Source organism: Ptychodera flava, chromosome 20 (genome assembly GCF_041260155.1).
Source record: "Ptychodera flava strain L36383 chromosome 20, AS_Pfla_20210202, whole genome shotgun sequence".
Taxonomy (NCBI): Eukaryota; Metazoa; Hemichordata; class Enteropneusta; family Ptychoderidae; genus Ptychodera; species Ptychodera flava.
In genome coordinates, this window is record NC_091947.1 from 7,346,330 (window position 1) to 7,460,000 (window position 113,671).

A 113,671-nucleotide genomic window follows, 5' to 3' on the forward strand; every position below is an offset into this window, starting at 1 on the left:
CGTGACTGTGTGCCATAATGTAACACTATCCTGCCCTGTATTTTATGTCAAAGTGAGCTGGCTTTGTAACATTTACGACGGTATCCAGAAGAGAAATTTGCTGGCTACATTACATCGCAAATCAAATACTTGTAATTGGATTGGATAACAAGCCAAAAGCTAACTCATGAAAGGGTTTTCGCTCAGATCATTGTAGCGTCGCTCGGTAGGTGGTTAACATGGTATTCGATTACAAGCCATGTTGTACAACAAGAAACGTGCAATAACTCAAATGGATTCAATCTCATGATATGTGAACAAAACCAGTAGAGACATTTCTTTTTTCTCCCTATATCTAACTTAATATCTTACGCTTTCATTCCGGTTTTGCTTGTTCTTGGCTCTATCACCTACAACAAGCTATGAAAACGAAACTGACAAACGGCGTGAAAATCGGAATTCAAGGGGTGCTGCCAGTGTACGATGAGGGAAAAGAAGAGAGAAAGAGTTTTAAGTGAGACTGTTACAAAACGCCATTTAGGATAGCCTTATTATTTCCGAGAAATTGAAACGGCGAGTATCCAACAGAGGTTGTGTATTTTACGTCGAGTCCGTGTGGTTAATCGCAGAGATGCTGTCCAGGTTCGTCATACATTCAGTAATTGCTGTGTGTGCTATTTGCAATCAATTTCTGAAGTCAAAGATGGTGTGGCGTGCAATTTGGTAGGTTTTCTCAAATTTCGCGAACTAAGTCAGGTGACCCATCGGGGTAACTCAATTAAACACATTGATCGAGGGTTTGGGTGGTGATGAATGCCGTTTAAAGCGATGTAGAGAATGCTCATTGGGGTTCATGATTGGCTAATGAACAACTAAACAAAATTCAGAATACGTAGAGTAGTGGAGCAGGATGACTCGTACAGACGCATTGTTAAACCTCTGGTTGGTTGGTTGCTACGGGCAAAACGTAAACGTTTCTTTCTAACGTCGACTGATCGTCAACCAATCGCCAGAAAGGAAACTGAACCAACAGCTAGGGACAGCAACAGTTGATGTATCGGGCGTTCAACTGCCGCGACCGAATAAAGGCAGTTCAACGTTATTTTGTCTTGCAACGTCTTCCAGCAGATCGCTATCTCACAAATACATGATGCCAGTGTTAATAGTGTCGGCAACTCAAGAGGGGGATGTTTGCTTTGGGAATAAGGTGAAGACCCACCTGCTTCTGTCAGTCAAAAGAAAATTACATACATTGTAACTGGACGCATAAGTTTTGTACCGAAATGATCATACATGTAGATTTTAGTGCTTTATTTACGTTCGACAAATACCATCTACTTATTCGTCCCATTGACCTTTTCTTGGGGCCTTGTGTATTCTTTTTAAAATTAAATATATTTGTTTTGAAGACTCGCAAGTATTAAGCGGCATCAGGAGACCGTCAGAAGTTCACTGAGATAATTAAACTTAAAAGCGTTGCATTATTATAACCTGTCCTGTGCCAACGTTTTCAGTCGTGTTATTTTCAAACGACGTATAAAATGACCGACATCTTAATTGCCATATCAAAAGTCGTAAGCTGAATCACGTATGAATAAAAGGAATCGACATCAACGGGAAAGAAAATATCATCGGTAGATCGGGGTTATTTAGTGTGAATCAAGTTTCACAGGAGAATTTGTCTGATGTAGCCAGTGCTGTTATGTTCAGAGAATACCGTTTTCACCCAATATCACTTTATTTTTAAGTCGGTTCTTCGAGCCTTGGGAAATTTAGTCTACGATTCTGATTCACAATGATGATATTGGTGCGACAAGTTCGATAGAAAGTATGCTTCTAGGATAAAGTTTATATTAATTGCTATGTAATAAACAAGGCATGCAAAAACTTAAAATTCATGCACATATTTATCAATATTTAACATTATGAAACGAGTAAGCAGAAAGGAATGGGAAAGAAAAATATGAGCAAAAATCTACTTGGAGCAAGTGAATATATGATCGTTATGGATTGGGAGCACATTTAAAGGGCCAGTGGCGGTCAGTTTGGATCATTAGGTTTTTTCACGATTTTTGCTTCGTATATAAATCGTAAGTTTTTGCTGACTCACTAAAGTATGTTGAAGCAGCAATTATTTAACTTGTAAATTCAGCATCTATAATGAGTGTACGACGCACTGTTATTGTTTATTACTGGAATTCTAGTCCGGACAAGACTTTGCCTGTCAACAATAAAGATGCAGTTTACGTTTGTACTGTCTGTGTCGACAAGCTCAACAATGTATATCTCCACACGCTTTGGGGAGTAGAACAAGAAACTGTAGTCGACATTAAAAAACAAAAAATAACGAAAAAAATAAAAAATTACAGATACTGTGACCGTATCTTTAAACTGCCATTGCAGACCATCATGAAAACCCAACGTTTATTCTATGCATTACGTACGTACGTTATCTACTCTGCTTATGCGAAGTACCCTATATATCAAACACTCTATCTTTTTTGCGGATTAACCAGAATTTTTACGGCGCTGCATTGCGAAGGAAATCGATGCTTGCATGCATGTTAGTGCTGCAAGAGAGGTCGTCAATGTAGGAGACATGATCGAGGTTTCCATATTATCACAGTGGCCGTCGCAAGTGCAGAACACAGAGCAACCTGCAGCCCTCGGAATTTATGTTTCCGTAGATGCCTAGAGCCATCATTTCATTTAGATTCCTCGTTTGTACCCATCCCTATGATGCGGATAACTAAACGAATATGACCCTGCAGCATTATTCATGTATTGTTTTCAGCCAGTTTTTTGGCCGAGAAAGGGCCGATGACGTCACGCAGGAGCTAGCGAGATGTTTAACCCGCTTGTCAACTATTAAGTTTATGGTATACTGTAACCTGTTCCAATTTTGCCACAGTTACCATGGAAAGAGAAAATCTAACCAATCACAGATTTTAAGCGGGTGGCCGCTTTTTAAAAACAGCGCCCTCACATGGGTATTTTGAATATCAAGGAACGCCCCTTTGACCATATGTGGGCATATTTAGATTTCAGGTGACTGTATACCTTTAAGACGAAGGATAATGTTTAACTGTAATCGCTAGTGAAATGCCTCGTATTGTGTTTTAAAAAGAGACTCAAAGAAACTTATTTCATCATTCTGATGTTTACAATGTTTTGTGGTATCTATGTCTTGATTATCAAAGACTAAGTTTACATGAACAAGGGAGCAACAATATTTTCGTTCTATTTTCAAAATTTACTCCACAAAAAGATATGTCTTATCTGAAAAGGGAGAGAGCGTTGCTTTGTGATTTCGAAAAATGGTTTCAAACGTTTTTATTGTGTGCAGACAGCTCAGATAATGTAACGTAGCAAGCTGTCGTAATATAGATAAGCCCTTTAGCAAATATGTAGGCGTATGTGTTTACTAGACAGCACACTGGTTTCTGTGATGTTATTATTGCAAGGGTTTAGGACCATTACAATTTGAAGGTGATCTGTGTATTCGGCCAACATTTCTATCCGAGCTCTATCTACAGTCTTTCACTAATTGTCTCACTATGACTACGAATTGTTGCACCAAAATGTGTTCCACGAGTTATTATTTTGTCAAGAATGCATCCAGCGTTGTTATTGAATTGAATGTTCCCTTTTGATGGTCCACAGAGCTTTGGATTGGATCGGCGGGGTTCGGTGCGATCGTTTGAATAAAATCAATATTGATACACGACTCTAGCTCCTGCTGTTGTGAACGAATATCTCGGCGACTTGCTGTGGCTCGTAAATGCGCAGCACAGAAACTATTTATTCAAAGCCATTATCAACACCCTGCCATACTCTAGAATCCAATATAATAAACATTTATCGATATATACTATCATCAATTTCCCAATCGATAGTACACCTTTTTCGATTTTGTTCAAAATGTTAGATGTATTCAAGTGGTATTTAATCGTTTCGCGATATGTATGCGAAATCTTCTTAGCTAGCCGCACGTTACAAATATTGTTCTCATTCTTGCGGTGATCAAAGGTCATTTATTGAACTCGCCTCCGATTTGATTTTTTTCCGAACCGAAATACCGCACAGACCCATGGGACAATGCATTGGACTAAGTTGTTTTTAATCAACTTCATACGGAAGTTTATTCCATTTGGTCGGGCGAATAGCCTATTTGGACAATCAAAACACAACTAATATTTGAGAATATTCGCCTGACAGTAAACAGAGCAATCATATTTTCACGGTTAACATTCCACGTAGTACGTGGGAAAGTCACTAGGTTTGAAAGAGTCTCGTCAGTAAAATTCTCGTGAAACATTTGTGATTTACTTCAACCGAGCCGGGGCACCCTGTCGAGCAACTGAAGCGGAAATGTCACGCAGACTCGAACCAGGCGCTAGATTCGAAATAATAATAAAGGTCGCTTAAAACTCTGCAAAATTCTGGTGATTCACTCAGAAACATATGTCACATTTTTCACAATTTTAGTATGACTCTCATATGATGTATTGACAAAACATTGAAATGACAGCATTCGATATAATACGAACGTAATAGCTTTCCACATCCAGGTAAATCTGTGCTAAAATGTACATTCTAGCCACCGCCTGTGATTACTGTCAATCTGAAAATAAAACCTACAATAGTATTATTCTGAAGCTTTTATTTTCAAATTGACACTAATCACAGACGTTGCCTCTTTTCCTTTTCCTGAGAATGTTAACAATTTAACCATTCAGGCGTATTTTAATTTTCAGTTAGGGTCATTTTCAAAAGAAATATTTTTCTATCACGGAAAAATAAAGTCGGCATATCGTCGATCCTCCTCGGTTTTGATGAAGATTGAAACAGCCTGCTCGGTTCAAGGCATGGAAGCGAGTATATCGATAGAAAGTGGTAGACCGCTAATTCATATTCAATCAAACGCTAATTTCTTTTTGAATCGCAACTCCAAAAGAATGGCAAAAATTATCCCAAGACTGAGTTGTGTGAAAATCAAACACATTCAGACCAACAATAAATTACATTACCCTAATTTTGTTTGCCTCCATAAAGACGCCTTATCTTGTTAATGTTGCCGTGGCAACACCCTGTGTGTTTACTAGAGACTTTTGTGAGTGACAGACCCCAGTCGCCTTTTTCACAAAAGACGGAAATTTTCCGAACTACATTGGCATAACCTGTCACGAGTAGGGTGTAATGTGAGGGTGAAATGAAAAATTTGCTCTCTATAACCCTGCGCATTTGATACTGCAGTATCTAAATCGAAGCAGACAAGATGGGCAATATAATATTAAAGTGACTGGAATTAATGTGAGTACTACAGCCCTTCAGACGTGCCGACTCTGAGGAAAAACAACCACTAGACACTCAAAGGATGCGCCGATTACAATGTTACATTTAATTTCCCAGTGTACGAAGCCCTATAAATGTGTGTCAGGATTTTTCCTCTTGTAGCTATTTTCTTACACAAAAGTTCAATATGCTGAAGGTAATTGATATTTCGATCAGCCCAAACGAGAGAGAGAGAGAGAGAGAGAGAGAGAGAGAGAGAGAGAGAGAGACAGAGACAGAAGAGAGAGAGAGAGAGAGAGAGAGAGAGAGAGAGAGAGAGAGAGAGAGAGACAGACAGACAGACAGACAGACAGACAGACAGACAGACAGACGGAGACAGAGACAAAGATAGACAGACAGATAGACAGACAGACAGAGACAGAGTCAGAGACAGAGAGACAGAGACAAAGACAGAGTCAGAGAGACAGAGACAGGGAGACAGAGACAGACAGAGAGAGGGACAGACAGACAAACAAACAGACCTATAGGGAAACAGAGAGAAGGAGAAAGTCAGAAACAGACATGACAGATTGATAGACAAGCAGACTAAGACAGACTCAGACAGATAGACAGACAAATGAACAAATACACATTGGGACAGAGACAGATATGGTAGTTTTACGAAAGATGTAACAAAGTGAACTCTTGAAATAATAGAACAGTTTAAAGTTATATGTGTTGCAGACAAATAGAAAAATGCCGTACTTTATCCTTAAAGGTCGGTACAAACCCCGAGCTCTTGCTGAAGACTCAGATCTCTTTGCGTATTGAACACAGTGCCAACGATGTAGAAGTTGCCATGGAAACCACAGACTTGGATCTCCCTCACTGCATGATACAGTGTGACGTATCGATGATGCTCCAAATATTCTGCTTCCTTCTAGAAAGAACACGTAACCAGTCGACATGATGGAGGATGTCACTGTTGCAAGAACCAAGTGAAAAAAGTGCACCCTGGCAATTTGCCATTACAACTTGCGTTTACATTTAATGTGATAATATCCGAGAAAATAGCTTCGCCTGAGAGTGTTTAGTTCAAAACCTGACTGTACAGTTAGTACGCATGTTGCTTGATGATGGCTACTCGCCCCTTCCTAAACGAACAGTGTGACTGAATGTTCGTCTGTAGACGATCTGTTCGTATCCGCGTCAACAAACGCGGGTTTTCGTAGACACAGCTAAAGTCCTGAAACAGTATATTGTTTGTCAGAGGGCATTCTGTTACTTCAACTAGCTAGATTTCAAACGCGAATGAAACGAGAATGAAAAGTATTGAAGCCTTCGTCTGAACACAACTGAAATTCTACACTCCCCTTCGCAAGTTTTGGTTTGTTTTTCCGCTTGTTTGGTTTTCAATTATTGAAGATTATAATATACTGAATACCGAACGTCTTCGATATCAGCCCCTCACGTCGCAAAAAGTCAATTTTGCCCCGGCTGACTCACACATCTGTACTTTTGGCCCATCATATTAAATGACACTGACCTTAAGGGAAGAAGTTAGAGGTGTTTGGGTCATTAAGCCAAGACGTCAGCTGTTGAGTTAAAGCTGTAAATTACCGACATGAAAAAAGGGGAGGGGTAATTCCCCCATTTGTAACGGCTGTTCCAGTTGACAACCTAATATCGGTAATATATATCATAACCGCTTGCTCACATAATCGCAGACACCAAACAACACAACCACGTGTGTCGGTTCAAACAAGCACGTCAATTCAGCGATAGTCACAAATTATTTTACTCACAATACTGTTGTGTTGTAGAGTGTTTGCCGTGCGTTTTCGCTTGTAAAGTGTACCACATCAAACGTTCGCTAAATGAGAATCATAAACCAATTTGCAGTATTAACTTCCCCATTTGTTCGTGTTTATGCAACACCATCGGCCGCTACATTCTTATTTTTCATAGACGGCATGTAGGGAAACCAATATTAAATAAGGTTCAGCGCGATGAAAAATGAACCAATAACATCATAACTGTAACATCGGGTTCTTAAAGTCATGTAATTCCTGACGACATAACACACTATACGAGAGTATGACGTTGCAAAATATTAAGGAGAGAACTGTTTTATAGGTACGTTCAACATTTTCAGTGTGGCCGTTAGAGTACCCTTTCTATCTGATAATTAAATACAAGACAACACGCCTAATGAGATTGGTTTTTGATAGTGCGAGTTGTTATTCAGGATAATGGAAAGTCACAAGGCGTATAAATTTTAATCGTTTACATTTGCAGGGAATCATCGTCTTTTGTGCAGTGAACATTACAGGGCACTAAACCACCGGTCTAGATGGTGATTCTTTGATCTCGAGGCCAAGATATTTCCAGCACTTCCCAACGATGCCAACTGCAACCAAATACAGTCATATATTTCTTTGACAAGTCGGCCAGAATTAACATGGTAGGGTATTCCTTAATGTTTAACGGAAACTTATTTCCTTTTAATGGCCTTGCGACCTATGCAGACGGAAAACGTTTTGAATTCCGCTTGTCGCGATGTATCTTGTAAATTCCCAATGAAAAGAATGAGTTTTTGTGACCGAGCTCAACGCCCTCTGAATACCGAAAACGAGAGAGAAAAAGAGAGAGAGAGAGAGAGAGAGAGAGAGAGAGAGAGAGAGAGAGAGAGAGAGAGAGAGAATCAAAGGGATAAAGACAGAGAGAAAGAGACAGATAGACAGAGGCTGACAAACAGATGACAGACAGACAGGCAGGCAGGCAGGCAGGCAGACAGACAGACAGACAGACAGACAGACAGACAGAGAGAGACAGACAGACAGAGACAGATAGACCGAGACAGAAACAGACAGACAGACTAGAGGCAGATAGACCGAGACACAGACGGACAGGCAGACAGACAGACGAAAGGACAGATAGACAGACAGATAGACAGAAACAGAGGGATACAGTGACACTGACTCGGATACAGGAAGACAGACAGACAGACAGACAGATAGAGGCAGAGACAGACGGAAAGACAGACAGACAGACAGACAGACACATAAGATAAAAGCGATAGTAAACAAAGAGATAAAGAGACGGCAAAGGCGATTGAGACCAACAAACGAAGACAAAACAACAACAACAGAGAGACATGAATACTTAAAGACTGAAACATGAAGATTGATACAGAGACAGATAGACGTCAGATAGAGAGAATGACATTTAAACCTTAAACCTGCAGGAAAACGTAGAAGCTCCTTTATAGATTTGAAGAAAACATAAGCGATTGAGGGCAATAACGATTGTTGAAAGCGCAATGCAGGACAAATATTATCACTGACGGTGAAGTAAAGAGGATTATTGTCTTCTTATGGAATACAATCATTAATCGATTTGGCAAAGGGGGCTGAATGTAAATTACAATGGATGAGCCGGTATCTTTTAGAACGAAATGGAGTTATGGAAAATACTAACCAAACCGCAAAGCTGACGAAGACACCCAACTTTGCGGCCAATTGCATGAATGAATGTTGACAGGTACTTTCTAACTAATGATTTGTAAATGTTTCACATTATAATAATGGCATGAATAAAGGTCACATGAAAAATAACTGGAGTTCATCTAAGGCCCCTAATAACGATCATTTTAAATTTAGTGAACTTGACACTAGTTGGGTTTTTCAACAGAAAAAAATCAAGTTTTGGTCAAATCATTTCTACTTGAAGCTGAAGCGAAAAGACTATTGCGGTACAGGATTGATAGCCTATACATGATGTCAACGTAAAATTTCTTGAAACCATGAGTCATCCGATCATAGGTATGTTGAATTTTAGATTTTATGAGTCGTTGAGGCCAAAATGAACTTGGAATCTGCCTGTTCTTTAACGTTAACTGGGCTTCGGACTGTTTATAGTACTTGTATTAAGAGCGCTAGTATGAAGGAGTAAACAGAAAATAGCCCTGAACTTTTATCATACTGAGACCCAGAAATTTGCCAATATTTCCCGTTAACCTGAAAGTACTCAAACTGAAGCAATTACGCGAATTTGGCTAGTTTTGATGGACATTTTGCAAAAGGTGACTTTCTCCATTAGGCTTGCAGGGCCGTAGCCTGACCGAATTGCCAAGGGGGCAGAACCTAGCTTAGCGAGGATTTGGGTAATTTAACATATCGACAGTGTGGAAAATTCCGGGGGAGGGGGCAGCGGCCCCATCTCCTGCCCCCTTCCCCCGCAGGCTACGACCCTGGCTGGGTACGTGTAGCAGGAGTTTTGTAACTCTTTTCATCACGAAAAGCTACAACTGGACTCATGTGATTCATTTATTCATATATGAAATGATTTGAACAACGTATCGTACGGAACAACGTATCGTACAGTCTATGTAAAGTTTCGATTCGACGCACAACTGGTCTATCGTACATGATCGATTAAATATAATTATTGATAGTTGCACGTGCGACCGAATCACGCCGCAATCATCAAGTATCTCATAGTGAGTCGAGAAAAAATTTACTAATAATTCAGATTATTATTGTATTGTTTTAGTTCATTTTGTGCGATTTAGTAGAGGTCTCAGACAAGTTTAATTATGGTGTTTCACACTAGGCTCGAATTCTTTGGTTTTTTTCTTTTTATATGGTCCCTGCAATATCACGTGATAAAAGCGCCAAGCTCGGCGCTTTTTCCCGTAATTCAAAATACCTTGATTGATGAAGCCCTAAACTGCAACTTCCGTCACATTTTTGTCTATTTTTGCAAACTATCGCGCGAGTTATAAATGGCGAAAATGGCTTTTCTGGAATAAGCTACCCCAAAGATAACACATACGTAAAATCAGCCTTGGTGAACTTCCCCTAGTTGCTATGGAGTCTAGTGCCTGCTATAGAAATGCAGCGTTGAAAAGGTGTCGATAAACTCAGGCTTGACTTTGAGGAAGAAAAGAGTGCCCGGTCCAATATTAAAATAATGAATGTTAGATCCCAACCACTACCAACTACATGAATTTACAATATATTTGCCAAAGTTATCTTTTATTTAAGAAAATCCAAGTATATACTAAAATCGACGGAATTTCGAGATAAACGTCTAGGCCTAACTTGTTTACGCACAGTTCATACTGCAGCAGAAAAGCATGCAGTAACTTTGACATGACCTTCACTTATATCTCTGCATCGTCTAATTTTCTTTTCAAATGCGACAGAAATTGCTTCAGCTAATCATTAACTTTCACCCTTGTCATAGATTCCCAGATCATTCAGATCATGGATGGCCGGTAGACCGGGAATATTGTTACTAGTACCTAGACCACGGACTCTGCGCACGCTCAGATTACATCGTTTGAATATTTGAATTTTCTGACCGTTGTGTGTCGTCTGCCCCGATCGTCCGCTACTCCGGCTCCATCCTGACGGAGGAAAGTTGACAAAGTCGCTTAAACCTTTGTATATATTCCTTAGATCTCTGGACCTTAAACAAGAACAACTTTATGGCTAGTTTTAGGCCAGGAGAAACACGTATTACAAGTATATTTATTAATCGCGTGTAAACTTCTCCAAATGCACAGTCAATATATCGCGACCATTCGTTAATTTTCGCAACGTGAGATGTACAAATTGGTCCTGATACGCATTGCATACGTGCAGACTAAAGACGTGTTGGGTTTAATACCGTACTGGCAATATATCCAGGGGTTTTATAAGCCATGTCATCATGCCTGTTAAATCAGAACGTAAATTTGCCACCATGATAGACTTATTTTGACAGCGAGCGCTAATGAAGTCCGCAGCTGATGAAGTCCCCGGCGCGTACCGAACGATAACAAAGTGGTAGACTCGCACCGTACTTTTTCACTGGTGACCACGTTTCATCGACTTTATGTTTATCAAAAGGTAGAGCGCAAGTGTAATGATGAACTTCAGGCAAAACTTAGATTCGATTTTGCAGAGATGGTGACATATGAAAATTGATTTGATACCATTTATTATTGCATTCAGATTTGGAGATGAGTGCTCGTATAGGACGACGGTTGATTACAAAAAGTGTAAAAAGAAATGTTTCCTAAAAGTTTATTTCGAAAAGCGATAAAATAGACATTGTTCTGGACGAGCAAAACCTCTATTGTTGAAATTTCCTTGAAATCTAACAATCATTATAGCAATTATGATAATTGTGTCATTCTTCATAGAATTATAATTGTTGTTGTTGTTGTTTTTACTTGGGCCTCAGTCCAAGTACATTTGTTTTCATTCCGTGGGAAAAAACTCTGTAAGGTATAACCATTTCTGGCTGAGACCAGGGAGGGCAAAATGTCTTGGCTTCATCTTTTTTGGCATAATAAATGGCGTAATGATGTTAACTGAATGGAAGTGCTGCTCTCAGCCAGTCTTGAATAAGTGAGATGTGAATATTAATGCTTCTCTATCTGAGTTTTTGCCACAAAATCTTTTGAATATAATCAAAATGTGCATCGAAATGCAACAATTAATGCACCCTCCGTTTCCTAGGCGATGGCACGACCCTTGCTACACCCACTGGACGAGCCAAAGTGGGAGGGGTAATTTCAGTTTGGTCGAACAAGAGGGCTCGAGACCAGAATTTAAAATTAAACTTGTAACATGTTTAATCGCTGACAAGATGTCGACTAGTGTTAATCAAAGTAAAATTGTAAAAGGAAAGGTTTTATATCCCGGACACAATGAAAAACATTACGACTGGAAACTGTACCCCCAGTTGAGAATAGTAATGCCCACAGCAATGGAGAACACTTATCCTTGAGCTGAGAAAACCAGACCATCATTTCGAAATAGAGCTGCAGATTCGAGAAGCGCGTTCAAAATAGCTAGGTACACCCCATTAAGGGGTGGTTTCGAGTTTTGAGGGCAAATTTCGCCTCCTTCATATAGGAATCGTACGTTTGTTTTTCCAGGAGAACACACCATTTGACACAAAATTTGCATGTAAAGGGGTCTCCAGTAAGCACGTGGTCAAATCTGGCACAAGAAACAATATGAAATGTTGGGTAAAGCCAGTCCAAAATAAACTGATTTGAACTTTTGTGTTTTGTAATTTATACCACTGCAGTAACATCACCTTTTTTTGACAACATCACACAATGTAATACGTTTTGAAACTGAATACTCCGACGTATTCTGTGTCTCCTTTGCTAAAAAATACGGTATGCCGATTACCATGTAAGGAGATGATGACGTCAAGACAGATTTGTAGTGCGTTTGGTCCTTGATGGTGCACGAAGTTTTGTCAAGGTAGCTTGTGTATTTATTTCCTAAATGGGAGAGATTAGGGTCAATCTAAACGAAGGCCGAAGAATGTTATGATACTCTAAGCGAGCTGAACTCTAACGTGAATGGTTGGATAATTTGGAGGATGTTTAGAATGATCTCGTCTCATTAAGATTATTTGGCGGTCAGTATTGAATTTCAACTGCGTCACTAAGTTTGCGAAATGAGTATTCCGTCGAACGGTCAACGAACGATATTTTAGAAATCTGGAGACATGGCACATCGCATTTTTATTTTAGTATTTTATATTTTACAAAAGATTTAAGAAGCAATGATTTTGTCGAAAATTCTGAAAAAAATATAGGAAGATTTGATCGCGAACACGTTTTCACTTGGGGTCAACTAGCCCTGCGTACGATGCTGTGTGTTCCGCTACAGCTAATCGCCCCGCTCACCACAGCCCTGCAAAGACCCGTACGTAGGGTCGGTGACTTCAAATCCATTTTGGGACTTGACGTAAAAAGCCAAATTACTGCCGAAATTCAGCGTTCTTGGGCCCAAGTCGTATCCCAGCCTACCTCAGCTACTCGATCGCTTCCAAAAATGACAGTCTTTTATTCACTTCTCGTAAATAACCGTCGATGTCGGCAACTCTCTAGCTAGCCCTGCGTACGATGCTGTGTGTTAGCTGTAGCACATAGCATCGTACGCAGGGCTAGGGGTCAACATGGGGTCGTGGCCATGTATGTTGCCTCAAAACTTATTTTTGTCTGCACTCAAAACTCAAAAATGTCGGATATGAACCTGAAAAATCGATGCAATTTTGTCAAACTTCGGCGAAATTTCAGCCTATAGACAAAATTTCATCTAGGTAAGGTAAATTTACTGAAATTTGATCGACAAATAATCCTGAGCTTGAAAGTGACAGCTCGCCTTCTCCGGGAAGTCAAGTATGCAGCTGCCCATACACAGTTGCCCATATGGCCAGGTTTATGAGATTGTTTCAAGCGACGGCGGCAGACCGTACGGGGCTCTGGATATGAACCTACCGCCGATGTAGCTGTAATAACTGTTGCGTTGTTTTAGTGCCCACGGACGAAGTCCTGGGGGAGTTATAGGTTTGGTCATGTCAGTCCGTCCGTCCGTCCGTTCACGCAGATATCTCAGACATGCCCTGGTCAATTTCTTTCAAACTTTGCAGTACAAGAATAGTACCCAACCCCATACAGATGCACGTCGATTTGTTTCACAATGCGATCGAATTTGGCCGTGTTAGAGGATTTTTTTTTAGTTTACACCTCCATAGACTCCATGTATAAGGCAGTTCTCCATAGACTCCCATGTATAAGGCCAAGAATAATAAAAATTAAGTTTCTCATCGTATTCATATTGCCTAAAGGATGCAGTGACACAGTTTTTGTCCCACAGATAAAGTCCAGGGGCTTATAGATTGGGTCATATCCGTCCGTGAGTCCATCAGTGAGTCCACCGGTTCACGCAGATATCTCAGAAATTTTGACAAAATATCATGTGACCTTGGTGACCTTTGACCTCAAATATACATTATTGTCCATAACTCAGTAAGCACAAGTGCTAAACCTTTCATATTTGGTATGATGGGACACCTTATGACGCCACATATTGTACCCCATTAATTATGCGCATATCTAATTTTGAGCGAGCCAATAGAGCTAGAGGTCTGATTTTTGGTATATACGGATAAGTTAACAATATAATTTGTTTGACAAAACGTCACGTGACCTCAATGACCTTTGACCTCAAATATACATATTTGTCCACAACTCAGTAACCACAAGTGCTACATCCTTCATATTTGATATGATAGGACACCTTATGACACCATATATTGTACCTCATTAATTATGCGCATATCTTATTTTGAGCGAGCAAATAGAGCTAGAGGTCTGATTTTTGGTATATAGGAATAACTTAGCAATACAATTATTATAACAAAATGTGACGTGACCTGAATGACCTTTGACCTCAAATATATATATTTGTCCACAACTCAGTAACCACAAGTGCTACATCCTTCATATTTGGTATGATGGGACACCTTATGACACCACATATTGTACCTCATTAATTATGCGCATATTTAATTCTGAGCAAGCCAATAGAGCTGGATGTCCGATTTTTGGTATATAGGGATAACTATAGGGTAGAAATCTAAATATGCCCATCTAAATATTAGACATCTACCATCGAGAACAAAAGAAATTTGCTGTAATTTGAATATTTAAGGAGTTTAAGCAATTTCCACTATAAATAAAGAACCCCTGCCTCAAACTCCACAAAAGTTGCTAGACATATTTTGCCGTTGTCATGCCATTGCTTCGTTTAATAACAAGTTAATCAAATGCCTAATTGACAGGAGGAAATTCAAGACCATATTTGAATAGTAGTATATATTGTCCTCAAAATTACTCTATCACGGCCCAAGTACTCATTGCCTTCAGCAATACTGCCTTGTTGTTGTTGTTTTTGGTTGGTAGTGGTTATCCTATAATTATTGCAATAATCATCAGCAGCATTATCATCTTTGTTGAAGATCTATTTAATGGCTTGAGGAACTACTATGTGTGTCGTTTCCTTCAAAAGACAGTGGCCATACATTGTCAGGAATCTGCTCCCGTCACCCTCTACACATTGTTAATTTTTATGCATAAACATTCAATAAGTTGGAAGGAAAAGCATTGAACGAATGGTCACATTGTTTTGTAAATCTACGTATAGCCGTTCGAATTATTTAACATATCACCACTCACAAGGAGCAATTATTGTGATCCTTTGTGTAGTGATATAGATATAGATTTGTTTCTCCGCGTTTCAAGAGTGGTTGCTGTAATTGAACATTGAAAATGTTTAAGTCTCTCCTTGATTGACAGGAAACTTCATCTTGAATAGGCATGATTAGCTTTGAACTTCACGTTTCAGTTCAGTAGAGTTCACATAGGGTCATTTCACTAGAGACTTTGCTTCAAAAAATCACAGTTTGAAAATGTTCTCACGTACCAGTGAGAGACGTGCCAATAAAGAACGAGCATAGAAATATTTGGTGTTCAAGAAATCATATCTTGGCCTTTGCGAGGTCGATAATTTCGGTTGACCGACTCTCAATTTTTACACCAGACCAGGAGTAATCATGTACGCTTAAGTTCACCCGTACTGGGACATTTCTTTTCACAGTGTCATTTTACTTTCAATCATTCCCTACAGTTACATGTACAACCGCTGAAAAACCGTTTTTTTTTAAAGTGAGCGTTTTAATGGAAAACAAATATTTGTTTTGCATATAAACGTAACGTGCCGTAGAAGGTTGTATGTCACCGTTTTGTTAAAACAAGATCGGTGCAAAATAAGGCTGAATATTGAAAGTCACCCTCTTTCTTCGTGTCGTTTTGTTCCCAAGCTGAATTCAAAATTTACCCTAAAGTAGTTCTCAATGTAATGGGATGTATTATGTTCGCACTCATCTTCAGTAATAATTCGAACAAATGCTCACAAAGGTATGAGAGTACCTCCCACTGATAATTATCATGATCATTTGCTGTTTTTTTTCACTGTCAACACATTTAATAAGCGAAGAAGCCATCATATTTGTTCCCGTTTCTACAGAAGTGAGTCAACAACTGATAAACATTTTCGGACAGAACTCTGGTAATTTTAAATAAATTTGCCATTAGGGACCGTTCAGTTTTTACGGCCGGGGGGGCCGGCAAAATCCAGGGGGGTCATCGTAATTTTGGAATCCGCGAAGGGAAAGGTCATGGCTCTTTCACTTGTAGGAAAGGGGGGGTCACAACATTTTCAAAAACATAAAACCTTCAATAAAGTTCACTTTATGCCATGGCTATGATCGACCCTCTTTACCGGCGGGCTGCCTTCGGCGGCCCACTACAATAAATTGACTTTGTGATGTAATGGCCCATGACCCTCTTAACGGTCGGACGCCATCGTTGGCCCACTCCAATTAGATTTACTTCATGCAACGGCCATGATCGACCCTATTTACCAGCGGCCCACCATCGGCGGCCCACTACAATAAATTGACTTTATGTAATGGCCCATGACCCTCTTAACAGGTGCCCGCCTTTGGCGGTCCACTCCAATAAAGTTTACTTTACGTAATGGCCCATGACCCTCTTAAAAGGAGGGCTGCCTTTGGCGAAGCACTCCAATAAAGTTTACTTTATACAATGTCCATTGACATAAGTTTTCTATGGAAATGAAGTTAAAAATTGCCTTACAGTTGTCCTAATTAACAGACGTTTCAATGGATGTGGCTGAGAAGTTTGTGTACTGGCATCTCTGCTACACGAATAAAGTGCACCGCGTACCGGAGTTCAAATCCAAGTGGTGCGGGTAAATTTGACATATGGGTTTTGGTTATTTTTGAACCGTGGGGGGAGTCATCAAACTTTTTCGTCTGACAAAGGGGGGGCTTCTTTTTTCACGAAAAATGCAGGGGGGGTCTACATTTTTTTGAACACCGGCGACAAGATTTTGCCCCCCCCCCCGGCCGTAAAAACTGAACGGTCCCTTATACTGTTTGTGAAAATAAAATCTCTAAGTTCACTGTCACTCTCCTTGATGTGAATTCACGAAATGAAGTTCAAAGCTTGGTCCTTGTCGACGATGCAATGTTTTGAATATTGCTCACGTGGGTGGGTAGATGAGGTGTCAATGCTGCAGCTTTGATGGCTATTTCCCAGCTCAAACGGATTGCTGATTGGAATCCAGCAGGAAACCATGATTGCTCTTTACGATTTATTCCCCGTTGAAATAAGCTTAGTTTCTCTTCGCAAACTGCGTTGGGGGGACATGCAATTAAAAACATGCACTTTTCAAAGCAGTTCACAAAATCAGACGAGCATATGTGCATTATTTTAGTTCATCTCGAGAGCGCGACACAGCTATCGCACTTTTAGTTTTATCTCGAGCTCGATTATATCTTTTGGATACTTACATTAAAAGCTCATCAGTTCCTCAAATGCATGTACATGTGGCTTTAAAGGAAGAAGAGATGTCGGATGAGTAGTAATGATTACTCACACTTATAATCTCTATGTGGAGTTAATCTTAAACGCTTTATAGACTTGGAGAGTCAGTTAGTCTTGGCGGTTGTTGATCTTTCCTGCAGTTGATTATTTTCCTAGAAGCAATGGCTGTAGCGTCAACACTATGACGCTAGGCAAACACACTTAAGAACACAAATAAAGCGTTCCCTGGAAACCGCAAGATAAATTTCATTGGTGATGTTGTGCAAAATGTCAAAACGTCTGTTTTTCAAGTGAACCCTTTCACAATTTTGCAATCCAATGTTCTATTATATTATATTTTCTTTGGTTATTTAGACAAGACTGCATAAACTAATGGCGCATCGCAATCCTGGACATTGGTTTCAAGTGTTAAACCATGGCATTCCACTTGCTGTTTGAAGGACCGAGGGTATTTGTCCACCGATTTTGCGAATGTTTTATGTCGCCCTGTGCTGAATACCAGACCAAAAAAAAATCTTAGCTGTAATGCAATGTCATTGTTTTGTTTGTTATGCCACTTTTCGATTGCTTGTTCTATTGTAATTAACACATTCATCACATAACGTAAGTGTGAACCTAAAACGTTCATTGGAATAAATAAACATAAAAAATATATGTATGCATAGATATCGTTCACAGGGCCGGGACTGTCATTTTAATCTGCTAATAGACATCAAAACAGGTCCTACAAAAAGTATCATTCAAGTTAAATAAATAATTTACAAGGTTCAAGGAACAAATAGTAAATTACTGTACCAACGTGGTCATCTTGAACAGCATGTCAGTTATTGTTAGGGACATTGTACATGTTTTCTGCAAAAATGGCTAGAAGGTGCCATCAATTATTAATATGTAGATCGATTATTCGTAACAATAAAAATATTGTAATTTCACGAAAACAATGTTCGAAGGCTAAAATCGTAATGATCTTATCATTTTAATTACTTTGGAAACAAACTGGTGTCGCATAAAATTGCGCCCTTACCGGATAAGTAGAATATCGGAAAACAGCATTTGATAATTCATTAATCGGCAAAACTAGTTTTCGTAAAACTTACCTTGAGTGAACTGGATATTCAAGACACGGAAATGGACCCATCAAGAATTGATAGAGCACAGCCCTTCAATGCCGGAATCTTGACCTCGCCGTCACACTTAACGGGAAGTGCCAATTATAACCAGCTAAACACGGAGCACATGTACATCGGAAGTGTATCAGCGGAAATCGACTGTGATGAAACACTGACATGTTGGTTGGGGTCAACCTTAAAAGGGTTGTGTAATTACTGACAGTGAATAGAAAAGGAACAAAGCGAAATGTAGACGCATAAATACATATATATATATATATATATATATATATATATATATATATATATATATATATATATATAGGATAAAGCCCGAGTACGAGGGCTCTTCTGGTATATAAAGTCCAACCCAACGATAAAATGTCGAGGCCGCAGGCCGAGACATTTTATCGTAGGGTTGGACTTTATATACCAGAAGAGCCCGAGTATGAGGGTTTTATCCGACTTAAAAACTATCGCCCCTAACTGATATATTTTCGTTTTCAATGTATTTACGTCAACCGTCCCTTTGTCAATGTAACATGTTTAGGATATGAATTAAAACTTTTATTTGTGAAATAGCCTTCTAATGTAATGGAACATCCTATAAATGCCCTAGGGCACATTATATAAATGCCCTAGGGCACAGCAGATTTTGTGTTGCAGCTGGTTTCCGCTGTATTACCAATTTGAATATTAAAACGTACCAGATGTCTACAGAATATGACATGTTCACTTTTGATTGGACAGTACTTTACTACGGCGCTGTCATTCGTTTCTGGAATTTCGTGACCAGGGCTTTACGTGTAAATAAAACACCCTGAATTGAGCACTCTGATTGGTCAATCAATAGTGGATAGTTTTTAAATATATATAATATATATATATATATATATATATATATATATATATATATATATATATATATATATATATATATATATATATATATATATATATTATATGAGTGTAGAGCTAAGATCTTGTTATGAAACTACTTAAGTAACAGATATTTTACTTTGTAATTCTTTGTAATTTAAGTAATTTGTATTCATATATATATAATTATATATATATATATATATATATATATATATATATATATATATATATATATATATATATAAAAGAAAAACATGGCTACATAAAAGAGAAGATAATCATTCATCATTTGGCCCTTCATTAATCAATGAACAATCCATAGATTTACTATATAGCACATGCCCCCTCCCCCCCCCCCAAGAGGAAACGTACATTGCAGTCTATAAAAGAGTCTGTCGATTGCCTACTTTACTGCGTATCATTGTTGGGTTCACCCTGTATTGATTTTTCTTCTTCCTGATAGCACGTTTCCGATTGATGCAATTAAGCGCAAAAATGATAGAATTTGACGTCAAAAAGAGAGGAAAGTGTTATTGCGGTGTACGAAGGAGTCGCTAGCTGTGGAATGATTGCGTTTTAGAGAAAAGAGAACCAATGATGCGTGAAAACGTACCAGGAGGTTGACATTGTGTAAGTGTACAATATAATGACTTTTCTCAACAAACCCTATCGCTTCAAAACCATCATTTACTTATCTTGAGATGTCGCGACATATGAAAGAAGTTACCCGAAGAAAAACTTCTATTCGACGAAATCCAGTTATCCTTTCGTCGCTACATGAGAAAGAAGCCAAAGAGAGTGTTGACGACAATACAGTCTGTGAAAGCACACCGAAGAAACTTACAATAAAACGTACTGTTTATAAACCCTTCGAAATTTGAACAATTTACAACATATATTCGCGCTGAAGGCTTGATGGGTTTACCAGTAGAAGATGTTCAGATGCCGTCAATGTTCATCGTTCATCAGACGAATCTTCTCTATTTTTTCACGACGTAACTTTGAAAGATATTTTGCGCTATGATGCAAGTTTTAGAGGAAAACTTGCAGAGTGAATGAATAAATGAATAAAGATACAAGTAAATGGCTAAACAAAAGGGTGAATAAATGAGAAGATAATATATATATATATATATATATATATATATATATATATATATATATATATATATATATATATATATATATATATATATATATATATATATATATATATATATATGATACACATGGGCGGGTACTTGGTTAGTATTTAGTCGAATGTTACTGATTTTATGCGACTGTTAGAGAGATCTGCCTTAAGTTGCTATGGCAACTTTCCATTTTTCACACCCAACACCCACAGGACTTGATTTTACGAATTTGAATTACTTCCAGGCACAAATAAACAGTGCTATTGCGACACTACTCAGGAAAAGAAATTTTAATTTCGCACCATTTGTACATACTGTAGGAATAACACTTTTGCCAGTCCCATCCCAATTGTTGTGGTATTTGTGATGCGAGACGTGTTACCCAACCGTTCGTTGTTTTGGCAGATGAAGAGATGGCTGGTGCCTTTTATAATTGTCTGTCGATGATTACTCAGTGCACACCATTATCAGCAGATTAATGGGCAGTTCAGGTGAAAATATTTATAACGAATCGGATGGAAAGACATCCACTATCAGTGGTTAGCACTGCCAGGTTTATAAGGAGAGGTCTTTAGGTTTACTGGTCAATATCCATTCGAAGGTTGGCAATGCGTCACCTGGCAAGGTTTGAATATATAACTGTAGAATGAAGGCTATAAACTTTTGATACCGAAATTTTCCGATTTCCAGAGTTTCATGTCAATAATCCCCCGATATTGTCGCAAACACCCAAACTAGACTTGAGACGGATTATATATGTATGGTATTGAATTCTTCTGCGAGTGCGCGTCCAGAGAATGGTTGCTTCAAGACCGCGTTGTGCTAGCACATGTCAGAGTGTTTGGACAGAGAATATATTCTGGCATCCCGAAACAAAACACTGAAAAAACATAACCAATTTTGTAGTCCAGCAACTTGAACAGTAACATTTCGAATGTTACTCAGCGCCACCGGTACACGCCTTAACATAATCCCGTGGGAAATGAAAACAAGCGTGAGCTGGCTTGACCATGATTAGGGTCATGGCTCCTGAAAGTACCCAGGAATGTAATACCGACAAAGACTGTATCGGTGAACAATGGTGTGTGTATTACAGATATTGCTCGAAAATTCTCACCAGTGTTTCATTTCCGACAGTTGCAAGTGGTATGGTGAAAAGAATTCCATTCAATGGCTTTCCAGCTCTCCAGACTTAGATTAGCCGTTTTTTCCTGTAATTGTTGCGAGTCACAGACTGAGTACATTTTCTATGAAAAGCAAAGCACTTCGTTGTTCATATGTTGACCGGTTTCGAGAGGGAGGACCGAAATGTTTTTACGACTGGTGTACTTTATGTGAGGTGATTATTATTGTCTAATTACCATCGTCTGATATGTTAATTATGGAAGGCACACTGTGAAAAGAATACAAATATCGTAAGGATTACTGACCCACATTTCATTCATTGATATACGGACACTGCTTACTGGCACTCGAAATAGGAAATGCTATGCCTCGTTTTCCGTGTAATATCATGTTAAACCGAGGTTCCTTCTGTGCAAAAACAACAATATTTCATCCCACACATGCATAAGCATGTAATTGACTTGGCAATGTGCAAGAAATTTATATTCTTGCTGTGCCGATATCGATTAACCATAAACATTTTACTTCAGCTCTTTACCATGTTATATATTATGAAGTCTTAGCTCCCGGTAGATTTTGTCGAATAGTGCATTAAAAAGAAACAGACACCATATTTTGTTGATAATACTGTTGTATTGTGACAACCATATTGAAATAATCTGGATTTCGCTGTTGGTACATAACGACGTGTACAATATCCCGTAGTTCGTGTTTTTGAGTTCTGTGATTGTGACAAGGAGATCGGTAATATAAAACGTCGCCCACTCTTTTCATTCTCCCATAGAGCATTTGAGAAAATCTTGTTGCGCATTATGACAATTATTCTTGACATTTGTAGCATGGAATGAAGTAAGCTGAGACATAACAAGATCTTCAGTGACTGTTGGTGATAAAACCAAGACTCCAAGACGAGCCTGTGTAACAAGAAGCAGCCTTGCTTTTTAGACGTGTCAACTAGGTATTATGTGAAACGACTTCTGGGAAACCTCTGTAGAACCTTAGAAATGATCAGGAACTCGTGAGTTGGATCATTCAGTGAGTCTAGCCACAGGGATAGCCTTACACTTCGTGTTGCGGTCACATCAAAACCATGCGTGCTGAAAATTGAATCGCAGAGAGTCAAATATTACAATCGTGATGTAAAGCATTCTCCAGATGAAAGGTATACCGGTATCCTTGGTAACCCTTTCCTCCAATCCTTCCATTAGCCTTACACCCCGAGACACTCCCTTTAAATTTTGAATGAACTGCGGCGTTTTTGTAAAGCACGTAAATATGTATTCATGCACGGACACCTCAGTTGAAAAGTCGCTTCCAGTTACGCTCATAATCATGCGATCCCTCTGTTCCAGCAAAGTGTTAAAAACGGAATACGGGTAAGGGTGATAAAACGGAATACGAGGTAGGGGGTTTCAAAAGTGCGTTGAAACTAACCAAAATCAATCATACCATGTTTGTGAATTTTCAGCTCGCATTTGGTGACGACGCGATAAGATAATGGCCTTGTAAAACCAAGGATGGGATGTTCGTGTAATTTCAGATGCTCTACGGTTTCCACAGGGCACGTACAGCGTTCAATATTGACGATCTCCCCACTGCAATTCATTCCTGTGCGGGGGAAACTTGAAAATCCAAAAGGAACATTGGAAGACACACGCTGTGCAGTCAGCGGTGTAACCGATATCGATATATGATATTAAATAACAGCATTAATAAATAGCTGTTGTATAAATGGGACGCATTGCGAATCCTTGAAATGCCTCTGTCTGTTCATCGCCTTTTAAAAAGACATGCATCGCTGAAAGTGTCAATAATAGATAAAGCTGTCTTGGTCTTATGGACTTTCGAAGATATGATAAACATTATTGTTCGTTCTATATGGCGAATAATGAAACCCGTACCTACTTCTCGCCAGGATTCTTATGTACCTAGATGCTTCTCTAAATATGGTCAACGTAGCTTTCAATACCGTGCTGCCAAACTGTGGAATGCTTTACCAATTGAAATCAAACAAACTACTGTTCTGTACACCTTTAAATCTGACTTGAAAGATTATGTGAAAATGAATGTTCCTTTGTAGATGTAATTATTGTTATTTTGCTTGAGCCCCGATGAAATTACTGTACAAGTAACTCGGCCGCTCAATAAAAGTGTAAATAAATAAATAATAAATAAATAAACAAGATCACAGGGCTGTAAGGGTATTAATGAAAAGACTCAGTATGTGGGCAAAAAAATCAATTTCATGTATTGATATACTTCACAGGCTATGCATGCGGAAAATATACCTACTAATATCTCAGAGCGGATCGATATCACAACTTGATCTTTGAAATAAGTCTTTTCGTGCAAACAAATACTATCATCCATCCCTGCTAAATTCCACCCATCCACAGTATCTTCAATCTCAGAATTAGTTTGCTGTAAGGCAACAAGAGTAGCGACTGCCACTGAGGCAGCGTGTGTAAGAAAAGTACGCAACCGTGACCTCTGAACCCGCATCAAGACTTGAAATACTTGCGGCGTTTGATCGATTTAAGTATGTGGGGGTTTATGTACAATATTAACGGCCGAATATTTGACTTGCCTATGGAAGACTCCGTGCATTATCCTAGGGAAAGGTGGCCATGATATAATATCTCGCCATAGTATGGGTGCGGGCATTTAATTGATACTAGTAATCTAGTTTGGAATGGGAAATATGCGTTAAAAAGTTGAAAACAATCGAATTCCACTTCCATTCATTGTTAAGATCGCAAATGCTTTTGGCCATAGAATTATGCAAAGTTATTTCCTACATCGTCATTTGAGCGTACTTTTCCAAGAAACTACAGGAAATAGCATCGAGCCTTATCGACTGATAAGCTAGTTCCTTTCTCAAGGTCGTCTAGACGACTGATCAGATTACGCGCAGGTTAAGCATGTTAATTGCGAATAATTGCCACAATTACTTGAGCGCCATTCGATCTCAAGGCCTGTCGATTCCCAACTTTCAACTCAGCCATTTCTCCGAACGCGTTCAGAGCTTTTCCTGTTTGGGTGAAATATTGGATCTGGGCAATCGCAAATAATATGAGCGTATGTGATGTGTAGAGTGAGTAAATAAAAGAAGATGCTTTTCATCAGTGGTTTTAGAAATTTGACGTTGACTTGGGGAAATACTTTAGCTCAATTTCTTCCTATTGATTGCCCTTGCCACAGAACCAAGGCCTTTGAAGTGCGCTGCTTGGGTATAGAAACGACACAATGGAAACGCCTGGGGGAGTGTGGAGCATGGTGGGTCGCCCTAAAGAACTTGAAAAGATCCCTTCAAGCTGAGATGAATGACGTCTTGGTTCGATTGCAAAGCCGACAAAGTTGAGGATTTTTTCTGTCCTTTTCTCCTGCTTTGAAAGAACCAATTCATGTTTGCAAATTTGGAGAGAAGGTAATGATTAGGCTCATAAACTTACACTAAAAGTTACCATCAACACTATTATATATATATATATATATATATATATATATATATATATATATATATATATATATATATATATATATATATATATATATATATATATATATATATATTATATATATATTATATTATATATTGTGTATGTGTTTGTTTTTGCATTTAAAAGAGTGTAGAAGTAAAGTGAAGTACTCGGAACACGTGTTCACACTTATATATATACACATACTTTTCGTGTTTTTAAGTTCTTTAGGTATGATATATACATGTTTTAGTGACGTTACACTCAGTGTTAGTTTAATGTTTATACATTATGCTAAAGTTCGGTGGAGAACAAGGTTATATCACATATGTATACATATACATAACCAACGCAATTTAATGTGCAAGTAGTAAATTCTTTTTTCAGGGTGCATAGATGGATAAATAGCTAAATGCATGCTGATGAATGCTGATAAGTCTGTCAACTATAGATTGGTATACATGTTGCTAATATACATACGACTAATAGGAAGTTTGTTGGCTTCGCATTACATTTGTGGCATAAATTTCGTCCGAAAATGCCAATTTTAGTTTTGATGAGATGGATATGCAAACCGACCGCGTAGTTTACAAAACTAAGGTTTCTCCCTTCAAAGGGCACGGTCCTCACAATAAGATTTACTTAAAATGTCTCACTGGGGCTTTCTTACTCTAAACATGCACAGCTCGGTGGCAGGGAGACGTTGCTTCTGAAATAAACAAAACATTTTGCTCTCTGTGCAAGATGTAAGTGCACAGAGATTGATTTCAAAAGTTGCTCCTGGTGCTGGTTGTACTGCAGAGAAGCGTGCTAAACGCCGTATCCTTAAATTGAAATACTCTATAAATAATATACACACAACTGGCCAACACGCTCCAGCCTCAGTGGCGGGCATGCACGTACAAGCACTTGACTATTCAAGTTGGCCAGTGCTGCGGGCTTATATCACGTAGATACCTAATCCATTTCCCTTATACTTAACATCGGTATAAAAATATAGTCACACCTGTTGTGACTTTTCAGCAGAGTGCTTATCGAAGCTAGCAACGCCTCTAGAGGACTTTAAAAAGATTCGACACAATACCATCATACGAACCCTCTCGTACAGTAAAAAAAATCAAAGCTGAGCTGGTTTGCTTGTGAACTAACTCCGCTGTTACTATCCATTTAAAAAGTGAATCGGTGGAAAGAAGGGCTAAGTTTGTACATATTCATGACGTCGAAAAAGTTTCGATAAAACAGACCATCTACACAGCATGACAGAAACCTTGTTTTCTTATGAATTCCAGCAAAACTCATTACAAACAACATATCTTGATCATGTTGGAATTGCATTACAACGTCGCTATTTCAACCTACATCCAGCGTTGTTATTGTAACTGATTGTCCTGCAGCCAGCGAAAATATAAAGAACGCAAATCAAGATCATTAGGAAACCGAATATGCCGTTAAGATAGTGAAATTCGAATCCAGTAAAAAGAATCCATTTTACCTTCGGGGCAAAGTAATGAGTCCGACTTTTCGCTCAGCGGCTAGCTGACAACAAACAAGCGACGCAGTTTTTTATTAAAAATATTTCACGCTTGCAACAATGGCAGTCACTGCGCTAACACACTCATGTATGTAATGTACCGTGTAAGGAATATATTGCTGACATGACTCTGTGGTCAGACATACTAGTTATAGGTCCGACAAGGGGAAATTCCTTCCCTTTCCTCGGGTTATTTATCATAGCCTCGGCTTCAGAGGTTTCCCCGGTCTTGTATAAGCAGTTCATCGCGAGTTGGTATCTAATGTGGATTTATGCTCTCCACTAAGGCGCCGTGTACCAGAGTCGTGGAGGGGACTGCAGAAAATTCATGCAGGCGACAAATGAATGGATTTGTAGTATGAAACTCTACGGGCATCGCGATGTCGTAGTTACAACTCAAAAAAAATTCACCCGGTCTCCCAAATAAAATACAATTATCCAAAAACAGTATAAATGCGGCCCATGGTAACGGATGACTCCAAGCAAAAGCTCAGCGTTATCAGGAATTGCGCTATCATCCCTATGTTGGTCATACTGACCCTGTCTTCTCGCTTACCTCCAAACTGGCAATTGTGGCTGGGCAGGATTGCGTGAGATAGAAATCAAAGGGGGAGACTCACCGCATTGAAACGGGGAGATAAGATTGTAATCATCCCCCGACAACATTTCAAAGGGACACAACGGGGAGCGAGTAACAGCTTGCGCTTTTGTTGGAAGAATACCTTTTCAAAAGTAACAAAAGTGGCTTCGTGTATAATTAGCGAAAATTTGACTAAATATGAAACGCAAATATTTTCAAAAATAAACCGCTTCAAGGGTAATTTGCCCGATGTGATTAAGCTGGTGCTTAATCCAGACAAAAATCAAAACAAAACAAAACGTATTTGTGAAGTGTAACAGCTTGGTTAATCTTTATCTGAGCTGCAATGACGAATGTGTGCCTGTAATGGTAAATGATCCCGAGCGAGTCGGAAGACTGATATATCCTGTTTGCAATTTGGTGGCGTCGAATCCAAATTCCTCCCGGACACTGTATTTCTACTGTAGGAACCGAGCCTGCATAACTGTTTGATAAATCTCCGTATTGTGGAATTCCTTGCAGAAGGCATACGCAATTACTCAGTGAATTCGTGATGCCAACGGATTGTCAGGATAATATGCATCAAGCATGATGTCAAAATGAATATGAGAATTTTTTCGCTAACAATAGACAGGCATATCCAGGCTACCTTCCAAAGCTTAAAGGGAAACCTAAGTCCAGCGACATTGACCGTTTATCCCTTCCAAAATCACCCTTGAGTAAAATGCAGCTAAAATTTGCAACATAATTGCACGCACTGACGACTACGGCGCGACGAAAAGAGAAGTTGAAGTAGACGACATTTATGGAAATCAGCCCGGAATTCCATGGCGCGAAAGGGCTCATGGGAGAAGCGTGAGTGACGTCATCGGCGATACAGACGATTGTAGCTTGCAGCTGGAGGAGTACTGTGCACAGTTCAGCGTATTCGTAAGACAACTATTGAGAGTTCGGGCAGCGATATTTCTGACATCGAGTATTACTTTTCTCTGACTGAAATCAAACCATGCTAATTTGAACCAAGATATGTAATAATTGGACAGCATCTCAAAACATCTTTCATATCTTGGTTGTTTGCGTTTTGTGTATGATTCAGCGGAGGGAGTCACTGTGCTTGTACAGACCCCGAACTGGATTGGAGAGACTGAGTGACCCTGCGATCCTTCAACGCTACGTTTCTAAAACAGAGTTTTCTGTATCAGTCGCTTAAAATTAATTTTTGGTTCGTGAATGATACGGAATGATTGACTGATTGAATGTGTTACCGTGTAAGTCGAGCTTGGCCAGATCTTTAAGGTTGCGAAATCTCCGATATGTATCGGAAAATATTTATTCGCGATTTGACAAATCTATTATAGTGTCGTCCACTTTTCGAAGCTGGTGTCGAACTAAGGAAGTCGGGCCTACAAAGTGATGAATCGCCGATATAATGAATATTTGCCCGCTATTTAAAATAATAGTATTGTCTTAAAGCTTTTTGTAAGGAATGTATTTCATACAAGACCAGCCCAAACTCCTTATGATTTCCGATATGTCCTCTGTTCAAGTCCCGATCGCCAAGTAAAAATGTTTAAATGTAAAGAATGTAATTTGTGCAAGGGCCTCCCGAGTCCCGATGATATCCGATCGGCCCTCTCGACGAAGTCCCGTGTGGACATTTAACGAAAAAAATACTTTACATGTAAAAAATGTATTTCGTGCATTAATAAATCTAATAATGTAAAACATACAGTATTCTTGACTACCGGCCATGGATGCTATTTTTGAACTAAGAGTCGGAAAGAGGTATTCGGGTGGTCAGATCTGTTAGGTGGTGAAATCTCCGATATACATATTTACCCACAATTTGACAAAGTATCGACCAGTATCAGAGTTAAAGTCCTAAGTCGCCGATATTTATCGGATAAATATCCGTGATATCGTAGACCCGGCGTGCCGACACCACACAGTGCAAGTAAATCTAGGATCGTCTGGTATCGATATTAGCCTAGGAGTTCCGGCGCAATTGATATTTATCGGGTAAATATAATATCGGCGATTTCTCAGACCCGGCGTGCCGAGACACAGTAGGCAAGAAGTCATTCCAGTATCTTGTAATATCAATATTACCAGGTATAGTTCCGAAATTGCCTATATTTATTGGTTATATATCGGAGATTTGGCAGACCCGGGATGTCAAGATAAGAGACGCTTTGTGTAGTTTCGTCTTCGGATTTTAGAGTCCCGAAATCGCCAATATTAATATTTATCTGATTAAAACCGGCGATAATAGGCTGACTCAGCATGTCAAGATACGAACCGCATTGTGTGGTATCGTCTTGTATCGGTATCAGAGTCCCAAAATCCCTTATAAATCAATCATCCTGAAAGAATTAGAACATAACGTTGTATCTTTTACAGATTTTAAAACTCGCCCGACTTTCTTTAGCCACTGTCTTCGAAAAAGCTGTTCTGTGGGAAGACGGTAAAAGTTGACTCCGTTTGTTCTTCCTTGAGTGATTTTTGCACTCAACTGAACAACAGTTAATTATTTTTTTATGCTACTGAGCATTAAAGAGTCGTAACGTGCAGAAATGCACTCCAGCAGTCATAGACTCTAATGCTTTGGTAGGCTGTCACACACGTTCGTGTATCGCCGATGACGTCACGCACGCTCCTCCCATGATCCCTTTCGCGCCCATGGGATTCCGAGCTCATTTCCATAAATGTCGTCTACTTCAACGTCTCTTTTCGTCGCTCCGTAGTCGTCGGCGCGTGCAATTATGTTGCAAATTTGAGCTGCATTTTATTCAAGGGTGATTTTGGAAGGGATAAACGGTCAATGTCGCTGGACTTAGGTTTCCCTTTAATACCCGATAATGCGGTATGTGACACACGTGCAGGATGAGCAGACACAACCGAAAAAAATATAAAAAACACTAAAATGGCCAAAATATCAAGCTTCCGTCTCTTTGAATATATGCACGTTGCATTTTATGAATTTAACTGTCAAAGAAATAAAGGCAAAGCCAACCAGGTCGCTAGTTCGTAATAATTTCATGTTCTGACTGTTCCAGGCTTTCCGACGACGATCGCCGATGGCATTTCTCATTCACATAAGCAGTCGACGTCGCTTTTTATGATAATTGTTCACCAACAATGTCGACACTATTCCAAATTAATAACGATATTTCCCTCTGGCGCTGAGAGAGGCGGCGACTGGTGTAATAAATCGTCCAACGCATAAGACTAATATATCACACAATGTGTGTAATTTGACGGAAAACCGATACATTGTACCGCGCTAACGTTCAATTTACAGTTGATCCCTGCGGTGGCCTTGTTTGAGAATTAAGATAGCTTTCTCCTATGGGACTTTTCACATGCAATAAATCTATCAGCGAAGGCGGAATTAAGTGGCCCCAACAGCCGATCTTTTTTCTAAAGTCATATTTTACACAGAAATAGTGCTCTTTGATATCCATCCATTAATACAGAAAATCTTTACTGGAGTGGTTTAGGGAACCCGACTCATTTCTTCTTAATATTTAATTCCTATTCTTTCCAGAAATTAGAAATAAAATACTTAAGACAACGTAAAGACGACTTTGGTAAACATCCTGGAGTTTTGACAGACAGATCTCGACTCCGAGTATGTTTTATGTGAGTACAATTTACCCCCGTGAACTACGCTATAACCGACGACGATAGCTTTATGAGTAAATTCAATTGTGTTGAAGACCTATTTGACACAAAACCCAGCTGTTTCTCCTTACTGGAGCCTAAGTAAGTCAAATGGACGACCGATTCAATGAACATTTGTGTAATCTGTACACATTACGCATCTCATTAACAACTCTTTAGATCTCTTCATCCATACTTGTCCAGTAAATGCTTAAGCTGTTATATATATATATATATATATATATATATATATATATATATATATATATATATATATATATATATATATATATATATATATATATATATGAAGATTGCAGGATGCATTTAGCTTAAGTAACAGAGATAATTACTTTGTACTTGAAGTAATTTGTGTTAATTATTTCATAACGCTCTGCTTTTAGCATCGAGCACAGATATATGAGGCGGAGCGAATAAAGGCTAGTCTGAAGATTTCAGGTATTATAAGAATATATATATATATATATATATATATATATATATATATATATATATATATATATATATATATATATATATATATATATATATATTTGTTTTTGTTTGTTTTTTGTTTTTTTCCCCCTGGTGTAAACACGTGGATGGAGTCGGCGTTTACTTTTGCAGTGGTAGAGCCCTTTACGCTTGGGGATAGAGATTATCACGCATGTCATTAAAGTATTTCTTGCATTGCCGTACACGTTGAGTGTTATTTATCTACAAACATAAGTGTGCGGTCTAGCGTATTTTAGGAGGAGTTCAGAGTACTGGCTGTAATGAACGGGAAACTTATTCAGTGTTGTTGGTTTTGAAAGTAACTGCAAATACCCGCAATGTGTTTCTCTGCTGTGAATTACGAGGAACAGAGACTTCTAGACTTCAGTAATTTCTTGGATGAACATGCCTATAGGTTTCTTTTGCCACACAACTCTGACATGCGACCATCTGTGTACTCTTGTTTTTCAAATTGAGTAAAGCATGTTCAAATCTGAGTCGCCTACCCACAAAACACACTTTTAAAAAATCGTCAGAGCTCATCGCGCAGAAACAAGATATCGCAAGGTTTAAAATTCGGTTCTAACGAAGAGTGACGGTTTGGGGAAGGTGACGCGGCATTGAGCAAATCGGTCTGAAATTGAAACAAATATCGGTTAGCCGTGTCGTGGTTGTATCATTTCATTAAATTACCCTTATTACATTTGTCTGTGAAAGGCAATCGCTGGACAGAGCATCGATTTCTCTCTGAAAACACGCTCATCTCCTGTTGATTCCTGTAACCTTCGACCTTAATTTCGTCGTCCGACGTCGATTACCAGTACAACCGAACTTCGTCTCCGCGGAAAATTCACAGTAGCAATCATAAACGGCATGCACACGCGGCTTTTTTTATTAAGCGTTGGTAACGAGAAGACGCGGTGGATAGAAATTAGAATTTCACAATCTTTGCAGGGTTCAATTTAGTGTTTACAATGGTACGCTATTGGATCAGCGTTTCCTGTAGGGAATTGTATACATTAAACTACTGGGAGACCACTGGTGTGGTAGCCTCTTGCACGCTAAATTAGGCGGTAGCAGGCGACTGCCCACGTCTTTTGTGCGAGTTTTTGTAGAATCGAATTATCCGTCGTTCTAACCTTACAAGCGAATCCGCCACACATTGATTAATGGACGAGATGGAATAACTGACCGAGCGCTGGGTACTTTTTGTGCACTTTCTCATTTTATTTTGCTCCACTTAATGCGCCCACTGCGATACACGCAAACTCATCATAGCCCAAATAATTTTAGGTGTTCAGAGCCGCTTTCAATATTAGGCTGACACTAATTGCGCTGTTAAGAATGGTCGAATAGGAAAAACGATCTAACATGATCTCAAGATCAGCGTGCCACTTCATCAAGCAATCTAAAGTTGAACAAGCAACATACCAGAATAGAACCAATTGCCAAATTTTGCAAAGACACTAATTCTAAGTTTTTCGGTCATAAGAGTTCAAAAAATATGTAAGTAAAGTTTGGGGCTTTTGGGGAGGGGGTGGGTTTTTTCTGGCAGATGGGATTTGCAAGACTTCCTAATTAGCAAGGTGGAGAAGTGGATGGATGAAAGAAAACCTTAATAAAATGGTCTTATTTCTCAAACCGGCAATGAATTCATGCCTGAACGCATCATATCGACGAAACTACGTTTCCCAAAAAGTCTGAGTCATCAGGCTTGAAGTATTTACGGAAAGCAAAATGTGTAGTGAATACTTTGCGCGTTTCAAGAGTAAAGCCTGTCACTGTGTAGTTAAGTGGGTATTATTTGTAACTCTGTCAGAAGTGAGTTTTAAATCAAAAGCATAACTTAACAACCGTTCAGTCTCCATTTGTGTGCTATACATATAGTAAATTTTGCGCTGTTTTAACTCTAAATAGCACTGATTACGCGCTACTCCACATAGTGATAGCCCCAGTGAACACAATTAATTGTAACTGATATAATCTTGGTGTTAAAGGTATGTTGTTTTAAAGACATATGCTATCTTATTCCCAATCTCAGGTTGATAATTAGATGTTCTTTCTTCGCAGATAATCGCTGATTGTGACCCTAATAGGAATATATAAAATCGACATCCGAACACTTTGAAAAATGTGTTTCCCTCACAGCTGTGTTCTGAGGGTCAACGTTCTCCTAAACGCAAAGTATTACAAATAGTATAGGCATAATGGACCTCGTTGTGGCAGTTTAAGAGGGAGAGAGAAGGGTAGACAGAGTAGGCAAAAAGTGAAAGGTAGATAAGGACAGACAGGCAAGCAGACAACGATGCAGACGGCGAGATAGAAGGGTGGTGATAGAGAAGATGAAAGCAAGAGCCGAGTCGGCGAAATGGACAATCTGGCACAAAGTGACAAAAGAGAGGGGGTACAAATGGAGACAGAAGTCAGGCAGGCATACATTCATGCAAACTGACAGACAAAACGACAAACAGGCAGACATACAGTGAAGCAGAGAGAAAAGATTGAGCTAGACAGCACGGCTCAGGATGGACCCAACTATGCAAAGATAAGGAAAGAAAGAAAGCACATGATGGGTTTCGTGTTATCTGATCATTTGCAAATGTTTGCGCTGTTGCTTTGACCTTAAGATTCACGTACTTATTCAGTTGTTTGCGTATTATCATTTGATTGACAACAGTCTGCATGGATGGACAGTGCAGAGGAAATCGACAGGAAACTGACAGTAGTTGCGCGCTGCAGTGGCGCATGCGTGGAAGAAACAACTGAAAGGCTGTATCGGTGTAAGTTTGTCAATAGAAGAATGAAATGCGATCGGCGTTCAAAATCGTTGTCACTCTACTGTCTCTGCAGAAAGGCTAAACAATTAATTAACTTTCTTTGCTGCAAACATCTGATGATGTAATTATTGACACAATCTCTAAATACGTGTTTGTACCTACGTGATGGAGAAAATACATGCCGAGTCGAGTGAAACGTCAGATGTTTCATTCTGTTCTGAAAAGGGAAACAGTTGTGTCAATAGTGACGGGATGCTTTAATTAATGCTGGTCACGGAAACAAACCCCCTTTGTAAAGTTTGGCATTGTAGAACATTTCCTTGTTTACATGACTGTGTCAAAGCAAATTTACGTTGTTGTACTGATAGTGACAAAAGGAAGCACCACTTCTGCTAATACAGCATTGTGCGGTAACACATTTTATCTCTCGCTCTGAAGACGAGTGTGAATTAGCTTATTCAACCACTTGATGACTGTTCAATAGGACGGTTTGGAAGGATTTTTTCCAACATTGGTGCTGCACAGCATCGCGTGAGAATACCAAGCGATCCACCTTCAGAGTGGACGCTAATATACGAGATCGCCAATCCATCGATACTTTCGCTTGCACAGTGACAAATAGGCTGGTTAACAAACGCTGGCCACTTGGAAAAGAACGTAATTTTATAATCCATACTTGATTGTCTGGAAAAATTCCACAGCGCATCATTTTTTACAATTGAATCGTAAACTTTACGTAAGAATTCTAGCTTTGCGTCATGTTTATCGAGCTACGATTCATCACGTTTGCTGCCGCCTATAAAGATGGTCGTAAATAGTCCAGGCACACCTCCATCGGGATGTAAAATTGAAGTAAAATTTATTGCCAACTAGACCACACTGTATCTGCAAAGAGTCGGCTTGACATGTACAGGCTACAATTACAGGCTGAAAAATAGATAAACTCGGTCAGCAAAAAACCTGAATCTTGATGCGTTTCACGTTTCCTTGAATATTCTAGTGTGTCATAGAAGTAAAAATATACAAAATAACGCTGGCGGATGAATATATGGAATGAAAGTAGTCCACCAATGTTGCGTCCAATTGAGAAAATTTGAAGTAGTGTGATGACTGAAACGAGGCTCAGGTCGACACCGAGTACATTTGAGTAAACTGAGCCGAGCGAAACTGTAGTACCACCTCAAGAAAATTAACACTATTTTCAGATGTAAACCTTACTAATTATAGGTTGTTGAAAATACGTCTTGTAAATTAATGTCTGTATTTGACATTATGGAAGAAAAATGACCGCAGCGCTGAATAAACCCAAACATTGCCAAGAGTGTGCTTGTCCATGTGGCGTGTGGCAGTTTTTATCGGCACTACTGTTGGATTTGGTGAAAAGTAATAGTCCTCGGTGGCAAAGCATATCAAGCTCTTCATTGTTATGAAGCCCTCGTGGCATTTTTAAATTATTTATGGTTCCGCCGATATCCAGAACACTCGTCGAGATTGTGAAAGCTTGAGGAAGATCTAGAACTTTTCAATCATTATAAAGCGGTCACATTTGATCATTGAAATACTGCGGTAAATAAATCTCTCCTCATAAATAATACTAAACCTTCAGCTGATAAAAGCAACATGCTAATTTTAAAGGAGGAAAACTGACAAGAAATACACTCAAAGAATTAAAAGGCATTATGCATAGTAAATCGAAAGATTCTCAAAGTGGTGCCAGGGATTAAAATTTAATAATGATATATCTTTTGGTGATAGACATACCGCTTCGTTGGATTGTTGCAGAGGCGATGTCTTGCCAGAAACCTCGGCGCCTCAGCGACCTTCTTGTCACCTTCTCGGCATTTTACACCTAAAACGAACTAACGTCGTGAAACTCCGGATTTGATTCGTGCGTTCAACCACATGTCAACAACGTGTGGTCGGAAATATACACCATTCACACAGCGAGTATAGTGGTTTCTACGGTCATTGAGAATGTGTTAGAATTGTTGCGCCGCGTCAGGGTCTGCCTGGAGCGCATTTGTCTATCCAAAGTCCGCGGCAGGCAGGTGCACAGAATCTTAATGAAGGCTCGTTTAAAATCACGACTGGAGAAGGCGTAAATAAATGGATTAACACCACTGTTTAGGTATCCTAACCACGTGAAAAGATTGTAGAGGAGTTCTGGCTCCGCAACGCAGATGTCTCCGCAAACTCCGTAAAGAACGTTCAGCACAAAAAACGGCAGCCAGCATATGATGAAGACGCCCATGACGATTCCGAGGGTCTTCGCTGCTTTTTTTTCTCTGGCCAAACGAATCAAACGTTTGCTGATATGCAGTCGTTTGCCGGGCATCATACGGTGACCTCTCCTGTAATTTTGCCGGAGAGAGTCCTCGCTGTCGTCGGAGTTGGTGCCGTTTGTCTGGGAGTGGTTGCTGTAGGTTCGCGAGGCCGCCCCACCTCCCCGGTGGATTCGCAGAGTCAACGCCCCGCCACCGATGTCGGCGTCGCCGTTCAACGTCTTAATGCCTCTTTTCAGGCTTTTTGTCTGTATTGCTGCGGCGCGATAGATTCTGTAGTAGAAGAAGGCCATGACAAAGAGTGGTATGTAAAAAGATATACAGGATGACATGATTCTATATGTTGTATCGTCCGTGAACAAACACTGTTCTCTACCGTTGTCAGGTGGGTCAACCGATCGCCACCAGACGACAGCTGGGAAGGATATCGCCGCCGAGCAAAACCACACCAGGAATATCATGACATAGGCTCGCTTGAAGGACATCTTACCAGGATAAGTCATAGGGTCTGTTATTGCCCAATATCGGTCCAGGGAGATCGCTGAGAGATTCAGAATGGATGCGGTAGCACTGAGGACATCGAACGATCGCCACATATCGCACCAGACGACACCAAAAGGCCAATGGTCATCGGTCATGGCAAGCGTGATCGTAAACGGCACAATCACCGACCCGACAAGAAGGTCTGCAACGGCTAGCGAAACGATGAAAAAGTTGGTCACTGTTCTTAAATAAGTCATCCTGGAGACAGCCACCATGATTAATATATTGCCTATGATCATTACCAAACAGCAAAGACATAGGAACAATCCTAACAAAACCTTACCGGCTGATACCGTGTTCGCAACCCCCGATGAATTCCCGAAAGCATCGGCTGTGTCATTCAGAGGGCCGCCTTTCGTTATATTGACGGTCAAGTTCACGAATTCCAAGAATGACGACAGGGGTTCCCCGGCTGCCGCGTAGTAGCCCCCGTTGCTAAGATAATCCACCGTGACATGGGCGGTTTCGTTGATGCTGCGATCATTCCGGGTGGACAGAATCACACTGATGTTCCTGGGCTGAAGAAAACCCACAGCAAAGTCAAGCGATTTGTTTCTGGCTTGCTCCAGGAGTGTGCTGTTTGCTGTCGAGTTCATGTTCTCAGTGAAGATCTATAAACTGGTGCGAGGATGCAGTATTAAGCCGTGTATATATCAAGAGAAACACTTTGTATCACGTAGGATGACGCAAATGAACTGATTCCGACATGACATTTGTTTGACAGTTTCCAGCTATGAAACAAACACAATATCCCGGTCACGACTGGTTACATATCGCCTTGACACTTCCATCTCAAATGGGAAAAAAGTACTTTGAGAACGCCGAGTAAGACGAAGCATGAAACAGCAGCGAGCTGCTCACACGCCTGCGCGTTGTGAAGATCTAAGCCTGAGAGAGTCTGTGGTGTTTTCCTCACAATGTGCCAACACTGGCGCTGCGATGGCGTTGTTCAATATGCGCTCGCCGAGAACATGGAGATGAAATTTTTCTAATGTTTTCGGTACGCGGCGGGATTCCACATCAAGTGAGCGGTCATGCTGGACGCCAATCAGGATCGAATCAAACTGGCGATGATATTCTTACTCCCACGTGCCGAGTGCGGACAAGGTTATTCAAAGTTTACGCTCGTAGTCTCTTCAGCGGTGCAGTCATCCACTTTCACTCGGAGGCAGAAACCACCTCCGCAAACATACCGCACACGCTCCGTAACCGGCCTGGAAACGACGGCACAAAAAAACCTGGGTGGCTTACTTCACCATGGGCAACGCTGATGGCTGTGAATCAGTGCCTGCAAAGAAAAGAGATAAAAATTGATTGTAATGATCTCAAAGGGATTAATCTAAAAGCAGGTTTTAGTACTGATGTTGTAACCGGGGTTTAGGGAGCATTCGTTATTTACGGGGAGGGGGGGGTCGGTGGAAATCAGGGGGGGGTTGACTTTTACAAAACCGCTTTTCAGGGGGGGTCAAATTTTACAATCAATGATTGAAGGGGGGGGGTCAAATTTTACAAAGGTTTGTGTTGAGTTATGGAAAACAAAATTGACTTTGGAATTTCACCGAAATGTTGCTTGTGTAACCGATGTTTCGAGACGGCAGAATAATAACCGACCGAAGCTCAGCCAAATTTATTTCTCTAGCAGGGCCAACAAGTCCGAGACTGGCATTAACCTCTCTAGAGCAGCAACAGAGCATGTAGCCCTGAGTACAGGTCTGTGGAGATAACTGGGGTCTCTGCAGCGAGATTCAAAATGGGGATCGCCATGGGTAAACAACTTGTCGAGTATGTTATGTTTCAGAAAATGAGCGGTTTTGGACGGTAGGAGAAGTCAATCGCATCTTTTCTGGGATTGGTTAGGAGGTAAAGGTAGGCTGGGAAAGGATTTTGCCCCAATAGAGCAGAATTTCGGCCAAAAAGACCGTTTAATCTTCATTGCGGTCCAGATCCAGGCCGCAGAGACCTCAAGTCTGTTCAAAGACCATTGCAGGGCTGTGGTAGAGGCCATATAATGCTGGGAACACACGTGCACACACCTGTACACAGGGCTACACAGCATGGGGCATGAAAAATTGCCAAATGAGGAACCAACACACAGTCATATAATGTAACAAACAACTTCTGTATATATTGTGTCAAATATCGGGGTCTACATATAAAATAGTAAAACCGTACCCAAAACTATAAATATTACTCCATGGTAACAGTAACCGTACTGATCGACCTCCCGACGGCAGGAGTCGAACACACTTTCAGAACAAAACTCTGTTCAAACCCTTTCTAAATGCTTAACAATTTCTATAGAAAAATTAACGGTACCGCAGAGGTACCTCAGACTTGACGACGCGGCTGGAAAACACAAATAGTTCACACGCGACTTTAACTAATGTTCGATGATGAGCACAATTGTAAGTCCCGTGTAATGTCTGCACATGAAAGTCGGCGACAACACACGCAATTCACTGCTAAGCAGCGTCCAGTTCAGCTACCACGGGAGCAGCCATCTTACTAATATTCTTAGATCTTTTGTTTACTTCCGGTCGGGACATGCCGAACTAATCTGAAGTCTTACTCTGCTAACTCCGCGCATCGACAAAAGTTCAGTGGAACAATCATAAATAATGTTCTCAAGACAATCTCAGACATCTGACTGAACTCATTAACGGAATAAAGTTCACAGTTAACACACAATTTGCTGCAGAAAGATCAGCTTTCAACTTGTGGTGATATTATCATCTTAGCAGTGCGTATATTGCAAATATACGGCACGGCTTTCACTTGTGTGAGCAATGTTCGTTCCATCGACTAAAGTAGAGCATGGCGTAGGGTTTAAATAAACTGTCCGATCCGCACAAAATTCGATCTCTGCCACTCACCGGTTTCTTTACATATCTGCTGACTTGAGTAAGACTCAAAATAGAGAAATATCTGACTTAAAAAGCACACGCTGACACTCAAACCTTCCAGTGCCAGTGCAGCATGCAACGTAAAACACTCTCTGGAAAGTTCCCGTCTTGGACTCCCTAGGTATACAGTGATAACACACAAGAACTCCCAGGCAAAATAGAAAATACACAGGTCCTCCATACATAATCTATGAGAAGCTATGAATAATTTTCTTTTAAATACAAAACTAGCTAAATCTGTGTATTTATAGATTCTTGATTATTGATATTAATGTACTTGATAAGACTAGGGTAGTTACCAGTGCATGTGTGAGCAAGAAATATGATTTTGGAATTTCACCGAATTGTTAATTCACTATCTTGTCAGAGGAAACTATGAATAATTTTTTTCCATAACATAACTAGTTAAATCTGTGTATTTATGTACGCATGATTATTGATATTAATTTACTTGATTAGACTAGGGTGGTAACAAGTGGATGTTTGTGCAAGAAATTTGATTTTGGAATGTCACCGAAATGTTGATTCACTATCTTGTATATATGGAAACTATGAATAATTTTTTTCCAATATAAAACTAGGTAAATTTGTGTATTTATGTACTCTTGATTATTGATATTAGTGTACTTGATTAGACTACAGCGATTACAAGTTCATGTGTGTGCAAAAATTTGATTTTGGCATTTCACCAAAAATGTTGATTCTCTAGTATGTGAGGAAACTTTTTCAGCCCGGGGCCACAGGGTGCGAAGGGTTAATGAATCAAATCTGATGATTTTTTTTTTTTCATGGGGGGGGGGTCACATTTTACAATTGATGAATTGAGGGGGGGTCAAATTTTAGAAATTTGATTTGGAGGGGGGGTCGCTTTTTACGTTTCATTTGTCGCTCAAATTCCACCGGCCCCCCCTCCCCGTAAATAACGAATGCTCCGGGGCTTACACTGCTGGTCTGCCAAATGGCCAAGGCCGTGTGTGTTTCAATAACGATTTGCAAATAACACACCATATTCTATCACTCATACTTTTTAAGTCCGATCTTCTGATATTTGGAATTGTTTTGTATTAAATATTGATCACTATTGGTGGCCGGTAATTAAATAAGTATGCTCACAGCCCTCTCGTCGAATTCGTACCGAGTCAATTCGCTTTGCGAACGCTCGTCCGTGTTTGTCAGTGATACCGTGTGCGATCATGTGTCACGAACAGCCGGTTGAAGAGGCGTTAGATTTTGCCACGCTACAACAGGTCCCGCAGCTTCTTTCCTTGACTTTAGAAACCCAGCACTTGATGGCATGATTTACGATATTTCCGTGTTACCCAAAGTAAACAACAGGCAAGTGAAATCGGTCGAAATACAAATTACGGAGACGCTTTTCTGCGCCGCCCGGGTTACATTATGGATCGATCAGACCTCGGAAATGAATACATAGGCTACTACAACGCTGAATCATATCACAGTGGAAATATTAGCCTTATCGCAAAAGAAATCCAAATTAGCCGGGCGACCCCATAAAAGATTAGTCCCTCGGGGTCAATCAGGCGAGACTTGAAGCGGCTTTGAACGCTCTAGTGACACTATGACAGCCTATCAGCCTGTTTTCCGTTACACCACAAAAGTGTAGAGCTGTAGTTGTGTCAGCATAATCTCAGTCGGCAGATGAATTTTTACTTTTAATGTCGAACAAATCTTCCCATTGGTTGGTTCGTCATTTCCGTTTCCCTGTCAAACCGGTTTCCAGTGAAATCCCACATGCCTTTTTTCCGCATGCAAAACTGCAAGTGTGTCTCCGTGTTCTCACAATCACTTTGTAAGTGGAGAATGTCAAACGTTCATCCCGATTCAAAGCGTTCCGAGTTCTATTCTGTTTCAGTTGTACATAATCAGTTAAATAAATCCTCGTCTGTATTCCGGATCGGAATTGCAATGACGTCATTCTGCCGCGAATAATTTAATCGCGGTTTGTGTTCGAAATGACGTCGGGCAAACACATTACATATTGACTCCATCAGCTGTTCGCGCTCGCTATTTAGAAAGACGTGTCTTTCATGGAAGCTAATTTGAAAGAAATATGATACCTTTTTGGGGTTAATTTAAATCGTATTGCTCTATGTCGTATAAATGAGACCGTGTATATTTGAGCATACGGCTGAACAATTAATGTGCACGCAGTCTATCAGAAAATACTGTTAATACTATGCACAACACAACTGTCCACCCGCATTGAAGCTGCTAATTTATTTCATTGTCTTTCTGTACATCGTTCAAAGCCCAGCGTAGCCGTATTTTGTTGCATTTTACTTGCCACAAAATACCGTCAAATTTTCGGAGAGATGTTTTGGATTCCCTTTCTTAAATTGTCTTTTATAAATTTCACGATTTCAATACCAGGTGATTGATTTGGTCTATAAAATTCAAGCGATTACGCGTATATTTGTGGCGCCCGTATTTGAGTTGCTACTCAAAAATTGTTTATATAGTTGTTAAAATCTACGTTGTTCATCGCAAATGTTTGAAAAACGTTCCGTGGTCATACTTTTGCAATCAGTTCACATAAGGTGCATTTAATTTCAAACTATTTCATCGAAAAACAGACAAAAGGCTACAGGTAAGAGAGCCATAAACATGTTATGTTTTAGGCTCTCAATATGTCAATATGTCAATATGTCAATATCTTACAATTGTTTCTCAGAAAGCTACTAGCGACGTTTTCGGATAAGTTTGCATTTCGAACACACACCGAATAACTGAATTCTAAGTTCCGAAGATTGGGCGTTCGTGAGCGACACTCTTGTACATGTAATCTGAGTTAGGCGATGCAGGCGTGTTCCGAACACAATGAGAGCGTACGGCTTGCCACAGTGCAAGTGGCTCTGGCCTCCCTTCTTATGAACTCCAGAGAATTGTATCAATCAATACGAAAGCACACCTTCGTAGCACATCCGCCCAAATCGGAAACTGTCATGAGATGTCAGATTCTGACGGGTTACGGCTTAAATCAACCTATTTCCTCACTTCAACACGATCCACCCATAATTTCAGGGTCAACGACTTAATGACATTAAAATATGATGTATAAAAATGTCACAAAAAAGACAACGCCACTTTAATATTTATTCATTTTCATGCAAAATCAGTCAACAGTTTCCAGGTCTCTGCATGGTGTCAGACAAATCTAGCGACTGTCATATATTTACGACCTTAGTTTTATTGTCACGATGTCTGACCTTTTTCGAAATCGATACCAATTTCATGTTGGGTTATGTCATCGTGTAATAAATAATGTTATTAAGTCCTTCGTAGCATTCGCCACCAAGAGTGAATGAGAATTCTGTGAAAGTTAGCGTCCAGGCTGTCCAATGCCGTGGAGCTTCACACGAGTTCAGTATCTCCTCCGCTTGCACAGCCAGATTATCACTGTGTTACAACATAGATCACTGATTAAGGGGGCGTTGCACATAACACTGCATAAATTTATGCAAATCACCCGACTTTCTGGCTTCATTTTTGTCCAGTTTACAATGTTGCAAAGGAATATAACTCCACTCTGGCTGACTCAAATTTGGTGAATGTCTGACTCTTCATTCTTTTAATATTGTAAAACAAAAGTTCTGTTTTGTTTAGCAATAAAATGATTACATTTTTAATAAGAGTCATTTCAATTTTGCCGATAATGATTTAATAACTTTTTAAATATCAGTCTTTCAATCCCATGCCATTAAAAATAAGAAAAGTAATGTAGAACAAAATCGACGTTTTTTCTACATAAACTCTAGTTTCAAATGAGATATAAAATTTCATAAAGTAGTATCAAGTATTTGATTCAAATTAATTTTTATTACTGATGCCAATATTGAGGTGTTTTACCCAAAAATATGTACACATGATCCTTCGCTTAAAGTAATGACGCTGTACTAAACTTAAGATTCTCCCGACGCTGCTTTTTGAAAATATTTCGAATGACGGGTCTTTTGTCGTCGATGACATAGTTGATGAGAAATATTGCTTTGAAAAATTGTGTTGGTTAAGTGCCATGTTAGCTTAAATGGACGAAATGTTCAGTAGGATTTTAGACAAGAAAAATGGTCGCCGAGCAGCACATTTAGAGGTCGCGGGAAACTTACATTTGAACAGATATTTGACTATACAGGGAATTAATATGTTTAGCATTTAATTTCTATCTTTAAGTTATGCAGATAAAATATTCATGGGCCTGGACACCGTTATGGTTATCATTCTCTCTCTCTCTCTCTCTCTCTCTCTCTCTCTCTCTCTCTCTCTCTCTCTCTCTCTCTCTCTCTCTCTCTCTCTCTCTCTCTCTCTCTCTCTCTCTCTCTCTCTCTCTCTCTCTCTCTCTCTCTCTCTCTCTCTGTTTTGAGTATGTTATAATTGACAAAGAAAATAATATAAATAACGTTTATGGATAGTCACAAGGAAAACGCCATTATTGTTGACATGGGACTACGTACTGTCAACTAGTTCAGGAAAAAATGCCTTGATGTTTCTGAAGGTCCTTTCAATGCAATCAATTCAGTGCGAGGCTATAATATGTCGGAGATTCTTCGCTCTGCCTCAACCGTTTCCATGGCAGGTTCTTTTTTTAAAACAAGCTAACCTCCCTGCAATAGGATGCCCCACTTCCCATGGTGACAGCTGAAAACAATATTGAGTTATTTACTTCTATACTTATGGCGAACTAGAGTTCTCGTATTTCTAACTCATTGACATCGGAATTATTTCTCGAATCCTATAATCATATTCTCTATTACATGATAGTTTTCTGCTGAAATAACTACGAGTTAATTATGTAGCTACGGTGAAAGTTCGGCCATTGCTGCAAAAATGTAGTTCACCAGAAATAACAGCATTCATCGAATGAACATACTCGAAAAACAATGTCACAGTCATAACAACTATTATTATAGCTATCTGTTGACAAGCAAAGACTAGAAATTGATCACAAAAGAGTCTCAGTACGTGTTTGAGGCCACAAAACCTCAGAAACAGTCTGTGAATTGACGTCATGGGAAAATGTCATGCGAAAACCATGGCATGACAGACTGAGTGCGTTTGAAAAGTAGTGCAGGTTGATGATGATTATGAGTGTCGGTCACGCTTTTATCATTTCCAGGACGCTTTGAAGACACGTTTCACTTTGATAAACGGAGTTTAGGGCTTCTTGATGATGTGGCCCTTTTCACTCAAAACATGTTTCAGAAAAGTCGAAGTCATTTTACAATTGGAACACGCTTTCCATCAGCTGTACAAGGCACATTGGCGGGAGACACAACCGTCATTCCTCCCAATCAAATCAAATTGCTATCGAAAATGAATGGAGATTTGAGATTGTGTGCGATGACTTTGATCAGACTCTTTGTATACAAGTGAACATTTCCCAAATGGGATGTCCCGCTCCTATCTCTCATATCTCGTCAAATGTCAGGCGTCACTCGAAGATAAGCTCCATGGAATTTCTGAAGTGACATTTTCATTTGGACGACCATGCACGTGACGGAAAAGACTGGTGACTTTTGTGAGACACAGTGATGTTTTGTTGAAACTTTGCATAGTACGGCACGAACTACTGAAAATTGACAAACGATTCGATTATATCCAATGCTCTCGATTTTCAAAGCACGGACGGTAAGTCCTTCAAAACAGCTCTTGTGGCACTATGAATCACAAAACTGAACGTTTCTTTATTTCTTCTCACGCTGCGCTCAAGGACATTTTGAATAGCCCCGTTTTAAGACCAAGAAAATAGAGTTTTATACAACTTTATTGTATTTAACGATTCTAAAGGCGTCCTCAGTGTAATCAATAATTTCAGAGAAATGGTCAGTTTTCGCTCATCGACAATAGTTTTCTGGAATGAAGTTTTAAATTTCATAAACTGTGAAAAGCCTATTCTCATTTACAGCTTTACAAATCACTCAAAAGAGCCTTTGCGTGATCTACCTCTTTATGAAATAAGCGTAATAACCCTATTTTGTCTCTATTTATCATTTTAACAGTGTAAAACTGTCCGAACGTAAATAAACATTCTAAGGAAGTTAGGGAAAATAACAGCAAATAGGTGATGGTAAGCAAAATTCAAATTCCTTTTGAAGACCAACTGGCAAAACTGCAACAGCTCAAAACAAGGTGTCTCGACCTTTCAAGCTTTCAAGTAACATCTAACCATTACAACCACATATCAAATCTTATTTATTTCTTTTAGTCAACTCGTTTAAACAACGAGTTTAGAAGAACGGGACGCAGACGATACAGACTATGCAGTACGGTATAGATTTAAGTAAAAAAAACATACACGCCTCAGCAGTGCGTTGGATTTGAAATCATTCTATTTACTTGCTATTCGCCTTGTTAGGAAATACATCATTAGTTATTGCCAGAATAGAAATTTCACTACATTCATGTCATCTTTGTCACGAGAGCTGTCGACATGGTGTCTCTTTAGCGAAATCAGGAGTAATTTAAACGGTAAACTTTGTCCTCTTTCGTCGGTGATTTCTTGCCCAAGTCATAAAATGCTGACTGGATTGATACGTCATAAAAATGATGAAATAGCGAACGTTCCTAACATTTCATTGATATTTGCCTATTTTACTTCGGGGCATAACAGTTTAATTGAGTACAATTTCAAAAGAGCCTTTGATCGGGAAAGTATTCAACCTTAGAACCAAAATTTAGACACTTTTGCAACAGTTAAATCTTTTCATTCCAAACGGAAAAATCATTTTACATATTCAGTGTGATAAGTTTCAGCAAAGTGCGTTTGAAATGCGCCTTCCAGAAAATATAACTTGAAACTCTATTGACGGCCATCATGCCGTCATAGAGGAAAACCATCTTTCACAAATATTTATTTTATTATCTCTCCGTTCAAGGAAAAGCGTTTTGGAGCTATTAGCCTTCGAAATATAGAGCAGCTAATGTCCATTTTAACAGCACATCAAACGCAGCGACAGCGAAACTTGAAGATGCCGGACGCCGCGCGGAAGAAACGGAGATCGCCTGGGGTCAAAGGTCACTATTTTCCCCTTTCGCCTCAATATACGATTTCCAGCTGGTTACACACGGAATCTTTTACTGGCTACGAATGGAAAATCGTACCGCCGGAAAAACGGCATGATGATAGCACAGGACAGGAAAGTATGTGCTTACATGTCATCAAATCCGAATCGTTAATGAAATGCTTGTGGCCAGGAACATCGTGTTGAAGTATACCAAATATTTGTTCGCTGAGAGAAGAACACTACAAAATGGCTTTAATGAGTGATCCCCAAAAGCACAATTTCTTATCGGAGTATCCTTTGACAACCTCGTGGTCACATACATGAGCCTACATCGCAACATAATTGCCGTTCTCATCAAATAGAAATCCCTCTATCGATAAAAAGGGGAAAGTCCCTTAAAATGTAATGAACCACTCACAAGAATCTATCGCATTTATGGGAAGTTTGTGAGACTGGCGTAAGCTACCGCCATTTTGAATTCATCGGAAATGTCTCATTCTCCATTAATGATCCTCATTGACGTTATTTTAGGGGATCTTGAATTTAATAATGCACAATTTGCGGCCTTCAAAGTATGGGCAACTTGTAAAGATTGTAACTGGTCTGTGACGTCATTATGAACCTCCAGCAATGCAAAACCATACTTTGGTGGGACATTATTTCCCGCACTTTGGTCACACGCGTGGGTTTGTTGACTTCGGTGAAGTTAAACGTACTTTAGCCTGGTTGAAGTCGCACGTGACGTGTTGAAACTATGCAAACAACGTGTGAACACTGCCCTCCGTAGGAGGTCGGAAACCATACATACGATAGATGGACTTTGAAAGACTTGTAACGAAGGCGGGAAAAGGTGAAGCAGTGTGGCACTGTAGCTAATTTTCAATGTCGGTGTATGGTCTATTTATCCTATCACGGTGTACAGGGCTCGCATTCAGGGACACATAACGTGAACAATCTGGAACATGACGGGGTACAATAAGGACTTAGCATGAGATACAGTAGAGGCGCCATCTCGGAGGGAAAAAAATTCTTGTGATGTGCGCACGAAACAACCACATATACATAGCTTTTTATGATCCAAAACGTAAGAGATCAATTCAAGAGACTGACGACTCAAATAAGGTAAACATAACAGCCTCATGGGGGAACGTAAGGTGTAAGATACATCAATCAGATATCGACTAGCCAGCAATCGCAGTAACATTCACATGAAAGTTACACCACTGATGACGGCAAATTTCAAAGACTATTCTATGAAAAACATAATGCTTATTCCTAAATACGTTTTTATCTTGCCTGCAATAGAAAAGCCATGAAAGCCTCCAAACTGAAAGTCGAAGAGAATAAAAGAGAAATGACGTGGATCAACTTACACGAACAGATCAGCCTGATATATATAAAACGAATGTCATTGTTAAATTAAATATAGTGTGTTTATTAGTTTTTGTCGTAAAATGCTGTTTTCCAAATGGACACCGGTTTTCAGTTTATGCTATATTATTACAATCTTACTATTCATACCGCCAAGCCCCACCTTAGGAAGGACGCCTATTCAAACACATGAATACTTTGTTAGTTGTGTTGTTCACATTTAGAAAGATAAAGACTACGTTTAGCGAAAATGTCGAGATTTTTATGCTTCAGTATTTTGCAAACGGCGTCGAAATGCTCAAGTATAACTTGAACTAGATTTTATAGAGAAGGGGATTATATATTAAAACTGAAACATAAAAAAATATATCGCTTTGAGCGATATTTTGCCCTTCATAAAATTACAAAAAATTATCTATCTCTTAACAAAATATTCGCCAAGAAAAACTTACTCCTTAACATAAATATTGAATGTTGTTTTTTTCAAAAATGGAATGCCAAAATGTTGAAGATTTCGGGTTATTGAATAAGGACTGATGGCGGGAAAAGCTGGTAAATTGTGTTTCGTTTCGAAACCATCAGTATTTGAATGCGCCGCTCAATGTCTAGTTGCATTTTACCTTACAGCAATGGATCGTGCTTGGTCATGAAAGGGAACCTTTTAATAGGAACACATATTTTGATCGCTTGAATGGCTCTAGTAACACATCACTAAAAGCAGGTAATCTGCACAAAATAAACATGAAGCCAGCAATTGTCGGCGGATTAGCTTAGCCGCGCCCTCTTGACGTCGAGAGTGAAAAGATCGACGTATTCTCGTGAATGACATATGCCTCTTCCATAAAGGTCTCTTCAGACTTATTAAGTCCGAGTCCGTTCTTCACTTGGAGTTTTCACAATATGAGTCACGCATACGGAGAATAAACAGAAAGACAGAAATTTCGACGGATTTGTACATTTTAAACAAAAATAACCTCTACTTTGCAGTGTTTAGGGATTTGTAGATCTCAGTGTTGCCTGGAGTGTTGAACTTACATCCGAGAACGAGTGGGCGTTGTACGTTATCGTACTGTATGTCGTATACGTGCAGCCATGTTTGCGTGGCAGTCACAGCTTGCGTTACTGACACTCCTGTTGATGTCACGCTGTCGTTGTGTGGAAAGCGACTGTTTTCGCCTAATGTGCCGTACGGTGTTCCCAAAGGTCACTGACTCCGTCAGGTAAATTCGAAACAAGTACGAATTGAAATAGATATACTGTACCTAGTTTTGTTGACATTTCAGGCATACCTTGTTATCGAACTAAGTTTCGTTTTGTTTTTCCGAAACATCAAAAAAAATAAATGTCTTTCACAAGAGTTTGGTCATACTACAGATTCCAGCAGGCTCTATGTTCAGACATGCAGGTTTGGTACACGAATGAGAGGTACGACATCGAATACTGCCTACTATAATGATCCCTTCTTCGACCGCTCCTTTAAGATGTACAATAAGACATTTCCCAAGGACATCGACTACAGGAGTGAATGACGTAATCACTTTTGTGCTAAGCAAGATATTGGAATTCTGGTGTTCAGAGTACGTCTGATTATTTTTAGTTCATGTAAGAAGTGCGTTGTCTCGGGTAGGATAGAGATTCTGAAGCAACAATCTTGTGAGCTAAATGCCTTCAGCAAGACAGGTTTACATAATGTGTAATACATACGATGTCCATAACTAATATGATTGCCGAAAAACAAGTTATTAAGAGGGAGTTTGAAGGAGGACGAGACAAGTTTTCCTCTTCAGAAACTTAATTGCATCTTGCCTCGATTCTACTTGCCCATTCTTCCTATAAATTGCGTTTGTGTCACTTTTTCGTTAGGGAATCAATAACAGTTTACTAAAATATTAGTCTCCAACCTCGCCGACACTTTTTTCTCGGTCAGACCGAGGAAATAACGTACACATTCCGGAACGAAAAACGCCACAAGTATGCGTGCATCAATCTAAAATGAAACCCTTCAACCTACTTTCACACGAAAACAATTAACTAAGTATGAATACATGTAATAATTCCCACAAATTAATGTCATTGGGGTGAGTTTTTATAGTTTTGCGGTCGCTGAAAGTCGGCCACCCCATGAGAATAAATAATTCATGTGTGTGTGTGAAAAGATGTGATTTTGTGATATGTAATACCGAATTACGAATTGTTTGATTTTCAGATGGATAGAGTTTCACGGGCGTGGATGCCACAATGTCGTGACTTAGACTCGATCTCTTTTTTGATTGCCACTCATATTTTCTGTTTTGACAGATATGCACTCAAATGTCGCAAGCAGTCAAACCAAAGGCACTCAAGTCGGGACGCAGTGAATGCTTTGAAACGAGTGCTGGACTGCGTGTGTTCCGTCACCCATTCCTGGGCCTGAGGTTAATGTTGTTTAGCAATTGTTTGTGGTAAATAATAGTGGATGTTAAACTTAGGGCCTTGGCTTGAATGCTGAAATGAAAGTTGATGGGGAAATAATTTACCTCAGCCTGGAAAGCAGGACTGTCTTCCGGTACGATATGATAGAAAACAAAAACAAGTCACGCTGACAGCTCGAACCAAGAAAAACCGCAATTCACGACGGAACTGGCTCATAAATAAAACAAAATGGTGACAACTCCTTGATGAAATGATAAGGATACTTGCAATGTTGCTCTGAAATTCTTTTCAGCTGTCAGCAATCCACAGGGACGGGTTCCTCTCTGGTTTGCAGCGGTGAACTGACAATTTGGTCCTCTGTGGAATCCCTGTCCCAATACCTTGAAATAGTTGTACACGCCTATACCTTTCTTCTCACATCCTTCAAAGGAAATAGATAATTTCCTACACAAAGCGGCTACCAAGTATTGAATTACGTCACTCCTCGTTCGTCAGAACCGTTTCATCGCGAACACTGAAGCGGAAACTCTCACAATCAGGCCCATTACAAAACATGAAATAATTAAGTGCTTATTCTTGTTCGGGGTAGATGCTAAAGCAATCTGCATAACATACGTCATCGATAACCATCGACGAACTTATTACAGCTCTTTGTTGAGGTATGTAAAACTGATAACAACAAAACGGTATACCTCGACTGGCAGTTTTTATCGTCATATTTACTCCTTGTGGAATATCGCCTTTGATCATGCATAGTCATATGAGAAGTTTTTGCGATGTTCATTGTCAAAATGTTTTCTGAGATAGTCTTTCACATCCACTTTACACAGCAGACCAAGCAGGGACATACCTTCTGGCATAAGAGAGTTGCCATTTGCAATAAATCTTTGATGTAATCGCAGACTGTAGAATTTTGAGATGCAATGGTACAAAGTGTATGTTATTAAAGTTATCGCGTTGCAAATCTGACTCTATCTGAATTACTTATTTTGAAAGCTGGTCACCCTTCACTCTGGTCTAACTGACCAGTGGCATGGCGTGCTTCAGCGTTAATAAGGCCTACCTGATTCCGCAAGCAAATTGTGTCTGAAATGAACTTAGCATGACAAGGGTAAATACGTCACCCAATAGATCCTTTCCTGGAGGGGTTTTCCACAACAAAAAGAGAGCGTGAAAGAGCTCGTTGAAAGAATTCCAATATCCCGTCGGTTTTGAAAGAAACAAAGAACTATGTCTCTGGTTAAAGTGATCGTTGAATATATATATATATATATATATATATATATATATATATATATATATATATATATATATATAAGGTTCTTTAAATACTGTACAGAAGAAGTTAAGCTATTATTTTTTTTCATATCTGGTATTTATTTGTCAATGTCCACTAGCATGATTGTATAATCCGCCAGGATGCATTTTGATGACGGATATTACTGATCCCATAGTGCAGGAATCCGTCTTGTCATCACGAATGGCATAATGTGGTCTTATACTGAGCACGTTTGATGTTAAGTTATTAAAACCAGATATGAACTAAAAATGCTCACGTGTTTCATCATATATTGCAGTTAATATGTGTAAATTTGAACCTTTGCCACATGTTTGCAACTTCATTGAAAATATTATGATCAACGTAATGAATAATAATCACCGCCGATTAGGTCATGAAGTATACAAATATGTAATTAGCTGAAATAAAAATATCAAAGTTCTTTTACTGCTGTCACTGTATCACCACTTTATATAGCAAGTGTAATTACCGTTGGCCAAGTCCTTCAATCATATATGCCGAGCTGTGAAAGCTCAAAAGATATGTAAATTATAAATTAGCTGACATGAAAATGTGAAATGACTTTTGATATTGTTTCAACCTGGTATAATCATCAATGTACATAGCATGTTTTGCCAACTTTGATCAAGTAAATCCAGTGTATATCCCTAATAAGCAAAGTTCATTAAATATGTAAATTAGGAATTGGCTTATGCTTAATGATTTTCCACAATGTTGTGTCATGGTATCTGCAATATATGTAGCAAGTTTTGTCAACTTTAGTCAAGTTGATTCAGATATATATCCCTAATTTGGAAAGTTTATTAAATATGCAAATTGGGAATTGGCTGAAGTAAAAATGTTTAATGACTTTCAAAAATGTTGTATCATAGTAGCTTCAATACATGTAGCAAGTTTCATCAACTTTGGTCCAGTCAATTTAAATATATATATCTCTAATTAGCAAAGTTCATTAAATATGTAAATTAGGAATTGGCTGCAGTTAAAACGCTTAATGACTTTCAATAATGTTAAATCATAGTATCTTTAAAATACATACCAAGTTTGGTCGATTTTGATCGAGTCAAATCAGACATATATCCCTGATTAGGAAAGTTCATTAAATATGCAAATTAGCAACTCTCTTTCATGTCACCCCTTAATAGTTCCCACTACTGATATATCTTGGTGTGATCAACATTTGTAGCAAATCTTATCAAATTGTGTGTAGTCGTTTTTAATGAATATCCGTTTTTTCTAAAATCATTAATTATGCAAATGAGCAAAAAGTATGCAAGCCAGACCCACCAAAAACTAATCAGTTCTTGCCGTTTGCTAACTGAATCTATGTACCAGATTTGATTCTGATCTGATAAGCCGTTTTTGAGATATCGGACCAACAGACAGACAGACAGACAGACAGACAGACAGACAGACAGACAGACACAGACACACAGACACACAGACAGACAGACAGCAGACAGACAGACAGACATCGCTGCGACATATGCTCACGTGTGTAAACACGTGAGCAAACAACGAACGCTGATGGAATCTATATATATGCTGTCCACGTTTGTGAAAGAAATGGATATGTCTTAATGTGGAACTTATAAAAATCTTTTTGCATTATGATTATATCAATCCCGGCTTCTGAAATTGGACAATTTCTGTCTAAACGGAAAATGCTTTGAGAATTCGACAGTCGAAAAGTTTCATTTCTTAATTTAAGGTAGAATGCGCCTCGGGGACAGATATTCGGACTCTCGGGGTTCATTGTAAAAGTCTTGGTGTGAGAAAATTTTCACCGGCTTAGTTTTTTCGAAATTCGAAAATTTTATTTTTCTCCATAGAGATAACACAGGGATGGAGACCATCTTGAATTTCAAATATCAGTAAATCTTAGGTTATTTGTTTCTCTAGTACTAAAATTTGCACGGTGACCCCCGATTTTTATTCGTGATTTTGAAAGAGAATGGTTGAAAGATTTCTTGAGGCAAGTTTGAGCAAAAGTTTAAGTTTTCACTTTCGAGACGCGAACTACCTTAAATAAACTTTGAAGCCGACAACTGTATTTTCGATCACATTCTATCGAAGCACAGATTGAAATTTGCATAGTGAATTGAAACTCTAACACAAACACACACGTGTCTCTCCAATCTGCATATACACTCCCCCTTAAATAAATATACAACAACTTTATTTTAGACACTTTACTTAAAAAGTAGCACACACAAACTTCGTATCGCGGAGACTTTGGCGAGAGAAACTCCCTGGTATAGTTACGGTCATTGAAACTGCCCCACTTTTGCCACACACAAACGTCCAGAGGCAAAACAGACTCCAATTACAACACGGCCTCAGAACAACTAGTACAAAGATGGCATACTTTCTTTTCGAAATTAACACGGCACCTGCAGCATTCACTGCGACATATCTAAGTTTCCGAAAAACTGCAAAGTAGAATTTAATGACTAGAATTACTGCACGAATAGCTATTTTGTTTGAGTCATGCTTCAATACGCAAAGACCTTTTTGTAAAAGTTATGCATGTTTCAAAAAGATTACACATTACTGTAGGCAGTCGGTATGATTTCAGTTTTACCGCCATCTAAATATTAGTTTGTCTTGAAGTGATAGAAAAGACTTCGTTTTAAGTAAAATGGAGGAAGACGCAATGATAATGGTGTTATTTCTCGCCCAGAGATAAAAAGCAGATCTCCACCCACGCGTTGTCATGACAACACAGCTGGTTAATTGTGAATGAAACGTGCCATGGAGTGGGCTGTAATTTTGTATTAAATTGGTTGAAGTTTTGCCACCTTAAAAGAAACGCCTGGTGGCCATTATTAATTTTCATTGGGACAGATATGACAAAACTTAATAACAGTGTCGTCAACATCAATCTGGGCTCTCTCGAACGCTATCTCTCCTGTGGATAAGAAAACCACAGTAAACTGTAGAAAACTTTTACAAATCTCCATAATTACAGGCGTGTCATTGATCTAGATCTGTCCTCAATGTGAACATTCCTTACAATCTGGAGCAAAATTAAGCAAATAATATACAAATGAGCCAAAATGTTTCTAATATACGTGGTGTTTCATAGTCAGTTATATTGGGTCAGTTCTTCCCAGTTTCTCCCGTCAAAAGAAAAGCAAAAGCTGAAAAGAGGGTACTACGGTTATTTTATCCCCGGATAATCATCATCTTGAAAGTAGAGTTGTTTCGCAAACACAAACCAAACCATAAGTAGCTCGGTGGAAATTTTACCCAGTCACGCAATCGCAACAGAATAATTTGAAAAGCCTTCACAAACATCTACCGACTATACAAGAAAATGTACAGCTTTTAATCTTGTTGGTTTATTTTCTGATTACGACATCGACTTGGCATTATCTTACAAGTAAAAATTAGTAGCGTTGTGATAAAACTACCTTCGTTCATTTTTACTCGGTCTTGTCTACCCACTGTTAAAACACCAAAGCTGAAATTTCCATGCGTGTATGTTCAACAACAACACCAACAACAACAACAACAAAAACAACAACAGCAACAACAACAAAAACAACAACAGCAACAACAACGATGAAAAACGTTATACAAGCAACTTCCTGTAAACCTACAGTTTGCACAGAATCTTCCTCCAACGACAAATGAGAGAGTATAAGATAAAATCCTTGAAAAGGCATGCAATTAAAGTAGTTTCGACCAATCGGAATACCATATGGCCATCACGTGACTTATATAGAGACAGACAAACCAGGTTATGTTTTTCACCACGTGACGACTGACAGACTATTCGTATTATGTATTTATTTAAAGAGAAACCCTTCACATGAAGCAAAAATCTGCCTTTGGCATTACCCTAGGGACGCATCACGCTTTTCTTCTCCTGTATCTATTTCTTATACGTTTCCGTTATAATGTTAGAATACACGGTATTAGGCTTCATGTCTCCATAATGAAAAGTAATGTATCAAAATGCCAAAGGCACCATTACCAAGGTTAAATACCATGGGTTAGTTAATTTGATACTGTCATTCGACCAAGTAAAGATCTATTCGCGGCATTCCCGTGGAGTTCAAAAACATTGCCCGCCGTAGAGCTGAACACAGCTAGTCTACTCGATGAGAGCCAGAATAAATTTAGTAAGGCACAAATCTACGCGTTGTGAACGACACAGTGCGAATTGCTAGAAAGGCATTCACCAGTCCCTTTACATCATTCTTCGAGATGTTTTCAGAGCGCAGAGTATTCCATTTGCCTTTATCAGACTTCCACATGGACCCGATTACCTCTCTCCCATCCCACATTCGTCATTGCCTCGTTTTCTTACATTACCACCATTTTATCACGACGTGGCGATTTTATAACTAGGCCACCTAGATGCAATCATAACATCGCAGTAATAGAGTATGCGATACCACCCCTTCCTACACACATAAAATGATAAACAAAAAATTGTTCCTATGCCCCTTGTATTAATTTTCACGGGCCTAAGGTAACGCTGGTCGTAAATTAACATTTAAGAAAATAAAAAAATGTATTCTATCACCTATCGTCTTGTGGCGGGAGCTGAATGACCTTGCAATCGTGCAAATAGAATGTCGTGTAACTCGCTTTAATTGGATCCTAAGTGATCCCCTGCCGAGTTATCTCTCATGTCTATTTTTCCCGTGGTAAGAATTGCATATCAAATTGCATGTACATGCTCTGAAGACTAGCAGAGTTGGTATCTACCATCCCTGTATCATTGTAAGAGCTATGATCCTGCCTGCTTTCAAGAGATTAGCTTGTTTGTTGGTTGGTTGGTTGGTATACGTACTTAGTTACGGTTTTATGTTTGTAGAAAGTCGACTTTGACTTTTGCTTGCAGATACCTTAGAGCTAGAGCAAAACGGAGGTTTAGGCAGTACTGTGATCATATTTTTATTTTGCAAATTAGTTCCTAGGTTGGTTTTGTCCATTTAAGTCTAATTTTTGAAGACAAGTTTAATGCTAGGGATCACTTCACCTTTGATAAGAGCGGGTAGAAAGATGAGACCTTCGAGTGGAATGATAACCGTGAGCAACGGTCAAATGGCGTATCAGCGTCACACATTAGAAATATCGCCATGGTAACCGTAATGACCAACGCTAACTTATCATATTTTCTGTAAGTTATATTCCATAATCGTGAAATCACCGCTGATCAGGCGATCTGAACGACTCTGCGTTTAGATTGTGCATATCACGGTGCACCTCAGACGAATACTGGACAATATCACGTGCCCTGAATGGAGGAAAGTTCACCGTCTCTAATAGAACGTGCAGACATGATTTTTAGAGTAAAATCGTCCTGTTAAATGAAGATTATAAGTAGTTTTGTTTTGGGGTGGCACTGAGAATTAGATGGAATGAGCAAATGGTCTTATCAAACACCTACTTTCCTTAGGATTTTGAATGTATCATTAAATTGAATTCTATCATCGTTTCCTGTATGGTATCCATGCAATTCTTCCAAAACGAAGGAAAATGTCGATCTCATTAGAAAATGCATGATACCATTCTAAGTCACTAACAGATTGTACTTTGGGGCTTCAGGAGGCAGTAGGTCGAACTGGAAAGCCTTGCAATTCGGAATATCAAATGAGCGACTCATGACTGTCTAAAGTTGAACAAACGGGATAGTTGAAATGGTATTTGAAATACTTTGAGATATTTAATATACATAGATAAAGTCATGTTATCAAATAATTTAGTGGAACAATTACAAATATATATAAGTACATGTGCTACCGATGTTGTACAATGAACGAACCATAGACAGTAGAGGGGGGAATGAATGAATGAACCGATGGCTTATAATAGTTGCCGGTGCTATTTCTAGCACTTTTAAAATTGTTGTATTTGTCACAACGAAGTCCACATTTACTTGTCGAATATATTGATACCGACTGTTACCTTGTCGCTGTTTTGTTTGATATCAGTAGATGGAAAATCATCTGTCTGTTTAACCGTCCACTAAGCTCAGCTGACTTACATGTGTCACGTACTTACTCTCAAATGTAACCATACTTGGACTTTTTTCTTATGTTTTTCGGTTTGTGAAAGTCGCTGCAGCATATATTCTGTCAGCTCATTAGCATATATTGTCAGCTCTTTAGCATATATTCTGTAAGCTCAGTAGTGTACATTTCTCGTATATGTCAGAAATCAAAGATTTTCAAATGTTGTCTGTCCCCTGCCAGGACTGAAGTTCGCCATCTCTTTCAGCGTGTTTCAAGCCCTTGAACAATAGAAATGACCGCGTAAAAAAGTACAAATTCGACATGATAATATGCCCAGGTAGCTACTTTGTCCCCATAAAACGACCTTTGTATTTGGGATAAAAAACTCAGGTCACATTGTAAGAAACTATTAAAAATTTACTGGATGACATGTAGAAAACTATGTGAAGAATGGCTCGCCAATAACTTATACATGTTAGTCGGGTTGATACACACGGAATATGTAATTACCCACATTATCTATTGTAGCGTAACTTGTCAATCTAAGAGATATAAGAAGGCGCCTTAAATAGTTCGCTCACAGATTCATAGCAACATCTAGGCTCGTTCAAGGACTGACATTAGTACCGCGTTGTTGGGTTTCTCTGTGGCTGGACATTGTTAAGATTATTTAGAAATGGTAAACCGTCTGGTGGCCGATACGTGCCAATACAATAGCACTCAAATTTCGGATTTAATGATCTAGATTGGCACAAACGATTTAATAAGCAGACTGAAAAGTTAATAGTAAAATTCTGTATAGACCTCTGCTCTGTACTGTACTGTATCAAAACCTACAATTTCAGAGTCTGTAAACGATGTCATGCAGTAGAAAATGACAATTTAAGAATACATCAACGTTACAATTTTTAATTCCTGTCACTGTTTATCTAATGAGGAATGGTAGTTCTGCATAGACATTTGAAGTGTCCGAAAAAAGTCTTACATAGTATGTATATAAGAAATAGAAGCAAACGCTAACCACGCAAAATCTGTTCTTGTATTATTGGATTCGATCCAAATATTGCGAATTTATCCGTATATTTTAAATTTTCACATAATACAACGCTTTCATTTCTTGCGGTAAGGAGATAATTCAGGATTGGACAGCATACCAGGGTGTCTGCGGCGCTTATGGGCACCAGGAGAATCGTTTCAATTCTTCCGTAAGATGATATAACTTTGAGTCATGTCAAAATATTCTATAGCTCATAAACTTAATTAGGTTAAATTTGATGCTATCTTGTTATGACATGTTCTGATTCTTCTTTAGGCATCAGTTTTTTTTCTCCATGTTGCGTGAGATCCGGCATCAATCCTTTGTGTCATAACGCAGATTGTGTCGGCCAGCAAAAAAAGGGTCAAAAGGTCTCATTTTACGGTCAATGAGAGACGACGTAGAATATTGCATATCAAGCACTCAAATTTCTCGTTGGGACGTTAATAGCCAGCCTCAATTTGTGTAAAATAACTTTTGTAGGGAACATCGAAATTTTCAATTTGTCGGCAACGTCATCTCAAGTCGATGCACGTGCCAGTCATTGACTTCAATAACATGAAGTTGTATTGTAAAAAATGGCACAATAATCTATGGCAACAAAAATGCCCATGTTCCTGGCGGTCGACCTAGATGTTGCCGTACTCTGAAGAGTGGCGGGTCACAAGGTCACGTAATGCACAGAACGCATTTTGTGAGCCGTGATTGGAATACTGAATACATTTCGAGTACTTCACATTGATGAGTCGCAGTTACAAAGATAATCGGCAAAGGAGAGCTTTCCACGTGACCTACTTAAAGACATTTCATTTTTCTTGGCTCAACCTCAGAGTGACACGCCAGATTTTGATGACAAAGATAACAAATCAAGGGTTTTTTAGAGCAGGTGTTCCTTTCTCTGACACACTTTCCAATTGTTAACAGGACATGTAGATCAACGTCGCAAAGTCCGCCTTGTAGTATTCAGCTTTGTGACAGTCTCTAATGACAATACGAAAGATGATTACTGACAGCGATTTCCGGAAAGGACCAGACATGGTACGATATCATTGAAAAAATTAAAAAATGCCAAATTTCAAGATTTTTTTCGCTGAAAATAATGGTTCGTTTTTCATTCACGAGCACAGTCAATTATCATGCAGTTTCCACAGAGTGTTTTCGCCCGGCTAATCACCTGTGACTTTATTTTCTGTAACCTTGCGCTGAGTTACCGTGACGGGACCTGCACCAACATCACCAAAAAAATTGCGAAATCTACAGGTAAGGCGTTATCCTTTTCAGCACGTCGACGATCAAACTTGGTTTAGCCGTTCGAAGAAACGAAAACAAAAGCGAATTTGATGTAGGTATAGTGGTACAAAAGTTGGAGCTAGATATTTTGGGATGTTAGAAAATGGCTTGCTGTTTGATAAATTTTAGTATTCCATCATGAATTGACCGCACATCTCAAAGCATTTAATTTTAAATGGTTGAAATTGAAAGCAAATTGTGTCGTTCAAAAAACCCAAGTTTCGTGGCTTAAATTTTATTTAAAAAACCTTTCCACCGAATGAATTTCATCGATGATAAAACTGCAATCTTATCTTGCCATCTGGGTCACCGGTAAATCTGTGTTCATGCAGCATTTGTCGTAAACATCGTGACGATGGAAAGATCGCCGAAGTTCAAATGAAATAAGCTATTGTGAAAGGCGTAATGACATAGATAAAAATGACCGAAATTGTGTACTGAATCTCAAAGACCAACTTTGATTTAATTGGCCCAACGCTTAAGGGAGACAACAATCCCTCTCTGGGGTGGCTTTTCCGACGTACAGCGAGAGCTAACGAGATCTTTTTCACGCAGTTGTACTTTTAACAAGCGGGTAACCGCTCACGATCAGTATTTGGAAACGATAATTAGCGAGCTGACAACAGCGACGGGTCACGATGGCGACACGATTTCAATGCCGATACAGCTCAGTGCTACTGCTTTGTGTGTGTTGTCCAGCATCTCCGATGTTACAACTGCAGAACACACAGGATGGCGAAGAATAAACAGATATAAAAAGGGCGACGATGACACTTTGGTGTGATTCTATTTAAAACCTTTCATTGACACAAGGGCTACAGAATAGCCCATTGGCTCACTATGTAACAAGACAATACTCCGTAGACTAAAACATAGAAGACGTGGCCCGTCCAACAAACAGTCACCGTTCGTAGTCAATAACCAATAATGGTGCGAAATTGTACACACACCCCACTACCTGAAATTGCACACAGGAAATCTTACACACCAGACTGCGATGTGTGTGTGTGTGTGTGTGTGTGTGTATGTATATATATATATATATATATATATATATATATATATATATATATATATATATATATATATATATATATATATAATATATGCGTTTGTGTATGTATATACATATATAAGTCACATGTCTTATGTAATAGTATACGCACAATAGAGTATCATGACACGTTACACAGACGTACATGAAATGTTATCTTGAATACTGAGGGGTTTATCACCGATGGATTATCAGGATGACTATTTCGAGGATTTAAAATCATTTAGGTAAGATATTCCTGGCTCCTCAAGGGCGCTGATCACACCCCGCTACATCAATGTTTGATGGTACTATTGATTCTTTGAGGTGAACCTTGGAAAGTTAAGTCCATGAAGTGGTAAATGTAATGACCACTTCTTGCTTCGAAAGTGATCAGATCTTACAAAGCGAAGTTATAATGATTAAAAATTCTCTTTACCGAACTATATATTTTGCCGTTGCGCATTGTGTTTCAGTTTTCAGCAACTCTTGGCCAGTCAACAAGTCTTAAGTCACGTGACAATGACACAACTCACATATCGCCTGATGATCGCCATGATGAGTGAAACTTGAGTTGCAAACACTTTTTAAGACTCAAGATGTTGTTATTTTCATATGTGTATTTAACAATGTACATAAATATTCTTGCTTACATTTACGTATCGATAAAATGACAAGCATGCATATATCTAGACATACATACATATTACATAATACATACATACATACATACATACATACATACATACATACATACATACATACATACATACATACATACATACATACATACATACATACATACATACATACATACATACATACATACATACATACATACATACATACATACATACATACATACATACATACATACATACATACATACATACATACATACATACGTGTACATACTCTCACACCATGACCTTGTTTGATACAATTTTGTCGTTTTCCTTTTGACACCAGTCAACATCACTTACGAATGATCCTTGGTTACTTGCAAGGAAGGCATTTTCAGGACGAGTATAAAATGAACGTAGGGTGCCATCAACAATATGCAATTCTCTGAAAGTGGTGTGTTTGAGAAATAAGTGGCAATGGCAATACTGCTGACACAAAAACGCATTAGAAAGAATTCATTAATTCTGACAACTACCGCACACGAGGAAATCCATGCTGTCTTACCAGACGACGCTCATCAGCACGTGCTTCGTATGTCCTGTCTGATCTCACAATGATGGGCCGAGCTGGTTAAGCGAGTTATTAAGCGGACCATTTCAAATTTACTTATATGCGCATGCGTGCAGCTTTTACAGTCAGTGACTGAGATGAACAACCTGGTGACGTAATTTACTTCATTTTTCCAAGCCATTTTTCGATCGATCATACCTGAATCGCACACCTAGTGATTGAACGATGATATGGTTTGTTTAAGTTAGAATAAAAAATGGGAATTTGAATTTCTTGGTAACCGAAACGCCGACTGACAGATCTATAGTTCATGATCCGCTTGCGTGGAGAATGACTTATCATTTCAAATGACGTCGCCCCGAACTTTGTCAGATAACGGTTTTGTGGAAGAAAGTTGATCTGTGTATAGAGTTGAAGATTGAAGAAAATGAAGAGTTCTTTTACACAAACCGTAGAAACATTGACTTACCGAAGGTAGTAGCCTGAATATTATCAAGCACTGAAATTAATTAGACACGAATTTCAGTTAACTTTATACCTCGCTCTAAAAGATACTGTGTTTGGCAAAATTTTTACACCTCATGGTGATTTTCCATCGAATCAAAGAGAGAATACACAGAATATGATTTCGTGATGGCGGATATTAACTCCATGATGATGCAGAAATATGCGCAATCAGAACGCTGATGTCTGTTTATCGGGAGAAATAATCACGAACCAATGCGACCGCTGTAGCTCACAGCTGCTCTCTGCTTTTCAACTCTAAATAATCTAATTTGCGTGTTGCTCATAAGGAACAAGGCTTTTAACAATATCAGAGTACAATTGGCCGGTGAACGTTTACGATCTATACGTTACTTATCCACTCTCCTCTTCGCTCAGCCAGTTAACATCAGCATCACTGCTTTCTATTGCATGAAATGATGGCGATTTCAATGTTTTGTCTGTTAAAATGCAACCGGCGTTTATTGTCAAATGTGTGTACAAAACGTTACTTATAACTTCTTGTGTCTATTTTGAATTTTTTTTTTTAAAAAAAAAATTATTTTCGACGCATGAATTAACTGGGTCGATCTCGTTTTGTTGACTTTGATAATGTACTTCCTCCAAGTGTCACTGCCAAATCATTGTTACTATTAACCACTTTTTTCCCATCATGCAATGTGCATACGAGACATTGTGCACAAGAATATAAAACAAGATATCGGTCACACCATGGCCTTGTCCTATATTTCGTTGTGTGTGTGTGCGTTTTCAAAGGAACTAGCAGTGCATGGTGCTTACATTAATTTATGTGTTCCATAGTATGAACAGTCGAGCGAGAAAGTCGAAGTAATTTCCCAGATGGTGATCCCGTGTTTCCTTCTGTTTGAAAATAAAATGCTTCGAGGTTAAATGTTACTTGTAGGCGTCAAGCCAATCCACTAAATGGTGTAACATTGAAAGAAGGGTAATGATCCATTCTGCGATAGATGTTATGAAATCATCTCTTATAAACCAGTTTCCAGTAACTGTTGGCGTTACCCCAGCATCTGGGTGAAAAGTAACAATTGCTACAGTGGTAAACGCATTCGTCTGTGTGTGGCAATCGGCGCCGATGCACATGTACAACCCAGAGGCCAAACCAAGTCCGACCGTCACGGTTTGCTTGTCGTCGGAGTCTTTAACGAGGTCTACATTCTCACATTTTTCACAAGCCGTAGTACGGACTTTAGACACTTATACCGGGAGTGGAAATTTTGAAAAAGAGTGAACGACTACATTGGGGAATATCAACGTCAGCTGATGCATGATGCGGCGAGTTACACTGTAGCAAAATAGAGCGATTACCACAGCGCCATCAACGCCTGCGAGGTCTACACATGTAGCTTCAGAACCGTCTTTTGATCATTTGAACACTACTGAAAATTTCTTTGAGAGTAATGTATATAATCTACATTGACCGCTTACTCATCCCCATTATACCTTTTCACGTTCGAATAAGGTTATGCCATGCAACTTTTCGGCTTCAGAGCGGGTTACTCTGTCAGAATGTAAACAATCACGGCTTTTAAAACAGCAAAAAGAAACTCCTGCCAAGTTAAAGGGATATAGTCGTCGGAACTGCGCTAAAAAGTCGTATGGGACCAATACGACCAATGGCAACAATGTATCCAAGGCACAATGGTGATAGATGACAGTTAAAACATGTCTGTCATAATCTATCATCGTATATTTAAATGTTTCAGCTATGATGATGAGGTGCATCTTGATATCGTGTACGAAATACATTTTTTGTAAATAAGAACCTCGCACAGGCGCAGTTTCGACGACTATATCCCTTTAAGCAGAAAACTTATCTTTGAGCAACCATTGATTAATACTGCAATTTATTGTTTATCATTACTTTTTTTCTTAAAGTCGCATTATGATTGATTATTTGTGTCGAACAGTTACCAAGACAACGACAAGTTAAGGTCAGGGGTTTTCTCACAATGTCGGATGAAATGGCCTTCCTTTGTTAAGACGTAGCATACTTCCATTTGAATTAAAAGCCGGCACCCATTTCACGATGAAATCATGGTATTTAGACATGTTACCGGTAACTGAACCTTACACCAAACGTTACGTTGTCCCATTTCTCAGAGTACAGATTTCATGGCACTAAGAATTTCTGTTGTAGAATCACTTCATCCATCGCTACTAGGTTAACGGTCTTTCAGAGCAGTCGTCATGACAACTGTATTGACAATATCAAAGTTTTTTTGGTTTAGACATTGTAGGTACTGTTTATTATTTTCCAATTTGTTTCTTCTCTGTGATTTTTGTATGGCATGCAGCTCGGAGATGGGGACACATGCCTGAAGTTTTCTGAGGAGTTCCATGGCTGGTAATACTCTGCAGGCTCACCACTGTTTGGATTTTCTGCAAGTTCTTAACAATATAATCTTAAGAACACTAAGACACATTTGAAAATGCACTGAGAAGCGTTGCTCAGAATCGTTTATCGGACGTCGGTCGTCCCAAACCGACCAAGAAGATTTTTATATAAATCTACTTATCAGGACTCTAGAGATTAAAAAAAATGTAAAGCCATAACATCAGTTGCATAACTGCTATTATGTCATTACATATTGAGGTTGTGGTATATCTGGGGGTTTTTTTTCATTTTTTTGTAATCTCACGGTAAGATCAGCCTAGTCAACTGATAACAAGAGCAATCAAGAATACCGCAGAGTAACGATTCAGAGACTCGCTTTAGGCAAGAACGTAATTCAGCGAATCACACGTCATAAGATTGTTGAAAACGCTGGCGGTGAAATCGTTCGTGAAATATTGTGTAAACGGAGTTCCATATATTAAACGCACATCAAAGATAACAAAATGTTCTTTCCTTTCACAGGTGTATTCATGATCAATTGAGATTGAGTACAACTTCCACAGTAATCTAGAAAATCCGGTATCTGTTATTGCAGTAGGACGCTTCTGATTGTTTCACACGAAATAAGGGTATTGCCTGTCATATCACAGATGTCAGGATGAAAAATTATCGAAATGCGAAGACCAGCAGTGGTGATGGATTTGGCGCCTCTGCTTTGTTGTCACCCGCCTTTAGAAATCGGTTGGCTTTTTTCCATCGCAGGCTGTCTTTGACGTATGAGAACCAGGTGTCTGAAGGAACTGGCATAGTCTGATAACGTATTCGGTAGGGTGTTATGCTTATGTTGTGATCAGTCGGCAAGGCCAAGCTAAACTGCAAACACCCCCGGTTCTACTTTTAGAATGCAACGTGATTTTGATTTTGCAGTCATACTTCCTTGGAGTACTGTACTGTCTTCATCAGCAGATACAGGAATTTTATCATCATATGGCAGACGGTAATACTCAACGAGCGGAATTACTTAATTTGAATTGGCTCGTTCATGCTGAAAAAACTATCAACAAACAAACCAAATGATGGAAGTCGACAGTGTGAAAGAGAAAGCAATGAAGTTCTGCGTCGATTCTGCTGTGATAAATTCTTCGGAGAATATTTAAACCTCGTATTCTCAGCTCCGATGTAGTCTTTGGGTGCTATTAGTTACATGTATGTTGGGAACGTTATCGGGAAACTTATCACATGTCTGAATGAGACGATGTGTAATTATCTAGATCTTCAAACAAGAGTCTCCTTAGTCGTGCTCATCAAACCTGGAATCTCTGACTTAAGGGAGAACAGAAAGCTTTTCGGCGGCACAAACAACATCGAACACCGCCCTTCGAATAAAGCGGTCCTTCTGTAGTGCTTTTTACGATATACTTTGAGTTTTAACTCATTATTGAGTCCAATCATGCAGACCTTTAAGCTATATTGATTGGCCTATGTTTCGTATAAACAAACATCCAAAGTGTTGAAGTTTCTTAATCTTTCTAATTTCAAAGTTTAATCACGGTAAATTGATTCGTCTCTAGCCACGGTAACGCTCGCGTAAGTCATTATTTGACACGTGACATTTTTGTAATTTACGTGTCTTTGGAAAACCCACACTGTGCGCAGCACAAACGCTCTGTAACCACACTTTGCGCAGTACAAACGCTCTGTTCCTTTCAAATGTTCACATTATATACATACTAAATTTACATGTGGCAAAATTCAGCTTGTCATATTTAAGTCTTGCTCACTTTGAAACCAAGCGTTAGTTGGTAGACGCCACAGAAAAGAGCAAAATGGTAAATTGTACACATCCAGGACATAACATACGCTGAATCTTGTACACAAACACTTATTTTCTTGCAGTCGTTCATATATAAATTAAACTTTGCTGCCTGTTTTTCGCAACTTGTCTACGTGCTGTCACACTTAAACAAGCATATTGCATCTTAAACATCCGTTTGGAAAGTCGCAAAAATGTATGAACGGTTATAATACAGTATTACCTCGACATTTTAATGCGCAGTGACGGAATACATCTCCTCAATGTACCCTGAACAGCATATTGGACTTTGATATTGCAATGTTTATGTCAATACGCCTGAGGCGAACGGGCGAAAGTGTTTAATTTTCACATCAAAGTGTAAATAATTTGCAAATGCTTATTTCAGTTTCCTTTCCTCATGTTTACCCGTAATTACCGAGGATCAACGGCCAGTGCGTGATAATTGCGAAAATCACAAGCTGTTATCTTTGTGTAAATAAAAAATGCAGCAAAATTATTTGAAGTTCTTGATCAGCAGGCACAGCTGTTTGTTTGTGCTGTTAACAAGTTTACATATCATCTAGAACACAGGCGGGTGACACACATACCTCACTGTTATTATGACGTAATCAGGTAATACTGAATCGCTATTGGCAAAATATTGTGGGAATGCTGCTCTTTGGCCAAGCGATAGGAAGTGATTGTACACAGAGAAGATGCGATAAGATAAGTCATATGAGATGAGCGCTGCTCCGGCGCTCCTATCAAGAAAGAGAGCGGCTCGAGCTCGATCTTATCAACGTTATCTGTGAACAAGTTTCATTTCTTATTATTTGTTTCTACAATAGGGCGACAGATGAAATATTAAAAATCAACATTATATAACACATTAACAAAATCTATTCTTGTAAAATTAGTAATTCTGCTGCTAAGTCTATTGATCTCTTCGAGTTGCGCCAGGAATCAAATCTAACCATGTTACTGTGTTCGTAAGAAGAAGACAATCAATAAAGATACAAAGAAATTACAGCCTTCGCTCGCTCGCTCTCTCTCTCTCTCTCTCTCTCTCTCTCTCTCTCTCTCTCTCTCTCTCTCTCTCTCTCTCTCTCTCTCTCTCTCTCTCTCTCTCTCCGTCAGCTCGATTCCTCCACGAAGTTAGCACTACATGTATAAACTCCACGGACGAAACACTACAACGTAAAACACAAACATTCCTTATTAATATATCAACAAGAAGTTATTACTTCGGTAACGCGGTATCATAGTCATCTTGTTAGTAAGCTTTATGCCTAGAAATGCACTTAGATCTGTACCTATTGGTTTGTGTCAAGGCCTTTTACGGATTGATGTTTGCGATAATGCGTGGGCATTCACTCGAAGAAGAGATGAAACAGAAACCACTTTGCTTTTAAGATGAGCGGATAAAGAACCAAATCACACCAGCAGTTCACAAAAAGCTTTCGGTAGAAATCTTGACTCTGTGACATGATGCTAGTTTGTGTAATGCCAAAATACTGCCAAAAGTGCTAAAAAAGTAAAGTGCGATGTTAGCATTTTGTTTCCTTCGTCATTTAATATGATATTTTTCCGCCTTCATGATAAGGCATAAGTTTTCGTCAAAATTCCGATGGACGCTGTCTGCACAGTAATCCAGCTTTGAAATTGCTTTTTAAATGGATAATGTTGGCTTAATTGTGAGAGTTTCATATGTGCGATGACCACATTTTATCTTAATCCATTAATCGATTTGGGATTTTTTAAATGTTTTCCTGGTCGAAACGAACTTTTCTGTAAAAATATTCCCTACATAATATCGACAAAATTGCTTAATCGTGTCTGCACTAGACTTAATTTTCTAGAATTGTGAATGTGTTTACACGTCAGAGTGTCTAGCATTTCCGTATATGGAGACCACGAAGGTAATATTAAAATACAATATCTTACCACATGGGAAATGAGTAAAAAAACTTTCAATTCAATTTGACCTCAATTAAAGAAAGGTGGACCCTCATTAAAACCGCCATAAGGAAAAACTGATGAATTCATTGTATATACGAGGCACTAAAATTATATCGGAGTTGACCCGCAGAGAAAAAAGTAAATGGGTTGGAGTTGTAACCCAGTTTGTGTCTTTGAACCATTCTTTTTTTGTACTGAGGTATTGTGTTACTACTGTGTTGACACTTCAATTATAAATAAACGAATGAAATTCCCAAGGATTGCTGTGTGAACGGTTGACCGTAGGGAGTACTTGAGTCTTCCAATTATACAAAAGACATGGATTTCATAATGTATCTGTTGGTGCGTATGAAGCAGTCATGTTCAAGTACTTACCGCACACAGGGGGGTGAAAATTTGTCCAATGTCAGAATGTTTCGAGCGAGCGAGCGAGCGAGAGAGAGAGAGAGAGAGAGAGAGAGAGAGAGAGAGAGAGAGCGTAGAGCGCCAAGATGCCATAGGCACATAACGCTGATAGATGAAAGAATTGATAGATATGTGGATGTTGACGACTACACAGACAATCTTGTGCACGAGCTGAGCTTGCAGAAGCAAACTATTTCATGTAATTAGCCTGTGCAGAAAAGAGCCCTTGAATATTTACCGGCGTGCGAACAACGGAAAGCAAACAGTGCGGGTTTCGGCGTGGGCGGCGGCATTGACCTAGACCCGATGTAGTAAAGGTTCAACGCGGCGAACGGTGATACAGATCGCGTGTGAAGAGATCGTTTATAACGAATGATTGCAAGGGAATGAATGGGTCATTTCGGGTAGTGACGCGGGGTTAGAAGGGATTAGTTGAAATGAATTGATCTTATTTAAAGTGTAGAAGTTGACTGATATTCATCAAACACGCGAACTGACTCGCGGCAAGTTACTTCCCACTTTAACTTGTACAGTGCTGACGTTATCAAGCTGAAGTTAATTTTTCATGCCATCGTTCCTGCTGTCCCTAGAGACCGCAAATCACGCTGAACTTGAGCTTCATCAATCCTAATTAAGGCCTTCTGTATTTCCCTTTAGACTGGAACACCTTTTTCAAGTTTAAGACTTAAACTTTGCTGCAGATATAATATGAGTGTTACGGTGTGGGGACTTGAATAGCGAGGTCATCGTTATCGATCTTCATCGAATAAACGTAATCATTGTGGGCGCATCCTCCTGCAAAATTACTTTAATATAGTAAATATGTTTTTGATGGTCATTAAAGTAAACTTTAAGTAATGGCATCGTCCACGTGATATTTGTCTGTCGTCTCCATTCTTGTACAGCAATAGTCACTTTAATATTGGCGGACTTGGTTAAATTACCCGGAAGATTGCTCTAATTAAAAAGAGGAGTGTTCCCTGATTTACATTGATTACGCAGATGGAATGGAGAAAGAACAGTGCACAAGAGATACAATGCAAATTGCCCGTGTTGATTTGCTGTACTTTGTGTCGAATCATCCATACCACCAGACAGGCCCTTACACTCAGACGCCGTTTGCCCTCAGGCAGAACACTCATTTTTCAAATGAATTCGTCGTTCTTGTTGACGGAATAAGCTTATCGTTAATTCAAAGAACTCATTAACTTAATTCCCTCACACAACTCCGCCGAGAACGAAATAATTGTAAAGTGGGCAATCACTGGAATACATGTAATCTAGTGAGTTAAGGAGAGACAGAGCGTTCAACTCAGGGCTCGCGGCCAATTCCAGGACAGAACTCAACTGTCAAATGAAGAAAATAAATCCGATGCGTCCCTAAATTCTTTTTAGCAATTATATGACCCCCATCCTTAAAGAAGGGTCACTGTTCGACCCAAGGGCAACAGGATTGATCGATTACGACCATTGGAGAAAGCAAACTGTTTTTGTTTGTTTGTTTGTTTTCTCGTGCGAGATATAATAGAACCGCCAAGTAGAAGTATGGTCCCATCATGACACACACAATTTCACGATTGATATTTTTTTCAATGCACAATTATCTAAAAATATAGAAGACTTTTTACCTAACTCTTAATTTAACACGCCTCGGGGACAGATATTCGGACAATCACAGTTTTTTTAGAATACTTTGCCGGTCGGTTGTTGCTCGTGGGGGTTCATGTTGAAACCTGTCGAGTGAATAAGGTTTTCACGGTATTATTTGGTTGAAAATCAAAATTCCCCGTAAAGTTGCCACAGAGAACAGCGACCATGTTTGTGTTAAAATCGAAATTTCCCATGAAGTTGCCAGAGGGTAAGGCGGTCATTTGGAATTTTAAAAAATCGGTAAAGTTCAGGGTTAATTGTTTCTTTCATCCCAATATTTTCAGGTTGATCCCTGATGTTATGATTGATCAAGGAAGAGAATGATGTGAAATTTCTATGAGGAAAGTCTTAACAATACTTTAAAACTTTCTGTAAATCGGCGTATTACTACCTCAGATCTTCGCTATCTACAAATCCTTATCATCGACTCTTTATAGTCATCGCAAAACATCTCATAAAATGTCTTTGGTAGGTGAAGACAATTCGTTCGATAGGGTCAATGAAGAACTGAACTTTCATTTGTCTTGTCCCTGGTAGACGGCAGCAAATCCGGGATAGCGACCGTTGACTCTCGACTCGTCCTCGGCAAAATCCATTATCAGCCGGCAATGGATATGAATTTTACAAACCTGTATTTATGGATTTTTCCTCGCTGTTATCGTTTTCTATGTCAATCACAAGTTCTTATTCTACTCCTTAAAGGTCTGGTGAAATCAACTAAATCGACTAAATAGCTTCCAGGTGCAATATTATTACACTCGCAACAGAATTGCAACATAAAAGTACGCGCAAGTGTTAATTTTTTTGATATTTCTATGTGCGGTTTCTGTCGGGGTCATTTTGCTGCACTTAGGCCACGCCCTCAGCAGGGTCTTGGTTGGTGCGCTCTGATTCAGAGTGGAGTAAACGTGTACAACATTCAATGACGTCAAAAGTACCCTATGTCTGTCTAGTATGTCTGCCCTGAGGACCATTAATTCATTTTCGCAATGGTTTCGTTTATCGTGTCAAAAAGCGAAGTCGAATGTATGCATTGTCACCCATTCATTCAGTATCTTTCGACATGTCAAACAATATAAGTAGTATCTCGCATCAAACACAATTCATGAAAAATGGCCGACTTTTTCCCTTTAAGGATAGGAAATGTATGTCTGCCTTGAGGGCAGCTCTGATATATTGCTGCCCTCAGGGCAGATTGGTAGGTAGGATGGGAAATGTATGTCTGCCCTGAGGGCAGCTCTGATATACACTATGCAATGCTTTAAGGATAGGAAATGTATGTCTGCCTTGAGGGCAGCTCTGATATATTGCTGCCCTCAGGGCAGATTGGTAGATAGGATGGGAAATGTATGTCTGCCCTGAGGGCAGCTCTGATTATATTGTTGCTCTCAGGGCAGATTGATAGACACTATGCAATCCTGTAAGGATAGGAAATGCATGTCTGCCCTGAGGGCATTGCTGCCCTTAGAGCAGGTTGGTAGATAGGATAGGAAATGTAAGTCTGCCCTAAGGGCAGCTATGATATATTGCTGCCCTCAGGGCAGATTGTTAGATATACTCTGTGCAATGCTCTAAAGATAGGAAATGTCTGTCTGCCCTGAGGGCAGCGCATATATATTGCTGCCCTCAAGACAGATTGGTATGCGGATTGGGACTATTTTCAAATAATTTGTGACGTCATTGAATGTTGTGCACATGTTTACTGATTCCGCTCTGAGCTGCCCTGAGGGCAGCGCTGCCCTCAGATCATTTATCAGTTGCAACTTCTGCCGCCTGCACCGAGCCAGTATAGATCTTCAAGTAATGGAGGTGCACAGTTGACACGGTTTGTGGCAAATGACAGTCTCGTGAAGTTCCAATGTAAATTCAAATTACTATATTCTCAACGTTATACTATTAAGGGGTATAATATTAATAGATGTATCATAGTTGTACTCTGTACTGTCAGCGGGTATCTACTGTCAGCAGGAATCCACTGTCAGCAGGAATCCACTGTCAGCGGGAATCTATTGTAGGCGGGAATAAATTGTCAGTGGGAATCGTCTGTCAGCAGGAATCCACTGTCAGCGGGAATCTATTGTAGGCGGGGATAAACTGTCAGTGGGAATCGTCTGTCAGCAGGAATCCACTGTCAGCGGGTATCTACTGTCAGCGGGAATCCACTGTCGGCGGGAATCTACTATTGTCGGCGGGAATCTACTATTGCAGGCGGGAATCAACTGTCGGTGGGAACCGTCTGGTGTTTCAACGATTCAAAAAATTGTATCAATAAACGAAACGCAAAAAACTTAAATCCAAAAAATGTACACCTTTTCCACGATGTAATTACGCCTCTCATTATCTCGTGATAAAACCCTTGACATTTTGTTGATAGACAAACATATTTGAATATTGCGACATTTGCAGCGAAATTCTACACTACTATGATCAAACACGATTGGAACTAATTTGGGATAATTTGATGATGAAGTAATGTCGGTTTAATCTGCAAATGTAAGCGCATCTGCTTTTCATTTGAAGTTATAGACTTGTTTTTATGAGTAATATGTAATATTGCAACATTCAGGCATAGGGCGGCTAACACTTTTGAGAAATTTGAAAAATATGAAGATCCAATTATCCCAAATTAGTTCCAATCGTGTTGGTCAGTAAGTATTTTCCTATGGGTTCGAAAAATATGATTCCTTTGACTTGCTAGGTCTAATTAATTAACATCAATACCATAAACTATTGCTATAACCTTTTAATGTTTTACTAACATTTAAAGGGCACGACAAGATAGTTTAACATGTTGACATATTTTATGAGCATCTTTTGCATGTCATATGTGTGCAGGACATTCCCGTTTAAAAACCACCCCTACCATGGGCACTGGAGAACATATTAATACTACCTCTACAATTCCCAGTCAAGCTCAACCGTTATAAGATGCGGCGCCGGGCAAATATCGGAAAGGCGAAAAAAGTCGACAAGACAAAGTTATGGGACACGCCAACATTGCATTTTTCCTGTGTCATATTTAATAATCGCGCGCTAAATGATAACTGAAATGAACATAACTATTCTATAGACCATCAAGGTTATTTCTATCGATTTTTACCATTGGTGAAAGCATGTTGAAATACCCACATCTTAGCTTGTCAACACAGCCTCTCTACGTGTAAAATGCACTAATATAGTCGACACTTGAATTCTAGTCCGGACCAGCATTCACTTGTTACAATATGCAAAGTTGCATTGTTGTTACAATAAACAAAGAATTTACAGGCTACAAAAGAGAGCGGCCAGGCTTATTTTAGGTGTTGACATTACAGTTTCTACACGTATAGTTTTCTCTCACCTTCATTGACCCATTGACTTTCGAATTGATTATTTCATTGCTGTAATGACCTTGAATGATCTTGAATGGGCTTTCATCTGATTACTTAAACCAGTTCCGTTATATCTCTGACGAGAGAAATATTAATATCCATGGTTCTAGTAACAGGAACTTATACGCTCCAATTTTCAAAACAGCTACTGGACAGAGATCGTTCATTTATCGAGCCACAACGATTTGGAATAATATTCCTATTTCCATCCGAAGTGTCGAAAGACTATCGCAGTTCAAATCTCAATTGCGAAATTTTCTTTTTCTAAAATTCGTTAATGAGGGTTCATCACTGGATTAGATGTTTTCGTTGTATCTTTTCTTTTTTCTGTTGATGTATAATTATTTACTTTGTATTATTTTGTTGCTTTCTTGACGAGGGCTCTGATGTAAATTACAATTCATTTGTAACTCAGATTACCCTCTATAAATAAAGAGTAATAATAATAATAATATGCAGTTGACACATATACAGGCTGAGTTGACGAACCGAATAAAGTGTATCTCAACATGCTTGGAGAGTAGAACAAGAAACTGTAGTTGACAGTAAAAACAAAATTAAAGAGAAAATCATCAAAACTTAGAGCTACTGGTCCTTTTAGGATATTCGACATACCTCTGAACAAAGATATTTTATTAGAGGACCGATAATTTTATTTTAGAAACCTACGTTGTTTCCATCATATTGAAAATTCGAAAATAATGTACTGCTGTGTGAAAGTAGAAGAACCGTATCATTTAATGTCGAAAAGTCTGGAACGATTATTCACGTGAGAGTTTCTACCTCCATGGCGTGAGTGGCGGTATATTTCAAGCGTTTAGATTTCGCCGAATACCATCCACCACCGTCAAAATCTTTTACGGCACCGTGACAAAGTCTTCTCTGTCTCCACCCAGCTCATCTTTCCAATCTCAATATCGAAGTGGACAGTGTTTCAAGTAATTTAACCTACAGTAAAACTCGAAGCTTCAGTCATTCGCTGTACTTAATTCGTTGCTTCAAATACCCTTTTCCGTTATGTGCGGCTACATTGTTTGTGTTTTAACTACTCGACTAGCTTCTCACTTCACACGACGTTGTTTGAACTCTGGCGGCGGTTAAGTACACAATATAGGCAGGATGCATTTCGTCTCCTTCCCATTACATCTTAAGTACGGAGAAACGATGGACAAGCGACAGTCCCACTTACGGCGTTCTGAACTAATGGACCCACGACAGTCTAAAGAATGAAAAATCACATTGACTAGACAAGAGAACGTTCTTTTCTTTTTTCGTATACATGCTCACCTATGCAATGTGTTATACAATTTGATGTTTGTCCTCGGTACTCAACTCAAGGCAGCAATTGAGATGGCCTAGAGCGGATCAATAGGACGTTCTGGTGAGGATAACGTCCTCTAAGGGTGAACTTTCCCGCAATTTTAAAGACGCAATATATCAAAGCTTCATGCCTATCGAGAAATATGTTCGCTAGATTTCGTTTACCCGTCACGTGACCTTCACTATGAACACCCCGAAAATAGAAGTACCAAACATTGTTCGCATTTTGCCCACGAAAACTGTGAAACCTTTTCTCTCATAATGCAGAATAAAAATCAGGGACCACCGTGTATATTTAGTAAATCAAGCTAGTATACCAAAATCCATCGACACTCGTGACCGAAAGTTCACTGAGTACCATTCTGTGTCAATTATGTGGAGAAAATGTTCGATTGTCGCAACAGCAACACGGTAAACACCTTCAAATCAAGTTTACATAAGAGCTGAGGTCAGGTAAAGAGTTGTACGATTTTGAAAATCCAAAAAATCTGTACTAATCAGGGTGAGATATGCCTTTAAAAGGGGAATGACTGATTATGAGGAACCAATGTACATGTATATTCATTTGCAGGCACTCCAAGTATAAACTTCAAACTCGGAGTGTTTTTGCGATAAAGAAACGGCAATAAAGGTGAATGACCGAGCAAAAGTGAATTAACTTACAACACACACACTAGAGCCTTTCTCGTTACTCCATACTGTAATCTCAAAACGGCAAGAAGCAGTCGACGTTTGGTTTTCCCCTCTGTCGTTGCGATCTCCAGTCAATCCATCAAATTTCCCGGGCTCTTCGAGTGTTTTTTAAGGACTGTCACAGCGAAATTCTCATATTCAAAGAGCCATACGTGCATATATGTAGTCAGCTACCCGTTCAATGATGTTCCAGTCAATGGCTCTCCACAGGCAATCGAATTGTAGAGGTAAATGTTATAACTTCTTTACCAAATTGGTATCCGGGTCCGTGAGGAGTTCTCTTCCACTGAAAATCGATGCGAAGGACGTCATCAAGGCAGTGTAGGATACGCCTTTATCTGCCGGCGCTGTCAGGAAGCCCGAGTAAACCAAGCGCAATGCCGTCTTCAACCGAACTGCCGCGTACATGCAATCGAACCGGAGGAAACGTGTAATTAGTCTTTTCCGTGCAACTCAGCAAACTCGAATTCATTAAAGAGCGTCGAGTGTTTGTCAAAGCCCTTGTGCGCTGAGAGTTTGAACGGCAGACATTTCGCGAAGTTCGTATATGGGTTTGCCGTCACTCAACAAAACACAATGCGAAATACGCCCTAGAACACACGCCTTCGTGATTTTTACTGCACAACTGGTTTAATGGCGAGCAATCCACTTCGGTTATTAGCCTATGCAACACATGGAATTCTGTTTAAAGTTCATTGGAGCGAAAGAGGAGATTTCGTCCTTGCACTTTTATAATGTCGCTAATTGCATGCACTGTGAGACGCCCAAGGGAAACGTGCCTATCTTCACGAAAGTACAAACATAAGTATCCGGGAAAATGACAAAACTAATTATAGACAAAACATGATCGCTGAACTTAAATGAGGACGGCAAAACATGGTGAGAAATTAAGTGTGCCTCCCTGTAACAACACGAAAATTGCCAAATATACTTCGGAGAGATCTTATATTACTTGCCCCGTATCAGTATTCCGATATTATCGTGTGGTCAATTTAGGGCTCAAGTAACTGTCCTTTCACAGTTATTTTTTTTTATTTCCGAACTAATATTATGCCACGTTGTTGTACAATACTTATGAACGGATATGTGTAATGTTTGTCTGGTATCAAACTTATGAAAAGTAATTTATATGGCTAACTTTAAATGTACCGATAATATCTCGTCATGCACCTCAGAATATGGCTACCAATGTACAGCTTCAAATAAAATGTGAACATTACATTCCTACTCACAAAAGCTGTGTAATAAACTGACCCTCCTGTATTCACTTATCAACACAGCGATAAAATTTATTGTTTTAGTCAGTTATTATCATGTAGTAAAAAAACGCAGCAGCTACATAATCGGATCACTATAAATGGAAGTTAGCATTTTGAATTTGCCAAATTAATGTGGCATTGACACTGACGCACGGCGCCGGCATGGCTTATATTGCCTTAATAGATGTAATGTAGAGCCAGTAAGAATTAAATTTGGTGATATCTTGTGAAAGGAAAAATGCATGCAGACTCATATACCGAACCTTTAAACGTTTTCCAATATTTTGATTTGCGTTTGTATCTTTATTAGACGAATATACTGTAAATTATAATTTATTTTGTAACCTATACTACCCCTTGGACATAAAGGGCAATAATTATATAAAAAAATCCAAGGTTACCTTAGTTGCAGGATAAATTTTACGACAAAGAATACAACCTAAGTATAACATAAAGCACGCCATATCCGAAGGGTATTGAACAAAAAGGTATTTAAAAACGTATTTCATTGACGGTCGATACGATGCGACATCAATGGCAAAGAAAATGAAAATTTTAGTAACAATAAAGTACATCTAAGCCTACGTTATTTAAATCACTTTCATACTTAGTTGAAGTCTGTTGTCATGGCATCATGCACGTTAAATGATTGGTTTTCTCAGTCCTTTTCTAAGAACATGCGATTTAGGGGCTCACATACCAATCTGGGCAGTGGAGATAAATTGTGTGTATCTGCTGTCTTGTTAAAAGAAAATATTAGAAATTACACTTTCCTTCAAATAGGTCTATATCGTACTTTATTTAACGTGCTAGCAAAAAGAGAAACAGCCAAGAATTTCTAGTAAAGCGATTTCACTAGCCTGATCGTTTCCTGATGGCAAAAGGCAAGCACTTTAATTTTGGTGCCTTTAATCCAATCCTAAAACTACGAATTTTACGTGATAACTCCTGGCCTTTCTCTTGTGACGAACAATTGTCTTAGCCAACATTGATATAGAAATGATATCCTTGTCAAAGCCGCCAACACATTGCCTCTGCACGATACAGATCATCAAATTTCTCTGAGGTTCATGTTCATAGAGTAAATTGCTCGCGTTGTTATGTCGTGACTGCGTCTGATCAATGCTCAGGACATAGCAAGGGTATGAAAATTCCGATAATGAGAGTCCACGTGTATAGGAGTTAATCCAAACTTATATTAAAAAAATATAGTTGTAAAAATCCGACCATGTTGCCTGTTCATAACGCAATGTGTGGTTCCTTTTGTCACTACTCACCGACCATAAAAAGGGTTACCATTGAGCTATCACGTGGTGACACTCCCCCGGTATATCCTGTCTGTGGGCTGTCCGTATTCACGGGGATCGTTTGATTTGATGTCGTTTGAGATTGTTCCTTGCAGAGTCGGTATCAAGCTTGTAGCTGCACGCACGTTTTTCAGTGTGTGAATTTTACTATCACACGTCATCACGTAGTACATATTTTAAGAATATGCATTGGCAAGAAGGCTTTCCAGGTTTATCTATCTATCTATCTGTCTGTCTATCTATCTATCTATCTATCTATCTATCTATCTATCTATCTATCTATCTATCTATCTATCTATCTACCAATCTATCTACCTATCAATCTACTTATCTATCTATCTATCTATCTATCTATCTATCTATCTATCTATCTAGCTAGCTAGCTAGCTAGCTAGCTAGCTATCAACTTATCTGTCTATGTCTGTCTGTCTGTCTGCCTGTCTTTGTCTATCAATCTATCTATCTTATATCAAGTATGAAATGCACGAGATTTAAGTACACCACGCGACACATAGCACTCGCCCAGAGGTTCGTACTATGTGGAACTACCAATTTTAGTGTATTCTCGAGGTTATTGCCATTCTTCCTGTGCACCAACATTTGTCTATCTGGCTTTTAAAGATGGTTTTCTCTTGGTAGTTTTTGCATCCAAAAAGGATAAAGCAAACCTATAATTTAGCAACCGTCGTCGTTTGGAAATCCAGCACCAGGGACCAAGCATTGTCACAGGGATAAGTAGCACGCGCACTCGGTCATGGTAGTGAACATTGAGCAGACGAGAAAATGTGACAACGCTAATATGGCGGAGCGCGAGGTAAATGTTCTGATAAGGCAATCGTAAGAATAAGGTTTTGATACGTTTAAGCTACTCTTTTAATTATCTCCATGTATTTAATTATCTGAATAGTTCTAACGCCATTTTTCCAATAATCTACAAATGCTCTTTGTCTCGGCATTAGGCCTACACATCAATGCTGGTTGACGGGCCAGTTTCAGCACTTATATACCAGTATTTTACACCACCTGAGCTGTTGTCCAATGAGAACGACGCATAGGCGTACTTGACACCAGGATAAAATACAATTTTTAAGTTTTATGCTCATATTTTATTGTATTCTTAAATCATTGGACTCAACACCTATTTATATAACCTTTGACGTGCACACTATACTTGCAGGTGTTTCTTAGGACAGTTAAGCATGATGGTGCAAAAGTGCAGAACAGTAAAAATTACTTAAAAGTATAAAGTACATTTGAAATAAATCGCGACTATTTTTGGGACAATTGCATGGCGATAAATGGTGAAACGTGAATGTTAAAATCGCAGGTGTAACATCCGAATAACGATCGAATCATGTGGTTCTGTGTCAAAGGTTAAGGAGAGAAGCTCAATATAATCTGGAAGGGGGTCTGGAAGCACATTCGGAATTATGAGAGTTCTTTCAATGCAGTACGTGAGAAGTCCCCTCTCTGCAGTGAATGGAATCGGATGAGTTGATTGCGCCTGTTGCAAGACACCACCGTCGAGGTGTCAATCCCAGATGGCGCATGTGTGCACTTGGAGACTCGTATAACTAAAACAAGTGGAATATCAGTAAAAGAAAGCACAATTAGTGCCATGCAACTCACGGTAGTCAATAAATTTCTCACCAAAGATACAAAATAATTCTTTACAACTGATTTGGGTATGCAAAGTGTCCAACTAGGATTTGCAGCTGTCAACAGCCTCGTCCGTTCGCACTCTCTTAAGTTACATATTTCCTGCAAGGAAAAGGTTTCACGTTACATTTTAGAATGTATGCCAACCACTCGTGTATAAATCAAATGTATGAAGGCTACTAAACGATCTGTGTTCAGACAAAACTCAAGATGCACACCAAACAGGAAAACACCCCTCTGATTGTCTCTACATCCCTACCCCTTCCCTCCTTCCCTCTCTTTCCGCCCGACTGCTCTATCAACGTCAATAGTGTCAATGAATACACAATGTTCATTTGTTGTTCTGCTTGCATTATGTATATTATATTTATCATTAATAGAAAAGAATAAATGATCGTCTTCTTGAATGTTATGAAACATCTGTGTTTCACTTTGGCCCGTAATTTTGTTTTCTTTTAGCAATTTCTGACGTAGTTTGTGAGAGATGTTCCATTTCATATGCCGTGTGAACGCCTGTTTTCTGTGAGCTCCCTAACATAGCACAAATTTTCCTACGACTTAAAGCCTGTCATAATTTGGTTACGCTGTCACACTTATTGCAACGAGAAGTGAAATATTTGGTAAAACTCACAGAGTGCACTCCGCTACAATTCATTTCATTAGCAGAAGAACGGGATGATTCTATTGGGAAGTCGTCTGGGCGTCAAGCACGGTTCGTTTCTCTGACGTAGGTGCGTGGTTGAGAAAATTTCGACTCGATGTTCAATAATTATCGGTGAAAAAAACCTAAGTTTTCTCTTTATAAATACGATGTGCGACCAAGTACCCCTAGTCTACGTTACTTTACGGACTTGTTTGTAGCAGGTTTATTTATTACTTTAGTAGTCCAACCGTCAACATGCATCCGACAGTCACCGTAAATTCACAATGTTGGAGTCATTTTGAAAGAAATAGGGATCGTAACTATTAAGGGACCGGACATAAATTACAGGGGGAATGTCGGTGCTTTTGGGGTGGGTCGCAATTTTTCACGCAAGCATTTTTGACGGGTCATGAAATTTCACGCATGCCTTTTGGGGAGGGTAAGCGCAACTTTTCAGAGGCAAGATGTGGTCGATATAGTGCTTCGTCAAAATTTTCAAATCATAATACATGAGTCTTTTGGACAAACTACTAGTATTAACAATTTTCCCTTATAAAACAAGCTGTGTCTGTACATGTATATATGCCTTAAAGGGGGGGGTTAAAAAGTGCATGAGTACACAAGAAAGTTGATTTTGGATTTCATAAAAACAAATGTTGCTTCACTATACATGGTGGTGAAGCGTTTATTATTAAATATTAAGAAAACTATTATCATTTTTTCCAAAATAAAACTTGCAATATCCGTGCATTTATAGACTTTGTTATAATTGATATAAATGTACTTGATTAAAATAGAATGGTCATAAGTGCACATGTGTGCAAGAAATTTGATTTTAGAATTTCGCCGTAAATGTTGATTGACTATACATGGCAGTATTTGAGAGAATTATGAATACATTTTTAACAATACTAAACGAGCTGAATCTGTGTTTTTCGAAGTGTTTGACAATTGATACAAATGTACTTGAGTAGAATATGAGGTTGAAAGTGCAGATTTGAACAACAAATATGATATTGGAATTTCACCCAAAAATATTAATTCACTTCTCATGGTAGTCTGTGGGTAAACTATTAAACATTAATTTCTCCCCCATAAAACTTGCTATAATCTGTGCATGTTGATAAATAGTAATAGTGTCCTCTGTATAATTATAAGCCATACTATAAATGAAGGTAAACATTACAACTATTTCCCCTTTCGCAATCACATAAGTAAAGGTTTGGAAACAGGATGACTTCCCTCACCTGTCAGGAAAACTGGACATAATTAACATATTTGTATAAAAGGGACATTAGATGTACCTTTTAGCCAATCATGTTTATTCTGTGTATCGACTGCAGTTTCTTGTTTTACTCCCCACAGCATGTTGGAATAACAAAATTCTGTTTGGCAAATACATCATTATTATTTATGATGACAAGTGAATTCTAGTCCGGACTTGAATTCAATTGTAAACAATAACAACGCTTACTGTACACATTATGTCTGTGCTGGACTTTTCATCACACATCGGGGAGTAGAACAAGCGACTGCAGTGGATACACAAAATAAAACCACCCCAAAAATAACCCAATGTTGTAGCTTAAAATTGACAACTGAACATGTATTTAATATCAATCAAAGTCACTTTTGTTTCGAGTACACCTTTAAGTCCCCAAATTCATAAAGTGTTCACCCCAATATACCCTTGATATGTTCTAGTCTTCCCCCTGTCAACTCTTCCGCCCTCTCCAAAGGTGTTTTTGAAACATTTGGAACAATTTGAGCTTGTTAACAGTTAGGACAAACGTTACCTGGGTATGTTAGAAAGCACATCTACACATGCGTATATGTTCTAGAAAATGTAAACGAACATGGCAATGTCGTCTGCGACCGAAACGAGTGATAGCAGAGAACTTTCTCAAATTTCGGTGAAAATATGAACGAGATGTGTTACAAAACGCATATACTATTTCGACATATTCGGGTATACAGTGTAAGTTTGTAGCTTAAAGGCACTGTGACTCACCCATCCTTAATAAAATAGTGTGTGTCCCCGAGGCCGAGCATGTGTTAATAAAGCTCAAGCCTGAGCTTGTATTATGCTTTGGTGCATGTATATCGCTGGATGGTTACCTGTTGATACATCAGTCCGGTTTGACAACATTTCAATGCACGTTTATATTTCATAAAACAGTTTAGCCTGTTTAATAGCTTGTCGAGTGTTAGAAAGAACCCATGAAAAACACGTTACATTCTGTTGATGCCTGTAGCTCAGGGAAAATAGTTGCTGTCTGGTATCTAACACAGATGGTGGTATGAAATCCGGATACATCTCTTGACATCCCATATTTTTGCGGCTTACCAGTAATGTGGTACTCGCGGAGCAAGCACACCGCCCGCTCAATTATTCAAGTGGGCTTGTCGGCGCCCCAGCTTCCTGCAGGATAACGACATCATTAGCTTTCGTCAAGAATCGACTAGAATATTCAGTCGAGAGGACGAGATAAACAGCAAAGAGACCGTTACCGATAATTGATTCTTCGGTCGATTCCGATAGGCATGTTCACCTTAGAATTCGTCAATACGGGTAATCTGCAATATTCCTTTGGCGACAAAATCCCCAAATCACGAAACTACTGGTTTGCATACTGTGATTAAGCTGCCGCTTGTACCAGGGTTCACAAACTCCCTATTTTCTAGCCAAATTGTCTTTTGTGTCATTTAACTCGACATGCAGCTGATATCAAAAAGGGGGACGCTCGCTTACATTGCAACCAATATTAAGACCATTTGCGAAAATTGATCTCATGCTTAAACTATTTAAGCTCTCTACACTTTCATAGTCTAGCAAATGTATGCCTTGTCAACTTGGGATTAAAATCAACAATTTCGATGACATAAAGGGAGTCCCTCGACGTGCTTCACAGAAAGAGGAGTGCCTTGCAAATCCTGTGACCTTTGACCCTTATGTCTGTATGGATTACATACAATTTTGAATGCGTTTCAGTTTCATTTGCGCTTAAATAGGTTATTATCGGCCCACACACAAAAGGGATTATGCAAGATACTGAGTGATATATCAGTCAATTATTTACCAGAAATGTCGACATTTAACAACCATACATAGATAAACTGTACAGTCGCTCTCAGCATTTATCTATTTTCAGTCATTTGTGCACATGCCTACAGATACTCTGAGTTTGATAACATAGATCAAAGCGATGCAAAGACTTATAAATTCATTCAAAGCTTTTCAACTCATGGCCTTTGCACATTTACGAAGACTACGCTCTCGTAACAACTTCACAGGTAACAATGAATATCTTTGATTATTGTCCATCAGTTGGCAAGGAAAAAATCATGTATTTTACAGCTACTTCAATATAAACCCAATGTTCAATCTATTTCAAAAGTTTATCTGTGAAAACTGATAATGTCTAGCCGGGATGTATATTTATCGTTTTAATGTTCGTGTAAGTGTATTTCTCCTTAAAAATTTACACGAATTAAGTTTATAAAGATGCTGAGCCCGGTGACTTAACTTGCAGATATACATGGAGTTATCGAGTGATTCAAATCGCTACGTCCCGTGCGTTGGGCATTCACTGCGCCGACATTTTTTACTGATTCCAATGCACAGATTGTAATACGTGTGCAGTTCCAGCAATCACATTCTAGATCCCTAACACTCGATATTTTCCTCTCCATCATACTTCTATTCGTTCTCAGCTCAAAAAAAATATACAGAAAAAAATTGCGAAACGTTCAGACACAGCAGTAGAATGCTGACAAAGTATGCGCAATCCAATTGACGTAAGATTCCATTCTTGTCTACGCGGTCGAAGCCTTATTAGAGAAAAATTTGTTTTCAATACATAACTTATTTGTCATCGAAACATGTCGGCATCGAACAAAAATATTTTGTTCGTCTTTTGCTGTTACAGTTTCTACCTCGTTGGAATTTTAGTTGTCCTCTGCGAACCTGTGCAGGAAGTTAAGGACGCACCGCCACAACTACGCGACTGCACTATGAGTCCAGACTCGTCAGCGATGCATCAAAGTCCCTCTCACATTTTGTCGAACCATGGGGTGAGCAAAAATCCTACAGCGCTGCCTGACTGACAAGACGCAGCCATGCTGAGATGGTTCAACCATGCGTGCGGACAAGGGGACACGGTGATATTACACGTAATATGATGCTAAAATGTCATACGCGAGAATAAAGAGGAATGAAGTGGTCCCGACGTGAATTAACGTAAAACTTTCTCTTAATCACGATTTGAGACCTCAAACAAATGTATAGGGTCTCTTGAAAAGTGAACTGAATTTAACATCTGTTTTCGCGAAAGTGGACGCACGCGCTGCTTCCTGTAAATATTACCCATCTGGTATGAATAAATGTATATCCAGTGAGATTTCAAGTTTAGCTTTGCTCTGACGCACCACAGTGGAGTGAACAGTGGAGTTAAGGTGAAGTGAACGTGAACCCTCATTGATATATATATATATATATATATATATATATATATATATATATATATATATATATATATATATATATATATATATATATATATATATATATATATATATATATATATGTAACACTTCCTTTGCCATTTCTAATTTCTATTCCAAACACAGGGATGAAGAAAGCGAGAAACACATCTTATAAACCCATATATCTTCTTAATACATCACATCTACACCACCATCATTCAAGTATAATTTGGTATGGGAGGGGTGACAGTCGTTAACGAATCCCAGAAATGTTTTTATAATTCGATTCTGAAATGATATATCAGGCAGTATAGAAGAGGCATAGCCACACGTCAAAACCGAGACACGCTATGTCTTCGAAAGTTAAAGTCAGTAATATTGGTGTGGTGGGTCTTCAGGACGTACCCTTGCGGCGTTTCCGATTAATCCCGACATTGATGAATGACACTGTCAGCATAACACCAAAGATGACTGATATGATATTCAACTTTACAGCGTGCTTTAAGTTGAACAAGTCTTCGAATCACGGCATGTTTCTGATGTTTGCACCTAAATCTTATCAAAAGAAGGGAATGCGGTTGGTCTGACACGTTCAGAGTAATCTTGCGCTGGTAAGCAATACAGACATGTGTAGCTAGCCATTGTCTTGTATTGATGAACGCACCTGATCCAAGAGGACAGCTAGGCTTATCTATGGAAACCTAAATCACTATAGGCATCATGATTGAATCAATAAACCGTTGACCTGTTAAAATGTTACAACATCTCCCATGGTTTTACGCCCGAATCTATTATCTCCTTTAGTGAAAATATCAAATATAACAAGCAAATACAAAAACCTTCGAGGTGAAATTTCACCAATAAAACCGACTAAGTTGGTCTAATAATCCTCGGGAGATACAATTTCGGTTTACTCATCAGCGGAAAATAGAAATCGTTTTACGAAAGACAAACTCCTAAAATAAAACGCCCGTGGTTCAGTACGGTAACGATCGCGCATTGATTACGTCTTCTCAGAGCGTTGGCATGGTGAAAGATAAGCTACTTTTATTGCAGTTGTAATGGTTTCTGCAAGTTAATGTTTCTTACCGTTTGATAACAGGAAAACCACTTAGTGATGTGAAACCATGTTTCCTCTTTCTCTCCACCTGGATGTGGCACCTCCAGTCAATGGCGCAAAATATGTTTTTGTGTAAAAGCTTCCGGTATTATCCAGAATCCTAGTCGCTAAGAATTCGCTCACCTTACTTTCGGCGACGCATGTACGCAATTGAGGAAAGGCAATGATCGGGCTTCGAGTATCGTGATCTGTCAATCTTTAAGAAGTTTTAGAGTGCAGGGGATTTTTTAGCGGAGTGGACGAGTTATGAATATCAGTATAAAGTTTAAAAGTTTATACATAGCAGATGCAAAAATGTTGGCGCGTGAGCTAGGCCAAGTACAGGTATGAGAACAATGCGAACGGAAGTGTCGATCATAATCAACATGTGTTTTTCCTGTTTGTATGAAATCAAATGTTAATACGAAAATACATCTATGTCAGAGTTAAAATTTTGATATTACATATAATGATCCAAAACCAAATTCGCACACAGGCAAAAAGAATGTCGAACAATTTTAAAAGTTGTCTGTACCACGCCTAGTAGATATTCACACCGAAAGTTTTGCATTATTCGGTTTTTGGATGTCCATGTGATGCTCGGACTGAATACAACAACAAATGTATAACTTCATCAATATTTCATCAATAAACGGTACTCAGACTGACACAAATTCACAATTAATTTCAACGGGCACGCACGACGCAACGCACGCTGGTCGTCGCAGCTCAGACAGGCCATGTCGCGGAGCCATAGGTGCAAGATGGCCAGCTATAGTCTCAAAATGATTGCTTTATTTATCTCCATCAGTGATGGTTCGATTTTCTGGCTACTTTGCATTGTTTGTATCAAAATCAAAAGAGATAATGAAAAATATAAATATCATGCATTTCATGTATCATTCATTTTCAGTGTCAATTTCCTCGTTAAATTTTGCATTAAATTTACGATATTTCACTATCTGAGCATTTCTATACAGATTGAAGTATTTTATTGTTATTCAGGAGAGTTTCCGTAATTGAAAGAAAAACTGTCGCAATCTTAATTAAATATCTAAAAATGTATATATTCAATGTTCTACTATCCAAGGGTATTGTTAAAATTAGTTCTGAACCATATTATTGAAAGTAGACGTAGTTTAGCGTCGCTCGAGATACGCGCCGTGCGTCGCATTGGAGTAGCATTATACCTGTCTGAATATCTGTGATCATGTAAATGTGACCGAAATTGAATTTTAAAGTACTAATCATTCCATGTTGTTACTGCTATTGTTATTATGACAGCATATAATACGGTAACCTAAATCGTGACTGAATACTGATGTGCAATAGTGACTTTCCTATGAACCATTGCAAATTTGACTATTATTCCCTGTAGGATCAATATGACCTATGCAAAATGACGGTCACTTTATTCTTTCTCTAAAAAGGACATAAGTAATCATAACAGGGGCAAACTCGAACACGACTGGCTATCCTAAATTTTTGCGTCGAAGTCTGTTAGGGAGCCTTCAGTAATTACAGGGGGGTGGGCCGGGGGAATTTCGCGCACACCTGTACCGTAAAATGTGACCCTCCCCCCTATCCTCCTGTCTAAAATGTGACCCTCCCCCTTGTCCGACATTCTAAAACTTGACCCTCCCCTCAACCACTGCGGTATTCTCCCAAGGAATAACTGAAACAGTATCAGCTAATTTACATAACAATTGGTTCAATTGTTATGTTAGGGACAAATTACAAAGGGGAGGGCTGGTGTATTTGGAGGGACAGTCGCAATTTATCCCGCAAGAATTTTTGAAGAGATATGGTATTTCATACATTTGAGGGAGGGTCACCATATTTTGTGCAACTATAAGAAGGCAAGATGTGGCTGATTTAGTGCTTCATCCAAAATATCAACATGCTATATCTGTATATTATATATGTTTGATAATGTATTTAAATGTACTTTGCTTGAATAGGGAAGTAAAATGTGCATTTGTGTACAAGAAATTGATTTCTGAATTTCATCTAAAAAGTTGGTTCACTATTCATGGTGTCTATGATGAAATTATGAATAGTTTTTTCCAATACAAAAATAGGTAAATCTTTGCATTTGTGTACTCTTGATTATTGATGTTAATGTTCTTGATTCGACTTGAGTGGTTACAAGTCTATGGTTGTGCAAGAAATTTGATTTTGGAATTTCACTGAAATGTCAATTCACTATATGCATTGCGGTCTATGATGAAACTATGAATAATTTATTTTTTCAGTACAAAATTAGATAAATCTGTGCATTTATGTAAGCTTGATTATTCACATTATTGTTCTTGATTAGACTAGAGTGGTTACAAGTCCATGATTGTGCAAGAAATTTGATTTTGGAATTTCACTGAAATGTCAATTCACTATGCATTGCGGTCTATGATGAAACTATGAATAATTTTTTTTCAGTACAAAATTAGATAAATCTGTGCATTTATGTATGCTTGATTATTTAGGTTATTGTTCTTGATTAGACTAGAGTGGTTACAAGTCCATGGTTGTGTAAGAAATTTGATTTTGGAATTTCACTGAAATGTCAATTCACTATGCATGGCGGTCTATAATGTGTACGTATTTTGTTGGTGATTTCCAATTCAGGAAATATCACATGGACAATCAAAGTTTTGGCCATAAAATCAGCTTCTGTACAAAGTGACCCTCCCCCCTCCAGATAAAAGTGACCCTCCCCCTTGAAGTGTTTTCTAAAAGGTGACCCTCCCCCAATTCCCCCGGCCCACCCCCTGTAATTACTGAAGGCTCCCTTACCGTTGGTAAATGAGATACAGTGGTTACTGTCGGGTCCTTACTGGCACTGCGCGAATCGTTAACGGCCAGTTAATTAAATGATGTTTTATGCCGATAAACACTTTCACTAGCTTCTATGTAAGCCAAAATCCTGCCAATGTTAAAATCTCATATCTGAGACTTCACGATTGCTCGAATAAGACAAAGCGAGTCACCATAAATGTTAGCAAGGTCTAGCGCTGGCTCATCCATGTCTACACAAAAGATGAACATATTTAGCCGTCTGATTGGACTCCTATATTTGAAGTGTCATCACATATGATAAATATTGCACTGTCAGGAGTGTATGTAAACCGCTGTCACTTTGGAACGGAAATGATGCTAAAAGTCTTGTGACTCATGTTGATGCCTCGGAGCCACGAGACGAGCTAAGAATACACAACATGTTGTTGTAAAGAGAGAATGGCACACACACACACACACACACACACACACACACACACACATACACACACCACACACACACACACATACAACACACACACACGCTGAAAGACTGGCTGGATAACTGACTGGCTTCAGTACTGACGAACACGTTGACTGAATGACCGACATTGAGTCAGACAGAAAAAAAGCTGCAAAGATTGACTTGGAGTGGGACAAACCGACAGGGGTTTGCAGAAGAGTTACAAAATGATATTCAGAAAAGCTTAGAGAGGCAGACGCAGGCAGGGACATTCAGAGGAAAGCAAACAGAAATAGGAAGACCTTTTCACAGCAAGAAACAGAGAGACCTACGGCAAGGACACTAAACATATGTCGACAGCGAAAGGCAGATACGTTGAGCGACGAAAAGATAGAAGACAGAGATAAATTACTTACTGGTACATAATTTTCTTGCGACAGGAAGATTGTGCGTCTAATTTTCAACCTGTTGTGTAACCCACATCAATTCTTGACAGCTTCCTAACGACCATAAAGAGCAGATTTTCCCTCAAATACTTCAGATAGCTCTGATGGACTAAATTACCTCGCAAATTTTTCCCTGCACAGAATCAGTTCTAAAACTGTAATCATGGGATCTTTTGAGAGACCTTTAAACTTCGCTCACATTATCTTTGCATCAGTTGACAGATATTTGCGTCAGGCCACGAAGGGCCACCGTTGGTGATTTGGAAGGACTGGATATTACGTGTGCGGTCTCCGCGATATTGCGGCTGTTTGGAGAAAAGAATTAACACTCAATTGCATTGCTTACGTCGAGAGCTAGGGTGTGACTGACGTAAAATACTCGACGATGCTCGATTATTTATGAGGGAATCAACAGGTCTGGACAAAGGTCATTAAGTCTTTCGCGGAGAGACCATCTATACAAACATACTGATTTAAAATAAAAGTAATGCCGCGTACCGAAATGGCAATCATTTACAATCAAGTCCTGTCATTGACACGACCTATTAGTCTGTTCCACTTCATTTAAATGTGCTCCGTAGGGTAATAATCATTAAGTTTATGGAGAAAGCGCTGAGAGAGTCTACTAATGCCGCAAACAATCGCCAGTAAATTACCGGTATTTACGTCATTATTAAATTTAGCTGAAACGGAGATTCTTAATCTGGGCTGCCGAGTATATATGATGCTCGCATTGCTGACGTCACGGTTGGCCCGGATGTGAAACGATTTGTCTCTACGAGTGCTCGCCATGAATCAGAACTGAAACTAATTGACAAGGCCCGCTAAACCGGACTAAATCACTGGTTTTATAGCAATTTACCCTTTTAGACATGCGGTGGCGGCATTATTTGATGATGTGGTTTCTGTTTGCATTTTGGTATCCCTGCGATTAAAACCGAAACCGAATACCCACGAGGCCGAAACGACAACTCCACGAACGCAATCAAACAGACTACCGTCAGTTGATGCGTGTATGTACAAGCACGATTAGAAACTTCTCTGATTTGGATTTAGTTGTGCCTTATCATGTGTCTTTCGTTCTTTTCAGATTCAACCACAAAGGTATCCATAGAAGTTAACTACACCAGTATTACCTTGACAACGGCGAGGTAATACTGGCAATTTTGTTTACTCGCGCTCCATTCTGCACATGTACTAATGTCGACAGGCACAGTAATTTCTTTTAACTCAAAGAAAATTCGAAAAATGGCCCGAACTTTCTGAAACGTTTTGTATTCACGGAGTTTCTTTCAGTCCAACCGATGTCTCCTCAATAGTGTGATTGTAATTTGCCTATAATACGTCACTATACTGCCAGTGATAGTTGTGGGCGCCTGTAGCTAAGCCGCAACGGACAAGATTCCAACCACACTTACTTAAACATCCGCCATGACAATCTGCATTGCAGCCAATCCACACATCTTCTGTGCGCGAGAGAACAGATACTACAAAGCTCATTTTCAAAATACAGAGTTCTCGGTTGTGATGCGTCGCGGAGGTAACTCGCCCCTCAATGTTCTCAGCACCTATAACATAAAGGGTCATGCGACTAGCGGTCGTTGACACCGATATTATTCATTAAAACATTGCAGGTATGTAATTTATTTTGAATTATTTTTGATATTAACGTAGACAAGGACAGCACCTGTCTACGTTTATGTTAATTGAAAACTTTGATGAACCAACATATGTTTAAATTATACACATAGAAAAGCGCAGCTAGTTTACTCAAATACTAGTCATGCTAGGTTCACACTTGGAATGGCCTGGCGAGATTCGGGATGGCCTGGCGAGATTCGGGATGGCCTGGCGCAAGATTGTGATGCGAGAAGAAGAACAATTGTCAGCGTTCACACTGTATTTAAATCTTCCGCCTCTTAATCATTTCCTGACCTCGCTCTAGGCCAACTGTAACGGCGTAAACTGGGACGACCATGGCTGCAAATCTGTGTCAACTTTATCTGAACCCATCCTGTTCCTCAGACACATCATGAATTAGGCCTACCCAGGGCCGACAAAACGCGTTCACCAGGACCAACTCAGAGACGACCCAAACTCTTCAGTGTGAATCTAGTATAACCCAAAACAGTCGCCTCTGATTTGGTCCTTGTTTTTTAGAAATATAAACGCGGTGTGTCGGCTCCAGATCGGCCCTAGGGGTGTCGGCTCCAGATCGGCCCTAGGGCACACTAATTTTTATCGAGTCTGAGGGGGTTCAGTGGTTCAGAGTTTACACAAATTTGCGACCAGGTCAAAAATGTGTGTGAACGATATATTTTGGCCCTGGTTTTGAGCTGGCCTCAATGAGTGAGTGAGAGGCGGATCAATTTTTTAGGATCTTATCACAACCTTGCGACATATCCAGAGGCGGCCCTGGACCTGAGTTAATGAACGAACATAACATGATAGCTTAATAACGTGTAATTTTTGAATAACTAATGGTAACATCAGCATGTCAGATGATCACTTCATGAACTCTTTTAATATTCATGATTGGGTGAGTTCGTTTATCTTTAATTCATATTTATTGTATGATTCAAGCCACGCCCATATGGTATTGTTAAAAACTCCGTTATTCGATAACTCGAATCACAACTTTCTATCTACATTAAGACAGTCTTAGACATTGGAGAAGGTGTATCTGGCTGGTGTACGCTTGTCTGCCTATACATAAATACATATGTAGTTGAAACAAATTTGACGTCTTCATGAAGTAAATACTTTGAAGAAGCCTGGGGGGACCTCTGAGCAAGCTGGACGAGTGATCCCCAAGGCGAAGGAGAGGGACTCCTTAAAACTAAATTGCTATCATGCCATAGTGTCGCTTCTTGTAATTTCATCGCATATTAAGGTGGTAGCATCGAGACAAGACCGTGTTCCATAGAAACCCATGATCAGTTCTTCCGGATAAAGAGACTTGCAGTGAAGGCGCGGTTCAGTTAAACTTTAATCGATTCAGACCAAGTCGGCTCCAAAACCACGAAGTGAAATTTCGTAAATACCATACTGATAACCATGGTTACAGTAATTTAAATAATTATCCCCGCTGCGGCAAAAAATCATTCTCTTTGAAGATTTTGACGTCTTACTCACAGTTTGAAAAGCCATAATTTTATATAGGCCTACTTGCTACAACGTTTTGCCAGAATGTACACTTCCCATTCGAACATTGTCCAAGTGATATTTTTCAAAATCTGAATTGCTGAAATTTGTTTTCGAAGAAAAGTATCGAGTTCTTTCCATACAATTTATTATTTTAATCCACAAAAAATTATACTATGTCTTATTATATCAATTATATGAAAATGTTCTAATATTTCAAGTAGTTTTCTACAACAGAAAAAAAGAAAAAATGAATTGAATATTGAAAAGGCATTCTCACACAAAGATAAATTTCACTAACAAATATAGGCACTTCCATGCGCTGTTCTGAGCACGTACAGTCTGGACAAACATAATAGCTGTATTTGGGTAGACAGTATTGCTCGTTTTTTCCTTTTCACTACAAATATCACTCTCCAGCACAAACACACACATGCCGATTTCTAGACTGAAGATTCAATCGTGTACTATGGGCACTCTGCCAACTCCATCCCTAATGGAGGAGCCATGCAGAACATGACTTCAGTCTAACCAAATCCTTGCCGTTGTTGATGGGTATGTGTTTGTGTTTGTGTTCCACAGTGTTGTCTCGCGACCGTCGTTGACAGCCTGTCGGTTTGTTCACCGTGTAACATTTCTAGAGTGCAGTCACCTTTTGGGCAATGCGAACGGAAGCATGTTAATGTCACTGGCGTTTACTCAGAAAAATCGTCGCGGAAATTGGCTCTCAAGACATTATTCAATATTTAAGTTTGGTTAGAAACAAATTGTTTACACAGACACCGTATAGGTCCTATCGTGTTCTGTCCTGTGTGGGTTTCAGACTGGAACTGTGAACAGCGATACTTCAGCAATATTTACGCACATAACAACACGTCTTAATCAGCGATCATATTGCCCGCTAATACTCCGTTCGTTTGCCGGCTGTCGGGAACATGGGATAACCTACCACTGGTTGCTAAGGTTACTTGCCGCAGTTGCCAAATATACAAATAGGATTAATTTTATCTAATGTTCTCCCAAATCGCTCTTGTATATTTCAAAAGAAACCAGTTCCTTTAGCTGGTCACCGAATGTTTGACACAAGTTACATCCATGGCATAACGGCACAACGTCTGTCTCGGCAATTTAACGCAGAATCTGCTTACAATCACTTCGTTATACCCCCACCATTCATTTGCTACCGGCGGCAGATATTAAAACAAAACCCTTAACAAAATAAACTACTAGTATGTGAATATTCGGTCTTCTGTTGTGGATATGACAAGTTATAACCTACATCTGCTCTTCACGGTGGTTTTGAGAAAGAAAATATATGTTTAGAGTATATGCGTTCTTGGTTCTAACCGAAAATTTTCAACTCTAACTGTCAGTAGCCAAAGCAACAGTTTTACGTCCCGTTTATACACAAATTGATGACGTTGTCCATTTACCTTCAAGAAATTTAACTAGCCATCTTGAAATTTGCATAAATGATTGCAGCAAACATTTTATGCGCAGACCAACAGTCTAACAAGTTCATGTAGCTAAGACAATCCTGCCGCATGATTTCTCGTATGATTTCTTGCGTCATTTCTCATATGATTTCTCGCATGATCTCAAGATTTATCAAATGTGACCAGAACGTCAAACGGGCACTGTACATGGCACACAGACGTGCCTGCAACAAAATGGAAGGCACTGAATGCACAAGTGATGTGTGCATTTGCTTGGCAAGCTACTTTTATAGCAACAGCCCGTCACTTTTAATGTGTCACAGTGGGCGTGAGAAAGCTTACCAAGCAATAAATAATTTTTATCAAATATTTAAATCTAAATCGCATTTTTTGTGGAAAATATAAATTTTTAGCATCTAATTTGTGCACCATCGTGTTCTTGACCGTACAGAGAACGCGGCGGCAAAAAACCGCATCCCTCTGCGATCTGGCATCGGAGAACGGCGGGCCGAAAAATCTGGGGCGACAGAGTGCAACACGCGAACTTTTTTATTATATAGTAGTAACTAATCACGCGATAGTGTCTCAGCATCTTGCACGGTCGGTAGTCATCATCAGTTGCTAATTTTCAAGAGTCCATGTTCTTCTTGGCTTTCAAAACCTAAAACCAATCTTCAAAGAAAACACTCCTTAAAATTTTGACATCCATGGTGCATGATTTTTCCGATGAAAGTTAGTCAAGTATGTCATAGATTGTCCATATGTCACAATTATAATCATTTGATACGGCCGACTTGAAGTTCATAATTATCCCACTTCCTATCATTTATCAAAGTAAATCAATAAAAATCGTGCAATTTAATTGATGTTATGATTAAATGTAATGGTTGAAACTTTTTATTTAATCAGGAAATAATGTTGTGATGATAAAAGATTACGTTTTTATATTTCCTATACATTAACATGCTCCTTGTCCTCCTTCATCATTGACAGACATGCGCAATGACATTTGTCTCGTTTCCTCTGTCTTCTTTATTACATTGTGAATACATTAGAGGTCTTCTAAAAGTTCTCCTAAAAATTGGATTTTAGTAGGTTATTTAACTCTTATTGTTTCGCTTTCCGAGGGTCTGTCGTTTATTCCGTCAATGATGTATTTCATACTGCTCTTGACGATGTCTTGCCCTGTAAAATGACGTGTTTGCGTGAATCTCCCCATTGGTCATAGTTTGTTTGTGAGTAATATTGTCTGTCTGTCCGTCTTTCCATCTGTCTGTCTGTCTGTCTGTCTGTCTGTCTGTCTGTCTGTATGTCTTTATGTATGTATGTATGTATGTATGTATGTATGTATGTATGTATGTATGTATGTATGTATGTATGTATGTATGTATGTATGTATGTATGTATGTATGTATGTATGTATGTATGTATGTATGTATGTATATGTGTTTCTGTCTGTCTGTCTGTCTGTCTGTCTCTGACAGAGAGAACGATAGAGGCTACGACGGACGAGAAATTACATTTCTTACAGTACAATTTCTGAGATCTTTGTATTTACGTGTTTGCACAAGTTTGTCCATTCTGCAGAAAAAGATGTTTCAAAGGTTTTGCAGATTAGATCAGTTACAACATCGAGGTCGTCCGAGACCATGTATGGAGTCACAGTTACTATATTGTTTGCAAAATACACCAAGTCTTTTCTCTCAACACTTTGTGTCGGGAATCGTTTTGCAGGCCTAACCATCGTTGTCAATCGTGATGGTTTTTACCAAACATCTGGAATAGCACACATCAACACCCATCAATATGATAACTATCAGTACGCCTGTTGTTTTGGTAAGGCGTCATTCTATACCACAGTTACAAATTATGAATCAAGTATATAAATCCCATCTGGGACACCAAATTGCAACGTATAGTTAAACATATGCGATGTGTGCAAACCTTAAACCGAACAGCTGTCGCTATTGGTTTCTGTCACGAGTGGTCTCTTTGCTTGGCTGCCTGTTTCATATATGTCAACTTATTTATTTGTCCTGGTCTCCGCCATTGCTGTGGACAGATTCATATATGTGCATGTCTGTTTGTTTGTTTGTTTGTTTGTTTGTCCTTCAACGCTGACGTCAATGCCACCGAAATCGCTGTAACTTACGTTTTTCCCGGGGAACGAAGGAATGATTATCAAGACCATTGCACTTAGACGCGCCCTGCTCATACGTATACCTGATGTTGAAATCACAGTGCTTAATGTAGTATGCGCCTCGAAAGTGAAAGACTTCAACCACAGTCCCTCTTCAACTTTTGCTCGAACTTACCACATCAAGAAAGAAAATCCGGGGTCACCGTGCAAAGTTTGGTACTAGAGAAACAAATTACTGATATTTGAAATTCAAAATGACCACCACCCCGACTTGTAGTAGGAATTTTTTCCGAAAAACTTAGACGGTGAAATATTTTCTTACTCCGAGAGCTATAAATTCAGCTCCAATAATATGTAGACTAGAAAAGTATTGAACGAAGTTGAGAGTCCGAACATCCCTGAGGTGCATTCTAACTTTACGTTGAGGATCACATTCTGAATACGAACCCAAATGGACTCGACATAAATGTACATTTTATATCGTTCTCAATACTGGGAAATAAATACATCCAAATGTGGCACTATTGCCACATGCATGATAGTCTAAGATTATTGAACGATATTAAATAAGGCGAAGGACAAATAGTTTCAAGATACAACTGTCCATCAGTGAGTCGGGAGAAAATGAAGAAACTTTCAAAACTGCATTCAGTTACTCTTGCTTCGACCTAATCGATAACATTTTGATAATATTTACATCGAACAGTTAAGCAGGACAATAAACATTGAAGTAACTGCCACTTTTTACAATCCCAAACAAACCAGAATGAACGTTAAAGTTGTACCGACTGACATTCTATGCCATGTTCATGAACCGTTTACTTCGACTGATCAACTTCACCATGTAAGTCCCGCAAGGTCGTTTGCTTTCTGGAAACAAAGACTCTATCATTTAGTATTAAATTATGTTAATACTTCACTACATCGCTGTATTGGCGTAATTGCTTCTCTAAAAAGAACTTATCCTGTGAGGAAAAGTATCTGTATGACACTTTTATTCACCATTTAGGTACATGTCAATCAGATTTCAATTATACTATTAAACACAAAGAGCGAGGGCAAAGATATATATCTATATATCTATATAACTATATATATATCTATCTATATAACTATATAACTATATATATATATATATATATATATATATATATATATATATATATATATATATATATATATATATATATATATAACAAGTACAAAACAGGACTCAGGCGTTACTCAGTGTTTCATGCTATACGTGTTCTCTGTAGCGATCATCAGACGAATATATCTTATATATATATATATATATATATATATATATATATATATATATATATATATATATATATATATATATATATACATATATTTGTGTGTGCATCTGTGTCCCATAAGTATGCGCATGATCAACAGCTGCTATACAGTGCTATACAGCAAATACATACATGTAGATGCCCTTAACGGCAAAGTGAAGAAATGAAGATATATATATTCAATCTTTGCCGACAAAATCATAAAAAACATTATGGGAGATTGATCATGCCCTGAAGCCATCAACTGGCAATGACCTTGGCGGTAATCAGCGGTTGGTAGACGTCAGGGCGTCTTATTCCTTCGTTTTACGCTCCTTGCAAAGCGCTGTCAATGTATACCATTGCCAACATCGTATGTAGCTTACCAAGGTCACATGTACTTCCTCTTTTGTAATGGAATTATCGAAAAGGTTATTGTGTCAATAAAATATAATGCTTTAAAATTTACAGGCGAAAAAGCTGTCGACAGACTGGCTGTCTCAGCGGTGTATTAGAGTGGGAGGGAAATACACGAACGTCGTTACCATTTGTATTTTGACAAAATATTTTTCAATCCCCGAGCACAATGTTCTCGAGACTCGAATAAGTACGAATGGCCTATGCCACGTAACATTTTATTGCGGGCTGTGAAAATACCTTGTAAATGTGATTTCAATTACCCCGTGTTCCTATTTACCCTGTAAGTGGGCCACAAGACGCCGTTGCGTTAAAACAATGCTGTGAAACTACACATTTGAGGTCAGAGGATTAAATTGTGGTACTGCTCCTGATGTGAATAAATGGGGGGGGGGGGGGGGGGGGGTTTAAGTCGAATTGCTGTATGTGCCTGAAAACGATGTTGTCAACCTGATGACCTTCTTTCTATAGTAATCAAAATTGAGATATGAACTGTCTATGAAATCTGCCCCGTGCAAAATATTGATATTTGAAATTCATTCATACAAAATATTGACTTTTCCCGGGGATGGTGGGTACGGCATACCACAAACTAGAATACTACGTGCACATGAGCAGAGTTCAGAATCTCTGATTGCTTCAAACAGACTTGTGGGGGCGATCTTGCTTTACAACACATGGCATCATCGTACAGGCGTTAAACTAAAGTAGCTCAGTAAGAGGGCTTATACGTACAAAAAATGTCAGTCTGTCTCGTCCTGTGCAAGATATCGGCGTCGTTGAAATTGGAGTTAGATTGCGAAGGCTCGGGGTGAAGAAAGGTTACAGGTTAATGAATTTGACGACATATCCTGAACAAATGTGTCAGTACAAGTGATCCATTTGACAGGCCACATGCACAGACAACATTTTATAGGCACTGCTAAATGTTTATCCATGAATGGTTTTACAGATTAAAGTCTTACCGATATTTTCTTTCTCTCTCTGTGCTGTTTTTTCCCTTCACAGTCACGTGATTTCAACGTTCCTAACACGGAAAGGATCTTCTTTGGGGAACCATGAGACGATTCAGACCCAGACTTCGCTGAATTTCGCACTGCTGAGTAAATGCATAAACGACTCTTTCACGCAAGAGCAAGTCGTTCAGCTCCGCTTCAAATGTCAAAATGCCTACTTTATGTTGAACTGGTTAAGTCTAACAATTGAGGGATGTGTTTTACATCGTCTCACAGTGGTCCAGGCTGACCTCTGTTAGTCATCGAATTGAGTGAAAAGGGTAAATGTCTCACCAATCTGATTGGGGACAGTTTCGATGGACTGGCCAATGGATGGGATTTACATGGCTAAGGGAGCCGTCATTATTTATGGCCTGGGGGTCGGAGGAATGTGAGGGAATCACTCAAAAATTTGAAAGCTACAAGGGGGTTGCTCAAATGCAAAATGAATTGAAACACCTCTCAGACTGCATCATTTCACACATCAATTTCTCAAAATTTTCGATGCGAGAGAGGGGACACCCCCTCTCGTGCTCTCCCCCTTGGGTGTTCTAACAGTTTTACTTAGTAAAAATACAAACTGAAAACATCTGTCAGATTGCACCAGACTCATTGCACTCATCAATTTCTCAAAATTTCCACTTAAGAGAGGGGACAACCCCTCTGACACTTCCCCTCATCCTCCCGCGTGTTCTCCCCCCGTACTTTCAATTTCTGCCCAGTCAGATACTCTAGTGAAAACACTGTCATGATTCTATCCAAGGTAAATAACTATATAAGGTTGGATACGTGCTATAGCGTGAGCTTTTATATCAACATTTTGTTGAAACTTTGAATTTCATTTTGTTTATTTCACCCTTTTCAACCATCATGACATAACCGATGATAATCTAGCAGGGTACACCAAGATTTGAAAGGTCTGTACTATTGCTGTATTTTTGTAAATTTTACAAATACATGTATTAATATTTAACTTTTCTAAGTGGGTGGTCAGTCAAAATGTCTGTGTTAGAAAGAGGGGTTACTCAAATTCATCATGGTTGGCAGGCAGTTACTCGAAGTTAAAGAGTTTCCTATGAAATTCCTCCGCCCCTGCCCCCTCCCTAGGCCTTGAATAATGATGTCTCCCTAATTATGAAAAATGGACGCAACCAAATGGGAAAGTAGGACTATGCCCGTCTAAAACACCGGCCTTCAATATAGTCTAATGACATGCAGTACAGCAAGAAACGACCTTGTCAGGATATTGAAATAGCCTTTAAGTAGTAAAGGTTCGGTTTCCCATCAACCTCGCACATTTTCTCACGCATGATGCCTGCAACGACATGTGCACACGAACTGAAACTCAATATCGCGGCTCAACATCACCAAAAACTAAAAATACCGCCAAATCCAGTCTGAAAGTAATTAGAATATTGGATAGTTATGTACAAACAGCAATTTATGCTAATCTGAACAGGATAGGAATGGAAATCACGGATCGCTTCCCTTTTGGAATTAAATTGATTTATATCGGTGGTGGCGCTATTCCCGGCATGCTTGCTCAAGTGTATGTATGTATGTGTGTGTATGTATGTATGTATGTATGTATGTATGTATGTATGTATGTATGTATGTATGTATGTATGTATGTATGTATGTATGTATGTATGTATGTAAGTATGTATGTATGTATGTATGTATATATGTATGTATGTATGTATGTAGAAAAAGTGAACACGCATAAGTTTTTAGACATCGTGGAGAAGAGCAGTTTTATCGAGCAATGTCAACGATGAGTTGTGAGAACGACCACCTACCGAGAGCAAATATTATATTACAAGCAATGCTACATCCTCAAATTAAAATGAATATCGTTCGTAATTCATTGATATACTACCATTTTATTACATGATGAGTCGATTTTAGCACAACTACTATATGGTCCGTGCAGCAATATAAATTTGTGTTTTGTGTGAAATACAAAAATATTTACTCGTACCCCTGTGCTTTCTTTGTTAAATTAGAAGGTTTAAAGGATGAAAACTGTTAATTTCGATCTCTTTACAGAAAGATTTTACTTTTGTATAATTTTAGTTCGACAATTGCGTTTGTGGCAAGAATTTCCTTGAGGGAGGCGACACTTGTCCCGCTATCAGTGTGGGAAATCACGTAAATTATTTTTGCTCTTTGTGTAATATGTTCCTAATGTCGTGAAAATGGGGGACTCCACCCTGAAAATTTACAGTTATTTATGGGCGTTAGGTAATAAAAGCGGTAATAAGCGGCTCTTGCTACGTTGGACATTACTGATAGATGCATGATAACAGTCTGGCAGTTGACTTTTACACATTTATCATGGAATCGTACACTAGCTCAAAGTGAGACTGGAGCAAGGGTGAATTGTCGGTGGTATATGCCGTAGAGGTGTTTGAACCCCTCCTCCCTAACTAGTGCACTATAACTAGTGCAAATTACTAGCATTGGAATTAACTTTCTATCCCCTCCCTTTATTCATAATTATTGAAAAATAAAAACACTACGAGGAAAGCCTTTAGATTCGCGCCTCGAAATTGAGAGACTTGAATTTTTTCTCAAACTTTCCCTTATTAAACTTTTAACCACACTCTTACCAAATCAAGAACAAGAATCAAGGGTCACCGTACAAGTTTCAGCTCTAGAGAAATATGACCTAACATTTACCAATATTTGAAAATCAAAAATGGCCTTCATACTTGTGTTAACTCTGGGGGAAAATTACATTTATTTGCGATTTTACAAAACTAAGACTATGAAAACTTTGCTTTCTACAACAGCTTCAATATGAATCCCCGCAAGCGGAAGAACAGAAAAGTATTGTAAAAATGTGATAGTCCCGGCGAATTGTCCCATTTCAATCGCATTCTACCTAAACACTACAACAAAAATTCATCAAAAGTTACAGCCACTGGCTTGATAATCTTATCCAAAAAATAAAATAGTCATTTTTTTTCATTTTTTCTTACCATTCGAGTGTCTGTCTTGGATGTTTCCTTGTAATGCGTTACTGTGACTCACTAGTTATATTTCTCTCCTGCTAAGTTGTGTCCCCATCATGTAACTTTTGTTCGTTATTATGGTTTCCGCATGTTATCGAAGTGGGTTTTTTTTCGGTTTCAGCTTGAGTTCATGTTTATATGTAGTAAGGTTGTGTACGCCACATAACAAAGATTTATCGCCGACACGATTGGAACTAATTTGGGATAATTGGATGTTGAAATATCGTATGTTTGATCTGCAAAAGTAAGCTCATCTGCTTTTCTTTTTAAGTTACACATTTGTATTTATGAGTAACATTCAGCCATACGGCACCTAACACTTTTGAGAATTTTAAAAAATATGAAAATCCCATTATCCCAAATTAAATTTATCTGTCGGACCATGGAAGGCAGACGCAATAGTACAGACTAAAAACAACGTGTTTTCTCAATTATACAACAACTTCCATCAGAACGACGCTTGTGGATAGCTAGAAAATACTTATCCCAATCGCCATATCGTTTTTAAAATAGCAATGAGAATTTTCATGTCACTAATCTTCGGTGTTGGCCCGTTTACGTTTTTGTTTTTGTTTTTTCTTGTTTTGTTTTGTTTTGTTTTGTTTTGTTTTGTTTTTAAACTGAGATAACAGATAAGAACCACGTCGGCAAGTCCTGTGTTATATTTGCCGGCTTATGTTACGCCGCTTTCGTACATCGATATTGACGTCAATAAACTGTGCCAGCGCCCTTCTACGGTAAAGTCTAGCCAGGGTCGTGCATATTGTCACTTAGCTCTATCATTATTATCATGATGAACATACATGTATTTACTTGTGCAATTCGTCTTTCATATCATTTGCAATTTTAGCAGAGATAGATACCATTTTTTAACATGTAAGGTACCAGCAATATATAATTTTCAAATGCGTGCTCTTTCTTAATGGACGTTGTAAAATTTACTCCATGAAAGTGGGAAGTAAATCATTTCATATTTTATAGGAAACCGATTTATTTTGCGATGAGAATAAGCAATAGGAAACCATAATGTGCATTGTATCAGCTACAAGTTAAACTCAACTACCACTCAGAGAACGAAATTGCTCTTGAATTAGTTAGAGACATATTGTTGTAAATTGATTTAAATACTATCAACGATAAATGATAATTGAGCATTCTACTTTTACACCTTTCTGACAAGCACTGTAACCGTTCTTTACTGTTACCAATAAAACATATTCAAATAGAAAGAAGAAATCTGACTGTCGTTTAAATACTCAAACTGTGAAGCATAGCATAGTGACGAGGCGATTGATCCATTCCGGTGAATTGAACATTTCGGCAAGCCAGTGCCAAAATATAATTGGTACCAAAGAATAAATAACCATGTAAAAAGAATCTATTGCATCCATGTGTTGTCCATTGTTTTAGCTGAGGTACATTCATTCGGATGTTTCTACAAAATGTATGTGTTTTCTATGACGTGTATTCACCAATGAAAAGAAACCCTATTGTCAACGTACTTTTGTTTCCAGTGAAGAAGGGAAGACAAAGCCATATTTGAGCTAAGTATTAATACAATGCGTTCTTGTTCCGAAGATAAGGAAAAAGTCAGCTTGTTAAAATGTCGATATCACTAATGTTGTTATAACATGACATGTTGTTCGTCATATAGCGTTCTAGTCGGGCGCAATCGTTCAGATATTAAACTCGATTCAGGCCTTCGGCCATCACGTCTTTCAGTATTTGAACGATTGCACTGCCACTCGTATATAATCCTATACATAATTGCACACAAGACGATGAATCTCTCAAACTTAAAACGAAGATCGCTCTGCACTTCATAAAATTATCGGAATTTGTTAAACTTTTGAAAATATACTTCTTTTTAATATGTCGGCCTGGAAGGTATCTGAACTAACAGACGGGGAGTAGTTTGCGCACTTTCACTGCCAGAGAACGTGGCGATATACACCAATCAAGGCGTCAATACCTTGCTCTTCGGTAAACCTGCAGAATCACGTACTTTCACGCGAAGATGTGCGCTTCACAATCGTGACAAAGATTCTCTGTGACGTAGTTATGCCGAATTCGAACATGGAACGCGATTGTCAATGCGAACGCTGCGCTCCCGTGTGCGCGTCAGTCTGCACAAGTTATTGTAGTATACAGTGACGCCAGACTCCAACACCTGTTTTTCCGTCAGGAATTTCAGCGTTCAGAAAAGTCAATTTCAGTAATCTTTCAGTAATTCACTTATATTATTCATTATTCGTCGTCCAGGTAAGTTCTTTTTACATTGTTTTTCACTTCGCGAGTTTATTTTTGCGTTTGAAGCGGCGTGCGTACAGGTGCGGTAGTTGACGGAACTTTTGAGCGTTGTTACACACGTTTCTATGGACCGAGGCTAACTCTGAGTAAGGGTTAATTTCCATATTTTATGTTGAAGCAAGCGAAAATATAGCTGCTAAATAGGTTCAAACAGCAAAATTTACACCAAATTACTTACATATTTATATTAGGAAGTGGAATTTCCACGTTTCAAACGATGTGCGTACAGGTGCGTTAGTTGATATTTGAGACTCCGGTTGCTATACACGGCGTACGTAGTACACGCACCGAATAGAACATGTTAGGAGGGAATAGATTTACATATTTTTTGTTGAAATAAGTGTAAATATGACTGGTTAAGAAATAAATGAATGTATGAACATATACAGAAGTACTTTAGGACAACAGGTAAGTTATTTTCGAAAACGCCTGCGAGAAATAAATGTACTGTCCTTCGTCCCTTGCTCATAGAACGTGGTGACAAATAAGCTCAATCTCTCTCTCTCTCTCTCTCTCTCTCTCTCTCTCTCTCTCTCTCTCTCTCTCTCTCTCTCTCTCTCTCTCTCATATTTAGACATGTCTGATTCTCGTGACCCGAATAATAATCGTCTATTACGACGAGGCCAGCAGAGCGAGGGGATGAAGGTTGATGAAGAAAAAAGTCAACATGCTCAGTCCGAGACTGTTATTTCTTCTCTCGTTGAAACTGCTCCTCGTACCATTAGAAGTGTGTATCTTAGTCTTTTGTGGAATTTCTTAATTGGAATTTTCTCATCGTCTTTAATTAATGGAGATCGATATCGTTATGGTGGTTGTTGAGACTGATGATAAATTCTTAAAACATATCCACGTGTTGCGCATGAAATGACCTTTCGTTTACATTATTAGATTATGCATATGTATTTTTGTCAATTTCCGGAACTTTTATCAGCTTCATCCCGAATATCGCATATTTTTAATTACAGGAGATTTACCGGGAAATTTCAGCAACAAGCTCAATTATAGCGACGGAAACTTTTCTTTTCTCCTAAATATTTGCCAATTACACGTAGGAAGAACCTACAAGAGAGCAGTTTTACTTCCTTCAAAGTATTTTCTAACGAACAACTTCGTCATTTATTCCTGCAGGTGACATCTTACCTTCTATTGCCGTCTCCAATGAGAACACCGGAGTCGATCAGACGTTGGCGAAGACATCGAAACGTCGGTCCAGTAGAGTCCGTCAGTCACCGGTTCAAGTGATAAAAGAAGCTGAGTCTTTCCACCTTCCAGCGATTGGCTCTCCCGATGGCAACGACGTTGCGGATGACAACAAACTTGATGATGCGGCTACCAAAGCCATTACCAGCCAAGGTAAGTTTATATTATGAAGACACAACACAAGTTTTCCTGTCATCATATATATATATATCACTTGTCAATCAAACGTTGGGATTGGAAATAAGGTAGACTTTGAACATCTCATCAGTTCGTAAGTCACTACAAGTATGTGTGTGTGTATATATATATATATATATATATATATATATATATATATATATATATATATATATATGGTTTGTATCTACCATTTTTCTCTAGTTCTAAGTGGCGTCGAATTCGATAAATAATATTTGTTTTGATACAGACACTTTGAAACCAACTCAGATCGTTTGTTTATCAGCGTAGATATGTCAGCATTCATAATGTGCAGATATACAAAGATCTGGTATACAAAGATTACATCGCTTGCTTAATTAGAGCAACTGATGCCTTGTCAATAATTGAGCATGATACATCATAGGCCAGGTCCTTGTTCTTGAGAGACCAAATAAATTTTGATAGTTCGGTACGGTACTGTTCTCATACTTTTTGTTACATCCCATTGGAAAACTAGATAAGTAGTCTTAGGATCGCTAGATTGAAACTTATGTAACTTTGTACTTAAAGGTGTTATTATTTATAACGCTCTGCTTTTAGCATCGAGCACTGTATTTTCCCACGAGGGGAGATATATATATATATATATATATATATATATATATATATATATATATATATATATATATATATATATATATATATATATATATATATATATATATATATATATATATATATATATATATATATATATATATATACATATACAGATGTCCTCGTGGGAAATTACAGTGCTCGATGCTAAAGCAGAGCGTTATAAATAAACAAATTACTTCAAGTACAAAGTAATGAAATCTCTCATTATTTTGTACTTGAAGTAATTATATATATATATATATATATATATATATATATATATATATATATATTAACATGGTAGACACAATTATCAGCGTTGTAAGTTCCAACGATCAGGTCTGTAAAAGGAAAGTCGGTTAAAACAGTTTTACAAGTATAAATTAAATCTCTGTCAGAAGCGTGTAAGTCTCAGGCAATCCGAAAACATGTTTCTGCGTTTTTAATGTCACAAAGTCTACACAGTTTACTGATTTTTCCATTCATACAATTACTATGATTTAGCAGAATTTTATGTAAAAATTTATACATGAAGATAGAAAGACGTCGTTTTCTTGTTAAAGTGACAGTTCTCGAAATCCAAATTTTCTTCCAATCGACATTCAAACTGAATTTTCTATTTCACACTAGTACGACCCGAGGCTGACAATTTTTTTCAATCAATTTGTTCACAAAATAATGCAATGTTTGTGCATGTCTTTCTATGTCCCATTGTTTTTTAAATACTTTCTTGAATATTCACTGTAATTAATTAGAAAGAGGTCTTCATATTTCTTATTTACCTTTAGTATGACCATTATTTCTTTCAGATAAGAAGATCGCCTACTTTTAATATCAGATTAATATCGAATTTCTCTAAGGTTTAACTGAAACATTGCAATTAACAAAGTGTCATCCTTACGTTTGCTAGGTGCGAAGGGAGATTATCCTCCTGGATTTGAACCTAAGACACGGAAGAACACTCCCGAGGAACTGGCAGGTAAGCACCGATATAGTTCTTCCGTGGAATAGAAAATCCCGCCTGTGAAAGCTTTTCACAATGTTTCTGAAAACTTCAATTTCTTGCCCGATTGTAAAAAATACATGATGAGGAAGTGAGGTGCTGAATAGACAGGTTTTAAGACAGCTGCCACGTTACGTATTAATTACTTGTAGTTACTAAGTTAGGGTTAAAATGTGTGTCCACTGATCTTGGCTCGTCCCGTTTTACCTTGTACACTAAGTCTTGTTTAATCATATTCGGTGTGTCATACTCTTGTTCACTACCTGCCATAACGAGAAAATGAGAAACTGGAATGTAAAATAAACAATTTTTTATCGGCACGTAGATTTCGGTTGTCACTTTTCGATGCCAATGTCGATGCGATTTACGGTGAAAATGTATGTGTGTATTACCAAGGGCTCGTGCGAATAATCTTCTGATTGTCTAGAACGATTTTTTCACTTTCCTGTTATTCTTATTTGACTTCAAAGGCAACTGATACATTTCTTTAATTACCTACAGGCAAGACTAAAAGCCCCGGTGATGAATTTCCAAAACCCAAAGCGGGACCCGCCGAAGGCGTGAATGCTCGCAATGCCGCCCTCAACGGAGGAGAGTCCCAGGCTGCGAGATTGCCATCTATTCTTGCCCGTCATCGCCATGTCTACCAGGATCTTGACATTTCTCGCTCTGGACGACCACCAACCCCACGTGACTCGGGAAAACCAGCCAAAAATCAAAATGGTAAGCATATGTCGGAGCGGAACTGACAATTTCAAGCACACAAAAAAGTCGAAATGACATTGCAGGTATATTTTGTCCAACATGATGATGATGAACAACATACGTTAACGTAGATTTGCTAAATAGGTGTCTTTTTCATTGACTGGACAACTAAAAGATCGAATTCGTCCAGTTTGTTTTGTTTCTACGATATCGATATTCTTATTTGGTATGTCCAATTTAAGATTGTTTAGAGGCAAAATTCTGCACAGCTCTAAATTTATACAATTAAAAACAACACTGACTTACTTCGTAATGCGTTCCATACATGGACATGGCTTCAACCATTTTATCCTGAGTTACATGCACACTGGTCCCATCGACATTCAATCAACAGCCCAAACTGTCTGACAATGTCGTAAATTCTTCACTGGGAGAGCAGCTGTCATTTTAAATTTTTCACTATTTTTGTTTTGTATGCCAACTACAAGTTCTTGGTCAACACACCAAAACATGTCGAAACGAAAATATTCAGCTCATCAAATCACAGTTCGACTTGTCAGAACTCCTCTTCTATAAATATGAATTTAGTTCGGCTAGAAGACAGTTGTCAATAATAACAATGCATTTTACACATGTACATACTGAGTTGACAAGCTGAATAGTATGTATCCCATTATGCTCTGGGGTAGAACAAGAAAACTATGGTTGCCATTACAAACAAGTGAAAAATCATCAAAAGTTACACTTACTGTCCCTTTAGGTGTAATGTCGATTCTAGTTTGAAGCTCTCAAACAGACTTCATTTTGAGCTTTTCTGGTATTTCTGAAAGAACTTTGATTTCAACACGATCGCAATATTTGGATAATTGCATAAGGTGGAAACTGTTATATTAATGTGTTTACAATGCTTATGACACAGCTAAATTTATGATAATTTTTATCTGCATTATGAAAAACAAAGAAAAAAGGAAATGCGTAGTTTCCCTCCTTTCATCGCGATTCACATACAAACATATTGTGTTTCAATAGCGTTTTAAATCACAATATAGTACGTAGAGTTCGTATTCTGTAATCGAGCACACTTACCAAACTTTTCTGCAGACAAATATTAGCATCCATCAGTACTCATAAGTATGCCAAGTTTCTTAACCGTTTGCAAAAACCGAAAAATGGGCTAAAACAAAAATAGAACTCTTTTCACATCGGAAAGAGATATTTGAAGAGCAAGAGACAAATGAAAATTTAGTGTAATTACGCCAATTTGAATGTGCACAACTCAAACAAAAACTCAATCAGCAGAATATTTAAACATGATAAAAAAAGTTTCTGACGGGTGGTTTTATCATTATGATTATAGGTGAGTGGTGGAATGTTAAATCTGCTCGGACACGTGCTGCTGAGAAGCTCGGTACAGGTGCCACTCCATTGAGTACAGCTCAGCTTGCCCAGGGTAAGAAGTCAGCATGCACCTCTCCAGTGATGCAGCAGGATTCATCGGCACAAAGGCCATTGCTTCAACCTCATCCACCAAAAGGTGAGAAAGGGAAACGCACCCGTAAGCTCCTCCGCGGAGAAGACGCTACCCGCCCTGTTGTTGCCTTACCAGATATCAACGACTTGAAACCATGGTCAAAACAGAACGAGCGGCCAAAGCCAGTTCCTATGAGACAGGATACACCAATGCCTCGACTGCCGCACATCGCTGATATGGATTCTATGGTCCACCAGGAGCCTGTCAAGCCAAAGCGTCGCGGAAGTGCCGCTGGAAAGGGCGCACGCCCTACCCTCTTGCCAGACATCTATGACTTGAAACCTTGGGCCAAGGCCACTGAGCGTTCCAAGCCAATTCCGATGAGACAGGATACACCAATGCCAAAGCTGCCTTACGTCGGCGATATGGACCCTGCCACTAGGATCGCACAGGAAACGATGAAGTCCCTGCTGCAACGTAAGGTTGTAACTACAGACCCCGAAGCACGCATCATAATCCTGCCCGACATTGATGATCTGAAACCATGGCCAAAACAAGACGATGCCCCAAAGCCTGTCCTTAAGAGGCAACCAACACCCATGCCACGACTGCCAAATATCGCCACCAAGGATTCTGCCATGGTTAGTGCAGCATTCATCGATGAAAACACCATGAATGGAATCAGTGTGTCTCCTACAAAGTCACCTGAAGATGCTGCGCACGATGGAATGGATCAGGTCGTCAGTAAACTTGTGAAAAGGGCCAAGTCAAGGAAATCAAAGGGCAAGCATCGAAGCAAGAAATCACAGTAAATAGATAAATGTTTTCTTGGTGGGAGAGGGGGTTATTTAGAAAGTGTCACGACTGATGCTGATAGAGCTTTGTTGGCATACAAGTCACATTCATTTACTATTTATATCTCGTAAGAATTTTATATAAGATCAAAACGGACAGGGAGCAAAAGACAAAAACAACAGAATAACATGATATTCAATAGCTGTTCTAATCCAGTGAAACGCATTTATGCTGTGTACAGCATTCCATGTGAATGCAGGTAATGGGTTCCCACTCTAAAACAAACTATCTTTTTTTTTCTCCCCCCCCCCCCCCACCACCCCGAAAAATGAATGTTTCACAAATCAATTATGAATGTAAAAATCTAGTACATGTTTGTAGGGGCTTGTTTGTTGCAATGCAACGGTGCGCTGAATATAACAGCCTAAGCGAAGATTATATACTCTAACCAACGAATCATTTCCGCTATGAATATTGCAAGCCAAGTGTAGTGAAATGGGGATGACGTTTTTTTGTTTTTGTTTTTGTTTTTGCTGTTGTTTTTGTTTTTGTTTATTTTACGTAGCGCACGATAAAGAACCCGCCTGTAATTACTCCATGTATGCGGTAAACAACTTCCAGCGATTCTTACGATCAGATTGCAACATATCTAAAAACCCAGTTCAAGAAATTTCGATCTTAATTTTCAGACTTGTCTCGTCTACTCATGCGTACGCTCTCTCGAACATGTACCGAGGGTTGGTTGTTTGAATTGATCTATCATCGTAGTGCCAAATTATCTGCTTCAAATTTCTGTTGGAAACATCGACGCCAGATTCAAAAGAATGCCTCGTTCGCCCATAGATTTGCAAACATACTAATATGAGGCAACAGTCCTAAAGACAGCCACAGGGTTAATATGTAAAATAACAGAAAGTATGCGCAAAAGAACTCGTAAATTATTAAATCCTAAATAGGTAGAACGTAATCATTCGACAAACATCCACGTCGAACAATTTGAAAAGAAAGACTACTCTCTAAATAAAACCAGAGATTCATATGCTATGCGTGTAAGACCTTAGAAAAACATATCAAAATAACACCGTTGCCAATGAAACAGTCATACAGGAAAGAGATCATATATTTGTGTGACCAACATAACAAGAACAGTGCGCGTAAAAATAAGACCATTGCAAGTACCATGTTAATCAAATCTAGGAAAATATTCGAATATATCTAAATACCAACGATGAATTATTAAAATTTAGACTTAAATACACAAACTGCGGGAGTACCATTAAAACATAACTTGAAGATCAGACCGGGCTGTTTTGTTCTTTGCATGACAGTCAGTATAAATATCATATTTACATCAGATTACACAGTAATACCAAAGCCACCCCGCATATTTTTATTCTTAACATCATGCCAAACTACTATCGAGGTCAAAGCAACTCTATATAAATCCGTGATCCTAACATCAGACCGTTCAGCTAAACCCTCGAGCTCAAAATCATACTGGACCAAATAAGCTGTTTATCAAAACATCAGGACATGGCTAAAGGACGACAATGATGCAAGGTTAGAGATGATGAGGAAACTGCAACAGCTAATTTAAGACAATCTAGTGAAAGGCAAAGGAAGATACAATGGAAACCGCAAGAATTATTAACATTCAGAAAACAGTATGTCAAAGAAATAACTGAAAGAAAATGTTTAAAAGCAGAATTATGAAAAGTTTCGGAACCGACATCAACAAAGGAACTTAAAATGACATGCAAGGGGAGCAGAGCCAACGCACCCCACCAAAAGATCTAGAAAAGCATAAAGAAAGAAACCAATGGTGAAAACAATAGCGATTTTAAAGATCTCAGGAAAACATTCAAAATCGATATAAAAATTGGCCAACAAGTTAAAAATACAATTACAAAGATGACAAAAGACGGGAAGTACGTGACAAGAATTATAGTTTCAAGATAGGGAGATAACATCAATAAAGCACATAAGAACAGACGACATTAAATAGAACAAATGTTAGGGAAAAACAACAAAGGCGGAAGGAAGGAGAGATGGACGGATGGATGGATGGATGGACGGACGGACGGACGGAGGGACAGACTGACGGACGGACGGACGGAC

At 38.8% G+C, this 113,671-nt stretch overlaps 1 protein-coding gene across 6 annotated transcripts; it reads right to left on the bottom strand.

The window, feature by feature from the left end:
• Positions 1–35,140: 35,140 nt before the first annotated feature.
• On the bottom strand, positions 35,141–91,094 carry LOC139119891 (dopamine receptor 2-like). 6 transcript variants are annotated; one of them, XM_070683834.1, is made up of 2 exons: positions 90,813–91,094; positions 35,141–38,411 (listed from the first exon to the last, which is right to left on the bottom strand). In XM_070683834.1, the coding sequence occupies exon 2, from the start codon at positions 37,717–37,719 to the stop codon at positions 36,235–36,237; it is 1,485 nt and encodes a 494-aa protein (XP_070539935.1). In that variant the 5' UTR covers positions 37,720–38,411; positions 90,813–91,094; the 3' UTR covers positions 35,141–36,234. The 6 variants fall into 6 exon arrangements, with proteins under 6 accessions (XP_070539935.1, XP_070539933.1, XP_070539932.1 ...); XM_070683832.1 differs by lacking the exon at positions 90,813–91,094 and adding an exon at positions 76,677–77,023; XM_070683831.1 differs by lacking the exon at positions 90,813–91,094 and adding an exon at positions 62,648–62,698.
• Positions 91,095–113,671: the final 22,577 nt, after the last annotated feature.

What these genes read in the sequence shown, in the direction of transcription:
- LOC139119891 (XM_070683834.1), bottom strand. Translation starts at nt 37,719, where the DNA reads ATGAACTCGACAGCAAACAGCACACTCCTGGAGCAAGCCAGAAACAAA.